This window comes from Oncorhynchus mykiss, chromosome 11, assembly GCF_013265735.2.
Source record: "Oncorhynchus mykiss isolate Arlee chromosome 11, USDA_OmykA_1.1, whole genome shotgun sequence".
Classification (NCBI taxonomy): Eukaryota; Metazoa; Chordata; class Actinopteri; order Salmoniformes; family Salmonidae; genus Oncorhynchus; species Oncorhynchus mykiss.
The window spans coordinates 35,932,952-36,048,083 of record NC_048575.1 but is presented as its reverse complement, the minus strand read 5'-3'; the positions used below and the strand labels follow the sequence as shown (position 1 = coordinate 36,048,083).

Sequence of the window (115,132 nt, the reverse complement as noted above, 5' to 3'; positions counted from 1 at the left end):
GTTTACATACACTCAATTAGTATTTTGTAGCATTGCCTTTAAATTGTTTCACTTGGGTCAACTGTTTCGGGTAGCCTTCCACAAGCTTCCCACAATAAGTTGGGTGAATTCTGGCCCATTCCTCCTGACAGAGCTGGTGTAACTGAGTCAGGTTTGTAGGCCTCCTTGCTTGCACACACTTTTTCAGTTCTGCCCACAAATTTTCTATAGGACTGAGGTCAGGGCCTTGTGATGGCCACTCCAATACCTTAACTTTGTTGTCCTTAAGCCATTTTGCCACAACTTTGGAAGTATGCTTGGGGTCATTGTCCATTTGGAAGACCCATTTGCGACCAAGCTTTAACTTTCTGACTGATGTCTTGAGATGTTGCTTCAATATATCCACAGAATTTTCCTTCCCCATGAAGCCATCTATTTTCTGAAGTGCACCAGTCACTCCTGCAGCAAAGCACCCCCACAACATGATGCTACCACCCCCGTGCTTCACGGTTGGGATGGTGTTCTTCAGCTTGCAAGCCCCCCCCTTTTTCCTCCAAACATAACAACGTTCATTTTGGCCAAACAGTTCTATTATTGTTTCATCAGACCAGAGGACATTCCTCCAAAAAGTATGATCTTTGTCCCCGTGTGCAGTTGCAAACCGTAGTCTGGCTTTTTTATGGCGGTTTTGGAGCAGTGGCTTCTTCCTTGCTGAGCAGCCTTTCAGGTTATGTCGATATAGGACTCGTTTTACTGTGGATATAGATACTTTTGCACCTGTTTCCTCCAGCATCTTCACAAGGTCCTTTGTTGTTGTTCTGGGATTGATTTGCACTTTTCGCACCAACGTTCATCTCTAGGAGACAGAACGCATCTCCTTCCTGAGGGGTATGATGGCTGTGACGTCCCATGGTGTTTATACTTGTGTACTATTGTTTGTTCAGATGAACGTGGTACCTACAGGCGTTTAGAAATTGCTCCCAAGGTTGAACCAGACTTGTGGAGGTCTAGAATTTTTTTTCTGAAGTCTTGGCTGATTTCTTTTGATTTTCCCATTATGTCAAACAAAGAGACACTGAATTTGAAGGTAGGCCTTGAAATACATCCACAGGTACACTTCCAATTGACTGAAATTATGTCAATTAGCCTATCAGAAGCTTCTGAAGCCATGACATCCTTTTCTGTAATTTTCCAAGCTGTTTAAAGTCAGAGTCAACATAGTGTATGTAAACATCTGACTCACTGGAATTGTGATACAGTGAATTATAAGTTAAATAATGTGTCTGTAAACAACTGTTGAAAAAATTACTTGTGTCAGGCACAAAGTAGATGTCCTAACCGACTTGCCAAAACTATAGTTTGTTCACAAGAAATTGGTGGAGTGGTTGAAAAACGAGTTTTAATAACTTCAACCTAAGTGTATGTAAACTTCCGACTTCAACTGTAGTAACCAAAAAAGTGTAAAACAAATCAAAATATATTTTAGATTCTTCAAAGTAACAACCCTTTGCCTTGATGACAGCTTTGCACACTCTTGGCATTCTCTCAACCAGCTTCATGAGGAATGCTTTTCCAACAGTTGAAGGAGTTCCCACATACTGTATGCTGAGCATTTGTTGGCTGCTTTTCCTTCACTCTGCGGTCCAACTCATCCCAAACCATCTCAATTGGGTTGAGGTCAGGTGATTGTGGAGGCCTGGTTATCTGATGCAGCACTTCAATCCCTCTCCTTCTTTGTCAAATAGACCTTACACAGCCTGGAGGTGAGTTGGGTCATTGTCCTGTTGAAAAACAAATGATAGAGGGACTAAGAGCTATCCAAATAGGATGGGGTATCGCTGAAGAATTCTGTGGTAGCCAAGCTGGTTCATTGTGCCTTGAATTCTAAATAAATCACAGACAGTGTCACTAGCAAAGCACACCCACACCATCCCACCTCCTCCTCCATGCTTTACGGTGGGAACCACACATGCGGAGATCATCCGTTCACCTACTCACAAAGACCCGGCGGTTGGAACCAAAAATCTCTCATTTGGACTCGTCCTTTAGTATTGATTTCTTTTCAGCAATTCGATCTTGAAGGCCTGATTCACGCAGTCTCCTCTGAACAGCTGATGTTGAGATGTGTCTGTTACTTGAACTCTGTGAAGCATTTATTTGGGCTGCAATTTCTGAAGCTGGTAACTCTATTGATCCTCTGCAGCAGAGGTAACTCTGGGTCTTCCATTGCTGCGGCCGTCCTCATGAGAGCCAGTTTCCTCATAGCACTTGATGGTTTTTGCGACTGCACATGAAGAAACCTTTAAAGTTCTTGAAATTCTGTATACCAACCCTACCTTGTCACAACATAACTGATTAATTCAAACGCATTAAGAGCGAAAGAAATTCCACAAATTAACTTTTAACAAGTCACACCTGTTTATTGCAATACATTCCAGGTGACTACCTCGTGAAGCTGGTTGAGAGAGTGTCATGAGTGTGCAAAGCTGTCATCAAGGCAAAGGGTGGCTACTTTGAAGAATCTCAAATGTAAAATATGTTTTAATTTGTTTCACACTTCTTTGGTTACTACATGATTCCATATGTGTTATTCATAGTTGTAATGTCTTCTATTATTCTACAATGTAGAAAGAAAAAACCCTTGAATGAGTAGGTGTGTCCAAACTTTTGACTGGTACTGTATGCAAGAAAGCAGGAGAAGGGGGTGCTGAGGGATTATTTAAGATACTCTTTGAAGGTAGGGTTTCAGATGTTTTCGGGAGATGGTCAGTCTGCCAAGACTCAGGCTAGGCACCTGAACCAGGCCAAATCTTTAGGGAAGCAGGCCAAATCTTTAGGGAAGCAGTCCTATGCTGCAGTCGCAGCGAGGATCCACCTCTCTAACCCTCGTACGGGAGGTAAGAAGGGTCGGCCAACCTAGGGCTCCCTGCCCTACCCTCTATCTTCAGGTTTAACATTTGCCACCTCTTCCCCCCTTTGAAGTTTTCACAGCAGTGGGAAGGCATGCCTCCGTTAAGACAAACTCTGTGCAGGCGTCAGAGCTATCTGGCACTCCCACAAAGCTTTCACACAGCTTTAGCTTTTTCCTTATCCCATTTTGTACAGCGATTGGTTCACGCAGCCGGGCCACTATCTGCTTTGCCTCCCAATCTTACGGGAGCAAGTGGCTGAGGATATATCTTCGCTCTTGACAACACTTCTCCATGAAGCAGGGCCAAGACATATTTATTATGTAGCTGTCCTACTGCCCATGATTAGGAAGCTGCACTGCAGCTGTTTCCTTCCTCCTCCTGCTATATTGCATGACGTCTTATGTCATGGTGCTGGCTGCTCTCTCCCGAGAAAGCCCACTTCCCGTATCTATCCAGACTGACTTGTTGCAGCCTGGTAGAAGCAACGACCATGTGAGGGGCCCTGGGAGACCCCATCCCCCAAAAACGGTGACACACCATTTGGGGTGGAAGAGCTCAGCTGACACACCCAGGAATAATTGGGTGATGCCGTATGCTTTCCCTCCTATGTTGCCTACCCTTTCCTCTTCCGTCTACACGGAGAAAGGGAATAGGGCCTTCCCCTCATCTTCGAGCCCCTCGGTGACTTTCCGGTCAGCAGTTACACCCTGCTTATGACCAGTCCTGACAGCTATCATCATGCAGGGTTTATACCCTAGTGAACAAAGCAATTCTCTATCTTTGGAAAGGAGCGCCAGCACCTTATGCATGCTCTCTGTTTTACAGTTCTGCCTTCTTCTTGGAGAAGTGGTATGACTAAGCAGATCGTTTCCTTCCTATACTCTGTTTTCCATTGTCCTAGTCTCCTCTACTCCTGCACAGTTCTGAATGGATTGCAAGTTGCAATATCCCTCCTCTACCCCTGCCATCCAATTAAATCAGGGGTGCCAAACTCATTCCACAGAGGGCCAAGTGTCTATGGATGTTTTTTTGTTTTCTTGAAACCAGGTGAGGGGAGTTCCTTACTAATCAGTGACCTTAATTCATCATTTAAATACGAGGAGCTAAAACCTGCAGACATTCGGCCCTCCATGGAATGAGTTTGACATGTTAATTAAATAGTTATCTTGAGACGTGTTTATGACAAAACATCAATAATGATTGGAGAAGAGCTTTAAAGGGGCATTCTGGGATTGGTACATCAATTTTTTTGGCTATTCGATTTTGTCATGTCTGTCTCCACCAACCAAAATGTGCATGTGCAGAGATCTATTACCTCCTGTGGGATTCCAACACCCTTTTGGGATGAGCACACAAAAACCTTCGGATTTGGGGCTAGGGAAAGGCTGTATTCCAGTGGTCACCAACCTTTTCTGAGTCAAGATCACTTTAGAGTTCAAAATCAAGCCAAGATCTACTAATAAGATCTAATAATAACAACGCAAGCTTATCAAAACACTTTGCTATACTCATTCATTGCAGCTGCAGTGCTAGTTGTAGTGCGAGTGGAATTAGGGAGAACGTGCATTTTATGGCTTATAAAAGTATGGAACATTGCTGTGTTGACAGTGCTGAATAACAACTTAAAGATGAACTTTCGTCTAAAAACAGCGGCTCTTTGCTGTATTCATTGAGTCTCTCTCTAGTCTTGGTTTTAAAAGCTTTTAAATCTCACAGTATCAACTTTGCTGTGCACACAAGGCTTATTTTTACAGCCTATGGCTTGAGGAAACTATGCAGACATGGTGATCTGAGCTATCTGATTGGCCAGCGGTAGGCCTATAGGTGCACTTGATTTGCTCTCTGGGCCTGATGGGTATGTGGAGTTCTACTTCAGACGCATGAAATGGTTCAAAATGGGAACACATTGTCTTCCTGGCGCTAGGGCTGCTGAATCAAGTGCACCTACCGCCAATAGCGCTAAACAGGAAAAGTTTCATTTGTTACCCAAATGTTTAGCGATCGACTGCGAATGCCTTGGAGATCAACCAGTTGATTGCGATTGACCGGTTGGTGACCACTGGTGTATTCTATGGAGTTGAGCCACAGGCCTCTGCATGATGCTGGGTTGGTTGAGGCAAAATATTTGCTAAATATTAGCATCAGTCAGAATATCGTTTATAATTGTTTAAAGGTGAAATCCTCAGGGACATAGAATGGGTTAAACATTTTTTACCTTGTAATATAGATACTGGTGAGAATTCACTCTAAAATATGTTAAGTGATACAAGTTTTATTTGCTATTTTCTATAAATGTATGTAGTGGTACTCTATTTATTTACATCTTATTGACTGTTTATTTTTTTCCCTTTAATAATATATCTATCTATATTGTATCTACATATTTTTCTGTCACTTTCTTTGAATTCCAAATGGCATCCTACTCCCTATAAAGTGCACTACTTTTGACAAAAGTACAGCATGTCAAAGGTCAAAGGTAGTACACTACAGAATATAGGAACTAGCAGTGGTGTAAGTAAAGTAAAGTAAAAATACTTTAAAGTACTACTTAAGTAGTTTTTTTGGGGTATCTGTACATTACTTTACTATTTATATTTTTTGACAACTTTTACTTCGTTACGTTCCTAAAGAAAATAATATACTTTTTACTCCATACATTTTACCTGACACCCAAAAGTACTCGTTGCATTTTGAATGCTTAGCAGGACAGGACAATGGTCTAATTCACACACTGAAGAGCACATCCCTGGTCATCCCTGCTGCCTCTGATCTGTCAGACTCACTAAACACATGCTTCGTTTGTAAATTATGCCTGAGTGTTGGAGCATGCCCCTGGCTTGCCATAAATAAAATAAAAACAAGAAAATGGTGCTGCCTGCTTTGCTTAATAGAAGGAATTTTTAATTATTTATACTTTTACATTTGATACTTATGTATATTTTTTAAATTATACTTACTTTTGATACTTAATTATATTTAGTACCAAATACTTCTAGACTTTTACTCAAGTAGTATTTTACTGGGGGAATTGTACTTTTACTCGAGTAACTTTCTATTAAGTTATCAAGTATGACAATTGGGTACTTTTCTACACGCTGGGGAATAGGTTGCTATTTTGGACGCAGATTTGTCCTTCTGTATGCTTCTAGGCCATATGTGCTTTTACAGTACAGGAGACAGTGGGATACATCTCCAGGCAAAAGTAAAGATTTGATACTACAACATGGAAACTGGTGTCAACTAACTTCCCCTTGAGCTAAATTTGTTGAATTATTATTATTATTATTGTTTTTTTTAAATACGTTGGAAATATGAATTCAACTGATTTTGCCTACTGGGGACATGGTCGTTAAGAAAATGAAGGGTTAAGCTTACCGTATGCTTCCCAATCGAAACAGTTTGCACATATATTATGACGACATTCTGTGAAGATTTTGTTTGTTTTGGTCTTTTGACAGATTTTTGTTTGCCAGTTCGTTCAAGTCGAAGTTTGGTATCAGAAGTCTACACCCCTTCGTCAGTGATTGGTCAACAGTACTACTCCTAGTAGGAGTGGGAACTATGGGCAGGATTCTTCAAATAAGTGTTTGTTGTCATTCAACGAGAGACAATTAGTTTTCATGCACATTTTTTCACTTGAGAAATACTGCATCAAACATCTTAGTTAGATTAAAAATTGCCCGACTAAGAGCTCTGCAAATATGTCAAAATGAATGACATATTTCTTGATTTCTCTATATTGAGAAAGTGTTACTGGGTATGTTGTTGCTACGGTGGCCCAAGAGGGACAAACAACAGTAATATTGCCGTTTTTTGTGTGTGTTTTTTCAAGTGAAGGTCTTTAGGGAGTATGCGAGTACAGATGTTAATTTCGCCTAGTTCTGCTAGACGAACACCCAACCTATGTATGCGGACACCTTTACTGTAGGTGACTTGAGACAGGCTCTTGTGGAAATCCTGGATTTGAATGTTTTTTATTTTATTTATTGACACAGGGCTTACATATCTTCGACATCTGGAGCTATCTCCATGTCAAGTTGCTAATTTTAGGATAACAATCATGTGCTGTTTATATAGCTTGCGCCTGGATGTAAATATTCATATTTGGATATTCATATTCTTACAGTAGAGAAACTAAGTATATGCAATCTAAGAAAATAAAGACTGGTTTATATGAATTTGTCATGCACGTGGTTGAATATTCAGATTACTGTATGATAAAATATACATAAATAAATACTGTATGTATGGTACATGTATATATCTTTGCACAGACATCATTTTTTACAATCAAATGTACCCGTATTTCAATCATGTCAATAAGCATTGCAAACAGGACATAAATTCAACTAAATCCTAAGAGTTGAATTGTTCGATCAAGCAACGTTAGGGAAGTAAATGCTTGATAGTCAACTCCTTTTGTAAATGTTTTAACGCCCATCGGTTCCCCTTTGGAATGTACAGTATATTCAATGACTTTAAGATGTACTGTGTATCTTCCATGTCATTCATTCTTAGAGCTATAGCATTCGTATAACGTGATATAACACGTGGTTAATTCTCAGAGCCGTACAGTACATAATAAATACATTCCACTTCAGTTTTAAAGGTGCAATCTGGGATTGGTACATCCATTTTTTGGGGGACTATTAAATGAATGATATATAACCATTGATTCTTGAAGAATATAGCTTGTGATTGAGCTTAGTTCAGCGATCATCCCCCCCATCACCTTTTAGTCATCACAAAGGCACATGCATACAGTTATATAAGAGCCTCTCTACCTGTGAAAACACAGAAGAACAAAACATTTTAAAATGTGTTTAGAGTTACTGACAACAAAAGACTTTGGGATATGATTCAGAAAAAGAAGAGCAGTGATGATCATAGAACTTGTCCTCGTGTGTCATTGCAATTTTTTGTAAATATCACTTTCATATGGACAGAAGGTGCTCAGTGCAGTACTCAGTATTGAAGTCATTACTAAGGAAGCGTCTCTTCAAATGTGAACAGATCCTGTGGGGAAATGTCTGCTAATATCTAAGGAGCTGAAGGAGTGCAATTAGGCCAACACTTAGTGTGTGTGTGTGTGTGTGTGTGCGCACAAAGTTAATGAAATAAAAACATAATGTCATCTCATCTACTACAGTACATCTCATTGACTGGGACGAGCTTTTAATCATATTTATCTCTCAATTAACTTCTCCCTTTTACTGTTACAAATTTATCATAGATATCAAGGGCTATTTGCATGTGGACATTTAATTAACCTTTTAACTCTTTGGTGTTAAGTCCCCTATTAATGGGACTTTGAGCAGTTCTGGACCGGTGCCGACTGACATTTTGGTGTACAAAGCGCTCTGTGAATATTGCAGGGTCCAGCACCGTATAGTGCCAGAAAGCCCCATCTGTCTGCTTTCCACTACCACTGTCAATGGACCTGACTTGAAGTGTCAGGTTTCAAATCTGACATTTGCATATGAAGTGATGTGTCACATTTCTTGGTAAATCCACACAAATAATGGATTTCCTCTGCCTCTGAGCGATGGAGCCTGGCCTGGGAGATGGCATATTAAAAGGAACAGTCTAGCAAATCCAGCAATCGTCGCTTCAACTTGCTGTGATATTACCAGACGGATCTAGAGCTCTCAACATGAAAAAAATACAAAATAAGTTCGTAGAATTGAACACGAACACTTTATCTTGGCCACAGAGGGACAACATCACTGTGTGTAAAGCTGAAGTTGTAACAAGTCTGCAGAATGGTATCTCTGCATCGCTCAGAGGACAGAGTGGCAGAAAATGCCCTGTCGTCAGTTATATGAAATTCGTCACTAAATATGATCATATTTATTTTTACAGTTAAAAGAAAAGTGAAATCTTAGTTAGTTGTTTATCATTTGATTGTAACCATATAAAAAAAATCTGCAATTTCAAGCCCTATTCCCCTACTTTTGTTGAATAGGGGAAAAATACATATTATTTTTTATATTTTTATAATATTTTAGTTTGTGTTATCAAAAGTGAGTATACCTCAGCAATGTATAACTATTTTTTTTTTTTACCAGAAAGGTGAATTCCAAACCTTTCTGGAACTATGCAGCATTACTAGTTATTGTTTTTGGCCATCTCTAAAAAATAATTACTTTTGGATATGTCTATTTAGGAGGAAATCTACATTTTGCCATAATGTTCAAGAGGCTTTCTAAATGGCTCAAAATAGCTACAATCATATTTTTTTTTTTACATATAGGAAAAGGCTATCTATATTCCCACTAGTTTTGAATAAAGGATAGATTTATCAAGACTCCAGAGAACTGACATTTAAATAGTATTGGATTTATCATAATGCATTAGTGTACAGCACCCTATTTTTGTCTAGTAGACTCCAAAAATGTAGACATCAGCACAATGACATGTCAAACCTGGGTGTACAATGGATCTAGATATGATCCATTTTATGTAGGCTAACAACTTTCAAGTGGTTGATCACAATCAGGTAGATGATACAAAGCATTCTGCACACAGAGACCAATCAGTCATTCGCATTGTTTCAACATCCAGTATAGTTATTTCTGGCTATTATGTAATTCAGGTATGGATAACTTGTTTCAGTTACACTTTGAGCCAAAACGTATTATGTGAATAGGGTGCTGTAATAGTTCTGGAGCACATAATGCGTGTTACTGGAGCGTCACCTGTTGGAAAGCAAACGTTACTCTCTTAAAAGTATGTGGACACCTGCTCATCGAACATCTCATTCCAAAATCATGGGCATTTACAGTTTTTTTCAACTGCTAAAACACTAAAAACCCATTGGCTGAACAAAGTTCTCAGTTGCCTGCACTCATTTAGCTAATTATGCAGTCTGTTGTCAATACCTTAAACCATTTCACATGATAAAACACCATTTGCAGATCTCACTTCGATTTTTCCGCAAAACTCTAAACACATTCTCATTCTCAAAACACATTCTGCACTCTAATGCACATGTCATCCATACTGGTAAACACAAGTGGCAACAATCAAATACAAATAGAGAACATTATGTCATTGATTGAACACAACCACTCAAAATGTATTTAACCTGTTTCAAATGATGCGACACAACCAATATAAGCCAGTTCAGAGAGCAAACAGGTTGTTGAAGGTGGGAAGGAGAAAGTCTGAGAATGGATACTGTAGTACAGTGCATTGTAGGCTGTATACTGTACAATGGATGAATTGTATGGCCCTGAACATTTTGCTTTCCATTTATTAACAGTACTGACTGCTCAATAGATTTTGACTGGTTGCAGGTTCATATCAACAAAGAACAAGAATTACAGTATCACAGAGACAAAGGACAAGTTTGTGAGATGCAGGGTAGAGTACTGTACAAATAGGGGTACAAGGAGGAGGAAGAACAAAAAACAAAATTGCAAAGAGCAAAGCAGAGTAGTAATATCTGATCAATTTTGAGCTACTATGATAGAACATGTTTTCGTTCATCAGAAGACAATGACGGAAAAATAAGAATATTTTTTTAGATAAAAAATGTACTTCTCCCTGAGAATTGTATGTTTTGAACAATGTGTTTTCTATTTTTCGGTGTATTGTTTACTGACTGCTTGAGAGTGTATATCATTTTGATCACTTAGTTTATGATTTGAGAGCAGTGTTTGATTTTTAACACAAGTAAAACTGTTTTGAGATGAATGTTTCATTTTGCAAGAGGAGTCAGAGGTTATGTAAATAGTGCATGAAGATGAGGTTTTGTGTTTAATGTTTTCAGGAAATGGAGCAAGGTTTCAGAAATGGTGTTTTAGCAATTGAGAAAAACTGTAATATGGAGTTGGTCCCCCCTTTGCTACATACTGTCATGTGCATGTTTTGTTAAATAGTATAATACAATTTGGGGGGGGGGGGGGGGGGGATTCACAGACTTCCCCCTCCATACACTGATGAATATAACAGGAAACCTGTTCAATCACCATGCACTGCAAAATCATTCTGGCTGTGGATACGGAGAACATCAACATCAACACGCCAGAGGATATATCATGTGACTTGGGGCTCTGCTGGAAGTTTACCTCATATTTCATTTTTTTTAAATTCTGCTTTGCCACTAAAATCGTAAACACTGACAACTAAAATATTGTGTTATTGTTGTTATTGTTATGCATATTATCATTAGTAGTTTAAAAAAATTAACCACAAAAGGTTCTTCGAGGATCCATTTAAATGGGTTCTTTGAGGAACTTATAGGGGTTCCCAAACAGTTTAAATTTGAAGAACCCATAAAAGAATAGTCCAGGAACCTTTTCTTTTAAGAGTGTAGTGTAGCTCTGGAGGAAAGATAGAAGTGTGTGCTGAAATAGTGGTGGGTTAGATTCGAACCCATTTTGTATGTGAAGAAGCAGTTTAGACCCGTAGGCCACAGGATATTCATGTTTGTGTTGGATTACATTGCTCACTCTCCATCCCTTTAACAAACTCCAACTCCTGGCAGAACCAAAAAGTCTCTCCCCCTCCTACAAACCTTCTAAAACTTAAGAGTTTCTGTTTCTGTCTGTATGAGAGTGAACAACAGTCCAAATGGCTCAACAGGGAATTTTGCTGGACCAGTTCTGTTGTTCTGTCTATCTGGATCTACTGAAGGCTATCCCCTGTGGGCACAGTTACTGTAGGAGCTGTATTGAGGGCTGATGGGATCAGGATGATCCGAAGGAGGTCTGCAGCTGACCTCAGTGGAGACAGACTTATTGAAGAAGACAGGACTCCAAGCTGCTCCGTGCTATGCTGGACCTGAAGATGTGGCATGCGATTTCTGCCTTTCCCACCCTTACACCCTTCACAATAGAATGAATTGAGCTTTTAACGTGGCACACCTGTTAATTGAAATGCATTCCAGATGACTGCCTCATGAAGCTGTTTGAAAGAATGCCAAGCGTGTGCAAAGCTGTCATCAAGGAAAAGGGTGGCTACTTTGAAGAATCTAAATTATATTTTGATTTGTTTAACACTTTTTTGGTTACTACATGATTCCATATGTGTTATTTCCTAGTTTTCATGCCTTCACTATTCTTCTACAATGTAGACAATGGTAGAAATAAAGAAAAACCCTTGAATGAGTAGGTGTGTCCAAACTTTTGACTGGTACTGTACATAGGGCAGCAGTCTCTAAGTTAGAGAGTAGTGTACCGGGTGGTAGCCGGTGTTGTGCCGAAAAGCTCCCCCTGCCAGAATCCCCCCCCCCCCCCCCCCCTCGTGTGAACGTGCACACACTCAATTCTTCATTGCTGCGACTTGCTGGCTAGTTGAGATTTCTGATCACGTTAGGCTGCGTTTCATTTGATTTTTTATGACGGTGTGATCGCAGGGGAGGCACTAGTAATGTCTGCAGTTTTTGGTTTGGCTATTTGTTTCAGGTGTATTAGTCTATAAATAAATCTCTTTGCCAAAAATCGTCATCTCTCCCATGTCTTATTCGACTAGTAGTTGTTCTGAAATGTTTATTACTTGCCTACATTTTACTCCCTCCTCTATGTTTAATATAACACACATACATTAATTATTAAGTTCAGTTGCCCATCCTGATGTGAAGTTTGTTCTATGGAAAGTATTTGACTCTGATGTGTGCCACAGAGAGTATTTGACTCTAGCCACAAAATTAAGGAAATTAGGAGGTAGGAGGGAGAATTTTGACAGGGAAGAAAATAGCCTTGCCGTAATCCCCCCCCCCCCCCCCCCCCCCCCCCCCTTCTAATTTCCTTAATTTTGGCAGGCTAGAGTCAAATACTTTCTGTGGCACACACTACTGGTCAGCATGAGCTACTGAAATGATTGTGAAGTGTGCCAGGTCTTGCAGTCCCAAAATATAAGGGGGGGGGGGCTCACTAATCATTTTTGTATAAAACTTATATTTATAAAACTGTCACAATTATTAAATTAATCATATTCTGACCCAAGACATTTATTATTTGCATAATTGGTAAATTTGGTTGGTAGATCTGGTTGGTCCCACACTGGCCTTTGCTGGATAATATTCAATAAATTTGATGAAACAATACATGGTTGGAGAACAAAACTGCACTCACACTGGCTGCCCTCAGGTTTCCTTTGGAGTATGTGCTTTATCATTCCTGAACTGTACATATCATTACTTTGCTTAAATATTTTCTCTGTACTGTATCACTCCTGTACTGTACATGACATTACTTCTGCCTATATATTTTCCCAGGGAAGAGAAAACACATTGCGAGCACAACCAGCGAATACCTGAGGAAGACCGAGGCCTCATACCTGGAGACACTTGCAACCCAGCGACTTCAATCAGCCGCGTGGAGATGAGGCAGCAGCCAGTGCCGCAGACAGGGAAGTTGAGATGGCCCAGACATCCTTGTTTAACAATAGCCTCATAGCTGCATTTGGAGAGTGTGCCCAAGCCATAAAAGGGAGTCAGACCCCAGCAGCAGACATGTCACTACTACCAAAAGCATTGTGAATGCGACTTTCAATTATTGTTAGTTGAATTTAGCCTACCGTTAAACAAATAAAATAATTTAAATTGTGCAGATTTTGGAGCAATACACTTCTTAATGATGTCACTTGTTAAATCCACTTCAATAATGTGTAGATGAAGGGGAGGAAACAGGTTAAAAAAGTATTTTTAAGCATGAGACAATTTTTTGTTGTAGATTTAACTAGGCAAGTCAGTTAAGAACAAATTCTTATTTACAATGACAGCCTACTGTGGAACAGTGGGTTAACTGCCTTGTTCAGGAGCAGAACTACAGATTTTTACCTTGTCAGCTCAGGGATTTGATCCAGCTACCTTTCAGTTACTACCCCAACATGCTAACCACTAGGCTACTTGCCTAGTGGATTGTGTATGTGTACCATTCAGAGGGTGAATGGGCAAGACAAAATATTGAAGTCCCTTTGAACGTGGGTATGGTAGTAGGTGCCAGGTTTGTTTCAAGAACTGCAACGTTGCTGGGTTTTTCACGCTCAACAGTTTCCCATGTGTTTCAAGAATGGTCTAACACCCACAGGACATCCAGCAAATGTGACAACAAAAAAAGTATTGATACAAGTGGGGGTAAGATAAATTAACTTATTTAAAGTTGTGATCAAAACATCTTGAAGCATAGACTCCTATTGGTCAGGCCAACGTTGACACAGTCCTTACCATAGGAGCTTCCTGCTTAAGTTTCTGCCTATAGGCGGGGTTGAGCAGAATGTAGACGTGATCTGATTAGCAGAAGGAAGGGCCGAGAAGGGCCTTGTAGCTGTCCCGGGAAGGCGAGTAGCAATGAGCTAGGGTCCGTATTGTGCATGTAGCACAGGAGATGTGTTGATAGAATTTAATTTCGGTAGCAATTTCCTCAGATTCCCTTTATTAAAGTCCACAGCTACAATAAATGCATCCTCAGGATATGCTGTTTCCAGTTTGCATATAGTACAGTCTAGTTCATTGAGAGCAGTTGCAGTGTCAACTTTCCAAAGGTGGGTCTATTGTCAATTCCAGGTAAGTCTCTAAGAGCTTTGCACAACTGGATTGTACAATATTTGCACATTATTATTTTTTATAATTCTTCAAGCTCTGTGAAGTTGGTTGTTGATCATTGCTAGAAAGCTATTTAAGTCTTGCCATACATTTTTAAGCCGATTTAAGTCAAAACATTCAACGTCGTCTTGGTAAGCAACTCCAGTGTATATTTGGCCTTGTGTTTAAGGTTATTGTTCTGCTGAAAGGTGAATTTGTCTCCCAGTGTCTGTTGGAAAGAAGACTATACCAGGTTTCCCTTTAGGATTTTGCCTGTGCTTCGTTTCTTTTTATAATAAAAAAAACTTTCTAGTCCTTGCCGATGACAAGCATACCCAAAACATGATTTTTTAATTGAACCTTTATTTAACTAGGCAAGTCAGTTAAGAACACATTTTTTTATTTACAATGGCAGCCTACCAAAAGGTAAAAAGCCTCCTGCAGGGATGGGGGCTGGGATTAAAAATAAGTTTAATTAAAATGATGCAGCCACCACCATGCTTGAAAATATGAAGAGTGGTACTCAGTGACGTGTTGTGTTGGATTTTCCCTAAACATAACACTTTGTATTCAGGACATAAAGTTAATTTCTTTGCCAAACGTTTTGCAGTTTTACTTTAGTTCCTTATTGCAAACAGGATGCATATTTTGGAATATTTTGTATTCCTTACAGGATTCCTTCTTTTCACTCTGTCATTTAGGTTAGTATTGTGGCGTAACTACAATATTGTTGATCCATCCTCAGTTTTCTCCAATCACAGCCACTAAACTCTGAAACTGTTTCAAAGTCACCATTGGCCTCATGGTGAATTCTCTGAGCGGTTTCCCTCCTCTCCAGCAACTGAGTTAGGAAGGACACCTCTATTTTTGTAGTGACTGGGTGTATTGATACATCATCCAAAGTACAGTTAAGAACTTCACCTACTTTTTTTTTTTTTTTTAAGCCATCTACCAATAGGTGCCCTTCTTGCAAGGCATTGGGGGAAAAAACATGGTCTTTGTGGTTGAATCTGGGTTTACCTTACAGGTAATTGTATGTGTTGGGACAGTCATTTAAAAAAATCATGTTAAACACTATTATTGCACACAGAGTAAGTCCATGCAAATTATCATGTGACTTGTTAACACATTTTTATTCCTGACTTAGCCTTGCCATAATAAAGGTGTTATACTTATTGACTCAAGACATTTCAGCTTTTAATTTTTTATTAATTTGTAAAAATGTCACACATTATTCCACTTTGACATTATGGGGTATTTTGTGTAGGCCAGTGACACAATCTCAATTTAATCCATTTTAAATTCAGGCTGTAACACAACAAAATGTGGAAAAAGTTATGGGGTGTGAATACTTTCTGAAAGCACTGTATGTAAATACACCCACATTACTAAAAGCACTTAGGGCTGTCTGGGCTCCCAGTTAGAGAGGGACTACACTCAGACAAAAAAGGGTTCTAACTAGAACCATAAAGGGTTCTTTGACTTGTTTCCGTTGGACCTTTTATGAATCTAGGCCTTTTTATGATTAGAGCGGTAGAACCCTGTATTAATAGTGTGCAGAACTCAAATATAAAATGTATTTTGATTTGTTTAACACTTTTTTTGGTTACTACATAATTCCATATGTGTTATTTCATAGTTTTGATGTCTTCAATACTATTCTATAATGTAGAAAATGGTACAAATAAAGAAAACCCCTGAAATGAGTAGGTGTGTCCAAACGTTTGACTGGTACTATATGTAGGCTTATAAATGTGCCCATTTGTGGATCTGATAGTATTTCTGATCGACTTAACTCACCACCACTAATGGGCTGTGGAACTTCTCAAGGTATTTTCTTCTTCACCTCAAACAAAAAGTAAATTAAATCTGTTTTTACATCCATTGAGAATGACAATAGTTCCTCAATGTAGCATTATTATTTTTTTTTTAATCTTTCCAGCTCTCTCCCTTTTGATAACCACTGGGCATGAAAGGGGAAGGAAAATATTACTTTTTATCCCATGCGCAAATAGCCTACATTTGTGTCTGTCCGGAGCTCCATTTCTTTCTTTTTTTTGTGTGAATTTTACCTCTTTTTCGTGGTATCCAATTGTTTTTAGTAGCTACCATCTTGTCTCATCACTACAACTCCCATACAGGCTCGGGAGAGACGAAGTTTGAAAGTCATGCGTCCTCCGATACACAACCCAACCAAGCCGCACTGCTTCTTAACACAGCGCCATCCAACCCGATACAGGTTGAGCACCAATACGTTTTATCTAAAATTTCTCTTAATTATTTATCTTCATGTGACAAGGATTGAAAAGGATTTGCCAGTAGCTTTCTAGCTAAGATTTTGAAAGTACGATGTTGACATGGTCAGTCCAATCAAAGCTATTGTAGATATAATGTGATTTGACGTCATTTTATCTGTGGCCAATGACCTTGAGCCATCTTGGATGGGCACTTCTAATTTAACTCTATGGCAGCACCCAAGAGGCAAGCTCTCCCCGTAGATTTTGTGGTGACGTAGTGTCTCCATGAGTGACAGAACACTGAGCCAATCAAGGCGCAACTAGAGAACATTACCAACCCCTACACTACGTATTTTCCGCTGGCTGCCCCACCTCCACAGAAAGCACTGAGCTAGGATGAAACACCTGCATTTTGGAGCTGCCTTACTCAAGGAAGCAAAAGAGACCAAGTTGTATGCGGCTTTATTAACCTTAATGATTTATTTTACATTGTTTGCTAACTGATATGTGACACATACTACCAAAATAACATGCAAAACAGGCTAAATAAATAAATACTAGGTGGGGCTCCAAAGTCTGCCCCACAGGCCCTGAATGACGGGTCGCCACTGGCATGAGACAAAGGAATGTGTAGCATTGGGGAAAGCAGTGGTATGTGTTAATTGTAGGTAGGCTGGACAATAGAACGAGTCAAAAATTCACACAAGGCTGAAAAACAGCAAAAGAACGTAGGCTGAGCTGGAACACTAGCGCGAGGCCATAGCAAATGAACTGAAACGAACCTTCGCTGAGCCTCTTCTGAGTGGAGTGATGCTTAGAATTCCATTTTGCCTAAATGGCACAGAAAAGTGTAGCCCTTTTTATTTTACCACTACAATCTGTTCTTAGGACGAAACAGAAAAAAATAATACTTGTGTAGAAAGTAAATGTCTGCGTAATGAGTAAGTAGGGAAAAAATGAAAACTTCTATTTATTTTCTAGTGATCGATGACAACCGTGCTCGCTGCCCAGATTTACATAATTACAAATGGTGTCCGACATGAAAAAAATCTAAATATGCACATTGTGAGATATTTGGCGAAATAGACCGGCATGACTCTCCATAGGAAAACAATGGGCGGAGCTCAGGGTTCCAAGGGCAAAAGGTATTTTAGGGCTAGCATTTGATGACAACCGAGCTCGCTGCCCAGACTTACATCATTAGAAAGAGGAGATTCTCCTGATTAAAATGGTGTCTGACCTGAAAAAATCTAAATATACACATTGTGAGAAATTTGGCGAAATAGACAGACATGTCCGTGTAGAATTTCCCCATAGGGAAACAATGGGGCATCCTCAGAGTTCCAACAGTAATGTGTAATTTCTGATATTTGAAAGGCTAGCGTTTGATGACCACAGAGCTCGACATCAATTCTGAGTTATTTGGCGAAATACAGACATTGCCATTGTATTGGGGAAATAGGGATGTCTAAAAAGTGCAGTCTTTTATTTAACCAGCTCACTATTTATCTGCTACCATTTGCCTTTTTTGTGTTCAACATTTTGTAACTTCACTTTTCATTATTCACATGTCTAATTATCTGATATCATGGCAGGCAGGTGTCTAGGTTTATATCAAAGGTGAATCAAAAAGTTACTATATCCATTTTTGGATCCACATCCATTTTTTTAACCTATTAATTAATGATATCTACCCTTTGATTCAGAAAATATAACTTATAAATGCTAACTGTAAAGCCTCTAAACATGGTTGTAAGTGATAAAATGAACTAACAAATATTTTATATTTAGCAATTCTGAGTAATTACTACTTCAGTAAGAATTACTTTACACTTATTCGATGACCTCATATTGACACTTACGCCCCTATCTAAACCTACTGCCTTTGCTTACATTAGCCCTCAAATTCAACGGATAGGGACGTCCCAAGTATCCCGCATAGGAAGGACCAAAGGGCACCTCAACGGGAAATTTCCCGCCGGGAACCGTTGCTCGAATCGAAAATGATGCATTTCATTAGCATGCAATATAACCAATTTATATAGCAATACAACAAAACTTCCCCATGGAGTAAAATTGATGGTCGACCATATCCCGAGTAGCTTAGATATAGGGTTTTACAACCATCCAAAGATATCTGCAATCTATCATATAGTCAGGGCGCCTCTTTCATTCTTAGCCAGACATATACAGGCATATTTATTAATGCTCATGGTTAGGAAGATTTGGTGCATTTCAATGTTCGGAAAACAACAAAGAACATGAACACCGGATAACACAATAAAACCTAAAAACAATATAAGGTTAAATTAAAAAATCTGAGGCAAATCAGAAAATAAAAGCAAAGAAAATTCATAACATAAATAAACTATCTAAACCTGCCCTGAGTACCCTACCTCGTGTAATGAAACAAAAAACGCTGCAAAAAAAAAAAAAAAAAAGCCTACCATTGCCGTGACAATTAAGATGACGCCGGTCACTGCTTTAAAGTGTGTGATTGGGTTGTGAGTGCCTCAGAAATAATATATTAGTCCTAAATTAAATGACAACATCGTTTTCATGCTCCAAAACCCGATTTGTTTCCTTAACTACATGTTTAGTGGTAGCATCCGGGGTAGAATGGAGCACACGGCAAACCTTACTTCAGGGGTGTCAAAGTCAAATGGACGGAGGGCCAAATAAAAAAATCAGCTACAAGACGAGGGCCGGACTGTTCGAATGTTCATTGAAAAATTTTTAAATGACGCATATAGTCTAGTGAACCTAATTGAACCTACTGAAAACCTAACAAATATATTACAATATGATCAGATAAATAAAGCAATATTTTCTTATGGCTCTGTCAGTAATCTTTAATTTTCAACAGACACAAAAGACAAATTTCCTTTATATAAATATCCCCATAACATGAACATTAAATGAAAGAAACCGGTATTCAAGGCACCATCAGTAGACTATATTTTCTATTTTAGCAAAAGTGGGCTAAATTTACTTCAAAGAAAAAACAATAATAGCAATTTTCTATCATCCACTCAACTGAAATATTTTTAAAATATAATTGGATTGAAATACAAAAAAATAAAGTGCAAAAATCTATTAATCAAAAACAACACTTTGTTTAAGGAGAAGTAACATGCAGTGAAAACAAATATTAAATTTTAACTTTTAAACTTGAACTGAGTAAAAACTCTAAATATGTGATTGCACAGTAATGTTCACTTGTTTGAGGTTGAGGGTGATACTTGGTGGTGTCCCATCTTTTCCACAAGTTCATCAATGTTCGGGGTAAGGCTCTGAGCTGAAGAAATCCTCAGAATTGAGTGGAGGTGTTCAGCAGTAAGTCGACTTCTGTGTGATGTTTTGTTCAGGTTCATCAAAGAAAACAGTTGTTCACACAGGTATGTGCTGCCAAACATAGACAACGTTTGAGCAGCCTGGATGCGCAGCTGGGGCATTGTGCCGGGGAGGAAACGGGCGAACTCCGCAGCACCCACTGCCGCATATTTTGCCCTCAGTGCATCATTGCATTGGAGGTCAATCAACTCCATTTGGAGGTTTGGTGGTGAGCTTTCCACGTCAACAGCAAATGGGTTACCGAGCAGTTCCAACCTGCTTTTTTGTGCTTCAAAGTCAGCAAATCGGCGTCGAAAGTCAGCGGCAAGCATACCTATTTTATCAGCCAACTGTGTGCTCGGGAACGCACTGGTAGAGAGCTTCTCTTTCATGGTCTGGCAGCTGGGAAAGTGGCTCCAATTTTCTTTCCGCATCTGCGTCTCCCACAGAGTCAGTTTGGTTTTAAATGCCTTCACTGTACTGTACATATCAGAGATGACACGATCCCGACCCTGCAGCTGCAAGTTTATTGCATTCAGATGACTCGTAATGTCACACAGAAAAGCCATTTCACACAGAAACATTTCGTCTCGGAGTTGTGTTGTGTCTTTCACTTTGCTGTCCAAGAACAGACAAATCTCCTCACGAAGCTCGAAACATCTTTGAAGCACCTTTCCCTGGCTTAGCCATCGCACCTCTGTGTGATAAGGCAAATCACCATGCTCCGTTTCTAACTCCGTCAGAAATGCCTTGAACTGGCGGTGATTCAAACCTTTGGCTCTGATAAAGTTAACTGTGCGCGTGATGATGCTCATTACATGCTCCATTTTCAAGGCTTTACCGCACAACGCTTCCTGGTGTATGATACAATGATAAGCTGTCAGCTCACCTGTCGCGTTTTCCTCTTGCATCTTTTCCCGTATCTTCGCCACCAGTCCGCTCCTGTGTCCACACATCGCAGGTGCTCCGTCGGTTGTCAAACCCACGAGTTTTTCCCAAGGCAGCTCCATCTCATTTACACATCTTGACACCTCTTCATACAAATCATGCCCCGTAGTTGTGCCATGCATAGGACGTAAAGCCAAAAACTCCTCTGTCACGCTTGGGTTGGAGTCCACTCCGCGGATGAAAATTGACAACTGGGCAATGTCAGAAATGTCGGTGCTCTCATCCACAGCCAAGGAATATGCAATAAAATCTTTTCCCTTTTTCACAAGCTGCTCTTTTAGATTGATGGACAACTGGTCTACTCTCTCGGCAATGGTGTTTCTGCTCAGACTCACATTTAAAAAGAGTTGCCTTTTTTCTGGGCAAACTTCGTCACAAACTTTAATCATGCAGTTTTTGATGAAATCCCCCTCCGTAAATGGCCGGGCTGATTTAGCGATCTCTTCTGCCAAAATAAAACTGGCCTTGACAGCAGCCTGGCCTTGTGATTTGGCTTTTTTGAACAGAGCCTGTCGAGATTTGAGGCCTCGTTTTAATTCCTCTGCCTTTTGTAGCCTTTGTTCCATGTCCATATTCTTGTTTTTGTCTGCGTGTTTCGTTTCATAATGTCGTCTCAGATTATACTCTTTCAGTACCGCCACACTTTCTCCACACAGAAGACACACAGGTTTTCCAGCTACCTTCGTGAACATATACTCCGACTCCCACCTTGTTTGAAACCCCCGGTTCTCAGTATCCACCTTCCGTTTTGCCATTTTTGATGGGTATCTGAAAGTTAATTTTACTGTGATGCTGACGACTGCTGTGCCAATAAATATTGAAATGAAGCAGCCTACTGCTCGGTGCGTCACCTTTGCATTGTGGGAAATGTAGTATTGGTGCGTGTAAAAGATCTGCGGGCTGCCGGCTTGCTGCGGGCCGGTTCTAATAATAAATCAAGATCATCCCAGGGGCCGTAAAAAACCTTCTTGCGGGCCGGATGTGGCCCGCGGGCCTTGACTCTGACATATGTGCCTTACTTCATACCGATACTCCCTAACTCTGATGATCAGTTCCCGCATCCTCCTGATAAAGTCGTGAGGAGAATCGCCTTGAGCTACGTTGTTTACTCCAATATGTACAATCAATAGCAAATGGTACAACTGTTGATGTGTTGCTCGCTCCAGAGGTGTGCCAGGGTGCACCCAGCACTGAGCATCAGGCAATGCACGTTTCGAAGCATTCAATCTGCAAGGACACAAACACTGTGTCCTGTTGGGGAAAACATGAAGGTCATTCAAAAGGAACGGCTAGATTGAGATTACATAAAACAAATACTTGGCTACATACCTGCACCGGCTCCTCTGGAGACAACGCGTCAGCGCCAGGCCTCTCTAAAGCCAATAGGAACTTGGGGGGCGTATCTCTGGTTTTGCATTCTATAAATTGTTGGTTTGAAGTGTAACATTGCAGACAATGGACCTGATCGGACAGCTCAGAGCTTCTACTATTTTCTGTCCATAAAAACAAATGCATTGGTGGAAGAAGCAAGGAAGGAGGGTGTTGTCAAGCAAGGCATCCCCCGAGGCTAAATGCCCTAAGGTTTTTATCAGAACAGGCATAGATTGGTTTCACCTTTTTTCTTTTCCGACATGAGTTTGTTGTGTTTATTCAATTATAGCTCACAACTGTGCAGGGGGAGAGGGGTGGAGGCGCTAAGGAATGCATTCACATACATCTACACACTTTTATACACACATACATGTATTATTATTATTATTATTAATGTATATTTTATGTCAGTTTCAGCATTATGGACATGGGTGTATTTGTGGTCCATTTGGCCTGTCCCACAGCTTCCTTCAGTGATGGGTTGTGAGTGGCTCTGTTGATGAACTTCTGGCCAATGATTGACTGTCTATTGTTGATTGATGTGAGTCCAGATATGCTGTGAATGTGGTGATTGCTGATGTATCTTGGTTGTCTGTAAGCCATTTTTATTGCCATGTTTTGGATGATCTGTAGCCGATTCATCTGCTGTGGTGAAGCTGTTATCCAGGCTGGTAGGGCGTATCCAAAGAGAGATTGGATGTAGCTGATGTAGACTTTCAGCACTGTCTGAGGTGAGGCTCCATGTTTTCTTCCACACAGCGTTTTTAGGTGGTTTAGTCTTTTTTGTCCCTCCCTCTCTATGTTCGCTATATGGATTATCCAGTGCATGTTCTTCTGGAAAGTGACTCCAAGGAATTTTGCTTATTTTTCTATTTTTATTGTTTCACCGTAGAGTTTGAGATCTGTGGGCTTCCTGTTTTTTTTGCTGGTGCTTCTTGTAAAGGGGACCCATTGAGTCTTTTGTGGGTTCAGTTTTACTCACCACATGTTAGACCATGTCTCGATCATTTCAATAGACTTCTGGAGTTTTTTTGCAGTAAGTTGAGGACATTTGGAGCTGGACCAGTAGCAGAGGTCATTGGCAAACTGTGAGACTTGGCCTATGGTGGGTGGAGGGTAATAAATATCTGATATGTAGAGTAGAAAAAGTAGTGGGCTTAGAACTGCCCCCTGTGGGACACCTGCTGTACGGCTACCCTATATACCCTACATTATGCAAAACGAATGCCACGGGCCAATCGGCTATTGACTACACACTATACCTGACAGCCCCCCAGCTTCCCCACCTCTTTGTTCTCACGGAAAAACTCCCGCACACACTTTTGTCTGGCCCTTTCCACACTGCTAATGCAAGACAAAGGACTGAAACAGCATTTTAACAGATTACTGTGAATTACTATGATGATTCATGTTAATTATCTATGTTCATGCTCATGTTTTGAAATGATACTTGATTAATATTTCAATAACTATTATCAATAATCCTGAACATTAATTCAGTCAACTGGTCGAGAAACATATTATCCCATTACGTTCATTGTCAAATTCATCAACCAACATGATCTAGCCACTCTGCCTTCTCACACAAGAAGCCAGCTCAACAAGCCAAGCCAAAAGCTTGTGCTGTCAGTTGCAGCGACCACCTCTGCCTTCTCGCGCAAGCAAAGGGCATGTTGAGGTAAATTTGTTATCTGCGAGGGTTGCATGATACAATGTTTTCGAGGGCTGTCTTTTGTGTTTTCTATTACGGTTCTATGAGATATTAAGATGTTTACATAATGCATGTATATGAGAGTTGAGGTTTGCGCATCTGACTAGTGATTATTTGGCCGGGGTTAAATAACTGCTTTTTTCTCTCTCTAAATTCAAAAGACCACCTATGCCTTTCGATGCGTGGAACGAATGTGGGTGGGGCTAGGTCTTCATAAGGGTGCTAATTTTAAGAAATTCACAAAAGCTCTTAGGAAGGCAGTGAGGCCGATACGTAAGCTTATTAAAAATCAGTGATACTATAAAGAGAGGTGGGCGGTTTTCTTTTTCCTTCGTTTTTTTCTCTCTCCCAAAACCAATAACGATATATGTATAACTGTAAAGTAATGAATGACCATTTTAGAAAATCATGGGACATACAGTCTTTTGTTGCATGCTATTTTATGTCAATCAAGGTTAGAGTTAGGTTTAGGGTTAGAAAAATGGTGACCATTACAGCTATATGTAACCGATGTGAAATGGCGGTGGTGCAGCGCTATAATAGCGTTTCAATCTGTGACGTCACTCGCTCTGAGACCTTGAAGTAGTTGTTCCCCTTGCTCTGCAAGGGCCGCAGCTTTTGTGGCGAGATGGGTATGCTTCGAGGGTGACTGGTGACTGTTGTCTGTGTGCAGAGGATCCCTGGTTCAGGCCCAGGTTGGGGCGAGGAGAGGGACTGAAGCAATACTGTTGTTACATTGTGTTACAAGTCAGGGTTGGGATTCAGGGTTAGGGCTAAAATAGGTTATACCTAGGGCTAGGGGTTAAGGTAAAAAAAAAAACAGTATGGGTTTATAGCGCTCTTGCTCCGCCCTGTGGCCTTCTGTGGGTACTACATAACTCATTCGTGACATTTGCTAGGTAGCAACTACGTCAGATCTACAGATCAAGGAACTGGACCTGTCCATTTGGTTTGCAACTCAGTGAACCTGCGCAGCATTCGCTCAATTTGATGCCTACGAACAAACATATTTCGGTGCATATCAAATTATCCAGCAGCCATTTATAAACAACAAATCGTAAAAAACCTCGGTCTTAATTTAAAAATGTATTCGGGAGAACAGGGACATTCAGGTTTACACCTTTTTCTGAAAAAAACATGTTTAACCATGACCATAAAATGTTTGATGGCTTTGCGCCAGCCATCGATAAAGCTGTGGGTCACAATAACGTGTTCCCAGGCGAAAAATGGGCGTGCAATAAACTCGTTTTTATCAGAAAAAAAAGCGTTGTTAAAAATCTCATGTGTCCAGCCTATTGTAGGGGTGCCCATGGGGCTGGGAATCAGAAATGTCCGGTTCGAGAGAGGCAGGTTTAGGTTTCCAGTGTTAGAGTAGTGCATAAATTGTCGTATGCTGCAGTATAAGGGCGTTATACACCAGTTTCGTAGGTGGCAGAAATGCAACATTTATTGGATGCCAACCGCTGTGAAACCAATTCGAAGAAGAAGTATGTGACGTCAGCTCTATGTTGCTTCCGGGTTTGCTTTATTTTCCCTGACGTTCAGGTAGATTCTTTGTTGTTTTGAGTTATTGGATATTTATTTCAAAATGAACCGAATTTTCGGCCGAGGAAAACCGAAGGGACCACCACCAAATCTCACAGACTGCATAGGGAATGTAAGTATATATGGAAATAACTTACAGAGTAGTGTCAATGACAAACAAAATAAGTTGGCTTGCTGGCTAGCTAGCTAACTAACTGAATGGCAGCTGATTGTTCTAGCAACAATGGGAGAAAGTTGTGACAGCCCATTGAAGACCTATAGCTCATAAAATACTCTTTAGCTACTTAATGTTATCGTGAAAGTTAGTTTGATTAGCGTTTTAACATTAGCGTTTTTTAGTGTCCAAGTGACTTAGCTAGCTAATTAGCTAGATGACCAATCGTCAATAGGGAGTTCAGTAGGGTGATGCTGGTTTCTAATGTACGGTAAAAAAGTTTTATGTTTGACCAAATCAGGTGTTAAGCTAGTGCTATTGACAATAAAAATTGATTGAAGGAAAATATAACATTGTTTAAAAAAATAAAAAAAATCTTTATAATTACCAATACATGTATTCAAATAACTTTTTCTGTTACCAACATACAAATATTTGACTCTTACAAGATCATTGAAATATGAAAACAGTCTACATGGTTAACTTGTGCCCGTTCTTTCTCTCTTAATAAGGTTGACTCGCGAGCGGAATCTATTGACAAGAAGATTGCCAGACTAGATGTTGAACTGGTCAAGTACAAGGATCAGATGAAGAAGATGAGAGATGGCCCTTCAAAAGTAAGATTTAACCCTACCCTGAGTGAAGCAGATGATGAGCTGTGATAGTAGACAGATATGTTTACCTAAGTCATTCTATTACACGTGTAGGCTAATGCTGTTCTTGAACAAAACAATACAGAAGTATGGCCCCACTTGTTCTCAGCAGTATCTAGCTAGGTCTGATGTCACGTGAATTGTTTCCTGTTAATGTTTTCATCAGAACATGGTCAAGCAGAAGGCGATGAGGGTACTGAAGCAGAAAAGAATGTGAGTAACTTATGAAGGGAGTCTGTCAACGCACCAATAACCTCAAATCAATCAGGACACATATCACATTAACCTCATGAACCACATCAAGTAGCAGTAAACCGTCATGATATGAGCGCATAAAAACATCTGTATTGATCATTTCAATCTTGTTTTTCAGGTACGAGGGCCAGAGAGACAACCTCACACAGCAGTCTTTCAACATGGAACAGGCTAACTACACAATCCAAACTCTCAAAGACACAAAAACAACAGTAAGGGGCCACAGTAATGTACTGATTGTAGCACCTAGTCACAATTTACTGTAGTTGTTATGCCAGGCTGTTCTCTGGGTTAAAAATCTCAGATTTTGCATTATAGGTTGATGCCATGAAAATTGGAGCCAAAGAGATGAAGGCGGCCTACAAGAACGTGAAGATCGATCAGATTGAGGTATTTGTCTTTTTCGATTCCTGATACACTACAACACCTTTTGGTGGTCTAACGTAGAAGTGCAGTAGTTTTACTACAGACTCTTGTCTTGAAAGACTCAACATATTTCAGCCATCTGATCGGGGTCATAATTCATCCAGGTAACGTGAATGGCCTATTGTGATTGAGAGATGTTTGGGTTAAGAGTTCCATGTTTTCCTGATGCAGGATCTCCAAGACCAGCTGGAGGACATGATGGAGGACGCCAACGAGGTGCAGGAGGCGATGAGCAGAAGCTACGGGACGCCAGAGATCGATGATGATGACCTGGAAGCAGGTCAGTGCTGTAAGAGTATGACACAGCCACAAGGGAGACAGTACACGGTTGGTGTTGCTCCAGTACAGGATAGGTCTATATTAGAACATTGCTGTAGGTCAATATTTCATCATTTCCCACCGCACTAGAGTTTTGTTTTTTATTTTATTTTGCCTTTTATTTAACCAGGTAGGCTAGTTGAGAACAAGTTCTCATTTACAACTGCAACCTGGCCAAGGTAAAGTGCTGTTTACTTCAGCACAGTGATACAACAGCAGTCAGTGCAGTCCTTATGTCAATAGACTGCATGTAATAACTGCGCATCAATGGCTGTGTGCGTGTGATCCCAGAGCTGGATGCCCTGGGAGATGAGCTCCTGCTTGATGATGACAGCTCCTACCTGGATGAGGCCAGCACTGCCCCCTCCATCCCAGAGGGAATACCCAGTGACAGGGCACCAAACCGGGTAAATCTCTCTCTCTCTCTGACCACTGTATTCATGTTTACCCAGTTTAGTCTTGAATAATTCACTGGGGCATTGTGTTAAAAATCAATCACAACTGACACTGTTTCGTCAATACAGAAGACGGATGCATTGTTCGAAGGGTTCATTTTTGTTTTTAGGACATTACATTGGATGAAGACACATTCTGCACCCATTTAGATATAACTGGAGTTTCCTACAAAATTGTCATTTGTCTGTTTTACAGGATGGAGTTCTGGTGGATGAATTTGGCCTGCCACAGATCCCTGCTACATAATAGCAGGCAGAAACCAATGGCAACACTCCCAACTCTTTTTTGTTGTTGTTTGTTTTTAATGTATAGCCTTTTTACAACATATACACTGAGTATACCAAATATTAGGAACACCTTCCTAATATTGAATTGCGTGCCCCCTCCACATACCCAATCCCCCCCCCCCCCCAAAATAAATCATTCTTCAACCTGTCTCCTCCCTGGATTCACCATGAAAGAGGCTGCTTTGTATACTCAGTGTATATCCGACTGACATGCATTGCATGGTGGTGGACAGAGAAAAACAACTTGCCTTAATTAGGTTACCTTGATTGAATAACTGATAATGTCAAAAATATAAATCAAAAATTGATAGTGATGCTTGGCTATGTTCAAAATTATTGTTCTTTGTATGAACACATGTACTTTTTTCCCCCTCCAAGGTGATTCTTGGTATTTAGATGTTCTAACTTTCTACTGCAGCACTGTATTGCCAACTACCAATAAATATACATGTATTATATATTTCAAATTGTGGTGGTCCATCATGGTGGATTATAGAGAAGACTAAATAAGTAATTTCACTATACAATAGAACACTAGTAGTGTGTAGAATTACAATTACTCAAAAGCTATAAATACATGATTTCTTGACTTTCTGCTTTCTCTTCAGGTAGAAATGTTGGACAATGTGGCACTTTGAGATGAGAAAAACAGTGCCCAAACTGTATAGCGCACAGTGTTATAGTTGTATGACAGCAACAAAGGCCTTCTTTGAACCTGTAGCTGAGGGGAAAGATATTCTTGTGAAGATGTTCAACAACCTCTGTCTTGTTCCGAAGCTTCTCAAATTCATAGTAAGAAATCTACAAAAACAGACTTCTATTAGTTACAGATGGAGCACTGAGAGCAAAGAGTAGATCCAAATGAATACAGACATGGTCTTTTTTGAAAGAGTAGATGCATAGAGACAGGCAGAACACGAGCAAAGGGGCTGAAATCAGAATTTACAGCAGACAGAACACTCAAAAAGATCAAATCATCAGTGAAATGGGGTATTGAGGGTTGCAGCATGCATTTCTGACCTGAACAACTTCATATCCCAGAAGCCTCATGGCCTCTTTTCCCAGCAACTGTCTTGTGTTCACAGTAAACCTCTTGTGGCTATCCTGTAAGGACACAACAAAATAACAGAGCGCATGGGCCTGAATAAAATAGCTATAGTAGAACAATTGTATCACCTATAGTGCATTCGGAAAGTATTCAGGCCCCTTGACTTTTCCACATTTTGTTACGTTACAGCCTTCTTCTAAAATGGATGAAATTATTTTCTCATCAATCTACACACAGTACCCCATAATGACAAAGTAAAAACACGTTCAGATTTCTTTGCAAATATAAAAAAAATATACAGTGCCTTGCGAAAGTATTCGGCCCCCTTGAACTTTGCGACCTTTTGCCACATTTCAGGCTTCAAACATAAAGATATAAAACTGTATTTTTTTGTGAAGAATCAACAACAAGTGGGACACAATCATGAAGTGGAACGACATTTATTGGATATCTCAAACTTTTTTAACAAATCAAAAACTGAAAAATTGGGCGTGCAAAATTATTCAGCCCCTTTACTTTCAGTGCAGCAAACTCTCTCCAGAAGTTCAGTGAGGATCTCTGAATGATCCAATGTGGACCTAAATGACTAATGATGATAAATACAATCCACCTGTGTGTAATCAAGTCTCCGTATAAATGCACCTGCACTGTGATAGTCTCAGAGGTCCGTTAAAAGCGCAGAGAGCATCATGAAGAACAAGGAACAAACCAGGCAGGTCCGAGATAATGTTGTGAAGAAGTTTAAAGCCGGATTTGGATACAAAAAGATTTCCCAAGCTTTAAACATCCCAAGGAGCACTGTGCTAGCGATAATATTGAAATGGAAGGAGTATCAGACCACTGCAAATCTACCAAGACCTGGCCGTCCCTCTAAACTTTCAGCTCATACAAGGAGAAGACTGATCAGAGATGCAGCCAAGAGGCCCATGATCACTCTGGATGAACTGCAGAGATCTACAGCTGAGGTGGGAGACTCTGTCCATAGGACAACAATCAGTCGTATATTGCACAAATCTGGCCTTTATGGAAGAGTGGCAAGAAGAAAGCCATTTCTTAAAGATATCCATAAAAAGTGTCGTTTAAAGTTTGCCACAAGCCACCTGGGAGACACACCAAACATGTGGAAGAAGGTGCTCTGGTCAGATGAAACCAAAATTGAACTTTTCGGCAACAATGCAAAATGTTATGTTTGGCGTAAAAGCAACACAGCTCATCACCCTGAACACACCATCCCCACTGTCAAACATGGTGGTGGCAGCATCATGGTTTGGGCCTGCTTTTCTTCAGCAGGGACAGGGAAGATGGTTAAAATTGATGGGAAGATGGATGGAGCCAAATACAGGACCATTCTGGAAGAAAACCTGATGGAGTCTGCAAAAGACCTGAGACTGGGACGGAGATTTGTCTTCCAACAAGACAATGATCCAAAACATAAAGCAAAATCTACAATGGAATGGTTCAAAAATAAACATATCCAGGTGTTAGAATGGCCAAGTCAAAGTCCAGACCTGAATCCAATCGAGAATCTGTGGAAAGAACTGAAAACTGCTGTTCACAAATGCTCTCCATCCAACCTCACTGAGCTCGAGCTGTTTTGCAAGGAGGAATGGGAAAAAATGTCAGTCTCTCGATGTGCAAAACTGATAGAGACATACCCCAAGCGACTTACAGCTGTAATCGCAGCAAAAGATGGCGCTACAAAGTATTAACTTAAGGGGGCTGAAAAGTTTTGCACGCCCAATTTTTAAGTTTTTGATTTGTTAAAAAAGTTTGAAATATCCAATAAATGTCGTTCCACTTCATGATTGTGTCCCACTTGTTGTTGATTCTTCACAAAAAAATACAGTTTTATATCTTTATGTTTGAAGCCTGAAATGTGGCAAAAGGTCTTAAAGTTCAAGGGGGCCGAATACTTTCACAAGGCACTGTACCTTATTCACACAAGTATTCAGACCCTTTGCTATGAGACTTGAAATTGAGCTCAGGTGCATCCTCTTTCCATTGATCATCCTTGAAATGTTTCTACAACTCAATTGGAGTCCATCTGCGGCAATAACCAAGCCATGAGGTCGAAGGAATTGTCCTAGAGCTCCGAGACAGGATTGTGTTGAGGCACAGATCTAGGGAAGGGAACCAAAACATTTCTGCAGCATTGGAAGGTCCCCAAAACCACCGTGGCATCAATCATTCTTAAATGGAAGAAGTTTGGAACCACCAAGACTCTTCCTAGAGCTGGCCGCCCGGCCAAACTGAGCAATCGGGGGAGAAGAGCCTTGGTCAGGGAGGTGACCAAGAACCCAATGGTCACACTGACAGAGCTCCAGAGTTCCTCTGTGGAGATGGAAGAACCTTCCAGAAGGACAAACATCCCTGTAGCACCACCAATCAGGCCTTTATGGTAGAGTGGCCAGACGGAAGCCACTCCTCAGTAAAAGGCACATGACAGCCCACTTGGAGTTATCCAAAAGGTACCTAAAGACTCTCAGACCATCAGAAACAAGATTCTTTGGTCTGATGCCACAACCATGGTGAAGCATGGTTGTGGCAGCATCATGCAGTGGGGATGTTTTTCAGCGGCATGGACTGGGAGACTAGTCAGGATCGAGGCAAAGATGAACGAAGCAAAGTACAGAGAGATCCTTGATGAAAACCTGCTCCAGAACCTCAGACTAGGGTGAAGGTTCACCTTCCAACAGGACAATGACCCTAAGCACACAGCCAAGACAACGCAGGAGTGGCTTCAGGACAAGTCTCTGAATGTCCTTGAGTGGCCCAGCCAGAGCCCGGACTTTAACCCGATTGAACATCTCTGGAGAGACCTGAAAATAGCTGTGCAGCGACTCTCCCCATCCAACCTGACAGAGCTTGAGAGGATCTGCAGTGAAGAATGGGAGAAACTCCCCAAATATAGGTCTGCCAAGCTTGTAGCATCATACCCAAGAAAACTTGAGGCTGCCAAAGGTGCTTCAACAATTTACTGCTTTGTCATTATGGGATATTGAGTGTAGATTGATAAAGGAAAAAAACGAATACATTTTAGAGTAAGGCTGTAATGTAACAAAATGTGGAAAAATACATTGTTTTTACCTCTTGAAGATATCGTCGATGTCACTGGCAGGCAATACATATCCATCCTCATCCAGCTTTATTTCCACATCTGAAACAAACATAGGGGCCGGATTTGTCTTTGCACCTTTATTTTCAGTATAGGTATAACCATAACATTGTCTGAAGCATAGAATTAAAGGTTACATGTGTTGTATCTTAAAATGTGCTGTCTGCATTACCTAGTGTGTAGCAGTATGGAGTGAGAACTCTGGAAGTGAAGTAAGCACGGGCCCCTAGTAGATCCACTAGTCCAGTTTTCACATAGTTGTAGAGGTGTCCGTCAACCGGCATCTCCAGAGACCGACCAGGAGTGAGGAAAAACTTGACACGGTACATAGGAAGGAGCCTTGGACCCTGGGGTTAATACAGGGTGTTAAAGGTGAATCAGAGGATAGTGAGCTAGGATTGCAACACTGCAGTTGAGCAGAAGTGGCAATGCTATCATATACAGTTGAAGTCGGAGGTTTACATACACCTTAGCCAAATACATTTAAACTCAGTTTTTCACAATTCCTGACATTTAACCCTAGTAAACATTCCCCGTCTTAGGTCAGTTAGGATCACCACTTTATTTTAAGAATGTGAAATGTCAGAATAATAGTAGAGATAATTATTTCTTTCAGCTTTTATTTCTTTCATCACATTCCCAGTGGGTCAGAAGGTTACATACACTCAATTAGTATTTGGTGGCATTGCCTTTAAATTGTTTAACTTGGATAAATGTTTCGGGTAGCCTTCCACAAGCTTCCCACAATAAGTTGGGTGAATTTTGGCCCATTCCTCCTGACAGAGCTGGTGTAACTGAGTCAGGTATGTAAGCCTCCTTGCTTGCACACGCTTTTTCAGTTCTGCCCACAAATTTTCTATAGGATTGAGGTCAGGACTTTGTGATGGCCACTTCAATACCTTGACTTTGTTGTCCTTACGCCATTTTGCCACAACTGTCCATTTGGAAGACCCATTTGCGATCAAGCTTTAACTTCTTGACTGATGTCTTGAGATGTTGCTTCAATATATCCACATAATTTTCCTCCCTCATGATGTGAAGTGCACCAGTCCTTCCTGCAGCAAAGCACCCACACAACATGATGCTGCCACCCCCGTGCTTCATGGTTGGAATGGTGTTCTTCGACTTGCAAGCCTCCCCCTTTTTCCTCCAAACATAACAATGGTCATTATGGCCAAACAGTTCTATTTTTGTTTCATCAGACCAGAGGACCCTTCTCCAAAAAAGTACGATCTTTGTGGCTTCTTCCTTGCTGAGTGGCCTTTCAGGTTATGTCGATATAGGACTTTTCGCACCAAAGTACAATCATCTCTAGGAGACAGAACGCATCTCCTTCCTGAGAGGTATGACAGCTGCGTGTTCCCATGGTGTTTATACTTACACACTATTGTTTGTACAGATGAACGTGGTACATTCAGGCATTTGGAAATTGCTCCCAAGGATGAACCAGACTTGTGGTGGTCTACAATTTTTTTCTGAGGTCTTGGCTGATTTCTTTTGATTTTCCCATGATGTCAAGCAAAAAGGTAGGCCTTGAAATACATCCACAGGTACACCTTCAATTGACTCAAATTATGTCAATTAGCCTATCAGAAGCTTCTAAAGCCATTATAATGTTCTGGAATTTTCCAAGCTGTTTAAAGGCACAGTCAACTTAGTGTATGTAAACTTCTGATCTGCTGGAATTATGCAAATTATGATATAAGTGAAATCCCGGGTTAAGCGGGTGTTAAGGAGTGCGGTTTGACGGGTCATGTTTTGGAGCACGCATGACTCGACTTTTGCCTCTCCCCCAGCCCAATGAGGAGTTGCAGCAACGAGACAAGATTGTAATTGAAATTGGGAGAAAAAGGGTACAACACAAAAAAACATACCAAACAAAAACATTTCTTTCAATGTTTAACAAACCCTATAACTATGCACAATGACTAGCTTTTATCAATTTCCAGACATTTTTACACAAACACATTTACAGGAAGAACTGTGCAGATACAAAGTTTGGTAACAGAATAAAATTGATTTTACCGTAATTATGTTATCAAACTTTAAATATTTTTTTATTTCATTTAATGTGTAAATTGTTCAAAGTAGTCATTGTGCGTAAAGTAGTATTGTTTGTTAAACTTTGAAATCAGTGGTTTTTGTTTGGTATACATTTTAAAGTGAGTCTCAGCATAATTCCGTTACAGTGGAATTGCCCTGTGGGCTTATCAATGAGAGTACCTTGTAATTTCTGGAGGAAGTAGAGGTTGAAGACCTTGGACACAAAGTTGACAGGGAACCTCTCTACCAGGATGTAGGAGTGCAGCAGGTTGAGGAGTACTGCATCACCTTGGTAACTGTCTCTGGGTGGGAAGTAAAAGCCATCTAAAGCACGTGTCTCTCCATGACCTCCACCAAGAAGGAGTGTGCGTAGCGTTTAGGAGGTCCTGGTAGCTGCCCTCCTCTCCTACTCCTGCCTGCAGCAGTCAGTATACAGCAGTGAGCTCTGCTAGGCTCCACTGGCCTGGCTCCTGCCTCTGTACCTGCTCCAGCATCCCACAGCCCGGGCCCTCCAGGGCCAACAGTGCCTGGCCAAAAGTGCACAGCTGTCCCACGCTCATCTGGCTCCCATCCAGCCGCTCCTGGCACTCTGATACCAGCCTCACCGCCAGCCTGCTCCAGGGGTCCACGTAGAGGTATGTGCAGGCCAGCAGGGCAGAAACCAGCCCGGTCTCCTTCAGACGCCTACTCTAGCTGGCAGCACAGCACACTGAAGGGTCCTTCTGGGTCAGCCACGCGGTGCAAGGCTGCCATAGTGTCAGACGTGATCGCCACAGTGCAGAGGAGTGCAGGACCTGTCTGGAGGAAGAGCAACTGCCGAGGCGGTCCAGGAAGGCTTTCTCTTCTGCGACAGTGGGTCGGTGCAGCTGGCCGACTGACCCAGTGGCGTAGAAAGAGTCCTTGGCAATGGTGGACTAACTCATACAAGCTGGCTGACTGAGTCTGCCAGCGGTCTCTGGATACAGCGATCCGCCGAGGTCCAAAGGTACGCCACACACAGGGGCTCCCCTACGAGAGCACACAGAAGTCTGGAGATGCGACCCAGCCCACCTGGAGGACTGAGGTGTGCCCTTGTCTGCCCGAGTAACTGAAGCCTCTGGATCACCTTTAAAGCCATGGTTCTGTTCCAGGACTCACCAGGTGGTTCCAACCTGCATGAGTATGAGAAAAGATGAACCTTCAAAGCCCTGTTAGTTACCAGAACACCCTGAAGGCACAGTGAGGCCAAAACATTGTTCTTTTACCCAATAAATTACTGGGAGATAGTGTGCAACTCTTTTAGTTTAGTTACCAGAATCACTACAGTAAAAAACTATGGTGATGTGAAATATTTATATTGGAGTCAAGTGTTTTCCATAAACACAGGTTCATGGAATGCCCCATTCATTTTGATGTTAATTAACCTTTGCTTGCTGGTGGTTATCAAACCACAAGCAACATATGACTAAACATACCATGACCTAGCCATACTGTTACAAAATTAATACAAATGTCAGCTTTTACAGTGCAACCCATAATCTAACAGGTGATGCTGCAAAACACGTGTAAGATCTAGCCACCGGTCCAGCGTGGTTCTGTAATGAAGGTGCTCAGTAGTGATTGGCCCCTTTAACTTAACATTTCACTAAGCCACTAGGGGGCACTACAACGCCAGAGTTAAACACTCACTGAAGTTAGAATATGTGTGAGAAAGTTAATGTAAATGTCACTAAATATGACAAAATTGTCAAAACAGTTAAGTGCAAGCAGTAATGATTGTTAATAAAGCAAATGTTACAGTATGGTTTGGTCTTTGCTGTAACAGTGCCAGATTGACTGCTGCTATGTGCATCTTTAGGAATTTTAAAAAATTAACTGATGACGAGGATCTGATACATTAGTTTAGTATCTAGATAACATCCAGGCTGCATTTACACAGGCAGTTTAATTTGGATCTTTGGCCAATCCTTTTTCCTAGATAATCCTCTGAAATGTGTGGTTGCCATCTTTAAGATGGCTGTATATAAAGTTAACCGATTTTAGTATTATCTAGGAATTTCAAACTAACCCGTCACTGTAACCCTCTTCGACACGTCCACACACGCTAGGTGGAAAGGGTAATGACTGAGAAAATTCCTTGTTGGGAAATAACATACCAGCACAGGAGGAAGGGAATCATCAGCTTACTAAACATAGCATATTATTTCAACAGTTAATTCATGATTTAAATAGGGTAAATAACAGAGCAATATACAAGTTGATAGTCATTTATTTAAAGCTTATATTTATTATAAAATGTAAAAATTCAGCTAGACCAGACCATTTGAGTAGCATAGGAGCTTGCTTCCAGAGTTGCATTTTCCATTTCACGTCACAGACAAGTACATTGTTTTGCAAATTCACCATCACCCGCTACAATTCTCAATACAGATGTGCAAATCTGTCAGTATTGAAATGGGACCTCAGATACAGTCAAAGCCATTGTTTCACCTTGCTAAACATGGATTTATTAGAGCTGAGACATGCAGCAAGATGGTCTAGCTGGGGGTAAAAGAGTAGAGGGGTCAGAGAGAAACCATAATACGACTGGCATGGCTGTGGCCTTAATCATCCTTGTCCTTGGCTCCGTGTTTTAGGATGCGTGTGAACTCCACATAGTTGAAGTTGCTCTTTTTGTCAATGGGTGCCTCCCTGAAGAGCTCGTCCACCTCCTCGTCTGTGAAGCGGTCACCCATTGTGGTCAGCAGCTCTCTGAGGTATTCCTCCTGGATGACACCTGAGGACAGACAGGGTGATGCAGTGAGACAGGTATGCGAAAATGCCCATGTCATGTTTACTCCCATCGGGTGGTGATGCATGGGTTATTAATTTGTTGACTCACAACCAACCCATCAACATTTATTTTTAAATGCCAAGCATCTGGCCAACCCAATATGAAACAATAACATTAACCAAGACATTTTATCGAAGTTGACAGAAGCATATTTCTGTATTTACAATCCACAGCCCGCTCAAGGGTGATATTCTGAAATTAAATTTCGGGGTAGGGATACTAAAGGAATAAAACAAAAATGCCCAATGTGTATTTGTAAGCATGGACCCGAGCCCTCACCTTTTAGCCTAGTAAATTTATATGACAAATAAATAAATAAAGTATTTACAATTGAAAGTAAACAAATATTTATGTTAAAATACCCATTACACATTGAATGGCAGCATTTGCATTCCAAACTGTTTTTCCACACTATTGTATTTAGAAATGTGCGAAAGGATAACTGACAGCCAACCAACCATAGACATAACCCATCGATGGCAGTTCCCATTCAAATCAAGACTGGCAGCCATGGGTAGTTTTATTAAAATTGCCAGGGTTGGAGGTTCCAAACCCATCTATAGATATGTCTATGGCCACAACGTGTTCCACAGATAGGAGCGAAAGGAGTGGGAAAAAGCACACCAAAGACAGCATTAAGTAATAAAAACACAGCAATTCTACAAGCCCATTTAACACCATAGCCGTCTGTCATTTTGAAATCAGCACAAATTAAAATGACAGTGGCCCATGGATTTATGTTTCAACATTGTCTCAATGAAGAGTTTGGTGTTCGACTAGCCATGTGCAACATGCACCCGCAATTCATTACAAGCCTGCTAGAAATACAAGAATTTCAGGTCAGGCTTCAGCCATAGTACAATGGATATTGCTCATCCATTGTAGTATGGCTGAACACTGACCTGGAATGTGTAGCTAACTGAAGCTGGCTAGCTTTATAAAATCCTGAGTAAATCTAGCTTGCTTCATAGTATACACCTCTGGTTTAATCATTTTGGGAATAAACCCCTGGGAGTCATGGTTTACCCACCGGACCCGATGTTACTGGGACAGCCCAAAAATCCAGTCTATGCAGCTAAGACAGAGACTCCTCAGGAATTGTATCTTCATCAAGAACCCCACAAACACATTCTCACCCTTATCGGTCAGGCAGATGGCATCTAAGAATGACGTCTGATACCAACAGGCTCAGCGAGCTTCTATCCACAAGCCTAATGCTGAGCACTTGAACCGGCCTGAGCACCTGCTCTGATTCTCTGCACCTTAGCACGCACACTCATGCTACACACCACAACTGCCACGAGACCAATTATACTGCTCAATTCACACACTAGCCCCCCACTACACGTGAAAATATTGGACTATAAATGGCACCTTCCTGTGTAACTTACACTTTATTCTACTGCCATTTACTTGTCATTGTTGCATTGTCGAGAAGGAACTTGCAACTTAGCATTTCGATAGACCAGGACTAATATAACTTAAGTTCTCTACACAACTACAGCATCCATTATCAGTCTACAACAGTATGAATCAATACAGGCCGACACTGACAAAATTCCTTTCCACTTGGAATAATTCCTTGAAGAAAAACCCAATGATTTGTTATAGGCTTACCTGTGCCTTCTTCGTCGAAGCAGGCAAAAGCGTTTCTGATGACATCCTCAGGATCTGTGCCGTTGAGCTTCTCTCCAAACATGGTGAGGAACATGGTGAAGTTGATGGGCCCAGGCGCTTCAGTCATCATAGCCTCCAGGTAGTCATCAGTCGGGTTCTTCCCTAAAGAACAAACAGTGCCACATTAGAACAGATTGTATTCAACTCCCTGTTAGTTTTACAATAATATCAGCATAAATTGTTTCAATCCTATAAAACAATGGTAACAGGGTAGTAGGGAATATTGGACAAATGCATGTTCTTTGTGAATGCACGACTGTTTCAATGGAATGCCTCTTCTAAAACCAACTTACCAGGTGGGAGACAAACCCAACCTTAGCCTGGGGGTAAATATACTGCATCACCTCACATAACCTAAACCCTTTCAGCAAGACGGACTGGGTCCACAAACAATACAAAGTTTAACGCTAAGCATTGAACAAAAGAGATATGCAATCATTTAAAAGGGAGTCCAACACAAGCACACTCAAGAGATATCACAAATCATCCAGTGCCTCAGTTTCACATTAATTCACTCAATGTTCAAGAGAAAACCATGGACAGATTTCAGCTCAGCTAAGGGCTTCAGAGACACACCTAGTGAGGCAAGCATGTCATGCAGGTCCTCCTTGTCGACAAACCCGTCGCGGTTCTGGTCGATCATGTTGAAGGCCTCTTTGAACTCCTGGATCTGAGACTGGTCGAACATGGCGAACACATTGCTGGTAGCGCGCTGGGGACGCTTCTTGGTGGTCTTTCCCTTGGCCCTTTTGCTCGACATTTTGGCTGTTTTGTGTGTTTACCTGCGAGGCTGAAAAGAGAATATTCCTGAATAAGAACACAGCACCAGATGTGTAAAATCCTAAAAAGTGACTTACCCTTTCAATCAGACTTATAAATAGTGTGATGTCAATGAAGTTCAATTCTAGGGACATTAACATTTGAGGATACATAAGGGTCTACAAAAACAAACAGGGAACCTGGCTCATGTCATTACCCAAAATAAGATTTGACTAGTCATGCCCAGCTTTGTGGCTATGGGCTAATCTAAGTCGGACTCTCGCAAATTATTCCCCGGAGATGTGTCCTCACTGTGCTATAAATGGAAATGTTCTACTGCTGTGAAGGTTGTTTCTAGCTGTTCCCTTTGCACAGGATAAGAAAAAATACAGATGTGAGAATTCCCTTTTCAGGCAAGTTCAACACCGTCTTATTCGAAGAGTTAGAAGGCCCCTGCCTCGAATATGCCTCCCTTCCTAGCAAGTAAAAGGGAGCCAGTGGTCCATGCCATTGATTCACTATTATGGCAACACAGCTGGATAAAACCGATTCAGTGACCTAATTTGAGGTTGAACAATGATAGGGGGACTGAATTCAGGCTGAAGTTCTTTCCAAGACCACATATCCTTTTCTATTGAGGGTAGGTGAGAAATCTAGTGACAGTCTAGGCATCATTAACATTCTATATAATATTTTGAGAAATAACTTAAGGGGAAAAAAAATCTCATGCCAAGTTAGGGCTACGTCAAATATGGGGCCAAAAACTGCTGCCAGCTGTTAATACTTGCACAACCTAAAGTAATGTAGATAGTAGTATCGTAGAAATTAACATTAAGCACAAATATCAATTTACACAAATTTGGAATGACTGAGCAATAAGCTACAGATAGACAGCTGACGTTAGGACTTGTCCTGAACAACATTAGCATGAACAACAATACTGGAATCTGCAGTTAGCCTTCAAAATAAAAGACACCCATTGAAACTGATGCAAACAGCCACAACTGATCATGCCACAATAGGACTAGATAACGCCAAACAAGGTTTGAACGTTATAGATAGTTATAATTTGACAAAAATGAAATCATGATCTAGTCCCACTGCATTTGAATACAGAATTTCATTGGGGGCATACTTATAAGCACTCTACAGACTAACCTATGAATTGTTCTCCAATGAAATGGGGTATCAGCCTACCCAGTGACAGAACACAACTTTGTAGATTTTACACAAATATTAGCGTCTTAGCTCTTATTGCCGGACTCTGAAACAGCCACTGGAAGTCATGCTAGCAGATACCCATGGACTTTCAGTCATTGCGCTAACACTAGTTAAGAGGTAGTTTCATGAGCCAATGCCAACTTCCTTCATACTGGACCGACATAAAATTGGAATCCACAAGTTAATCTGACCCATTGCAGAAATCCTGAAGTACCCCAGTCAGCTTATGTGTATGGAACAACATTGCGATGTACACCCTAACCTATGTGCACCCATGAAATTGGTTATCACCCTACTCAGAACTATGTAGGGTTTCCACAAGTATTTGCATCTTAACTCTTGTGGGACTGAAATCAGCTAAATTAAGCTCAGTCAACCAATGTGCATTCCACAGTCAATGTCCGGCTATAAGAGCCAAGACGCTAACATGTGCGTAAACTCTATAGTTGTGTTCCTTGAGTGTCACCTAGTAGGCTGATGACCCATTTCATAGGTGCACAACACAGACTGTACAGTGCATAAAAGTATGACCTCAATGCAACTCTGAATTAAAATACACCCACAGCGCGATTTCAGGTTTTATTTTATGGGGTCAAACTAACGGTAGCTTGTTGAACTTAACATGCCAACCTTGGGTAGGTAGTATGAGCAAGTCCAATTGTGTCACGATTCCACAATTTTTATCCGTTTGCATCAGTTTCAATGTGGAACTTTTATTTTGAAGGCAAACACCGATTCACTGTTCACGCGGGTCGTAACACACTGGTGACGTTAGCGACATTGTTGAGATAACATTACGAATCCCAGGACGTCCGCTACGCTAGTTACTTGGTTTTGGTACACATTTGCGTCGTTATAATAATACTTACCCAGCTACCGTACGGTCTGTTATGTAATTTAAAACGATAAATGTGCTAGTTAGAACGAAATGTTAATTTCTCCCCATGCAGGAAATACTGTAATTTTGGCAGCTAACAAGCCAATATAGCTAGCTTGCTAACCCCGCTAGCTAAATCAGCCAGAAAACACATACATTGATAGTAACACACGTGTAGCTTCGACATTTTAAGCTATATAACTGGCAGTTCAAAAGTAGCATGAAATTAACAAGTGAAATAATACTTCTTACGTTCAAATAAGCATATATAAGACCTACCTAATTGCGAAAAATTGGATAGTCAGGCTGCCCTCTCTCTCAACCACCGCCCTAACTTCCTAATAATGGTTTCGCACAGGAAATGCAGGCCAAACCAACTTCGGGATATGGGGAGGACTTTACAATGTCTAAATCATTTTATTTGTATTCAATTATATTTTGCACCGTACAATAAAATATATATTTAGATATGTCTTTAATGTTGTTTTTTTTAGCTTTGACTATACATAGTTTATGTAAATGCTGGTAAATCATTAAATTTTTACTTTGGTAAACCCCCACGAGGTAATGGTGTTTTCTCAAAAGACATTCTTGACATATGCCCAAATACGGAGAAAATAAATGCATCTTCCTGTGCCTAATCATGAGTAAGATAACGTTGCTTTGGTGACACGATTTTAATTATATTAAAACTCGAATTTCACAAAACATATACAAAAATAGAATGATTATAGTTAAGCCATTTTCAACACTTCTACACTAGTTGAGCCCCACCCCCTTGTCATAGGCCAAAGGAACAGCAAACATAATTATTATTACTTATTTATTTGTACCTTTATTTCACCTGGCAAGTCAGTTAAGAACAAATTCTTATTTACAATGATGGCCTACCAAAAGGCAAAAGGCCTCCCGCAGGGACGGGGGCTGTGATTAATAAATATATATATAAAAACTCAGCAAAAAAAGAAACATCCTCTCACTGTCAACTGTGTTTATTTTCAGCAAACTTAACATGTGTAAATATGTGTATGAACATAACAAGATTCAACAACTGAGACAAAAGAAGTTCCACAGACATGTGACTAACAGAAATGGAATAACGTGTCCCTGAACAAAGGGGGTGTCAAAATCAAAAGTAACAGTCAGTATCTGGTGTGGACACCAGCTGCATTCTGTACTGCAGTGCATCTCCTCTTGGACTGCACTAGATTTGCCCGTTCTTGCTGTGAGCTGTTACGCCACTCTTCCACCAAGGCACCTGCAAGTTCCTGGACATTTCTGGGGGGAATGGCCCTAGACGCCACCCTCCGATCCAACAGGTCCCAGACGTGCTCAATGGGATTGAGATCCGTGCTCTTCGCTGGCAATGGCAGAACACTGACATTCCTGTCTTGCAGGAAATCACGCACAGAACAAGCAGTATGGCTTGTGGCATTGTCATGCTAGAGGGTCATGACAGAATGAGCCTGCAGGAAGGGTACCACATTAGGAAGGAGGATGTCTTCCCTGTAATGCACAGCGTTGAGATTGCCTGCAATGACAACAAGCTCAGTCCGATGACGCTGTGACACACCGCCCCACCATGATGGACCCTCCACTACAAATCGATCCCGCTCCAGAGTACAGGCCTCGGTGTAACGCTGTCTTAGGCGTCTCACAGTACGGACATTGCAATTTATTTCCTTGGCCACATCTGCAGTCCTCATGCCTCCTTGCAGCATGCCTAAGGCACGTTCACGCAGATGAGCAGGGACCCTGGACATCTTTCTCTTGGTGTTTTTCAGAGTCAATAAAAGGCCTCTTTAGTGTCCTAAGTTTTCATAACTGTGACCTTAATTGCCTACCGTCTGTAAGCTGTTAGTGTCTTAACGACTGTTCCACAGGTGCATGTTCATTCGTTGTTTATGGTTCATTGAACAAGCATGGGAAACAGTGTTTAAACCCTTTACAGTGAAGATCTGTGAAGTTATTTGGAGTTTTACAAATTATCTTTGAAAAACAGGGTCCTGAAAATGGGACATTTTTTTGTTGTTGCTGAGTTTATATAAATATAGGACAAAACACACATCACTACATAAAGAGAGACCTAAAGATAACAACATAGCAAGGCAGCACACATGACAACACAACATGACAACAACATGGTAGCAACACAACATGATAGCTGCACTAAACATGGTACAAACATTATTATGCACAGACAACAGCACAAAGGGCAAGAAGATAGAGACAACAATACATCACGCAAAGCAGCTACACCTGTCAGTAAGAGTGTCCATGATTGAGTCTTTGAATGAAGAGATTGAGATAAAACAGTCCAGTTTGAGTGTTCGTTGCAGCTTGTTCCAGTCGCTAGCTGTAGTGAACTGAAAAGAGGAGCGACACAGGGATGTGTGTGCTTTGGGGACCTTTAACAGAATGTGACTGGCAGAACGGGTGTTGCATGTGGAAGATGAGGGCTGCAGTAGATATCTCAGATAGCAGGGAGTGAGGCCTAAGAGGGTTTTATAAATAAGCATCAACTAGTGGTTCTTGCGACGGGTATACAGAGATGACCAGAATTATCCATAATATTGCTATTTAACTACTTATAAGTTTGGTTGTTCATGGTATGAGCTACTGCTAGTTTACTACTATGATCCAATAACCATCTTTTAAATGAAAAAAGCAATGCATTCTGCCTGTTCCCAAGAGAGCTGGAATGGTTCTTAGTCTGTTGAACAGTATAACACTTTCTTCATCAACAAGTTCACCCGATGGGAACCACTACAATGACAGGAATGAGCAATGGCAAACTCATCTTGAGACCATAATGTGTTCATGTTTACTGAAAGGAGACAGAGGGTCGCTGCTCCAAACTGGGATGGTGAGGAGAGCTTAACATGGTTTCACATTCGCAAAAAACCAAGCTGTAGGCTATGTCTAAACAAGTAGCAACAATACATTTTTTCAAGTATTCCTGGGATCCATGAAGACAAACAATAACATTAACATGTGTAAAATAATAGTACATTTCTAGACCATTAAACCAATATGAATACACTTGATTCAGTTCATTAATAAGTCATTGATTAGTGAATTTAATGTGTTGTTCCTGTCTGACCAAAATCAAAGAATCTTGCCTGGAAACATGACCTCATATTGCACTGCCCATATTCAACCACTTGAGGGTACTAGTCTCATAGGGGGGACTAAAACAACGTTTCCATTCATCATTACAATCAATCAACTTCCAGTAGGAGTTTCACATTAAATCATTCTGACTTTCCATGTTCTAACACACCCACTCCTACCCACTGGTCAATAGTAGTGCACTATATAGGAAATGGGGTGCCATTTGGGCTCCTGAGTGGTGCAGCAGTCTACGGCACTGCATATCAGTGCAAGAGGTGTCACTATAGTACCTGGTTTAAATCCAGGCTGTATCACATCTGGCTGTGATTGGGAGTCCCATAGGGCGGTGCACAATTGGCCCAGTGTCATCGGAGTTTGGCTGGAGTAGGCCTTCATTGTAAATATGAACTTGTTCTTAACTGACTTGCCTAGTTAAATAAAGTTGGGACACAGAACATAGTAGTACCATCCCAATGATTTACTGCAGGTTGTGATAGGATGAAGTCATTAGCCCACAATTGTATCACATTCCTGGTTGGGAAGGCACTTGAGCTTTAAATGGAAGAGTGAAGAATCTTTTGAAGAAAATATCCTCCATATGAGTTATGATTGCCATGCTGTCAGGTAATTGGGGGTTATCTTTAGATTAAATTACTGTAGTTTTAGTTGAAACCCTATTGAAAAGCAACACAATTTCCTTTGATATTCAGTCACACAAAGACAGCTGGTCTTTTGTTATGTTGTATGTACCATAGAGATATGTGATTCAATATGATGTTCTATGGTAAATGTACCTCCATAGGTGTCTGATTGGTCAATGCTCTCTCTATCAGTAGGGACTACTGAAGATACCAAAAAATGCATTCATGATCTGTATTCTGGAAATAGCATTACGAAGACATGTGTATAGTGATGCAAGGAATAAGGCAAAGGCTAAAAGTGGATGACCGGTCTTGGAAAGTTGATCAAGCAAAGAAAGAATCACAGACTAGTGGTTTTATAGTGTTTTGTGTAATCTGTAAGATCATTCATCGCCTCATAACAAAGCAGGAGCCTTAGATATATTCTGAACAATAAATGATCAACATTTGATCAAATCCGGCAGCCTTTCCTCTCCTACTTGGACGAGTCGGCGCTGTGAAATTGTACTTATTAACGCACTCTCAATTGTGATATTTTAATCTACCTTTGAGCAGTTGGGGTGGGGGGGGGGGGGGGGGGGGGGAAATAAGTGTGGGGGTGACATCTACCCTCTTTATTTCTACATGTCCTTGTTCTGTATGTTGTGTTTTGTATTATTTGTAGAACTCTGGGTATTGTTATTCCTGTCTGCTCTTTTATGTTTAGATAAGAATTGTATACCTGTCTTGTTTTCCTATACACCATTCTTGTGTGTGTTCAAAAAAATATGTGAAACGAAAATAAAGTTAGATCAAAGCAGGAGCCTTAATATTCAATCACTACTCAGAGGATGTCACATTTGTCAGTTTCACATGCATGGTCAAAAGGCAAGGAGTAGGGCTCCACCCACACGATAAAACATGGGGATGTGCTCTCTCTCTTTCATGCAAGCACATACAATGCTAACTGGCATTTGTTATATGTGACACAGGCAACAATAGCATGGCTATAGTTAGTCACAGACACATCTGAAGCTCTCTTAGATATTGTGAGCAGCCAAGACAACCGCTAGTGAAGTGTAGGATATTGAACATTGGCACAATATGAGATGGAAATTACACCATTTATTCATTTTTAAGATAAAGTCCAAGTTATGGGGTCAGCCCAATAAGATTGATCAGAGTAGTATATAGGGCTGCCAGGCAACCAGATGTTGAGGTATGAGGCCTAAAGTGACCTTTCTAAATGTGAATATGATACAATGACAAAAACCCTGATAGTCATTAATACATCTAAGGCCTTCTGTAAGAGGAAATACCCATTTAAATACCAAATGTATAAAGTATTCCATTATTGGGACACTGATGATGAGTTAGGCTATACTCTTTCCAATAAGTGGTGTCAAAAATACAGTAACACTGACTGATGATGAAAGGCTACACATTGTTTGTACAGTAGGCCTTGTCTAAAATATAGGCCAACAGGTAGGTAGAGTCATTTTTTGGCGTTGCAAATAGTCGCACTCGTCAATGACCAACATATTCAAACGTCGCTGGAACTAAGTTGGGTCTGCCGCTCTCTTCCTGTAGTTGCGATAGCTTCAATCCGCGCTGCACTCGTCTATATTTATCGGGTCTCCACGCCATAAAAGGACGTAACTGCGGTTTGGCTATTCCATAGAGTGCCAATATTATTTTTGTTGTGTAGACGGCTGCCCTGTCTTCTGCTACCGCACCTACCTGCGGCTTTGCCTGGATATCAAGCTTCGTTGACTTACACCTGGAGTTGGATCACTTTTTCCTTTGCTTGCAGCAGTTGGTGGCTTTTGGGCCTAGGTAAGTTATCTCGATACGAGTATCTGATACGATTTATGCATCATCAGCAAAATAGAAGTAATCAGAGGTCATTTTTTCACAATTCGTTGTTGAGTATTTTATGTTTAGTGTGCATTTTGATGGTGTGATTGTTTGCAATGTGAATCCTGTGCTATGCCAGCCTCAGTCGCACACTGCAATTTGGAATTTCAGATTCACAGGCTCTTCTCATATTAAAATCATGCCCTATTGGATTGAACAACTACTGAACCAGTGCACCTGTTGCCCTCCACTCATGTCAATTAACATCCTATGCTTATTGCCGTTTAGAACAGCCATAAAGTATTTTCAAAGCAATGGAATCTGGTAATGTATTGATTTCCATTAACAGGAAATAGGCCTAGGCTACACCAGTCAAGTTATTTGGAAAAACCCACAAAATATTTTAATTCTACATCTACCAAATCAATTTGGCTAATTTTACTATCAGAAAAAGTTGTGCATTTTATTCCTCATCCACTGATGTTGATAGTAGGCTACACTTGAGTTGTGTACAGAGCATGAAGATATTGATCTGGCACAATCAATATAATTCCCCCCCCCCCCCCACAATCCAATAGAGACAATGAAGGTCATGACCTTTCCTCTGTGATTTATTTAAAGTAACATAATACAATAACAACAAGTATGATCAAGACAAATTGTAAATGAAACCGAAACATTAAAAAAACTAATAGCTTACAAAAGTACATTTCGAAGCAATGCTTGAACTGTATTGAACAAAACCATTCTCAAACACTAGCTAGGCAGACTACAAGAGACTGAGAATTCAGTGCTCGTGCCAGGAACACCGTGCAGGATGTCTGGATCCATACCTTTTTACCAGAAACAGCACCGCCACTATGACCGTGGCTACCGCAGCAAGGAGGTGGAGTCGGCTGTTAGCCAGTACCAGTCGAGCAGCAGCAGCTATGCCACCCGCAGCAGAGCCAGTGCCAGTCTCAGTGCCAGCAGGGGGTAAGGAGGAACAGGATGCCCTGCAGCACAGTAGCTCTGGCCCATATCCATGCATCCCCTCCATGCTGGTGTCAGAAGATGGCCCTGCTGCCCTTGTAACCCCATCACCCCCACCCACCTTACTTCCTATCTCATACTTCTGGCAACTTTTCCCATGCCATTCATGGCCTCCAAATCAGTCGGTCATGCTTAGTAACCCTCATTTCTCTGCGTTAAATCATTACTCTTCTACTTCCTGCTTCTATACCTGCGGTATTAATGTTTGACCATTCCCAGTAACATTCTTCAACCTTATCTGTTTTCTCTAAAAACCATTCCACAAATATAATGTCTGTGAATCCTGCATGAAGTTCCAAGTAGCCCGTTGCATGGATACTGTGTATATCGGTGTCTGTTGCACACTGCTCTGTCTGCTTTTGAACTAATGCACTTTTTTTTCTTTTAAGACAACCTTCTCCTAGTTCCCACTATAGTTCAGTTAAACAGAAATAGAACATCTCAGATTCACACCGGCTCTGTCGTCATAAATGTTTGGTGCGGGCCGGGTATAATCAAGCTTTAAAGGAATGCACTGTGTTGCATAATGAAGTGTTATTGACCTTTGCCATGGCCTATAGACTGAAATAACATCCTGACCCATGCATAACATGTCTCTGGGAATGTGAGCTGTGGTGTAGATTCTCTGCCTTAGTTGTCGAAACCCCAGTTTGAATGGTTTACTTCCTTGAGGACTTGTTTCCCTATTAAGATATTTTTTATTTTGTTATTTCACCTTTATTTAACCAGGTCGGCCAGTTGAGAACAAGTTCTCATTTACATCTGCGACCTGGCCAAGATAAAGCAAAGCAGTACGACATAAACAACAACACAGAGTTACACATAAACAAATGTACAGTCGATAACACAATACGAAAAAATCTATATACAGTGTGTGCAAATGTAGAAGAGTAGAGAGGTAAGGCAATAAATAGTCCACAGAGGTGAAATAATTACAATTTAGCAATAACACTGGAGTGATAGATGTGCAGATGATGATGTTCAAGTCGAGATACTGGGGTGCAAAAGAGCAAGCGGGTAAGTAATAATATGGGGATGAGGTAGTTGGGTGTGCTATTTACAGATTGGCTGTGTACAGGTACACAGATCGGTAAGCTGCTCTGACAGCTGATGCTTAAAGTTAGAGAGGGAGATAGATGTAAGACTCCAGCTTCAGTGATTTGATAAAAAAACTAAATTGCAATTCGTTCCTGTCATTGGCAGCAGAGAACTGAAAGGAAAGGCAGCCAAAGGAAGTATTGGCTTTGGGGATGACAAGTGAAATATACCTGCTGGAGCGTGTGCTACTGGTTGGTGTTGCTATGGTGACCAGTGAGCTGAGATAAGGCGGGGCTTTACCTAGCAAAGACTTATAGATGACCTGGAGCCAGTGGGTTTGGAGACAAATATGTAGTGAAGGCCAGCCAACGAGAGCATACAGGTTGCAGTGGTGGGTAGTATATGGGGCTTTGGTGATAAAACGGATGGCACTGTGATAGACTACATCCAGTTTGCTGAGTAGAGTGTTGGAGGCTATTTTGTAAATGACATCGCCGAAGTCAAGGATCGGTAGGATAGTCAGTTTTACGAGGGTGTGTTTGGCAGCATGAGTGAATGAGGCTTTGTGGCAAAATAGAAAGCCAATTCTAGATTTCATTTGGATTGGAGATGTTTAATGTGAGTCTGGGAGGAGAGTTTACAGTCTAGCTAGACAAGTAGGTATTTGTAGTTGTCCACATTTTCTAAGTCAGAACCGTCCAGAATAGAGGTCGACCGATTATGATCTTTCAACGCCGATACAGATTAATCGGCCAATTTTTTTATTTATTTGTAATAATGACAATTACAACAATACTGAATGAACACTTATTTTAACTTAAAATAATACATCAGTAAAAATCAATTTAGCCTCAAATAAATAATGAAACATGTTCAATTTGGTTTTAAATAATGCAAAAACATAGTGTTGAAGTACAAGTGCAATATGTGCCATGTAAAAAGCTAACGTTTGAGTTCCTTGCTCAGAACATGAGAACATGGTTCCTTTTAACATGAGACTTCAATTCCAAGGTTAGAGGTTTTAGGTTGTAGTTAATATAGTATTTATAGGACTATTTCTCTCTAAACCATTTGTATTTCATATACCTTTGACTATTGGATGTTCTTATAGGTACTATAGTATTGCCAGTGTAACAGTATAGCTTCCGTCCCTCTCCTCGCCCCTACCTGGGCTAGATCCAGGAACACATCGACAACAGCCACACTCGAAGCAGCGTTACCCATCACTCCACAAAAGCCGCGGCCCTTGCAGAGCAAGGGGAATAACTACTCCAAGTCTCAGAGCGAGTGACGTATGAAACGCTATTAGTGCACACCCAGCTAACTAGCTAGCCATTTCACATCGGTTACACCAGCCATTAGGCTGATAGGCTTGAAGTCATAAACAGCGCTGTGCTTGCGAAGAGCTGCTGGCAAAACGCACGAAAGTGCTGTTTGAATGAATGCTTACGAATCTGCTGCTGCCTACCATCGCTCAGACTGCTCTATCAAATCATAGACTTAATTATAACATAATAACACAGGTCATTAATATGGTCGAATCCGGAAACTATCATTTCGAAAAAAACAAAACGGAACCGTTCTGTATTTTATCTAACGGGTGGCATCCCTAAGTCTAAATATTCTTGTTACATTGCACAACCTTCAATGTTATGTCATAATTATGTAAAATTTGGGCAAATTAGTTCACAATGAGCCAGGCTGCCCAAACTCTTGCAAATACCCTGACTCTGCGTGCAATGAACGCAAGAGAAATGACACAATTTCACCTGGTTAATATTGCCTGCTAACCTGGATTTCTTTTAGCTAAATATGCAGGTTTAAAAATATATACTTCTGTGTATTGATTTTAAGAATGGTATTGATGTTTATGGTTAGGTACACATTGGAGCAAGAACAGTCCTTTTTTGAGCTTTTGTTAAATATTCCCCCCAGCGTTGCATCGATTATAGCAATGCAGGACACGCTAGATAATCAAATATCGTCAACCATGTCTAGTTATAACTAGTGATTATGCTTGATTGATTGTTTTTTATTAGATAAGTTTAATGCTATCTAGCAACTTAACATGGCTTCTACTGCATTCGCGTACCAGGCAGGCTCCTCGTGGAGTGCAATGAGAGGCAGGTGGTTAGAGCGTTGGACTAGTTAACAAAGTTTGCAAGATTGGTTCCCCGAGCTGACAAGGTGTAAATCTGTCGTTCTGCCCCTGAAAAAGGCCGTTAACCCACCGTCCCTAGGCCGTCATTGAAAATAAGAATGTGTTTTTAACTGACTTGCCTAGTTAAATAAAGGTGTAAAAAAATAAATATATATATATATATATATATATATTTTTTTTTATCTGCAAAATATGCGCCCAAAAATACCGATTTCCGATTGTTATGAAAACTTGAAATCGGCCCTAATTAATCGTCCATTCCGATTAATCGGTCGACCTCTAGTCCAGAGTAGGGATGCTAGTCGGGCGGGATGGTGCGGGCAGCAATTTGTTGAAGAACATGCACTTAGTTTTACTAGCATTTAAAAGCAGTTGGAGACCACAGAAGGAATGTTGTATGGCGTTGAAGCTTGTTTGGATGTTTGTTAGCACAGTGTCCAAAGAAGGGCCAGATGTATACAAAATGGTGTCGTCTGCATAGAGGTGGATCAGAGAATCACCAGCAGCAAGGGCGACATCATTGATGTATACAGAGAAGAGAGTCAGCCCGAGAATTGAACACTGTGGCACCCCAATAGAGACTGCAAGAGGTCTGGACAACAGGCCCTCCGATTTGACACACTGAACTCTATCAGAGAAGTAGTTGGTGAACCAGGCGAGGCAGCCATTTGAGAAGCAAAGGTTATTGAGTCTGGCGATAAGAATGCGATGATTGGCAAAGTCGAAAGCCTTGCTTATTGAAATGATCGATTGCTGTAGATCTATCGGTGGTGACAGTGTTTCCTATCCTCATTGCAGTGGGCCACTGGGAGGAGGTGCTCTTAATCTCCATGGACTTTAGTGTCCCAAAACTTTTTGGAATTAGTGCTACAGGATGCAAATTTCTGTTTGAAAAAGCTAGCCTTTGCTTTCCTAACTGACTGAGTATATTGTTTTAGGGAGCGTTTGACATTGATGAGGGGTGGTTGTTTGACCGCGGAAGCATTACGCACGCAGGCAATGAGGCAGTGATCGCTGAGTTCCTGGTTGAAGACAGCAGAGGTGTAAATAGAGGGCAAATTGGTCAGGATTATATCTAAGGGTGTCCGTGTTTATGGATTTGGGGTTGTACCTGGTAGGTTCCTTCATAATTTGTGTGAGATTCACATATGGTGTCCATGACACAGCTGGGGGCTGAAGGGGGTCTATAGCAAGCGGCAACGGTGAGAGACTTGTTTCTGGAAAGGTGGATTTTTTTTTAAACTAGAAGCTCAAATTGTTTGGGCACAGACCTCAATAGTATGACAGAACTCTGCAGCCTATCTCTGCACTAGATTGCAACTCCGTCCCCTTTGGCAGTTCTATCTTGTCGTAAAATGTTATAGTTAGGGATGGAAATTTCAGGATTTTTGGTGGCCTTCCTAAGCCAGGATTCAGACACTTCAAGGACATCCGGGTTGGTGGAGTGTGCTAAAGCTATGAATAAAACAAATGTAGGGAGGAGGCTCAATGTTAATATGCATGAAACCAAGGCTTTTACGGTTACAGAAGTCAACAAATGAGAGCACCTGGGGAATGGGAGTGATGCTGGGAGCTGCAGGGTCTGGGTTAGCCTCTACATCACCAGAGGAGGAGTAGGATAAGGGTACGGCTAAAGGCTATAAGAACTGGTTGTCTAGTACGTTTGGAACAGAGAGTAAAAGGAGCAGATTTATGGGCGCAGAAGAAAAGATTCAAGGCATAATGTACAGACAAAGATATGGTAGGATGTGAGTACAATTTAGGTAAACCTAGGCATTGAGTGACAATGAGAGTCTGGAGGCATCATTTAAGCCAGGTGAGGTTACCGCATGTGTGGTCAGGTGGAACAAAAGGGCTTGCTAAGGCATTTTGAGCAGGGCTGGAGGATCTACAGTGAAATAAGACAATCCCTAATTAAAACAGCAATAGACTAGGCATATTGACATCTGGGAGAGGCATGTGTAGCCGAGTGATCATAGGGTCCAGTGAGTAGCAAGGCGAGCTGGAGACACGCCGATTCAGACAGCTAGCAGGCCGGGGCTAGCAGGCTAGCAGATGGGCCTCCGGGTGACTTCGCAACGGAAGAGCCTGTTGAAACCCCCTCGGACGGTTATGTCGGCAGACCAGTCATGATGGATCGGCGGGGCACCGTGTCGGCAGTAAAGGGTCCAGGCCAATTGGCAAAGGAGGTATTGTAGCCCAGGAATTGGCTGAAGGATCTCTTCGGCTAGCTGGGAGATGGGCCTAGCTCGAGGCTAGCTCCAGGCTAACTGGTGCTTGCTTCGGGACAGAGGCGTTAGCCAGGAGTAACCACTCGCTAGCTAGCTGCTATGATCCAGTGTAAAGGTTCAGAGCTTGCTGTAGGAATCCGGAGATGTGGTAGACAAAAGGCAGTACAGATATGCTCTGGGTTGATATCACGCTGTGCAGACTGGCCGGAATTGACCAGAATGAGGCTGGCTGATGTCTGAGTTAACGGTGATGACCGCTAGCAGTGGCTAACTGACTACTAGCTAGTAGCTAGTTAGCTGGCTAGCTTCTGATGGGGGTTCAGATCCGCACCACGTTGGGAGAGGCGGGTTACTCTGTTACTCTGTTACTCTGTTCAGTCCGTAGATGGAAATTGAGATTAAAAATATAAATGATATATACGAAGAAAACGATATATACACGGGACAAGACAAAACCGACGTCCGACTGCTACGCCATCTTGGATCGATGACCTTGGTTCATTGTTCAGCCAGTACATCCATTGGTGGCTTCCTCTCGCACTTAACAAAGATGCTATTTTGCGTGGGTGCGTAAGGCTTTTTAGCATGCTTCTCTTAGAGCCTTCTACTGTGTTGTGATCTGGAGACATGGTTTGAAGTTGGCTATGAGTTAAAGTTGTATTTGGGGTCAGCAGCAGGTAGCCTAGTGGTTAGTGTTGGGCCAGTAACTGAATGGTCGATGGTTTGAATACCCGAGCCAACAAGGTGAAAAATCTGTCAATGTGCCCTTTCGCAAGGCACTTAACCCACATTTTCTCCAGGGGAAACAGTGTTTAAACCCTTTACAATGAAGATCTGTAAAGTTACTATGGCTGACCCTGTAAAACAACACATTTCACTGCACCTATCAGGTGTATGTGACCATAAAACCTTTTTTAGGGTGGGGATTGTTTCCACCTGTGGATTTCCCAGAACTGTTGAATTCAGCGGTCATTAATCTCTTTCAGTGGTTTGTTATTTGCTGTTTGAATTATTTTATTTAAGGAAATATTGATGACATATAGGAGTATTTACGAGACTATTCTGGCAATCTATGGCCGGCCTAACAACAGTGGTTGTGACTATATTGAATGATGTGTTGAAATGTTGGCGGCCTCGCTCTTATGAACACCTGGCATCTCTAAATACACTGGCCTTGACAGTGTGCATAGGAGGTCAAAGGGTGTCTGTGAAGCGAATGGTGCCTCATTTGGGCCTTTATGGTTGAACGTCATGCTGTCAGGAATTTACCCAGCTTTCCCTGCCTTATGATTAGTGACACCATTGGTTGAACCATAGTACTCTACCTTGTCACATATAAATGTACTTATGGCATCTTGTATCTTGTATTGACAAGATGGATTCAAATCAAACCAAAAAGCCTCAGTAAGTGACATTTTCTCCCCTGTTGATGTTTGAATTGAATAGCCTTTTGCTGTTTAATATAGTCTGATGGTGACATAACAGAAGTTATGGAGATTTTCCTGGTATTGTGCAGACATACCAATTGTTCCATTAGGAATACTCATTGAATGGGGATTGCCTTGCCTGCATTCCCATTCATCCTTGTCGTAATCTATCAACATTTATTTATTGATCTTTATTTTACCAGGTAAGATTACTTATTTTCTTTTACCGCAAGGACCTGGAGAAGATTTACAGGGGGAGGAGAGGGGATAAATGAACCAATAGGAAGCTGGTGGTGATTAGGTAGCCATGATGGATGGTATGAGGGACAGATTTGGAATTTCAAATCAAATTAACTTTTATTAGTCATGTGCCGAATGCAACAGGTGGTAGACCTTACAGTGAAATGCTTACTTTACGAGCTCCTAACCAATAATGCAGTTTAAACAAAATATGAGTAAGAATAAGAACCTTTAACCTGTCTCCTCCCCTTTACCTACACTGGTTTGAAGTGGATTTAACAAGTGACATCAATAATGGATCATAGAATTCACCTGGTCAGTCTGTCATGAAAAGTTTTGTTCACTCAGTGTACATTGTATGCACACATAGGATGGCACTGTTTCATATTGTCTAGATTATTATTATTTTTTTGCCTATAAGGCACTGTACTGTAAATTACGTGTTGATTTACTTGTGAGAATCAATTTGGTGTAACCTAAATAATGGTTGTTTTGGATGTTTGTATTGTCAGGTGTGTGGGTTTTCAGCTGAGATCCTTTGTAAACTCAGCAAAAAAAGAAACGTCCTCTCACTGTCAACTGCGTTTTATTTTCAGCAAACTTAACGTGTTAATATTTATATGAACATAAGATTCAACAACTGAGACATAAACTGAACAAGTTTCACAGACATGTGACTAACATAAATTAAATAATGTGTCCCTGAACAAAGGGGGGGATCAAAATGAAAAGTGACTGTCAGTATCAGGTGTGGCCACCAGCTGCATTAAGTACTGCAGTGCATCTCCTCCTCATGGACGGGACCATATTCGCCAGTTCTTGCTGTGAGATGTTACCCCACTCTTCCACCAAGGCACCTGCAAGTTCCCAGACATTTCTGGGGGGAATGGCCCTAGCCGTCACCCTCCGATCCAACAGGTCCCAGACGTGCTCAATGGGATTGGGATCCGTGCTCTTCTCTGGCCATGGCAGAGCACTGATATTCCTGTCTTGCAGGAAATCACGCACAGAACGAGCAGTATGGCTGGTGGCATTGTCATGCTAGAGGGTCATGACAGAATGAGCCTGCAGGAAGGGTACCACATGAGGGAGGAGGATGTCTTCCCTGTAACGCACAGCGTTGATTGCCTGCAATGACAACAAGCTCAGTCTGATGATGCTGTGACACACCGCCTCCAAATTAATCCCGCTCCAGAGTACAGGCCTCGGTGTAACGCTCATTCCTTCAACGATAAACGCAAATCCGACCATCACCCCTGGTGAGACAAAACCGCGACTCGTCGGTGAAGAGCACTTTTTGCCAGTCCTGTCTGGTCCAGCGACAGTGTGTTTGTGACCATAGGTGATGTTTTTGCCGGTGATGTCTGGTGAGGACCTGCCTTACAACAGGCCTACAAGCCCTCAGTCAAGCCTCTCTCAGCCTATTGCGGACAGTCTGAGCACTGATGGAGGGATTGTGCATTCCTGGTGTAAATCGGGCAGTTGTTGTTGCCATCCTGTACCTAACCCGCGGGTGTGATGTTTGGATGAACCGATCCTGTGCAGGTGTTGTTACACGTGGTCTGCCACTGTGAAGACGATCAGCTGTCCGTCCTGTCTCCCTGTAGCGCTGTCTTAGGCATTTCACAGTACGGACATTGTTTATGGTTCATTGAACAAGCTTGGGAAACAGTGTTTTAACCCTTTACAATGGAGATCTGTGAAGTTATTTGAATTTGAAAAAAATAAAATTTGAAAGACGGGGTCCTGAAAACATTTATTTTTTTGCTGAGTTTATTTTTTTGGGGGGGATTTTATCATCCTCAAGTGAGGGACATCAAGGAGATTAACATTCAAAAGCTTGTTCAGTACATGAGGGCAAATTTGGTCATGATCGCCACTAGTTTTTTATTCACAGGACAGGACACCTACTCTCCTATGACCACAATGTTTAGTTTCATTCCATCTCATTGGTCTTTTTTAAAATGTTTTTTTTGTTGCTCCTATGTTTAAAGAATTTGATGTATCAAAACTGCACACTGGTGACTACAGACGATCGACCCCGTCTTAATTCAGTCTTTTATTTTGTCATTGCAGACATGTCATTACACAGCATGAACAAGCAATGCATATCTCTTATAGCTAGACCAGGTTTGTTGGTAGTCATCGCTCTGCTGTGCAAAGGCTTTTCTCTTTCTTCTTTGCACAATTAGAGATATTTATTAGAAACACAGCTAAACCCATCCAAGCCACCCTCCCTTGTTGATGACTAATATACCCAATAATACAACCTTTCTCCTCCTCATCCAGCCCTTCAGATTACATTGACATGACTTGATGTTATTACATTGTGTTAGGTTGACACTGCTGTATTAACATTATCCTGTGTCTTAGACTTAGTGCATCGTACTCTGGGCTGGAGGAGAGCAGACTGAGCCCAATCCCCAAGAGAGCCAAGCCCACCTACCTGGCTATGGACAAAGAGAACCAGATCATCGGCTATGTAGTGCCCATCTTCAGGGGCAGGTAAACGAATCAACCACCTATGAGCCTTAGCGATGCGGAGAAGTCAGGGACATTTTGATTTCGGTGAGTGATTCTGACCAATGACCCTGAAAATGACCCCACTGCCCACTCTCCTCCCTGGCTTTGCTCCGCCACCTTAGTCAGGAGTATGCCAGTGGGCTTTCAGATACGGAGGAGGCCCGGATGAAGGAGAGTGCTGGATACATGGCCCGGAGGAATCTGTTCACCAGTGGGTTAGAGATGGAGAGGACGGAGCAGACGTCTAGGAAGGTGTCTGTGCGCCAATCAGCCGAGCACATCTCCCTGAGCAAGCGGGTTAGTGCAGGAGTTTGATGTCATAGAGGGAAGTTTTCCTTTATCCCATCACATTGAGGAATACGGCATAATGCGCTCCTTCGTGACATCATAATGGGAATATTGAGTCTTTGTCATGTCGTAGATGTCAGTAGGGCTGCGCAATTAATTGAATTCACATCAAAATCGCAATGTTTACATGTGCATTATCCATTTTGCAGAAGCGTTCAATATTTTGAAACGCCACTCAGCCGCATGTAACAGGCTCTCCTCTAGCTGCAGCCCAATTTGGTGACCGGAGTATTGGCGAGTGGGTGTGTCGAAAGGAGTGGGTGTATGGAAAGCGAATCAGCTAATTGACTGTTTTATGGGTTTGATTAGGCTGCAGAGCGACCCGAACCGAGTTGCTTCTTACTGGGTATCACGATCATGTTGCCGGCGGTAGCTAACGTGCCAATTTTTTTTTCTCTCACATTATTTTATGTCAAGTAGAATAGCAGGCTACACAAGAAATAACTAATATTGATAACCATCCAGATGTCACCTTGGTACATACAGCCTACTAATAAATGGGACAGAGTGCCCTTCGCTCCAGCTTGACAAGCACTACCGTCTGGCAATGGCGTGGGAAGTAGCTACCTAATACCCTAAATCAAGGGAACAGTCAAAGTAAGCAAACTCATGAAGCAACAGTACACCCATCAGTACTTTTAATAAAAACATGTATAGGTTTATAATTATTTGTGTGAAGTCCGACTCATCCTCTGGCTTCGAAACAGAAGTACAATCTCTCTCCCCCTGTCACTCAAGCAGCGCAGTCACTCCTCCTAGTTGTTATTCACTCTAAAGTTGCATGCTGTTTTGTTAGGTCAAATGCAGTCAACACATTGGGCGGATTAGATTATGCTCGGGCGAAAGCGGGGAGGGAGTAGCGCCATTCTCAAATCAAACAGATCTGTGCCGCTCTGACATTTTGTCAACAAGGCAGCATGGTGCGTCGCCCAGAAACATGCACCATCTCTTTTCCAAAAAATAAATGTTAGAAAATTCTAACTCGTTTTCATTTGGAAGGGAGATAAAGCTTGAGGGCAATCACTTTTGCATGTGAAAACACAAAATTCCAAATTCTTTGAGTGAATCCTACTCATTACTCCACTTGCTTCTACGTCACTTTGTTTTGAGCCGATTTTCGCGGTGTGTTTTGAACGGGGCACCTGGCTCACGCCTGGGAGGCAGCCCAGTTCCAAAACGAATGCAATCAACTATTGCCCGGTGCAAATCACGCCTACACAGGTGCCAGACGAGATTAATCAAACCCCTGTATTGTTCCAAACATGAACGTTGCTGCTTTAAATATAAATAATTGTATTTCTAGAATTCCAACAGTTCGCCGACGTGTTTGGAATGATATCGCATGTCCAATCGCAATATTTGGTAAAACAAATCGCAATTAGGTTTTTTGGCCCATATGTCGTGCAGCCCTACAGTAGATGCCGGAATTCCTTTGTGACATCACATTGGGGAATGCTGGATAATGCTCTCCCTCATAACATCATAATGGGGTAGTTTGATGACTTCCGACTGAACAATACCTTCTCTTGTTACACCACAGAGTGACATTATTTCCCTCATCGACAAAGAGAAGAGTACAAATGTATGATCTTAATTTGATCAACATTTTGTTTATTAGACAACAGTAAATGCAAACTTGTAATGTATTCAAGGTTTTAAAAGGCTTCTAAAATAGAAAATAAATGATAAATGAATGTTTACTGGTCATGAAAAGCATGCAGTATAATAGAGCTAAATGTGGAATAATCGTAAATGCGTAGTTCTGACTATACTCTTCTTCAAGGTGATGATATTAAAACCAAATAGTTATAACATTTATTTAACAATCCCTTAAACGGCACGTAGTTATCAATGGTTTTAGCGGAGCTGGGGTATCCTTGGCCCCCAGCAGCCAAATCAAACGCTCTGCACTGTTTTACACTATGACACGATATTGATAACGACCTTTTCACCTTTATGACATCACAGAGGAGAATAATCACTAAATTACTATCATAGATGGGAATACCGTAAGAAATCTATTAGCAAAGTATCACAGGAAATGTATTGTCATAAGAGCAATGTTTCTTTCCATGGATTAATTCTACTCTGCTTCCCCTTCCCTTGGAAGGTTACTTGTGTCCCTCATTCAAATGTTTATGTCAAGGCATATCCTGCCCCATTCACTCAGGAGGATCATAAAAGCTACAGTGTCACTTGATTGGGGCACACACTGTACTTAGTCTATCACCTTTCTGCCAGCACGTCATGCCACTGGGTGCTACATTCAGTGTTCAGAGAGCATTATAGGATTATGTGTTAAGGGTTATTGGATTCAGCTCTAAGAAATGGATTGCCAAGCATTTGCCTAGTAAATGCTTTGTTTGCTTCAAGGATGCATCGCAAATGTGTTATGAATTCATGGGGAATGCCTAAAATGTTTTCTACAGGCTTCTGGGGGTATAGTGTTTTACAGTTGCACCTCAGAATGTGTTATTGTAAAGGCTCTATAAATGCCATACGAAGGCTCTATAAAGGTTAATTGAACAAACTGATCCCCAGATCTATGAGAACGAGGAGTACCACAAGTGTATGAATGAGGATAGCCTGATGCATGCCCCGAAGTTTGTGATTAAGCCTCGCTCTCACACGGTGTGGGAGAAGCAGTGTGTCAGGCTGCACTGCACCGTCTCTGGATGGCCTGACCCACGCGTTGTCTGGTGAGTACTGCACACATACACACTTACGCATGCACACACACACCACCCTGGATAAACCTTGAGATGACCAACTGATCACTAACACAATACACACCAAATCAATCCCTTATGGATAGAGCATCAGCAATTGTTGTCCTCTCAATCCTATCCTCATGTCATTGCACTAAAACACTATAAAACGCACTATACATCTCTGGTGTCTACCTAGCCTCTCTGTGTTGACTCTCCTTGATTCTGATCTGTACTTTTTAAACTCTATTTTCCTCCTTTTCATAATCCTCTCTGCTTCCCTTGCCTTCTCTTGTCTCCTCCTGTCCTCATTTCACAACAAGGTACAAAAACAATGTGACAATCGATCCAATGGCCCGCCCCGGCAAGTATAAGCTACAAAGCAGCTACAACGTGCATTCACTGGAGATCGACAGGTAGGCACACCCCCAAAGCCACAGGGTTTTCAGTATGTGTCAATCGTCCCAGAGTAGGAGTGCTGATTTAGGATCAGTTTTTCATTTTTAGATCACAATGAATTAGATTACATGGACAGTGGCGTTCTGATCCTAGATCTGCGTTTATACTCTAAGGGTGCTTTCACACTTGGTTCCTTTCAGCCAATTGTTGTGTACTGAGTGCGGTTTGCTTAAATGTATGTGCAGTGTGAATGCTCCAAAGGAACTCAAACCCCTCAAAAGAACCCCAAAGCGAACCAAACTGAGACCATCTCGAGAGCTGGTCTGAGTTCGGTTCACTTGAAGTCTCCGGTTTGGTTCCCTTTTTTAGTAGAATGTGAACACAAAGCTTACCAGGTTAATTTATCATTATTCTCACACCTAGCACTAGGCTACTGCAACACAGTTTTCCCTGCTATAACCCATCAGATTGGTGCCAAAAACAAATGTGCAGGTTGGCAGTACAATTTGGAGTACACAATTTTCAATTAAAGCATTATGTAATCTGCAATTATTCTTCTGCCATTTATCCTATTACCAGTCATTTTTACATGTAAATATTAAATTTAATTATAATTTGTATGTCTTATTTTTTTAAACTGAATGCAAACTATTAGCTTCCAAAATGTATGTAGGTACATCTCTGGCTGTCTGATAACAGGTTCGGATGGTATGGCTTGTCGTGCACTGTGTATTTACCCAGAGTGCATTTTTTTTATTTTTTTATTGATTTATTGAACCTTTTTATTTAACTAGGCAAGTCAGTTAAGAACACTTATTTACAATGACTGCCTAGTGGGTTAACTGCCTTGTTCAGGGGCAGAAAGACAGATTTTTACTTTGTCAGCTCAGGCATTCAATCTAGCAACCTTTCGGTTACTGGCCCAACGCTCTAACCGCTAGGCTACTTGGCGCCCCGAAATGAGGGGCATTGAGTGAATGTTGGAAAAATATCTAGTTTCCTTTCTAAACATAGCAAAGTCAATGCAAACAGGACTCAAAATAGGTGAAGTTAACTAGCAAAAGTGTTGAGTCCTCATTCAAAGGTAAGGGCAGTGTGAATGCAAAGAGAACTGAGTTTTTTTTTACCCCAGAGTTCACTTTAAAGAGGACTGAGATCAGTTATTTTAAAGAAGAATATATGTGGAAACAACTTGCCACTTCATATGGGCCAGGTCTTCTCTCTGTGGTGGCTCATTGCTGTGAATTAACAGATACAATTAAACAACAGTCATCTCTGGCCATGGTATAATGTCAGTATGATGTCACCACCACGTCCCTAAAGCCTCTTAAGGATCCGCCCCTTTTTTTCAATTTTCTCCTAAAATGACATACCCAAATTGAACTGCCTGTAGCTCAGGGCCTGAAGCAAGGATATGCATATTCTTTATACCATTTGAAAGGAAACACCTTGAAGTTTGTGTAAATGTTAAATTAATGTAGGAGAATATAACACATTCGATCTGGTAAAAGATAATACAAAGAAAAAAAATGTTATTTTTTGTATTTCTTTTTGTACCGTCTTTGAAATGCAAGAGAAGGCCATAATGTTATGCCAGCCCAGGCGCAATTTACTAGATGGCAGCAGTGTATGTGCAACGTTTTAGACTGATCCAATTAACCATTGCATGTCTGTTCAAAATTATGAATCAAGACTGCCCAAATGTGCCGAATTGGTTTATTAATACGTTTTCTTAACTGTGCACTCTCCTCAAACAATAGCAGGGTATTATTTCAATGAAATAATTACTGTAAATTGGACAGTGCAGTTAGATTAACAATAATTTAAGCTTTCTGACAATATCAGATATGTCTATGTCCTGGGAAATGTTCTTGTTACTTACAACTTCATGCTAATCACATTAGCCTACGTTAGCTCAACCGTCCTGCGAGGGACCCACCGATCCTGTAGAAGTTCACCCCTTCATGGTGTAATACAATCACCCCTCTCAGGAAAGGTCATAGTAGGCCAGCGTGTGTGGGCAGACTGACAACCCTGGGAATGCTTGGATGGGCTCACACTGTGAACTCGTGGGACAGTGGATTTCAGTTGTTAGAAATATGATTTGAAATGTGTGAAATCAATACCCCTCTCTGACTGACACTGTATCTGTCGGTCTGTCCGTCCGTCAGCCTGTCCATCTGTCAGTGCCCTTTGCTCTGTTGTGTATCGACAGACACCAGAAAGCTGTTGGTGAAGGCCATACATTAACCGGGCCTTTTCGCAGCTTGCCTTTTGATAACAAAGAGGATGTCAAAAGATAAATTCTCTGGCGATAGAGGGATCCTGTTGTGGCTTGTTTTTTTTAAAGTCATTTCACCAAGGACTAAACACTTAAGTGTCTCGAGCTGTTTCAGACCAAACAGCTTTTGAAGTTCTCTCATAGTCTCAAACTCAACCATATGTGTTGTATGTACTAAGCAGTGCAGGTAATCAGCCATGGAAAGTTGGATAGCATGTTTCTGTGACAGAATCTAACCACACATAACTTTCAAACAGAAACCCATACCACCTGACACGTTATGACATCAGTGTCTATTTATTCCCAGAGTATTCCCGGACTGGAGTTCTGGAGCATTTTACAGTCCCAGCTCACATAGCTGTGTGTTGATTTATATGGCTGAGTTGGGAGGGGTGGGGGTATTTATGTACACTTGAACCATTAGGAGACAGAAACGTGTGTGTGTGTGTGTGTATACGAGACATTGATTCAGCTGGTCTTCTCTCTCTTCTCGTTTCAGATGTGATTTTGATGATACTGCACAGTATCGTGTTTCTGCCATGAACAGCAGGGGAGAACTCTCTACCTTTGCCTCTGTCGTTGTTAAGAGTATGTTTATAAAGTATAGTTCTCAGTCTGGTGCTTCCACAATAAACTAGACAATATTCCCCAGTATCACCCCATTGAGTAGATACACAGTGATTTAACCTAGTTTACGATCTTTCTTAGTGCTGCTTTAACTTGGTCCTGTTTCAAGTCTCCTCTGTGTGAAAGGATCACATATTTCTGTTGACTACAACACAGCAATAACATGCTAATAATAAGTACCTGTGTTCATTCTACTCTAGGATTCAAAGGAGAGGTAGAGGAGGCTCTCCCCATGCCCAGACGTAAGTCAGAGGAATATCATTTATTGGAAAAATATACTCAATACTCATAAAATAATATATTTTATTAATACCCATCCATATGTATTTATGGATGTGTGCATACCACCTTACTAAACAGTATTAACATAACCTATTCAGAGTATGCTAAGCTGGAACACTGTGGTGAGTTTTGAGGAGGGGGCTGGAGGGAGGTGGTGGGCGGGGCCTGGGGATGCTATGGGTGCTATTGCACGAATAGCTTTTTCGTTCCCTTGACGCTGGGCGCAGGAAAGTCAACAGACAACGAAGGTAACAGGGTCACTGAAGCTCTGCGCTGGTTTGATGACGTTTTGGTCAACTTGGTGAATTCACTGAGTGTCACTCAAGGCACGATCCCTATTATGTGCATCTGTTTGGAAAGATCCTGTGATAATGTCTTTCAATTGCCTGGGAAAGATGGTTCGGCATGACAAAAAAAAAGCACCACATTTGTCATCAACAACAGAATACCTGAACATTTTGGCAAGTGTGGGGTTTTTGAAATTGTATGCAAGTCATAGAGCCTTGAAAGTTAAATACTGTAAACTAGAGTGACATAGAGAATACATTGAGACATACACTGTGGTTTACAACCTGGATCATTGATTTGAGACTAGATTACTGCACTTAGTAGTTGTTTAAGGGTAAAGGGTAAAATGTAATGCTACCGGATAATATTTAGTTACATCATCAATCATCCTAAAGTGTCTAAAAGGTATTTTGTAGCTCAATAAAGTTACTATAAGATGGACATGAAATGTGAATGGGAGAAAATGCTATAGGCCAGTGTTTCCCAACTCATCAGTACCCCAACAGTACATATTTTTGTTATTGCCCCGGACAAGCACACCTGATTCAATTTGTCAACTAATCAAGCCCTCAATTAGTTGAATTAGGTGTGCTTTTCCAGAGTTACAAAAAAAGTGTCCTGTTTGAGGATACTCGTGGACACTGCTATAGGAGAGACTGACTTTGGTTGTTGGACACATGCAAAGAGACAGTGGCCAGGGAAACAAAACCAATGCATGGCTTTGCTGTCTAACCTTGTTCATAGGTTACTTACAGGGAAGGAAATCAATGTGTTATTTTGGAATTTGGGTGAACTATCCCTTTAAGAGCATTTACTTGCTCTTTGTTCGTCCATCCCTTTTGATTGGAATAATAATGCAGACGGGTGTCTATTAAGGCAGCTCCCCGCACCTCTCTGATTCAGAGGTTTTGGATTAAATGCAGAAGACACATTCTCAGTTGAATGCATTCAGTTGTACAACAGACTAGGTATCCCCCTTTCCTTTTTCCTAAATTTGAGGTGTGTCACACAACGCATACTGTTGCACGATGGGAACAAAATAGCAACCTGACCTCTAACCTTATGTTACTTGATGCTCCTTCCTGTCAGATGGCATCGTCTCTGAGTACGGCATCACCTTCGAGACCAACATCGTGGACGGGTTTGGAGTGTCATTCGGACGGGAGGGCGAGACCATGAGCCTGGGTGCCATGGTCATCATTTCCCCCAACCTGGCACGTTACCAGCCCGACGTGCAGTGGTACAGAGACGGTAGGTGACGCCCCAGAGATCTAGGAACTCTTGGCGGAGGTTTAATAAGGTTACATGGACAGGGAAGATCTGATCCTAGATCAGCACACCTATTCTGAGCTAGTTGATACATATGCCCCTGGGCTATGGGATTTATTTGAGATGCTCCTTGATGAGGAAGGCCTCTGACGATGGTAGGGCAGCCATTTTAACCTGATCTCGCTCCTTTGTTTCTTTGTCTATCAGATGTTCTTCTGCAGCCCTCCAAGTGGTGTCAGATGCACTGGAGTGGAGACAAGGCCACGCTGACCCTGACGCACCTGAACAAGGAGGACGAGGGGCTCTACACCCTGCGCATTACCACCAAGACTAAATATGAGACATATTCTGCTTACGTCTTTGTCAGAGGTGGGGACCTTTACCATGAGCAAAACTGAACACCACTGCTCTCTGTCACATTATCACTCCTCAGTCGATTACATGCCTTGTTTACTGATTCGCAAGTTTAACTGATTTTATTTTTCACAGTGTGTGTATGTTTGAGTGCAGACAGTATGGCCACTTGTTTACCCCCTCTCTGTTTCCATTGTCCTGTCTCATGTTCTATAGTGTGATTAACAGTTTATCGTCAACGTCACACAGACATCTCAACTGGCACCAGATAACAATGTAATCATGGTCCGTGTGTGTGTGTGTTCTTAAATATACATTGGAGTTGAACCATAGCAGTCTCTGGTTAAACTTACCTCCGCATATAATGGAACTCACTCATTATGACTATAGTAGAGTCAATCAACTCCTGTCACAATCTCTGGCCTGGTTTTGTATAACATGGGAAAAATGATGCACACTGACGCCGCCAATTTATTCATTAAGGTCCACTCTTAGAAATAAAGGTGCTATCTAGAACCATGTCCCCATAAGATAACCCTTTTTCGGTTCCATGTAGAACAGTGGAGGCTTCTGAGGGGAGGATGGCTCATAATAATGTCTGGAACGGCGCGAATGGAATTGTAAACACATGGAAACCATGTGTTTGGCGTATTTGATACCATTCCATCGATTCCTCTCCAGCCATTACCACAAGCCCATCCTCCCCAATTAAGGTGCCACCAACCTCCTGTGATGTAGAACCCTTTTTACAGAGGCTTCCTACATGGAACCCAAAGGGGTTCTCCTATTGGGGACAGCCGAAGAACCCTCTTGGAACCACCCTTTTTTCTAAAAGTGTATTGACCTCTGTTGTTCCATGTTACTCATTCTCTTGCTAACAGATGAAACTTGTGCTCTGTAGAGTGGATGGAAATGGGCCTTGCTCTCTCTGTCATGGTTCAGGGTTGCTCTGAAAAGGAGAGGCCATGTACAGTCGCTCTCTGTGGACACAGAGACCCATTGCAGTCGGGAGACGGACAAGGCTAGGGTATTCTCAGTGAGCTCAGATCTGAAATGGGTTTGGCTGGGAACAGAGGTAGATGATACTGTATATGTCTCTTCTTCCAGGAGAGACAATTGCCTGCTGAGTCTCCTTATAAGCCACAGGGCTTTCTTGTTCTCGCTCTCTCGCTCCATCTTTATCTGTCTCTTTCACTCTCTCTATCTTACAGACACACACGCGCGCGCACACACACACACACACACGCACACGCACACACACACAGTAAAATATAATACCAGGCAGTATATAGTCCTACAGTATATACAGCTAACGTAGACATATACATAGACATACAGTCCCCAGACCACATAAGTGGCTAATTTTGTTTCTCACTTTATTGAAAGCATGTGTTCTGTCTTTTTAAGCATCACCTCTCTTGTCCCCTTTAACTGAGAGGTACGCTGCTGCTATTACTGGGATGTGTTTAACTTAAAGGCTAGTAGCATTCCTGGCACTTAGCTGTGGAGCCACGTAGTTCAGCAGGCGGGGTACAGCACTATATGTCGGCACTGTATCAAAACAACAAGCCTCAATCAAAGTACTGTACACTATAGAGATCTTATCATGCACTATGGATTCTATATGTAATTCTATGCCTTATATCTCAATACAAAAAGTCAAGGAAATGGACATCAACTGTGTTCTGTACACACTCAGGTTGTGTGTTTTGTGTTAGTCTGATAAGATATTTTACTGTGTGTGTGTTTGCGAGAGAGAGAGAGAGAACTAATGAGAAGGGAGGAAGAAAATACAACACCAGCACATTTGACTGGCAATGTGTATGTTCCTGTATCAGATGCCGACGCGGAGGTGGAGGGAGCCCCTGGTGCCCCACTGGATGTGACGTGTCAGGACGCCAGTAAGGATTACGTCATCGTGACCTGGAAGCAGCCGGCTGTGGACGGTGGCAACTCCATCCTGGGCTACTTTGTGGACAGGTCAGTACCATCCCCCATCACTACATGCCCGTTCTGGTAGGGCCCCTAACCTTAAGGTTAGGCTCCACAATGCCACCCGGATGAGAGACCTCAAGAGTGGAGTCGAAGGAAAAACCCTTGGCTTAACATGACACGGCTAGGAGAACGCTTCTCTCCCTTTTTAGCACCCCTTGTACCGCCATTCACTCCAGTTACAACTGCAGATAACCTAGAAGAAGAGGGACAGATGTTTTTCCTGATCATGTGACCTGACCTCTTAAAAAAAACAACATGTGAAATGACCTCGTTATGGCTATAACAAGGGCCCAGAGTTTTTCCCGATCTTACCAATAGACCTAACTCTGGGCCTTATCAAGAAGCCCGTACCAAGTTTGTTACTGAATGTCTGATGGAATGAATTCTGTCTCTTTGCGCCCTGTGTTCAGGTGTGAGGTTGGTACCACACACTGGAGCCAGTGTAATGACACCCCCATTAAGTTTGCCCGTTTCCCCGTGACGGGGTTGGTGGAGGGACGCTCCTACACCTTCCGTGTGCGTGCCGTCAACAAGTCTGGCATGAGTCGGCCATCCCGCACCTCTGAGGTGGTGGCAGCTATGGATCCTGCCGACCGCACGCGTATGAGAGGTATGGTGGGCACCCCGATCTGGCATCTGCCCCTCCCTGCCTGTCTGTCTGTCTTCTCTCACATTGTCTTATGGTACTGCTAAAGTCTTATGTTGTGAGTATGTAACTTTGTGATGTCTAAATGGTTTTAGTATTATGCATATCTTTTCTTGTTAGTAACTATGCATCAGTAACATTCTCCTCTTCCCATGGCATACAGGGTCCTCTGCACCCTGGACCGGCCAGATCATTGTCACTGAGGAGGAGCCTGCAGGTAGGAAGGAAATGCTTTTGCACTCTTCAATGATGATCAATACTCTCATGCTGCTATAGTTTTTAAAAAAAGACCTAGTGTTCTTTGATTGGAAGGATAATGAAAGCTCTAGTCTAGATCAATAGCCTGGTTGCCAGTCTGTTGCTCTTGCCAACTCCTTGTGGAATTGTCACGTTTGGCTTAACAATGACACTGGAATAGGCAAGAGCACAAACTGATCTGGGACCAGGCTTTGAGATCAAACCCCTTATACATTATTTTTCACATTACTTCCTATCAGAGGGTGTAGTCCCTGGCAGACCCAAAGAACTGGAGGTCACTGAGGCCACCAAGAACTATGTGGTTCTGAGCTGGAAAGCCCCTGGAGAGCGAGGCCACGAGGGCATCATGTACTATGTGGAGAAGGTGAGGAATAAATACTGAAATCATATACCTTATCTGTAGCGTGACTCATCTGATCAACTTAACCATCACTGTTATCCATAACAACCACCATATCAAAATAATTCAACAAGTAATCATATTTTTTTATTTGAGTTTCTATCTGGAAATAGAGTATTATATACTGTGGTACTGCAGGTTTGGAGGGTTGGTTTTTGGAGGGTTGGAGCCCTACTCTTAACTGCTTTGCGTTGCATTGTGTGGTTAGTGTGTGTCTGGTACAGACAGCTGGCAGAGGGTGAACACAGAGATCCCGGTGAAGTCTCCTCGCTACGCCCTGTTTGACCTGGCTGAAGGAAAGGCCTACAGATTCCGTGTGCGCTGCTGCAACTCCGCTGGTGTGGGCGAGCCTTCAGAGGCCACCGAGGCCACCACTGTCGGGGACAAGCTGGGTGAGGGGTCACAGGTCACACTTCACACGCCACCGGCACCAACCTCCGGCCCTGCAACACGAATACCTATGGACCGAATCCTAACATTCTATACAGTACAGGAAAAGTACAGAAATGTATCCACTCACTACTGTACTGTAAGTCGCTATGGATACGAGTGTCTGCTAAATGACTCAAATGTCAAATATACACATGGAACACAAACCATCCTGTACATCCTGCATTTAGATCAATGCATCTATACCTCAAGTTAGGATTCTGCCTAATGTGCAATCCCCTCCTTATCAGTCTACCTGGGTTCTAGCAAGCTATCAATAAACATTCTAATTCTAATTTGACACGCACTCATTCAAAATGGAATCCTAATGTGTTTTCATTTGATCTTAGTTGAATAAACCTCTCCTGTTCCCAGATATCCCATCTGCCCCAGGCCGTGTAGTTCCCACCAGGAACACTGACACGTCTGTGGTGGTGTCCTGGGAGGCTTCCAGGAATGCAAAGGAGCTGGTGGGATACTACATCGAGGCCAGCATCGTGGGCAGCAACACGTTTGAACCCTGCAACAACAAGCCTGTCAAAGCCACCAGGTACAATGGTCCTTCTAACTGTCCTCTCTGTTTCAATTGTTGTTTTACAGAAATGCTGACCGTAACTCAAATTTGGTGTTAAAACCGTAAATTATGTTGAGCTCAAGTTTGACAAAACAATTTCCTCACTCAAACGAAAATGTCAAAAAAATGTATAAAACGAAAAAGCATGTCTTTCTCAAAGCGTTTCTGTGTCCTGGTACTCACAGGTTTGTCTGCCACGGTCTGGTGACAGGAGAGAGCTACGTGTTCAGAGTGAAGGCACTGAACGCCGCTGGGCTCAGCGAGTGTTCTCAGGAGTCTGAGGCTATCAAGGTGAAGGCTGCTATTGGTGAGTGAGACAGAGGGTGTCATGGCCCACCCTCACAACAGGATAGGATGGGTAGTGTTTTTTAGGAAGACTATGACGAGCCACAGGCCTATACAAGGAAACTATTTTTGTTTATGTTTGATGAAATACTATGAAGGGACCTATAGTAAGGTATGATGTTATGGTAGGACCAGGGAAGCCTCTTAGCTCTATGGAGATTTGATTATTGAGTCTTCTGCATATTCTTCACTGTTACTTTTTAGTTTATATGTCCATGATGAAAGAAATGCAATGTGCCCACACTGAACATGGGTTGAGCTGATGTGTTTTACCCTTCTATTTTTTCTGTCCATCGAGACATCACATTGTCAGCTCTGTGTACCATCAGCATTAGACTCCTCCCACATGTTATTTTCTATGCCCCCCCCCCCCCCGATGAGTCATAATCTATCCCCACCCTCCCTGCACAACCTGAGGCGTGGCCAGGGTCAGGAGTTGTAGACTTCCTCTAACTTGGGTCAGTGTGATCCAGCTCAGCGGTTGTTACAAACCAGCCCCCCTTGGTTCCTCTGTCACGCGCAATCCACCCCCTACCCAAACAACCAACTATCCCCACCCCTTACCTGTCCTGGGCACAAGATGTGTCAGCCACCACCACCCCCCCTGTTGTTAAAGGTACCCCCCCCCCCCCCCCCCACGCCCAACCACCAATCCCCCTGATTTATGCTGTGTGTGTCTGTCCATTCTACTCACTCTCATCTGGGAATACTAGCTCTGGTCCAGGGCATTAGTGCGGCTCAGTGATACAAGGCGCACTAATGCCCTGGACCAGAGCTAGGGATATATACTAACCTGACAGCCCTGCTCCTTTACACAGTTGTCCCATAATGTCAGTTTGCTCTGTGACTAACCAGGCTTCCAGCTGTGAGACGTCACTCAGTCATTGGCAAGCTTTGTGCCGCGCAGCAGGCTCTGTTCTCCCCACACTTAGTGACAAGGTCAATGGATTTCTCTCCACAGTCCAGTACAACCAATAGCAGTTTGTAGATGGGCTTAGACCCATTTGTGGTAGTGTCTTACACGATGAAAGGTAAATAATACTCACAATTGAGGCGAGGTTAGTATTGTTAACCCCCCCACCCCCACCCCCCCCTCCATCAACAACTACTCCCCGGGTCCGACGATGTGGACGTCGATTAAGGCAGCACCCCCTCACCTCTGATTCAGAGGGGTTGGTTTTAAATGCGGAAGACACATTTTCGGTTGAATGTATTCCGTTGTATCCCCTTTCCTTCCTTTGTTTAGGGAACTTTTCTGTCACACATGTTATCAGAATATATTAGGAAAGAAAAGCTGTACCATAGATCTTACTCATAACAATTTCCAATAGTTGTCTCCCAGTACATTTACTTGATCAGTTTAGGCCAATGTAGTGCATATAATGAAATCCACTGGCATATAGTGTGGCTTTTTCATGAACGGTTGGCACAAAGACCGCACACACTCACTTTCTCCCCTCACACGCTCGTGCTTTGTCTTTTAACTCCGCAACTTGCTTCCTCATGCAGATGTCACTTGTTGGCCATCTTGTCTTCATTTTTCATCGTCTGTCAGATGAAGATATTTTACTGCATTTGATAGGGTATTGGTAACATTTCTTGCTCTCTCTACCTTCTGAGTGTTCTGATTTGAGCTGTTTGGTTGTTCTTCTTTGCCCGTGTATAATGGCTTTTCGCTCTTCTCTGCTAACTCCTTGTAGGGGGGCGGTATTCCTCACGGTGTGTTGCCGGAGGGGGGAGTTACCAACGGGTGGTAACGTGGGCTCACTAACGCTGGACGGGAACGCATGAGGCTGTTCAGTAACCCCCTTTACACTACGCTGAAGTTCAATGCTCAGACTGACAGTGTGCCTGTGGCATGGGGCCGGGGGCTACTAGCTCAAGCTCCTCAAGGCTGCAGTAATTTAAAGCAAGGGAGGCAGTGGCCTGGTCAGAGAGCCAGGCCAAGACCTCCAATGAGGTTAGTGCCAGTGGCCAGGCAAACACATAAGTCCTCTGTAGATGCTTCAGCCAAACAGGGGACAGAGAATGAATCAGCCCAGGACAGACTCAGGTGAGAACATGTACATTTTAGTATCCAGAGTGATTTTACAGTAGTGCGTGCATACATTTTTGTACTGGTCCCCGTGGGAATCAAACCTACAACCCTGGTGTTGCAAGCACCACGCTCTACCAACTGAGCCACATGGGACTACACTCAGTCATCGTGACTACACTCACGCCAACCCTTATATCATCTGAAATAAAAATGTCATCTTTTCACCTCAAGGATTTTTGTTCGTGTTTTAAACCGTTTTATTAATCTGTCTTGAAACATTTTTATCACTTTGGTAAGAAGGTAGAAGACTATTTTGAAAAAATAATCTGCCACTGTAATATTAGTATAGTGGTCACAGTTTGAATGCATGTGGTTCTACTGTAATATTCACAAGTAAATCATTAAAACAATATCTATAGTGAAAGTATTCAACTGGTAAAATTCAGTTTTTACCCTAAGATAAGTTTCTATAACAGCTTTCACAGGTTTAAGTACACCGTCACGTGGCCGTTCAGGCTATCTACTGGCCACCTCTAGCACAGGGCTGCCTCACACACACACACAGAGGGGCTTTTGGTCCTCCTTCCACACCCTCAGTGTTCAGGCACTGTGCCGACCACCTCTCAACTTACTGCAGCCTGGCTGGCTCACACACACTCTGGGCTCTTTTGGCCATCGTCACCTTGGGAGATCAGTGCACATGAACACACAGGCACTGCGACATAGCTGGAGCTAGCCTATCACAGCGTGTCTCTGAAGTGGGTCAGCCAATCACAAGACAGAAATGGACACCTATGACCTGAGACCTTTTTGGTAGTGTACTTCCATGTCAGATTCTTCGCCATACCCCCACCCTTAAATTATGGAGAACACCATGTCCATGTGACTGTGTGACAGGTCAATTTATTATATGTAATATTATCCAGTCAGCTATATGCGCTCCCTCTATCGAAGACCAGTCACTGGGATCGTATGTGTCCTCACAGCTCCTGTGGCTAAAATATTTTTTCCCATTCAGTCCAGGTCCCTGAAATGTGTGTCCCCATAATTGTGTCAATGTGTTATGACATAGTGTCTGGTTGAACCATAGCTTGAGGTTAAAGGTTCTTACAAAAAGTATCTGTGACACAAACTGTATGGCATAATAATGTTAACGGACATTTTAAAGAACTGAACCAACCCACTGGGCCCACACTGGTTGAATCAATGCTGTTTCATTTCAATGAAAATACGTGGAACCAACGTGGAATAGACTTTGAATTGACGTCTGTGCCCAGTGGAATATTCAGAAATGTACAAGGGAATGAGTGCCCAATACGTGCTCTAAGAAAAGAGAATGTTAGCAGGTCTAAGTGATGGAAGACTGAAGCTCAACCAAGAGCATTAAGCTTCCGTCTCCCATGACTTCATAGTGTCAGAGTTGACACAGCATGATGCTAACTGGAGTCCTCTGCTGTTCCAGCGTCCCCTACTCCACCCTATGGCATCAGCGTTCTGGAGTGCGTGCGGGACTCTATGGTGTTGGCCTGGAAGCAGCCCACCTTCATCGGAGGTGCTGACATCACCGGCTACTTCGTGGACTACCGTGAGGTCATCAATGGGGTGCCAGGGAAGTGGCACGAGGCCAATGTCAAAGCTGTTAGCGACCGAGCCTACCGAGTGAGTCAGCCATTTTGCTTCTTTGTGATTTCCCTACCCTCTTTAACCTGAATTTTCAGCCACCTTTTGTCATATCAGGAGAAAAGGGAGAATGATTTTTCACTGTCTGTCCAGGTGTCCGACTTGAAGGAGAACAGGAAGTACCAGTTCCAAGTGCGCGCTGCCAACATGGCAGGTGTGGGCATCCCGTCTCTGCCCAGTGAGACGTTTATCTGTGAGGAGTGGACCATTGCTGTGCCAGGTGGGTAGTGCCACTAACATTCACTCGCAAGCCTGATGAAGTATGATAATTACACTTTAACATATAACAATTAATAACACATCACAGTACAAGTTATACCTCAAAGATACGTGTAAAAATACATGTAAAAAAAAATGAAATCATTGACTTGTATTATAATCTTTTGTGGTAATAGAACATTGTTTCTGTACATTACCTTGTCTATGGTTACGTCCCAAATGGTAGCCCTATTGCCCCTGGTCAAAAGTAGTGCACTACAAAGGGAATAGGGTGCGAGTTGGGACACTAGCCTATGATATGACCGTTTTCTTCAACTCTGAAACTAATTACCCCTAATTTCCCACAGGACCTCCCCATGATCTGCAGGTGACAGAGGTGCGCGCCAACACTCTGGTGTTGCTCTTTAAGCCACCAGTGTACCAGGGCCGTGACCCAGTCAACGGATTCTACGTTGACATTAAGGAGGCTGATGCTGAGGAGGAGGCCTGGAGAGGAGTCAATGAGAAGGCTATCTCCACCAACTACATGAAGGTCAGGACCCTATCCCCTCCAATCACTCCAATCACTAAAGTTACCCTGTAACAGATTTAGGATCAGCTTCCCCCTCCCCCAATACTAACCTTAATCATTAGTGTTGAACATGCTAAATTGACCCAGGATCAGCGTCTAAGGGCAACTACACTATTACTATCCACTTAGTCAGTCATACCATTGAGCATTCTAAATAAAAATTTGAATCCAGATTGTGTGATGCAATATGGTGACATAAATAGGATGTGATTGGTGGAGGTGTTTGTCAGTTAGAGGGTGCGTGTAAAGGGGTTTTCAACACTACTGCTTTTCTATGTGAGAAAGTTTGTATCAGTAGTAACATATTTGGTGTATGTGACTAACATGTCTATAATATGACTCTTTTACAAACAGATTAAGATTCTAAAGGAGGGGGAGACCTATGTGTTCCGTGTGCGTGCTCAGAATAAGGCAGGTGTTGGAAAGGCCTCTGAGCCCACAGAACCAGTCCTGGCTGAAACCAAACCAGGTAGGACCATGTTAAAGACCCCTCAACAGAGCAGGTGGGAGAGGGGGATGGACAGAGAATGACTTTGTTATACCAGTAAAGTCATACCTTTATGTTATCCTGCACCTTTGCATATTTGTGTCTTTTGAGTCTCCAGCCATATTTGACTCTTGTGTTCTCTCTCAGGCACTACGGAGATTGTTGTGGACATTGATGATGATGGAGTGATCTCCATGAACTTTGCCTGCTCAAACCTGACTCCAGACTCCAAATTTGTGTGGTCCAAGAACTACAAAGAGATCACTGACGAAACCCGCATTACTGTGGCAACCAGTGGGGAGAAGTGTGTGTGTGTCTGTCTGTGTGTGCGTGAAAGAATATAAGGTTTGCTAACGTTTCTACAGTAGCCTGTGTTAATTGTATCCCCTCAGGTCCAAGGCCATCTTTAACATGCCTGCTGAGGATGACATCGGCATTTACTCTTGTGCTGTCACCCACACCAATGGCGAATCCTCCAGCTACACCCTCTCAGCGGAGGGTGAGTCCCACTGTGTGTCCGTGGTACTGTAACACTGTCCACGTAATCACTTTGGAAGCTAACTTAGCAGGCTAAGAGGTTAGCAGAGCTCCATTGCTTCTGGTTTCATTTCTAATCTCTGATTAATCTTTGTGTCCTTTTTCTTTTTTTTGACAGAGTTGAAAAAACTGCTGGAGATCAGCCACGACCACAAATTCCCCAGTAAGTAACATATTATTACCGATGTTCTCAATGTTTCCCGTTGTTCATTATTACATGTTCCTCCGTCCCTGCTCTCACGTACTGTTGCACTTTCCTTCTCCCCCCCCCCCTCCAGTTATTCCCTTGAAGACCGAGCTGGCTGTGGAGCTGCAGGAGAAGGGCAGAGTTCGCTTCTGGCTGCAGGCTGAGAAGATCTCTGCTAATGGCAAAATAGAATATGTGTTTAACGACAACACTCTCTCCCAGGGAGAGGTAAGTAGGCACGCTTTGGGACTGAAATGAAAAAATACTCTCCGACGTGTGTGTAAAAGAGGTCTTCTGACCTCAGACGTCTTGGATGAATAAATAAATAGAATTTAAACTACTGTAAATGATGTTGTTCAGGTAAAGTATACTGCTCAAAAAAATAAAGGGAACACTTAAACAACACAATGTAACTCCAAGTCAATCACACTTCTGTGAAATCAAACTGTCCACTTAGGAAGCAACACTGATTGCCAATAAATTTCACATGCTGTTGTGCAAATGGAATAGACAACAGGTGGAAATTATAGGCATTTAGCAAGACACCCCCAATAAAGGAGTGGTTCTGCAGGTGGGGACCACAGACCACTTCTCAGTTCCTATGCTTCCTGGCTGATGTTTTGGTCACTTTTGAATGCTGGCGGTGCTTTCACTCTAGTGGTAGCATGAGACGGAGTCTACAACCCACACAAGTGGCTCAGGTAGTGCAGCTCATCCAGGGTGGCACATCAATGCGAGATGTGGCAAGAAGGTTTGCTGTGTCTGTCAGCGTAGTGTCCAGAGCATGGAGGCGCTATCAGGAGACAGGCCAGTACATCAGGAGACATGGAGGAGGCCGTAGGAGGGCAACAACCCAGCTACAGGACCGCTACCTCTGCCTTTTTGCAAGGAGGAGCACTGCCAGAGCCCTGCAAAATGACCTCCAGCAGACCACAAATGTGCTCAAACGGTCAGAAACAGACTCCATGAGGATGGTATGAGGGTCCAACGTCCACAGGTGGGGGTTGTGCTTACAGCCCAACACAGTGCAGGACGTTTGGCATTTGCCAGAGAACACCAAGATTGGCAAATTTGCCACTGGTGCCCTGTGCTCTTCACAGATGAAAGCAGGTTCACACTGAGCACATGTTACAGACGTGACAGTCTGGAGACACCGTGGAGAACGTTCTGCTGCCTGCAACATCCTCCAGCATGACCGGTTTGGCGGTGGGTCAGTCATGGTGTGGGGTGGCATTTCTTTGGGGAGCCGCACAGCCCTCCATGTGCTCGCCAGAGGTTGCCTGACTGCCACTAGGTACCGAGATGAGATCCTCAGACCCCTTGTGAGGCCATGTGCTGGTGTGGTTGGCCCTGGGTTCCTCCTACTGCAAGACAATGCTAGACCTCATGCTGGAGTGGGTCAGCAGTTCCTGCAAGAGGAAGGCATTGATGCTATGGACTGGCCCGCCCGTTCCCCAGACCTGAATCCAATTGAGCACATCTGGGACATCATGTCTCGCTCCATCCACCAATGCCACGTTGCACCACAGACTGTCCAGGAGTTGGCGGATGCTTTAGTCCAGGTCTGGGAGGAGATCCCTCAGGAGACCATCCGCCACCTCATCAGGAGCATGCCCAGGCATTGTAGGGAGGTCATACAGGCACGTGGGGGCCACACACACTACTGAGCCTCATTTTGACTTGTTTTAAGGACATATCAAAGTTGGATCAGCCTGTTGTGTGGTTTTCCACTTTGATTTTGAGTGTGACTCCAAATCCAGACCTCCATGGGTTGATAAATTTGATTTCCATTGATCATTTTTGTGTGATTTTGTTGTCAGCACATTCAACTATGTAAAGAAAAAAGTATTTAATAAGAATATTTCATTCATTCAGATCTAGGATGTGTTATTTTAGTGTTCCCTTCATTTTTTTGAGCAGTGTAAATTAGACAATACTGAAAATGCTCTGTCTATGGCCTTTTTTTCTTTTCAGAAATACAAGATGAACTTTAACAAGGACACAGGTGTGATTGAGATGATCATGGAGTCTCTGCTCCAAGAGGACGAGGGAACCTTCACCTTCCAGCTGCAGGACGGAAAAGCCACCAACCAATCCAGCCTGGTGCTGATTGGAGAAGGTAGGACTAACTCCGGCTGTCCTTTTCTCCTCCTCCAATCACCTTCTATCATTCTCACTCTCGTCTGAGTGCCAGTTTGTGCTATCATGCCATCTCCTTGTCACGGCTTGACAAGTACAGCAATGGAGTAGGCAATAGCACAGACAGATCTGGGACCAGGCTATCACCCCTCTGTTGTAAAGAAAAAAACAAGCCCCACTATGGATCAGAAGTTAGATCTTAACATACTCCACTAGGGGGCAGTAAAAGATTACTAAGAATGAACTACATACAAATGTATGAAAAATGTATTTGTTTAAATAATATCCACATCAATGTACGAAACACATCATAGTAACTATATTACAAGAAAGATGAATATGATTTGTAGATACAGTTTTGTTTCCTTTCCCCAGTGTTCAAAGGGCTGCAGAAGGAGTCTGAGTTCATGTGCAAAGAGTGGCACAGAAAGCAAGGTGGGATTTTTTTTTTAATCAAGAAAATAGAATAGCGGTATGTTATGACACAAATTGTAGACTACTGAATAGTTCCTGCTTTGTTTTGTTTTTTGCAGGCCCTCATTTTGTTGAGTACTTGAGTTATGAAGTGACCCCAGAATGCTGTGTTTTCCTGAAGTGCAAGGTAGGAAAAGAACACTGAAGTATGGGTTTTATGGAAATAGATCAGCTCAGCTCTCAACTTTCCAGATGAGATGGTATTACCAGGGTGCAGCCAGGCAACATCTGGACAACAACCTGAACATTATAGGTGTCTTTCGCCTCCCGCAGGTTGGAAACATAAAGAAGGAGACGGTTGCATTGTGGTACAAGGATGGGCGTGAGGTCAAGGGAGACGGGAATCTCACCTTCACAGAGGGAGTGCTCAACCTGGAGATTGCTCAGGTGAGAGGAATTCTAATGTTTCATGTACCTCATACATGAGAAACTACAGGGACTGTAACACCATACTGCACAACACCTGTCTTTACAGCTTAGAGAGTATTGTTTTGCAGATTTCTGTATACTATTTGAATGGCTCTTGTGTACATTAAAGGCTAGGTAAAGGTTGGAAAATATAAAGTTTCAATGATTATACGGCACATGTATTAACACACTACGTATTGAATATTTTAGTGATGTTATACAAACATTGTGTTGTTCATTTGCATACTGTATGTAACTATGAAACTGTATCATTGCACGTCTATGTTCATATATCATAAATACTGTATATGTTCCTCACACGTCATGGATACTATCTTCTGGCTGCAAGATTCATTGGTGATAAGTTGAGCATCAGGTGGTCTAAAGAGGTTGAAGTTTATTATATTAAAGAAGTTTATTTTACAGTAATCTTTAAAAAAAAAATGTCTTTATACAATCGCCTAATACGTCACTCTTAACTGAATTTATCAACATTTCTCACATTTCCAGTCCCAGCATCTAACCCAACCCTATGAGGTGCTAGCTATGTGTTCTATGGAGAATAATGCATGACGTGGAAGGTGAACGTATAGAGCCCCGATTTGATTATACCACACTATAATGTAACCCATTTGCTGCTAGAAATGTGTTCCAACATCCACTGAAGTAGCTAGCAATTTTACTAGGTAGCTACAGTAGTTGCCTTTGTAACCAAACAAACAGACTTGTTAGTTTGGCTAACCAAATCATCAGTCCTTGCTGTAGAGGGGTTGGCTGACGGTCACAAAAATGATGCGTGCCTGCACATCAATGAGCCATGTGGCGTTATGATTCTGAACTGTCAGATAGCTAGCAACAATGGCAAAGAAGTTGTCATGTGGGGAATCGTATGTGGCTCGTTTCAGCTCGTTGTAGCTTGTTATTGCTACCATGTCTTGTTTTGACTCATGTCATGTTTATGCTAATAATATGGAAAAGATTCACTACTGTATCTAGTTAAACAACCACAACAATGTATTTGAGACGAGTGCAAATGTATTTATGTTTTCAATAAACGTTTGGAGACGAAGTATAGTTTACATAACAACAATCTAAGCCAACCCAGTCGGTTTTGTTGCTAAACCAACCCGTCTATTATGAAAATTTAATTCAACAATATAACAACATTTTCAGAAATCGGTGATTCTGACAGCTTTTGGGGCACATTCTTGCCACTCTTCTGTAAATAATTTAACATCCTTATACAGTACCAGTCAAAAGTTTGGACACACCTACTCATTCCAGGGGTTTTTCTTTATTTTGACTATTTTCTACATTATAGAATAATAGTGAAGACATCAAAACTATGAAATAACAGATATGGAATCATGTATCCAAAAAAAATCTAAATATATTTGACATTCTTCAAAGTAGCCACCCTGATGACACATCACACCACCTCCTCCATGCTTCACGGTGGGAACCACACATGCTGAGATAATCCGTTCACCTACTCTGCGTCTCACAAAGACACTGCGGTTGGAACCAAAAATCTCAAATTTGGACTCATCAGACTAAAGGACAGATTTCCGCCGGTCTAATGTCCATTGCTCGTGTTTCTTGGCCCGAGCAAGACTCTTATTATTATTATTATTGGTGTCCTTTAGTAGTGGTTTCCTTACAGCAAATCGACCATGAAGGCCTGATTCACACAGTCTCCTCTGAACAGTTGATGTCTGTTACTTGAACTCTGTGAAGAATTTATTTGGGCTCTAATCTGAGGTGAAGTTACAGGAACTTCTCCTCTGCAGCAGAGGTAACTCTGGGTCTTGCTTTCCTGTGGCGGTCCTCATGACAGTTTCATCATAGCTCTTGATGGTTTTTGCGACTGCATTTGAAGAAACTTTCAAAGTTCTTAATTTTCCCAATTGACTGACCTTCATGACTTAAAGTAAGGACGGCCTGTCATTTCTCTTTGATTATTTGAGCTGTTCTTGCCTTAATATGGATGTGGTCTTTTATCAAATAGAGATATCTTCTGTATACCCCCCCTACCTTGTCACAACTGATTGATTAGCTCAAACGCATTAAGAAGGAAAGAAATTCCACAAATGTAACTTTTAACAAGGCACACCTGTTAATTGAAATGCATTCCATTCCATGAAGCTGGTTGTGAGAATGCCAAGAGTGCAAAGCTGTCATCAAGGCAAAGGGTGGCTACGTATATTTTGATTTGTTAACACTTGTTTTGTTACTATATGATTCCATATGTGTTATTTCATAGTTTTGTTGTTTTCACTTTTATTATTATTTTACAATGTAAAAAATAGTAAAAATAAAGAAAAACCCTAGAATGAGTACCGGTATGTGTTCTGAAATGTTTTGACTGTGTGCTTCTAAAAGCCAATGAGGAGATAGGAGAGGCAAGACTTTCACTGGTTCAGCGTCACAAATAGAAATGACTTCTATTTTAGCGCTTGGCAACACAGACGCTCATTGGCGGGCGCGAGCAGTGTGGGTGCAATGATTGAATAACATGTATGTATACATTCATTTTGCAACACTCGCGCACACAAAAGCAGCAAGGACTTTTCACAAAACTGCATTCAGCAAATGACGGAATTGCGAAGAGATAGCTATGTACTGTCCCACAAAATTGCTAAACATATCAAGCCATTCGCTGAGGACGAATTCTTTAAAGAATGTTTAATTGACTCGGTAACAATACTTTGCCCCGACAAGAAAGAGCTGTTTGGAAATGTTTCCCTGTCAAGTTGAACAGTGACACAGCGCGTTGAGGACATCGTCACTGAGAATATGGAACAACAGTTGAAAGACAAGATTCCGCCTTTGGCCCTGGATGAGAGCAGTGATGCACGTGAATTGGCACAGTTGTTGATATTCTTACGAGGCAAAACCCCAGACTTAGAAATGACAGAGGAGCTTCAGTGCAGTCAATGAAGAGCACAACCTCAGGGAAAGATTTATCGGGGGAGGTTCATATAAGTGTGTGGCAAAGCTGGGACTGCGTTTTGAAAAGTTATCCAGTGTGACCACTAACGGGTGACCAAACTTGACAGGAAAAAAACGTTAGCCTTTTGAAAAAGATGCAAGCTCAAGTAGCTGAGCTGAACCCAGATCAGAAAAGTATTTTCCTGCATTGCATTACACATCAGGAGGTGCTCTGTAAATGTGTTCTGAAAATGAGCCATGTTGTGGATGCAGTCACTAAAGTGGCAAAATCTTTAAACCACAGGCAGTCTCTCTGTTGGAAGAGACAGTCGGGTCCTGCAGATCTTCCCTACCACAGAAACGTGAGATGGCTGAGTTTGGGGAAGGTGCTTAAGAGGGTGTAGGAGTTTTGCAAATGAAAGGAAAATATGTGGATTTCCCTCAACTGCAAGATAAAGAATGGCAGATTTTTCCTTCACCATGAACATCATGGCCCTCGTGAATAAACTCCAATTCCAAACTACAAGGGAAGGGACTTTTTTCACTTCAGATGCACAGCCTTATCAAAGCCTTCAATGGAAAATGACTCCTACTGACCTATCAAGTAGAAGCCAACAATCTCACCCACCTTCCGACACTACTAGTCTGTTGCCTATCAGATGACCAGCGGGAGAAGTATACATCGCTGATACGTGCTTTGAAAGGTGAGTTTTGTCGTCGTTTTGAGGATTTCGAAGTGTTGGAAAATGACATGCTGTTGGTTTCCTCTCCTTCCACCTTCAATGTGGATAACGCTCCCACTGACCTGCGACTTGAGCTGATCGTTCTTCAGTCTCATGCAGTGATTGTTTTGAATAGTTCTCCAATGTCACTGACGAGGTTCTATGCATCTCTCGATGAACAAAACTTTCCAAAGATTATGAGTCATGCTCAGGAGATGTTTGCACCAACCTATGTATATGAACAGACATTTTCTGTGAGGAACTATAACAGGTCAAGGCACAGATCATCTCTTACTGACTCACCTCTCAGCAATCCTGCGCATAGCGACGTCAAAAACTATACCTGACCACTTCTCTAGTCAATGCCCATCAGAGACTTCACTCCTCACACTGATTGGGTTGTTTAAATGTAATGTTGAGCTCTCCCTTTCTTTTGTTAACGGGTATACACAAAAACACGAGTTCTGTCTGTGTACTTTTACCTAAGTGTAGTTCATTGCATGTTTTAATAATGAAACTTCCTATCAAAAGGAGAACATGGATGTGGTTTATTTCTGTGCATGTTAAAAAAGTAAAATAAGTACTATATCTGGATATGATTTACAGTAGATATATCTGTCAACACAGTCATGCACATTATGTATAATCATGTAATATTATTCTGGCCCGTTATGGCAAAAATATGGCCCTCCGTGGAAAATAATTGCCCAGCCCTGCCAAAAGTGGTCATTCTGCCATCTTCTTGTTTTTTGTTTGTTTTGAGAATGCTTTTTTGCTTTTGCGTCCTATAAATGTGTCCTGCAGCATCCATTGCAGGGGAGAAAAGCTTGTCTTTTCGCTTGAGATTTTCATTTTCTTCCTTTACAAAATGGTGGCTGTGCATTTTAGATGTGTGTCTCAAACCTAGCCTTCTCTTATAGATCTCAAAGAAGGATGCTGGTGTCTATGAGATTGTTATGAAGGATGACAGAGGGAAGGACACTTCTACGTTGAATCTGACAGAACAAGGTGACTAAACCCTCAAAGCCATACCTCATTGTCTGTACAGTAACGCCACAAGTCTGTCATTTTTACAAAGTTATATTATGGTCACATTTCTGTTCTCCAGGTTTCAGAGACTTGATGAATGAAATGTTCAGTCATATCGGTAAGTACATGTGTCACTGTCGTAGTAGAAGCGTCATCTTAAGTTTTACTTGTGTTCAAAACATCCCTAAATTGTCCCTCTGTAAAGTTGAGCTGTGTAACTTTGTGCTGTGTAAAGTCTTTAATGTTGCACTTTGTAACTTCTCTATAATGTTGCACGGTGTAACGTCTCTGTAACCTCCGCTAGCCAACTCCTCCACCGCACTGAAGATCCAGAGCACAGAGGAGGGCATCAGATTGTACTCCTTTGTCAGCTACTACAACGAAGCGCTCCAGGTCACCTGGCACCACAAGTGTGTACTCTCCTTACTTCTCTGTGTTTGTCTGTCAATGGAGGCTGGTGGGAGAAGCTATAGGAGGACGGCCACATTTTAATGGCTGGAACGGATGAATTTAAACTGAGTCCAACGTGGTTCCCATGTGTTTGATTATGTTCCATTAATTACATTCCAGCCATTACAATGAGCCTGACCTCCTATAGCTCAACCCACCATCCTCTGGTGTGTGTGTGTGTGTGTGTGTGTGTGCATGTAGCACACAAAGACTTACTACTCAGCCTGAAGTGTCCCCACTTGCACTGCCAAATAGCTAGCTTTTTGGTGGGGCCGACTTGGTATGACACTTTGGGATGTTGTTCACATGTGCTAGCAAGACAGAGGTCCTGGGTTTTGAGCCTCTGTGTGAGGTGAATCAGGAGGAAACGGTACTCGCTAAGCAAGCAGTGTGATGTCAGTTACAGATGGTGCCGTGACCCAGATTTGCAGTTGTGCTCAGCTCAACACTGGGGCCGCTGTGTTGTAAGTTTGGGGGGTGAATGTAGTGCATGGAGATGTTTTGAAACATGCTCAGCCTGAAGTGTCCCTACTAGCACTGCAGAATAGCTAGCTTTTCGGTGGTGCTGACCGCTAAGACGCTTCGGGAGAGCGGTCACGTGTGCAAGAAAGGCAGCGGTCCTGGGTTTGAGCCTCGGTGTGAGTCCAAAATCAGGAGGAAGCAGAACTCGCTAAGCAAACAATGTGAAGTCCGTTACGCGCGTGTGTCTGCATGTGAGTATATTTGCAAGTAAAGTGTCTGCTGCAGCCTATATGTGTGTAAGTCAGTGACCTGTTTTCCTCTCTCGTAGGGATTCAGCGATAGCCTTCACAGACCGCATTAAGAGTGGTGTGGTAGGAGAGCAGCTGTGGCTACAGATCATAGAACCCACAGAGAAAGACAAGGGCAAATATGCCATTGAGTTCCACGATGGGAAGGGCGGTCTGAAGAGGACTGTGGAGTTGGCCGGCCAGGGTGAGACTACATCTGCTTCCCAAATCTCACCCTATATTCCCTATATAGTGCTCTAATTTTCACAAGGGCCCATAAGGCTGTGGTCAAAAGTAGTGCACTATGTTGGGAAAAGGGTGCCATTTGGGATGCGGCCTACATCTAGGTTTGAATTAGGCAGCTTCCCACCACACCAATGCTTTGATAGGCTTATTAACTATCTTTTTTTTTATTGCAGCATTTGATGACGCATATGCTGAGTTCCAGAGGCTCAAGTAAGTGACCTAAAATGTGTGGATTTTTGTACATCAACAACAACAACAAAAACACATTGTGTAAGCCTATCCACATGTTGTGAACATGTCAGTAAGTACTGTCCTTCTTTTCATGTCATTGCTATTTTTGGTGTTCCTCCCTGTTTGCCCAGCCACTTTCTCTCTCTCTTTGCATGTACTGTTTAAATAGCAGGTAGTCTCTGATAGGACTTGAGGAAGGGAAGTGGGTAGACAGATGAAGTCTTTGCTTAGACATGCTTCCTGGCTCCAAACACATTCTCTGCATTTGTTTCTCTTACCTTTGTTCTTCAATTTGTTCTGTCTCTTCGACACTGTCAGAGCGGCCGCAATTGCAGAGAGAAGTAAGTTCTCACTCTCTCTGTCTCACACACGCACACACCTCAACTTTTAAAAACGTTATTATAAGATGGGGATGAGAGGACTGCTCACTGTATTTTTAGTGGGTACTGATATTTTCAAACTGATCTGAGCTCAGTGGCCTAATTTTGGTGCTCCTTTTTTCAGATCGTGCTCGTGTCGCGGGAGGCCTGCCTGATGTTGTCACCATACAGGAGCTCAAGGTAACCATGTCTGGATGGATCTGTATCTGTCTATGCATGTCCACAGTCCCAACCTGGCCATGCAGGCTTGATAGTGTATGACACTACTATGGTTGCATCTGAAATGGTACCTGTAATAGGGATTTTCAAAGTGAATAAAAGAGCAGAACAATCACAGATAGCCAATCAAAATCAATCTGGTTTAATACAAGTTGCAACAGGGAGGCACATCCAGAACAGAAGCAGAGAAAATGTCTAGAGGGCCCTCTCTGAGAAGGCCCTTTTATATATTAATCACACAGCACCGAATGTTCTGTAAACACCAGCCTGTCAGGCTTGTAGGAAATCATAACATCAGCTAATACAGAATCACAGTGTCACAGATATATTATCAGTGTGTCCTTGAATCTAGTCTGGTGTCAAACTTTAAACATAACTTTCAACACTGGCAGACATTTGATACTGGCAGTTAAACAGGTCAATACTTAGTAACAACAGATAATTATAGACTAAACGGGTGCAAACAGAGGTGTAAAGTAACAAATTATAACTACTGTCGTTACTGTAATTGAATAGCATTTGTCTTGATGAAACTACGCTGGCAAGTAAATAATCTACCCTCTGTTCTATTGACGAATGTACAATCACTGGAGAACAAACTGGACGAGCTCCGTTCGAGACTATCCTAACAATGTGACCTGAAGAACTGTAATATCCTGTGTTTCTCTGATATTTGGTGAACAAAAACATGGATAATATTCTAGCTGGTTATTCTATGCATTGGCAGGGCAGAATGGCAGTAAGCTCAAGGGGAGTGGTGTGGGTCTCTTTGTTAACAACAGCTGGTGCACAATATTTAATATTAAGGAAGTCTCAAGGTTCTGGTCGCCTGAGATAGAATGCCTCATGATAAGCTGTAGACCATACTATTTACTAAGAGTTTTCATCCATATTTTTCGAAGCGGTCTATTTACCAACACAAACCGATGCTGGCATTAAGACCGCACTCAACGAGCTGTATATAAGCAAACAAGAAACTGCTAATCCAGAGGCGGCACTCCTAGTGGCCGGTGATTTTAATGCAGGAAAACTGAAATCAGGCAAATAATTTCTACTGGCATGTCACCTGTGCAACTAGAGGCGGAAAAAAACAAATTTACTCCAGACCCACATACAAAGCTCGTCCTCCATTTGGTAAATCTGACCATAATTCTATCCTCATGCTTCCTGCATACTAGCAAAAACTCAAACAGGAAGTACCAGTGATGCAGTCAATACGGATGTGGTCCGATGAAGCGGATGCTAAGCTACAGGACTGTTTCACTAGCCCAGACTGGTATATGTTCCGTGACTCATCCGATGGCATTGAGGAGTTTACCATATTAATAAGTGCATCGACGACATTGTCCCCACGGCATACATTCCCCAACCAAAAGCCATGGATTATAGGCAACATCCGCACTAAGCTAAAGGCTAGAGCTGCCTCTTTCAAGGGGAACCCTCCGACGAACCATCAAACATCAATACAGGACTAAGATTGAATCCTACTACACTGGCTCTTACGCTCGTCAGATGTGGCAGAGCTTGAAAACTACCATTACAAAGGGAAAAACTAGCTGCGAGTTGCTCAGTGACACAAGCCTACCAGATGAGCGGAATATCTTCTATGCTTGCTTCGAGGCAAGCAACGCCCAACCATACATGAGAACACCAGCTGTTCCGAACGACTGTATGATCACTCTTGCCCAAGTAACCCGCCTAGATGACTAATGCACCGTAGCACTCATGTCGGTAGCCATGAAATGCTTTGTAAGGCCGGTCATGGCTCACATCAACACCATCATCCCGGAAACCCTAGACCCACTCCAATTCGCATACGGCAGATTTTTTATGGAATATCTACGTAGGCGTACAGATGCCCATTTATCAGCAACCATCAGTCCTGTGTTCCAATTGCACGTTGAGTTAGCTAATCCAAGTTTATCATTTTTAAAGGCAAATTGATCATTAGAAAACCCTTTTGCAATTATGTTAGCACAGCTGAAAACTGTTGTGCTGATGAAGGTAGCAATAAAACCGGCCTTCTTTAGACTAGTTGAGTATCTGGAGCATCAGCATTTGTGGGTTCGATTACAGGCTCAAAATGTCCCGAAACAAAGTGAAGGCTATTCCATGCGAGAAATTGCCAAGAAACTGAAGATCTCATACAACGCTGGGTACTACTCCCTTCACAGGACCACGCAAAACGTCTCTAACCAGAATAGAAGAGGAGTGGGAGGCCCCAATGCACACTGAGCAAGAGGACAAGTACATTAGAGTGTCTAATTTGAGTCCTCAACTGAGAAAAAAGAGCCATATCTCAGACTGGCCAATAAAAATAAAATATGAAGATGGGCAAAAACACCAGTATATTTTTGACAAATCGTTTTTTTTGTTTTTGTTTACATACACGTGCCTTTTTAAAGTATTTTTTTTTTATTATTTACTTTTTGATTAAAATGTTAACTCCTGTTTCCATTCCCCAAGGGAATGCATCGGTGTGCATCTCCCCGCACATACAATCATGTTTATTACATATCAAATACAGGAAAAGGAGAACTCAAATGTCCCATTACAGTACCCTAGTATTCCCTACATAGTGCACTACATTTGATCAGAGCTCTTGTCAAAAGTAGTGCACTATAGAGGGAATAGGGTGCCATTTCAGATATACCCTACTGTATATGTATGTGATCCTGTCTCTCTCCCCCACCAGGCCCTGAACCTGACCTGTAACATTTCAGGCGACCCCGTGCCTGAGGTCGTCTGGCTGAAGAACGAGAGGGAGATAGTGTCGGACGACCACTACATCATGAAGTTCGAGTCGGGGAAGTACGCCAGCTTCACCATCACCACGGTGAACACGACAGACTCGGGCAAGTACAGCATCCTGGTGAAGAACAAGTACGGCACAGAGAGCGCAGACTTCACCATAAGTGTCTTCAGCCCCGACAGCAAGAAATAAGGGAGAAAGAAAGAAGGCCGGCAAGAAATAAGGGAGACCTCAATCTTTGCGTAAATATCATGTATAAAAAACAGATTGAGTCCTGAGCATTGGTTTGAGATGGTTTTTATGGTACTATACAAAGTTTTTAACTCCAGTTTGAAAAGGTGTATCGTTTTACTCTGAGCATGAAATGTCCAAAGGTTCAGAGAGAAATCAGAGAAGAGCTGTTTCAGCATTTTATCTTTCAGAATTACAAAAAAAAAAAACTACTATACTAATGGTCCAATCGTCCTTTATCTTGACACAACTATGAGTTTAGTTATACATTCATAGCATTTTCCCCATGTATTATAATTAAGGCTGTCAATCAGCTAACTCGAGTTAACGTTTTGTAATTTAAGTGCACACATTTCTTTTTCGCAAATAATCGCATTGTCTGAAAGCGTTCAAAATACACTGAAAACATCCCAAATACATCACCTATTCAGCTACAAACAATGCGATGTCAAAACAAGTTGACATTTAGGTTAAAGAAAGTGTGCGTAATTCATCTACTTGATTTTGAATACTGATTTTGTCCAAAGTAACAAAGACAAAATCTTAAAATACAGCTCAATTTGAGCAAATTCAGAATGTGTAATAAATCACAGCAAATCCTGGAATTAACTCGATTAAATTTTTTCATCGTTTGACAGCCCTAATTACAATATCCCACTAGGCACACACTGGTTGAGTTAATGTTTCCACACCATTTCAATTAAATTAAGTTGAACCAACATGGAACAGACATTAAATTGACGTCTGTGCCCAGTGGGATGTTGCTATAGCTAAAACATATTAATTTAAGTACTTAAAAGGCACGTAGACAGTTTGTGTGAATTCAAATTACTCAGTAGTTATTACATCACTCCTCCTGTCACTGTAGTGATTTACTCCCTCCTTGAATTATGACACCACGCCTTCTGATTATGACATCACTTCCCCTGACACGTAGTAGTGATTATGAATTAACTTCCTCTGTCCCATCTCACGAGAAGGGCTAATAAAATGGAGCATGTATTTCCTCACCACCTCTGTTTTCACTGCGTTGTTCCCTCTCTATGGCACCCCACTCTTCATTCTCCGTTCTCTACCTCCACTCTTCACACTCTTCTTCAGTCTCCTTTTCACCAATGCACTCCTGGTCCCTAGTCTGATATTGTCTGTTGGTCATCGAGTCTCCGAAGGCCAAGAAGGCATCTATCAGGAACATACACACACACTTCTCTTCTTACACCAGGGATTCAAACTCCGCTCCTTGAGGACTGCTTTGCCTCATTTACACCTGGGAAATCGGGTGTGTTGATACTGCAGATGTTTGGCCCTTGACGACTTAAGGACTTGACAACCCAGCTGCTTTGTACCATATACTTTGTCTCGCAATACAATCAGCTAACTGTACCTTGTCTCTGTCCACACACACTTCCAGTGAGCACCAGTCCTCTCATCACATTTATCTGTACTGAGTGTTTGAAAGGTAAGCACAAATCCCCTGAGTGACCCACAGACACCCTTCATGTTATTGTTCATGACATGTTTTCTCATCAAGGATTAACCACGAGTAGGACCTTACACTGCCTGTGTCCCAAATGGCACCCTATTCCTCATATTACTTTTCACCAGAACTATGGGCCCTTGTCAAAAATAGTGCAACAAATAGGGAGTCTTTAGGAGGCAGACATTATACAGTGCATTCGGAAAGTATTCAAACCCCTTGACTTTTTGTTAAAGCTTTGTTCTAAAATGGATTAAATTAAAAAAAATGCTAATCAATCTACAAACAATACTGAATAATGACAAAGTGAAAACAGGTTTAGACCTGTATTTAATTAGATTTTTTTTAAACAACAAAATGTAACATTTACATAAGTATTCAGACCCTTTGCTATGAGACTTGAAATTGAGCTCTGGTGCATCCTGTTTCCATTTATCATCCTTGAGATGTTTCTACAAGTTGATTGGAGTCCACCTGTGGTAAATTTAATTGATTGGACATGATTTGGAAAGGCACACACCTATATAAGGTCCCACAGTTGGCAGTGCATGTCAGAGCAAAAACCTTCCAACAGGACAACGACCCTAGGCACACAGCCAAGACAACTCAGGTGTGGCTTCGGGACAAGTCTCTGAATGTCCTTGAGTGGCCCAGCCAGAGCCCGGACTTTAACCCGATTGAACATCTCTGGAGAGACCTGAAAATAGCTGTGCAGCGACTCTCCCCATCCAACCTGACAGAGCTTGAGAGGATCTTTAGAGAAGAATGGGAGAAACTCCCCAAATACAGGTGTGCCAAGCGTCATACCCAAGAAGACTCAAGGCTGTAATCGCTGCCAAAGCTGCTTCAACAAAGTACTGAGTAAAGGGTCTGAATACTTTATGTAAATCTTATATTTTTGTTTTTTTAATTTTAATGCATTTGCAAAAAATTCTAGATTGAGAAAAAAAAACGATTTAATACATTTTAGAATAAGGCTGTAAGGTAACAAAATGTGGAAAAAGTCAAGGGGTCTGAATACTTTCCGACTGCACTGTAAACTGCTATATAGACGTCTATGCTGCAACAGTGCTCCAATCCCCCATGATAAAGGAAACGAACAACGTATCCGCATCTTACACACATGACCATGTTATGAGCGCTGAATAGAAAAAGTCTAGCGTGGGGGTCTGTCTGGGCCACCAGAAAAGATGGATGTTAGAAACATATGATGTGTTAAGTCACCAGAATATAATGAGATCAGCCTGTCACATACCTCTAACATGTGGAGAGACCAGGATGTGGGTTAGCCAGTATGAACCATATGACCATCGGTCTGAAACAAACATACCAGGGCCCGTATCCATAAAGAGTTTCAGAGTAGGAGTGCTGATCTAGGATCAGGTCCCACCTGTTCATATTCAAGGCTAAAACAAACTGATCCTATAGATCAGCACTCTGAGATGCTTTATGAATAGGGGCCCAGGTTCCAGTCACTTATCACTGTTGTATTCTTAAATTTTTCGCTGTAGGCAATTCTATGTGGTAGAAAAGGCTTCTCTCTGCTTTCAGACATGAGCTAAACTCTCTTCAGAAGATGTTGTAGTGTAATTACATTTGTATAAATCACATTAGGAATGTTTTTCAGTCTGGTAAGTAAACTCAAATGCAAACAAAGTTGTCTTTCTAGCAGAGCACATTTGCAAACATGGCTTGATGAAATTAAACTTTTTATTCACAAGACAAGTTTTAAAAGTAGCTGGAGAAAATGTGTTTGCGAAGTGTGTGTGTGGTGTGCGCGCGTTAACCCTAAAACCTTTTCTAATTACCAGTTGATTGTAACAGAAGTCAAAGGGGACTTGGGAGTGACTGATGCTGAAGGAAACGTGATCATTGGTTCTAAAAGTAGACGTACCACTGCATCAGAGAAGAAGGCAGTCAGTCACTGGGAAGAACATGCAGAAGAGAGAGGGTGAGGAAACAACAATGTGCAAGAAAATATATCTTATATCTAAGACAAAATCATTTTAATGTGAATAAATGCAGATTTTAGTTTTTTTTTAAACATTTTGTCCAAAATGGTAATATTTTTTTATTGGTCAAAAGTAGGCTACATGAAAAGTGCAATAGAGTTAATATAACCATGTGTTAGTGTGGGTTTTCAGTGAATTATTATTTTTCTCACCCCTTTTTTCTCCCAAATTTCATGGTATCCAATTGGTAGTAGTCTTGTGTCATCGCTGCAACTCCCATACGGACTCGGGAGAGTCTAGGGTCGAGAGCCGTGCGTCCTCCAAAACACAATCCAACCAAGCTGCACTGCTTCTTGACACAATGCACATCCAACCCGGAAGCCAGCCGCACCAATGTGTCAGAGGAAACACCGTACACTTGGCGACCTGGTCAGTGTGCACTGCGCCCGGCCCGCCACAGGAGTCGCTAGTGCGCGATGAGACAAGCATATCCCTGCCGGCCAAGCCCTCCCTAACCCGGACGACTCTGGGCCAATTGTGCGCCGCCCCATGGGTCTCCCGGTCGCGGCCGGCTGTGACAGAGTCTGGACTCCAACCCAGAATCTCTAGTGTCACAGCCTTAGACCACTGCGCCACCCGGAAGGCCTGGTTTTCAGTGAATTTATGGAAATCATGAAGCTCATCTGCATTCCTTAAGATCCTACATCTGTAAATTGTCTCAAAACTGTGTAGAATAATTTCTGATCAGCCATGAGTCAGGCCTTATACACTGCTCAAAAAAATAAAGGGAACACTTAAACAACACAATGTAACTCCAAGTCAATCACACTTCTGTGAAATCAAACTGTCCACTTAGGAAGCAACACTGACAATAAATTTCACATGCTGTTGTGCAAATGGAATAGACAACGAATGGAAATTATAGGCAATTAGCAAGACACCCCCAATAAAGGAGTGATTCTGCAGGTGGGGACCACAGACCACTTCTCAGTTCCTATGCTTCCTGGCTGATGTTTTGGTCACTTTTGAATGCTGGCGGTGCTTTCACTCTAGTGGTCACATGAGACGGAGTCTACAACCCACACAAGTGGCTCAGGTAGTGCAGCTCATCCAGGATGGCACATCAATGTGAGATGTGGCAAGAAGGTTTGCTGTGTCTGTCAGCGTAGTGTCCAGAGCATGGAGGCGCTATCAGGAGACAGGCCAGTACATCAAGAGATGTGGAGGAGGCCGTAGGAGGGCAACAACCCAGCAGCAGGACCGCTACCTCCGCCTTTGTGCAAGGAGGAGCAGGAGGAGCACTGCCAGAGCCCTGCAAAATGACCTCCAGCAGGCCACAAATGTGCATGTGTCTGCTCAAACGGTCTGAAACAGACTCCATGAGGGTGGTATGAGGGCTCGACCTCCACAGGTGGGGGTTGTGCTTACAGCCCAACACCGTGCAGGACGTTTGGCATTTGCCAGAGAACACCAAGATTGGCAAATTTGCCACTGGCGCCCTATGATCTTCACAGTTGAAAGCAGGTTCACACTGAGCACGTGACAGACGTGACAGTCTGGAGACACCGAGGAGAACGTTCTGCTGCCTGCAACATCCTCCAGCATGACAGGTTTGGCGGTGGGTCAGTCATGGTGTGGGGTGGCATTTCTTTGGGGGGGCCGCACAGCCCTCCATGTGCTCGCCAGAGGTAGACTGACTGCCATTAGGTACCGAGATGAGATCCTCAGACCCCTTGTGAGGCCATATGCTGGTGTGGTTGGCCCTGGGTTCCTCCTACTGCAAGACAATGCTAGACCTCATGTGGCTGGAGTGTGTCAGCAGTTCCTGCAAGAGGAAGGCATTGATGCTATGGACTGGCCCGCCCGTTCCCCAGACCTGAATCCAATTGAGCACATCTGGGACATCATGTCTTGCTCCATCCACCAACGCCACTTTGCACCACAGACTGTCCAGGAGTTGGCGGATGCTTTAGTCCAGGTCTGGGAGGAGATCCCTCAGGAGACCATCCGCCACCTCATCAGGAGCATGCCCAGGCGTTGTAAGGAGGTCATACAGGCACGTGGAGGCCACACACACTACTGAGCCCCATTTTGACTTGTTTTAAGGACATTACATCAAACTTGCATCAGCCTGTAGTGTGGTTTTCCACTTTAATTTTGAGTTTGACCCCAAATCCAGACCTCCATGGGTTGATAAATTTGATTTCCATTGATAATTTTTGTGTGATTTTGTTGTCAGCACATTATGTAAAGACAAAACTATTTAATAAGAATATTTCATTCATTCAGATCTAGGATATGTTTTTTAGTTTTCCCTTTATTTTTTTTGTGCAGTGTATAATCTCAGAACCCAGTACTGGTAACGGTCTGTCACAAGAGACTAGGGCTTATCTCACTACAATGTGTCAGTTTAGTTAAACACCTTCAGAAGAAGTGGGGATAGCCTCATTGTCATGTTTATCCTTTTTGAGTCATACAGAATGTCTACAGTGCCTTGTGAAAGTATTCACCCCCTTGGCATTTTTCATATTTTGTTTCCTTACAACCTGAAATTAAAATAGATTTTTGGGGGGGTTGTATCACTTGATTCACACAACATGCCTACTACTTTGAAGATGCAAAATATTTTTTATTGTGAAACAAACAAGAAATAAAACCAAAACAATTGAGAACTTGAACATGCATACAGTGCCTTTCCATATAAATGCACCTGCACTGTGATAGTCTCAGAGGTCCGTTAAAAGCGCAGAGAGCATCATGAAGAACAAGGAACACACCAGGCAGGTCCGAGATACTGTTGTGAAGAAGTTTAAAGCCGGATTTGGATACAAAAAGATTTCCCAAGCTTTAAACATCCCAAGGAGCACTGTGCAAGCGATAATATTGAAATGGAAGGAGTATCAGACCACTGCAAATCTACCAAGACCTGGCCGTCCCTCTAAACTTTCAGCTCATACAAGGAGAAGACTGATCAGAGATGCAGCCAAGATGCACTCTGGATGAACTGCAGAGATCTACAGCTGAGGTGGGAGACTCTGTCCATAGGACAACAATCAGTCGTATATTGCACAAATCTGGCCTTTATGGAAGAGTGGCAAGAAGAAAGCCATTTCTTAAAGATATCCATAAAAAGTGTTGTTTAAAGTTTGCCACAAGCCACCTGGGAGACACACCAAACATGTGGAAGAAGGTGCTCTGGTCAGATGAAACCAAAATGGAACTTTTTGGCAACAATGCAAAACGTTATGTTTGGCGTAAAAGCAACACAGCTCATCGCCCTGAACACACCATCCCCACTGTCAAACATGGTGGTGGCAGCATCATGGTTTGGGCCTGCTTTTCTTCAGCAGGGACAGGGAAGATGGTTAAAATTGATGGGAAGATGGATGGAGCCAAATACAGGACCATTCTGGAAGAAAACCTGATGGAGTCTGCAAAAGACCTGAGACTGGGATGGAGATTTGTCTTTCAACAAGACAATGATCCAAAACATAAAGCAAAATCTACAATGGAATGGTTCAAAAATAAACATCTCTCGATGTGCAAAACGGATAGAGACATACCCCAAGTGACTTACAGCTGTAATCGCAGCAAAAGGTGGCGCTACAAAGTATTAACTTAAGGGGGCTGAATAATTTTGCACGCCCAATTTTTCAGTTTTTGATTTGTTAAAAAAGTTTGAAATATCCAATAAATGTTGTTCCACTTCATGATTGTGTCCCACTTGTTGATTCTTCACAGAAAAATACAGTTTTATATCTTTATGTTTGAAGCCTGAAATGTGGCAAAAGGTCGCAAAGTTCAAGGGGGCCGAATACTTTCGCAAGGCACTGTATCTATTCACCATCCCAAAGTCAATATTTTGTAGAGGGTCTGCAGCAAATCAATGGACGTGGATGGTACTACCCACAACATATGTAGGCCTCCCTCCCCAGACAAGCTGGAGATACCTCTCCCTACTTCGTAGGGCATGATCCAGATCCATGCAATGCTCTATCACTGTAGGGCCAATGGGTTTAGTCTCCGCCTCGAGTCTAGTGAGCATAGAGGAGACCTCCTGACCTACAATGTGTGGTGTCCTGCACTCAGGCAAGCCTGAGGCCTGGTAGTGTCAGCTAATGGTAAGGCACATGCCATCTCCACTACATGCTCCAAGGAGTGTGGAGGAGAGCTCCCACATAGAATGTGTAGAGTCCCGCACCCAGGCGGACCTGAGATATGGCGGTGTCCATAACCGCTATGCACATTCCATCTCAATTTAGTGCTCCACTGTTAGCGGGTCCAGCCGAAGCCCGCATTCGATTCAAACCTTCGCAGTTTAGAGTTAGCTAAGGGACGTGTGTTTTAAACGTTTCACCACAGCCGCTCTGTGATCAGACTGATGCCAGTAGTACACTTTCATCAGCCGTCTCGCAGGACTAAACCCCCCCCCCCCTCCCAGCCAAAGCCAGAGACATCATTTTGAGACATCATTCTCTGATTGGCTTCCTGTCAAGGTCAGGATTAGTTTACAAGAGCCCCGCAGCAAATCATTGAGTCTGGTGGAACCCCCCCCCCTCACATTTTTATGCTTGACCGAAAGTCCCATATTCCAGGACCGACTTCCGCCTACCGTTAACAATCAACACCCATCACCATCTGCAAGACTCTCTTTGCGTACGGACTAGTAACGAGGTAACTCCCGTTTTGGTTTGCATCGTTAGCGACAACAGGTGACATACAGGGAGGGATTCGAAGAGCCCTGCTAGAGGGCTACCTCGTTATCTCCCTTACTAAGGCTAAGGACTCCTTAAGAGAGTCATTGTTACTCCCACCGTTTACCCGCGCTTCATTGAATTTCTTCACTTTGACATTCAGAGCACTGGGGAGAAATCACATTGCATCAACAGTTCTAAGTCAGCTGATAGGAGCCAATGAGACCCAGCACGAACAGGACCGGCGAGCGCCGTAGCTGGGGAGATCTGCGAGAAGGGCCCGGCGCGGTCCAGAGTCGCCGTCACCAACCGCCGGATCCAACCCCTGTCCGCGGATCCAAGCCCGCTGACGGACACCACCCTGACGAATCCGCACGCATCCACTTGCGAGACCACGCACAACAGACCGCGAGATGGGCCGCACAATGAACTTCCGGCGGCGAGAGGGCGACGGAGCGACTGCTCTCCAGCCGCGGCGAGAGTCCCGCTTCGCACCCCAGCCCGACCAACCTAGCCCTTAGAGCCAATCCTTATTCCGACATTACGGATCTGACTTGCCCACTGAGTGTACATTCTGAACCTTCTTTGAAGTCAGTAGGTCACATAACCAAGGAGCTACTGAAATGTAAAATTTTATAAAAATTCATGTAAAATCAAGTGAAAATGGACAAACTAACTGGTAGTCAGTGAACATTCTGAACCTTGGTTGAGGTCAGTAGGTCACATGACCAAGGAGCTATTGAAATTTGAATGTAAAAAAAGTTTGTACTTGGTTTACACTCCCTAACTAATTCAACTAGGAATACAAGATGTCGCTCACATTTCCAAATGTTAATTAGCTTTGGAAAGTGAATGAATGTCCAAATCGTGAAAATATGACCAGTGCAATGTTTCCCGCAATTTTTCCTACATCATGACACTTATTTGGCTCAAGTGGTTTGAAAGCTATTGAAGTTTGAAGCGAGAATATCCGTCTAATATCCAACTTGAAACTGTCTTTACCTCGGTGCAGAGAAGATTAGAAATTGAGGCCCAGCTACCGGAGCTTGAGAGAGTCTATGTAGAAGCGCCAAGTTGAATGACTAAAATATGAATACAATACTATTTTCTCTAACCAAGTAAACACAATGCTATTAAAGATTAAACAAACACTTTGAGTTGGGTGACAAACCGGGAAAAACTACTGGCACACCAGCTGAGAGGTATACAGGCCAATCAATAGAGCTAGTCATAGAATTAAATCTAGTACAGGAGCTGTTACTACGGACCCAAAAGGAATTAACACATTTCACAACGTTTTATCAAGACCTCTACACCTCAAAGACCACTGCAGATACCGCAAAAATGTCTGATTTCCGCCATTCCCTTTCCCTACCTAAATTATGCGGCGCTGCTCAAAGGGAGCTAAATGCAGAGAACTTTCGAAGAGGTTGTCTCTGCAGTATGTTCCTTCCCTAATGGGAAAGCGGCTGGCACTGATGGCTTTGGTATGAAGTTTTACAAAGTTTATTCAGAAAAGGTTACTCCTCTGTTTAAACACTCCATTGAAACTAATATCTCCCTAATATTAAAGAAAGATAAAGATGCCGATCCATCTTCATATCGTCCTATTGCCCTCCTCGGATGTGAACTCGAGGTGTTTACTAAAATACTCGCGAACAGACTAAATAAATGCATTTCGACTATAATTCATCATGACCAAACTGGTTTTATCGCAGGCAGATTTTCATTTTACAACATTAGTCGACTGAATATCATGTATTCCAGACATGACAAAGATTCTAAAGTTGCAATACTTGCACTTGACGCTCAAAAAGCATTTGACCAAGTTTGGTTTGGGTGAGTTTTGTCTCTTGGGTTGAAATACTCTGCGTGCCCGACGGCTTCAGTTTTCACAAATTACAATAAATCACCTCCGTTTTCACTTCAACGTTCCTGCTGCCAGGGATGCCCCTTGAGTCCATTGCTATTCACCATTGCTATGGAACCCCTAGCTATCAGTATCAGCAGCCATCCTGCCATTGCTCCTCTAAACATAGGCAAGGTTGATCACCGATTCTCGCTCTATGCACATCATCTTGTTGGTCTCACGCCCCGAAGAGTCACTTCCACCGCTGTTGGATCTCATTGAATAATTTGGAGAACTCTCGGTACACCATAAACTGGGATAAAAGTGAATTCATGCCTCCTAAAGGTGACTTAAACCCAGAGTTCCTTAAACATATACCTTTTAAATCACACGTGACTAAATGTAATATTTAGGGGTTATCATCCCTAAGGACTCTAAATTGATTTATAAATTGAACTACCTCGTCAAGCTGAAGCGCAACATAGAGGCACGCTATTAAAATGGTTACATTCCCCAGATTTCTTTCTCTCTTTCAGAATCTGCCTATATTTTTAAGTAAAGCTTTTTCAAATCCTTGGATTTTATTATCTGCCTTTTGTGTGGGGATACAAAGTACACCGTATCTCTAAACGTATAATCAAGCCCAAACAATTAGGGGGTCTGAGCCTGCCAAATTTTCAGCATTATTATTGGGCAGCAAATGCTAGAGCACTGACTTTATTGGCAGGATGTATACCCTGGCATAGTAGAACTCTCCACCCCTTCATGGCTCGCTATTGAAGAAGATATACACTACATCTCTCTTCCAGCACTTCTCTTTTCATCAACTAACAGGTATTACGGCAATAACTTTATGCAAAAAAAATCATGACATTTGGTATCAAATAAGGAAAACATTTGGTCTCCCGGAGACCTCTGTCTGTACTCCTATTTGCCGTGACCATGCTCCCCCCACTAACTGACAACACTTTTTTATTTTGGAAGAGAAAGGACATTTCTACTATTGCAGACCTTTACATCAATAATATTTTTGCCACATACATGACTGAAAAGGGGTCTCTTATAGATAACATTTGATTCATTTAACCAACAAGGAAATACAAAATACAATATACAACTGTTAATTACTAACTCTTGATGAACTATAATTGGATTAGCCGTGAATTACATTATTTCCCTTTTTACCACTGGACATTTAATAAAAATGTACTCTTTAGTCAAAAGGCTTAAGGGTCGACTCTGTGCTTGTGCTCCTTCTGTCTCTCTCCGTTATTTCAGGTGCTGTGGTCTGAAACAAAGTAACTGAGTGTTAGAACTCATCATTGGCCTAGTAACATTTATTTGAGGGGCACAGTCAGCTCGTGCTCTCACACCATTTGGGCACACAGAGCTCGTCCTGTTTATCTGCGATTCCTCTTCTCTGGAGACCGATGTAACGTTACAGAATAAGAAAGTCACCTAGCATTATGGGATAGTGGTGAAGTAAACAAACATGGCTGTACCCATGAAATAGACCCGTCGACAACTTAATAGGTTGTATAGTTACTAATGTATATTTAGGCATGTCGAGTAATTGAGAATTTGATTACTGGTATGTCTGACAGAAACAATGAAAAAGATGTGACCTACATTAGTAGCCCTGTAATACTTCATCGGGCCGGTGTTTATCTTTTTGTGTTGAAGAAGAGTGAGAACATACCAATTGTTTGCGAAGATTCTCCTCTGTTGAGCTCCGCTACACAGTAGCTTCAGATCAGCCACAGAGTCTAACGGTGATTGCAGAATGTCGAGGTCCTCAGCTGTGGTCGATGGCCTTGTAGCATTAAGGAGCCTCAGTTGCTCTTGCTGATTCGCAATTATAATGTCTCGCTTCATCAGTATCTGTGTCTGGAAGGCTTAGCAAGACGACATTGATTAGAACGGAGACACATAACACATAGTAATTAAACACGGGGTTTAAGCAGAAAGGATTCAAGGGGAGTTGCTATTTTGACCAAAGTACTGTTAAATAACAGGTGAACATGTACAGTACTAACAAGACATCATTGCAATTATCTCCTGAGACTGCACGGCACTTGTGGATGCAGATTCCTTTTGTTGGAGACCTATGAGGATGGATGGGAGGTTTAGCGTAAAGCAATTCATTCATGCTTAACAGTGCATTATGACATTTCAGAAAAAACAACGGTTTTGGTTGAGGGGAAAATAGAGAGGGATGTGTTGATACTGTTGGGCACTACTAAGGGTGGTTGACTGTGTAGTGTAACAGGCGTGTAAAATCCTTACTGGATGCTGCAGGTAGCGCTACTTCGCCAGTTGTTGTTTTGGTTGGTAGACCTGTAGGAAGTTGTAGAAGATTAGATGAAAACGCAGGTATGTGAATTCAATATGCCATTACAGTCAACACCAAAGATAAATGGACAGTGACACATATTTTAGATCGGCACTTCTCCACCTCAGATTTGAAATGAATTGTGTCAACTTAATTTGATGATATCCTATATACACTATACAGCCAAAACTATGCGGACACCTGACCATCACACCTATATGAGCTTGTTGGACATCCCATTCCAAAACCATGGGCATTAATAAGGAATTGGCTCCCCTTTGCGGCTATAACATCTGCCACTCTTCTGGGATGGCTTTCCACAAGATTGTGGAGTGTGTCTGTTCTGCACAGTCATGCTGGAACAGGAAAGGGCCTTTCCCAAACTGTTTCCACAAAGTTGGAAGCACCCAATCGTCTAAAGTGTCTTGGTGTCCTGTAGCATTAAGATGGCCCTTCACTGGATGCAAAGGCTTAGCTGGATTTTATGCACCTGTTAGTGAGGGTGTGGCTGAAACTTCTGAACTCAATAATTAGTAGGGGTGTTCACATACCTTTGGCCATAGAGTGTAGGTCACTGTCCAAAATGTTGGTTCCTCTCAATACTCACTGCATGACACAGTTTGTGGTTCACTGGACACTTTGGAGACTTTTCCTTTTTGTGGGATATCTTTGGGTAATTACAAATCATAAGATGCATGATTTATTGCATTGGAACAAAATTCTGTTCGTTGTGAAATAATAAATAATTATTCCATGTTAGACACCTTCATTTGTGTCCTGACATCTGGGTGGTAGAGGTAAACGTAAAGTTCTCTCTGGAAAGCAGGGTTCCATAAAGAACTCATCTATATCAGTTGCTAGATACAAAACAGAAAACGTGTCATATGCATCGGATCTGTGCCTATGTTAATATACTCAGTGTATAATCAACTTACTGCTTGCTGTCATCATAACAACCAGTCTGGTAACGAGCTGGGATGGTGTGTGGTCGTGCCTCCATTTCGCTAGTGCTTTCCACATTTTAGTTTTTTCCCCAGCTTTTTTTGCAAATTGGCGTACTTTGGAGCAGTCCTCTGAGAAATTTGAACAAATAGGATTACATTAGGGAGAACAGAAACGTGACAGTGACTGTTGGTTGATAATGGACAAACTACATCGGTGGTACACTTTTACCAGTTGTTGTGTGAGGGATGACATGGCTGCAATATTTAGGCCACCTCTCCTTGTCAGGAGCGTCACCTAGGGCTGGGCGATATGGCCAAATTCTCATATCCCGATATAGGTAATTTCATATCCCGATAACGATGCATATCACGATATAGCAGATTTTCTGTAAATTCAATGAATAAATAGTTTATATAAAATGACCACATGTAAAGGCCTATTTCTTATTACATTTTGAATTACACTCAACAAATAAAAGGTACTTAATCATTTTGATTTATTTCTTTTTTTTTATTTAGCATGTAACAAAATATAAAATATTATTGTATAAAATCTAAAAAGGTAAATAGAAAACACTTCAACTATAGTTGCAAACAAAATAAATATAGGCCTAAAATGAAATAAATATTTTGGGGTGCTTGCCTGTTTTGCATGTATATTGGTATTAATACGTGTCACATATCAGTTTGGTACCTTGGGTCGAGTGTTAGCACCAAATCAAGAAACTCCCGTTTCTCGAACGTGTAAATTCTGGACATGTCTTTGCAGATGTAAGTTGTAACGGCAGCTGTTACCTCCTTCCATCTTCCTGATTCTTTGCCATATGATGTGCCCCGGGAAAAATCCTCTTGCAGCGTCTGAGTCGGGGGTTTGTTTTGAGCACTCAACTCTACTTTTTGGGGTCTCATCCGTAGACTCTCTCCGTACTGTTTCACGTGATTCTTGCGTAGGTGGTAAAATAGGTTACTGGTGTTTGAGCCTGTTGTCAGGACCGGCCTGCGGCATATTTTGCAGAGGGCGGTTTTCTGGTCCGTGTCAGACTTTTCATACCCAAACCACGTCCATGTGACCCCTCCTTTAGGTACGAGCTCCGTGTCTCCGTGCTCTGTGTCACATTCACTCTCCTCCATGTTTGTTAGTGTTGCACATTTCCTTCCACACGGCACGCAAAGTGTCGTCCAATTGACGAAAAATATTGCCGTAAAGAGTGATTTGCGACACATCGAAATAAACGATACAGCATAATATGAAATCATATGCGTTTTTCTATTGTCACACGATATATATCGCCATATCGCCCAGCCCTAGCATCACCTCTTGTCAGCTTCTTGTTGTAGCCTGTTGATGGCCAGTAGCACAGGAATCACTGAAAGGAAAATGTACTTGATTGTCATCCACGGGCATTAACAGCACAGTACAGACCAAATGTGAATTAGCTTAATGTTATGGTTCTATTTCGCAGCTTCTAAAGAAGTTAGCACCTTCTTGGTGGTCACGATCCATGACTTGACCACTGCTGCCACCGTGACTGGAGTTTCACTGTGGAACTCCACCACTGCATACACTGGCATCTGCAAAATGAAACAAGCCTCTATTCATTGAGCAGTTGAGTGACACATCAGAGAACTCTGTTGATTAGGCTACTCTACTCTGAAGACATCATTATACTGTTATTTCAGTATGGCACTTACAACCTCTTACATCTTGTGAAGGATTCTCAGAAACATAGCAGAGTCATCACTCTCCTTCACCATTTCAGCTGGTTTGTTTAGGCTTGCCAGTGGAAGGACTCTTATTGAGGTAGTCCCTGTCCTACCATGGTACACTCCAATCAATCTTGAGACACAGGGCTCAGAAAATAATGACTCACGGTCATGGTACAACCTGCAGAGGAACCCACTGCCCTGTGACACTTCCTTGCACAACTCGCAGAACTTGTTCCCTGTCTGGAGCACATTGTCAGGCCTCCTGCATTTCACACTTTGTTGTTCCTTGGCAAACATAGACTCAGAGAGACGTTTGATAATCTGGGCAAAGGATGGTGTCCAGAGCAGACCACCTTCTTTCATTTCTGATTGTAGTTTTCAAACTGAAAGCCAGAACACTTGTCCAGTCCACAAAATTGCTTTGCATCATCTGCAATGTGGAGCATGCTATGCACATTGTAAACAATAAACTCTGGGCCGTTTAGCTCACTGGCCTTCTTGACAAAATAGGCTAGCAGTTCTTTTGCAAAGTAATAGAGCTGCTCAATGAGGTTTGGACAGACAAGTATACACATAGCCACTGAGAAGGTCAAAAAAGTGTTATATAGGTCTGGTCTTAGGATGCCCTAAGCACAAGTTTGCCCGTGTACAGCATGAATTGACGGAATTCAGTGGCTTTCCATCTTTTGATTTCATCTAGACTCCTAGGCTTACGAGCAAAGATGTTGAGCACTACCGGTTTCAGCTCCAACATGCGGGCACTGATATTCACAATATGACCCCTAGACATTCTTGTTTCCCTCTTTCCGTGCATCCAAGTCAGAATCAACTTCATTGTGACACCCAGACAAGCCTGATGCATATAGGGAAGGCCCTTCACCATGCCAATGTCCAACTCTATGAATGGAGACACCTGTTGGTGATGTTCTTGTTGAGTGTGCTCTCTAAATGACTGGTCAGTGCGTGCCTCTAGGCCTTCTACATCCTGATATGTAACTCACCCAAACCAGACTCCCTTCTGGCTGCATCTCTCACATCTGAAGTATCCTGAGAATATAATCCATTTTACCATGGCTCTGGCTGGTGTGTCACACACTACACATGTCAGAAGGATTTTTACTTGCCTGCCCCTATACACCATTCCCTCATCTTGAAGCTTCTTCATCTCTTGTATGGTATCATTAAGAAAGTCTAGGTCATTCGGTTTAGAATTTCCACATGACAGAACACGGACCAGGTTATGTTTTTTGAGCTCTTGAATAGGGGTAGTCCATCAACATTCAGAGACCCATTCAAATACTCAGTCTCATCTGTGAAGCAACTGGGACACTTGTCTAAGTTCTTCTTAAACATGTTCTCTACTCCCAAAAACACATAGTCAATGCCAGACTTAATTTCGACCCGCACATGTTTATCAGTTAACAATGTACGTGCACTACATGGCAGATCATCAACTCCATGTTTTTTCAGTATCTTGAGAAAACCATCTGCTTACGGTGTGCTTTATATTATTCACAACAAACCAAGAGGCCAAGTCTTCTCTTAGAGTGGATTCCATCACTGTGTCATTGTCTGAGTCCCCATAAATATCCCTTTGACTGATTTCCCCATCATCACCGGCTCCATGAATGTCCCCTTCACTGATTTCATCATCGTCTCCATGAATGTCCCCTTCACTGATTTCCCCATCATCATCACCGGCTCCATGAATGTCCCCTTCACTGATTTCATCATCGTCTCCATGAATGTCCCCTTCACTGATTTCCCCATCATCATCATCGGCTCAATGAATGTCCCCTTCACTGATCTCCCCATCATCATCATTGTTGACTCCATGCTTGTCACGTTCTCTGATTTTGTTTGATGTGTCTAAGTCATAAGGACTTGGTGTGCATTCCATAGCAATCTCTGACTCCGCAGGATCAATGTGCCTTTCTTGGCCTGGCCTATTTCAGCTACAGTCCTTTAGTAGCTTTCTGCTTAAGGCAATCCCATTTCCTGTTGTAGCAGCGTTTTCTTGCTCTATCCATTATATCCTGAAATAAATGTATTGGTTGTGTCATTGGGATATATACACAGTGGCTAGTGGGGTGCTTATTTGAGTAATTGGGTGGGTTAATTCATTTCAACAATTCAGATAATCGCCTTACGTTAGCTGGCTGGAGAAGGAAGACTTACAGTGCCTTGCGAAAGTATTCGGCCCCCTTGAACTTTGCGACCTTTTGCCACATTTCAGGCTTCAAACATAAAGATATAAAACTGTATTTTTTTGTGAAGAATCAACAACAAGTGGGACACAATCATGAAGTGGAACGACATTTATTGGATATTTCAAACTTTTTTAACAAATCAAAAACTGAAAAATTGGGCCGAATACTTTCGCAAGGCACTGTATGAAGAGTTACCAAGGGCTACAGCTGGTTTGTTGATTGGCTGGTTGGCAGGCTGTAACTGTAGGCAGAAAACAGAGATTGCCATGTTTCAATTCAAGGTGACTTGATCTAAGTTACATTGAAACATCTGTGTCAGCGAACGCACCAGGGGCTTGGCTTGAGAAATCTGAAGTACTTGGCAAAAGGAGAATGATGACCCAAAGAACACAAGGCAAAGGGGTAAGGACCGAGGTAAAGACAGATTCAGGTTGGATATTCGGCTGTAGTTTTCCTTATGTCTACCAACAGCAGTTAGGGACCGTCAACATAGTGACAAATCAAATTTTTCAAATTTCAATAGCTCTACAACCATTACTCCTCAAACTTTCAAAACTAGTTCTAGCTAACCCGATGGCATAGACACACATTGCACACTTTTTTTTTTTTTTGTCGATTACATCTCTCACTATTTTAAATTATTTATTTACATTTTTATTTACATATTTACAATAGCTCTTTGGTCATGTGACCTACTGGCTTCAAACAAGGTTCAGAATGTACACTCAGTGGTCCTACACATTGCACACCTGTTAGTTTGTCCATTTGCTGGGGTGCATTCAACCCCTCCACTGTGGAGAGCCATGAGAGGTGTAGAATAAGTGGGGGGCCAGGTTAGGGGTGCAGCCGGATGAGTTGCTGCCCCTCTCCTGATGTGCACCGCATGTTTGTGGGGAACCTGGTGCTAAATCATTCCTAGACAACCTGATTCTGGGTCAGGGTTTCGTATGTAGCGATCTATTGAAAGTCAGCCCTCGATCCTAGCTTTTGTCGGGGATGGAAGGCGTCTTCCACCACCTCCTTCTTTACTTACGGGTTGCACGGAGAAGGGCCAGGGGCCAAACACAGTGTGAGAGAGCCCAGGCAGGTGGGCAGAAGGCATTGACATTGGGCTCTGGATAGATAGGGGACTAGGTGGTGGTCGCCCATCCACCCGGTCCCGTCCTCTGGTGGGACTGTGAGTCAGGTTGGGACTTTCTGTGGAAGTTTAAAGGTCACCAGATGCACGAGGAGGAATCCACCAAGGCGGGGAGCACTCAGATTCCGAGCAGGGGCGGCCGGACTCAGGGGCTGGGGGCAGCACTCAGGCTGTGGAGGTTGGGTTGGGGACTTTTTCTCTGAGCGCATAAAAGTGGATGGGTCACTTGGTGCACAGAGCTTGTTTTAGGTTACCAGGTGCACAAGGAGGTCTCCATCAAGGCAGGGGGCACCCCCGAGTCCAAGCAGGAGCGGCCATACTCGGGGGCTGGGGGCAACACTCAGGCCATGGAGGTTGGAGTGGGGACTTAGTCTGTGAGCAGAAAAAATATTGCGGGTCACCAGGAACACAGAGCCCGTTTCGGGTTACCAGGTGCACAGATCCTGTTTCGAATTAGACATCTACAGTTCCACTGTCAGGAACCACGTGCACCTGTTAACCCGTAACAGGCTCTGTGCACATGTCTACAGTCCCGCTGTCAGGAACCGTCTTAGAGTATAGCTTACACCCTCGAACTACAGACCTCCACACCTACACTCCCTATCCGGTCAACACCTCTCTCCCTTGGCCTTCGAGTATAGCTTACTCCCTGTAATTACCAAGGCCAAGGGAGAGGGGTGTTGAATGGGTTGGGAGAGTAGGTGTGGAGGCCTGTAGTTCCAGGGAGTAAGTTATACACTCTCAGGCCCAGGGAGAGGGCGGGCAGGGAGTGTAGTCCTTGAGGCCTGGAGTCAGAGGTCACCAGGTCAATAGGGGCCTGCCGCAGGTCAGGAAGGCCCAAGTGAATAGGTGTGTGAGTGACCAAAGAGCTATTGAAAATTAATGTAAAATCGTGTGAGATGAAAATTGACAAACTAAAGGGTGTGCAACATAGAAGGGTAGTCAGTGGACATTCTGAACCTTGTTTGAAGTCAGTAGGTCACATGACCAAGGAGCTAAGGTCCAAATTGTGAAAATTAGACCTGTGCAAGGTTGTGTGCAATTTTTACAACATCATGACACTTATTTGGAGTCTGTGGCTCAAGTGGTTTGAAATCTTTTGAGGTTTGAAAGCATGAATATCTGTTACAGTCGTCTCAAATAAAACTGTGAAGGACCTCGGCGTTACTCTGGACCCTGATCTCTCTTTTGAAGAACATATCAAGACCGTTTCAAGGACAGCTTTTTTCCATCTACGTAACATTGCAAAAATCAGAAACTTTCTGTCCAAAAATGATGCAGAAAAATTAATCCATGCTTTTGTCACTTCTAGGTTAGACTACTGCAATGCTCTACTTTCCGGCTACCCGGATAAAGCACTAAATAAACTTCAGTTAGTGCTAAATACGGCTGCTAGAATCCTGACTAGAACCAAAAAATGTGATCATATTACTCCAGTGCTAGCCTCTCTACACTGGCTTCCTGTCAAAGCAAGGGCTGGTTTTACTGATAACCTACAAAGCATTGCATGGGCTTGCTCCTACCTATCTCTCTGATTTGGTCCTGCCGTACATACCTACACGTACACTACGGTCACAAGACGCAGGCCTCCTAATTGTCCCTAGAATTTCTAAGCAAACAGCTGGAGGCAGGGCTTTCTCCTATAGAGCTCCATTTTTATGGAACGGTCTGCCTACCCATGTCAGAGACGCAAACTCGGTCTCAATCCTTTAAGTCTTTACTGAAGACTCATCTCTTCAGTGGGTCATGTGATTGAGTGTAGTCTGGCCCAGGAGTGGGAAGGTGAACGGAAAGGCTCTGGAGCAACGACCCGCCCTTGCTGTCTCTGCCTGGCCGGTTCCCCTCTTTCCACTGGGATTCTCTGCCTCTAACCCTATTACAGGGGCTGAGTCACTGGCTTACTGGGGCTCTCTCATGCCGTCCCTGGAGGGGGTGCGTCACCTGAGTGGGTTGATTCACTGATGTGGTCATCCTGTCTGGGTTGGCGCCCCCCCCCCCCCCCCCCCCCCTTGGGTTGTGTCGTGGCGGAGGTCTTTGTGGGCTATACTCAGCCTTGTCTCAGGATGGTGGTTGAAGATATCCCTCTAGTGTTGTGGGGGCTGTGCTTTGGCAAAGTGGGTGGGGTTATATCCTTCCTGTTTGGCCCTGTCCGGGGGTGTCCTCGGATGGGGCCACAGTGTCTCCTGACCCCTCCTGTCTCAGCCTCCAGTATTTATGCTGCAGTAGTTTATGTGTCGGGGGTCTAGGGTCAGTTTGTTATATCTGGAGTACTTCTCCTGTCCTAATCGGTGTCCTGTGTGAATCTAAGTGTGCGTTCTCTAATTCTCTCCTCTCTTTCTTTCTCTCTCTCGGAGGACCTGAGCCCTAGGACCATGCCCCAGGACTACCTGACATGATGACTCCTTGCTGTCCCCAGTCCACCTGGCCGTGCTGCTGCTCCAGTTTCAACTGTTCTGCCTTATTATTATTCAACCATGCTGGTAATTTATGAACATTTGAACATCTTGGCCATGTTCTGTTATAATCTCCACCCGGCACAGCCAGAAGAGGACTGGCCACCCCACATAGCCTGGTTCCTCTCTAGGTTTCTTCCTAGGTTTTGGCCTTTCTAGGGAGTTTTTCCTAGCCACCGTGCTTCTACACCTGCATTGCTTGCTGTTTGGGGTTTTAGGCTGGGTTTCTGTACAGCACTTTGAGATATCAGCTGATGTACGAAGGGCTATATAAATAAATTTTATTTTGATTTGATCCGTAATGTTTGTGTCAAACGTTGTACCGTAAAAAACATGTCAAACGTTTTTTATAATCAATTTTTATAATCAATCCTCAGGTTGTTTTTACAATATATATTCGATAATATTTCAACCAGACTGTACCTTCTTCAATAGGAGAGAGAGAGAAAATGTCAGCTCCAAGCTGTTGGCACCCAGCCATACAATGATGCGATGTGATCTTTCTCGCTCATTTTTCAAAATAAAAGCCTGAAACTATGTCTAAAGACTTCACAACATGTGGAAGCCATAGGAAAAGGAATCTGGTTGATATCCCTTTAAATGGAACAAAGGCAGTCAATGGAACAGAGAGCTTTCAGGAAAAACAGCACGTCTGGGTTGGATTTTCCTCAGGTTTCCGCCTGCAATATTAAATCTGTTATACTCACAGACAATATTTTGACAGTTTTAGAAACTTTAGTTTTTCTATCCTAATCGGACAATTATATGCATATTCTAGATTCTGGGCCTGAGAAATAGGCTGTTTAATTTGGGTATGTTTGTCATCCAAGCATCAAAATACTGCCCCCTACACTCAACAGGTTAAATAAACATGCCCCATTCAAGAAAATTAGAACCAGGAACAGATATAGCCATTGGTTCTCTCCAGACCTGACTGCCCTTAACCAACACAAAAACATTCTATGGCGTTCTGCGTTCTTATTTGCAAATTATGGTGGAAAATAAGTATTTGGTCAATAACAAAAGTTTATCTCAATACTTTGTTATATACCATTTGTTGGCAATGACAGAGGTCAAACGTTTTCTGGAAGTCTTCACAAGGTTGTCACACACTGTTGCTGATATGTTGGCCCCTTCCTCCATGCAGATCTCCTCTAGAGCAGTGATGTTTTGGGGCTGTTGTTGGGCAACACAGACTTTCAACTCCCTCCAAAGATTTTCTATGGGGTTGAGATCTGGAGACTGGCTAGGCCACTCCAGGACCTTGAAATGCTTCTTACGAAGCCACTCCTTCGTTGCCCGGGCGGTGTGTTTGGGATCATTGTCATGCTGAAAGATCCAGCCACGTTTCATCTTCAATGCCCTTGCTGATGGAAGGAGGTTTTCACTCAAAATCTCACGATACATGGCCCCATTCATTCTTTCAGTTGTCCTGGTCCCTTTGCAGAAAAACAGCCCCAGAGCATGATGTTTCCACCCCCATGCTTCACAGTAGGTATGGTGTTCTTTGGATGCAACTCAGCATTCTTTGTCCTCCAAACACGACGAGTTGAGTTTTTACCAAAAAGTTATATTTTAGTTTCATCTGACCATATGACATTCTCCCAATCTTCTTCTAGATCATCCAAATGCTCTCTAGCAAACTTCAGACAGGCCTGGACATATACTGGCTTAAGCAGGGGGACACGTCTGGCACTGCAGGATTTGAGTCCCTGGCGGCGTAGTGTGTTACTGATGGTAGACTTTGTTACTTTGGTCCCAGCTCTCTGCAGGTCATTCACTAGGTGTCATTCTGGGATTTTTGCTCACCGTTCTTGTGATCATTTTGACCCCACGGGGTGAGATCTTGCATGGAGCCCCAGATCGAGGGAGATTATCAGTGGTCTTGTATGTCTTCCATTTCCTAATAATTGCTCCCACAGTTGATTTCTTCAAACCAAGCTGCTTACCTACTGCATATTCAGTCTTCCCAGCCTGGTGCAGGTCTACAATTTTGTTTCTGGTGTCCTTTGACAGCTCCTTGGTCTTGGCCATAGTGGAGTTTGGTGTGTGACTGTTTGAGGTTATGGACAGGTGTCTTTTATACTGATAACAAGTTCAAATAGGGGCCATTAATACAGGTAACGAGTGGAGGACAGAGGAGCCTCTTTAAAGAAGAAGTTACAGGTCTGTGAGAGCCAGAAATCTTGCTTGTTTGTAGGTGACCAAATACTTATTTTCCACCATAATTTGCAAATAAATTCATTAAAAATCCTACAATGTGATTTTCTGGATTTTTTTTCCTACTTTTGTCTGTCATGGTTGAAGTGTACCTATGACGAAAATTACAGGCTTCATCTTTCTAAGTGGGAGAACTTGCAATATTGGTAGCTGACTAAATACTTTTTTGCCCCACTGTATCTATCTTTCCCTGCCTTTCTAAGGTCTTCGAAAGCCAAGTCAATAAACAGATTACCGACCATTTCGAATCCCATCACACCTTCTCCGCTACGCAATCTGGTTTCAGAGCTTGTCATGGGTGTACCTCAGCCACGCTCAAGGTCTTAAACGATATCTTAACCGCCATCGATAAGAAACAATACTGTGCAGCCGTTTTCATTGACCTGGCCAAGGCTTTAGACTCTGTCAATCACCACATCCTCATCGGCAGACTCAATAGCCTTGGTTTCTCAAATGATTGCCTCCCCTGGTTCACCAACTACGTCTCTGATAGAGTTCAATGTGTCAAATCGGGGGGGCTGTCGTCCGGGCCTCTGGCGGTCTCTATGGGGGTGCCACAGGGTTCAATTCTTGTGCCCACTCTCTTCTCTGTATACATCAAGGATGTCGCTCTTGCTGCTGGTGAGTCTCTGATCCACCTCTACGCAGACGACACCATTCTGTATACTTCTGGCCCTTCTTTGGAAACTGTGTTAACAACCCTCCAGACGAGCTTCAATGCCATACAACTCTCCTTACGTGGCCTCCAACTGCTCTTAAATACAAGTAAAACTACATGCATGCTCTTCAACTGATCGCTGCCTGCACCTGCCCGCCTGTCCAGCATCACTATTCTAGACGGTTCTGACTTATAACATGTGGACAACTACAAATACCTAGGTGTCTGGCTAGACTGTAAACTCCTTCCAGACTCACATCAAACATCTCCAATCCAAAGTTCAATCTAGAATTGGCTTCCTATTTCTCAACAAAGCATCCTTCACTCATGCTGCCAAACATACCCTTGTAAAACTGACCATCCTACCGATCCTCGACTTTGGCGATGTCATTTACAAAATAGCCTCCAATACCCTACTCAATAAATTGGATGCAGTCTATCACTTTTGTCGCCAAAGCCCCATATACTACCCACCACTGCGACCTGTATGCTCTCGTTGGCTGGCCCTCGCTTCATATTCGTCGCCAAACCCACTGGCTCCAGGTCATCTACATGACCCTGCTAGTTAAAGCCCCCCCTTATCTCAGCTCGCTGCAGCACCCACCTGTTGCATGCGCTCCAGCAGGAATATCTCTCTGGTCACCCCCAAACCAATTCTTCCTTTGGCCGCCTCTTCTTCCAGTTCTCTGCTGCCAATGACTGTAACGAACTACAAAAATCTCTGAAACTGGAAACGCTTATCTCCCTCACTAACTTTAAGCACCAGCTGTCAGAGTAGCTCAAAGATTACTACACCTGTGCATAGCCCATCTATAATTTAGCCCAAACAACTACCTCTTCCCCTACTGTATTTATTTATTTATTTAGCTCCTTTGCACCCCATTATTTGTATTTCTACTTTGCACATTCTTCCACTGCAAATCTACCATTCCAGTGTTTTACTTGCTATATTGTATTTACTTCGCCACCATGGCCTTTTTTTGCATTTACCTCCCTCATTTTCTCACATTGTATATAGACTTATTTTTCTACTGTATAATTGACTGTATGTTTGTTTTTTACTCAATGTGTAACTATGTGTTTTATGTGTCGAATTGCTTTGCTTTATCTTGGCCAGATCGCAATTGTAAATGAGAACTTGTTCTCAACTTGCCTACCTGGTTAAATAAAGGTAACATTAAAATAAATATGTTTTTGATGTATTTGATACCATTCAACCCATTCCTCTCCAGCCATTACCACGAACCCGTTCTCCCCAATTAAGGTGCAACCAGCCTCCTGTGGTTCCGATTGTGCTCTTTAAGAGGTGATTATATTAAAACCACATAGTTATAACATTTGTTTAACAATCCCTTGAAAACGGCATGTAGTTAGTTGTCAATGGTTTTAATGGAGCTGGGGTCTTCTTGCCCCCCCCCCCCCCCCCCCCCAGCAGCCAAATCACACTTTCTGTTTGCACCGTTTTGTGATGTTTTATTGATAAATACACGGCCAGAGTAAGGGTGTGTTCTTAAACTCACCCTGGCAATCTACTCCGATTTCAAAGCACTCTTATTTGAGAGTGCCAGAGCACAGAATCATTGAATAATTTATGAATGCCCAAACCCTGTTTATGACATGTGTAAGTACACATTGGCTAAATGTTTTTATTAACTTGTTGCCAGTAACACAGTTAAAGGCACTAACCCTCTTGATAACATGAACA

At 42.4% G+C, this 115,132-nt stretch overlaps 3 protein-coding genes, 1 long non-coding RNA gene and 1 pseudogene across 6 annotated transcripts; 2 read left to right on the top strand and 3 right to left on the bottom strand.

Moving 5' to 3' along the window:
• The first annotated feature begins 25,528 nt into the window (after positions 1 to 25,528).
• On the top strand, positions 25,529 to 28,575 carry LOC110535627 (charged multivesicular body protein 5). Its single transcript, XM_036935361.1, has 8 exons — positions 25,529 to 25,678; positions 26,233 to 26,337; positions 26,540 to 26,586; positions 26,747 to 26,840; positions 26,947 to 27,018; positions 27,226 to 27,334; positions 27,664 to 27,779; positions 28,024 to 28,575. Exons 1-8 carry the CDS (start codon positions 25,610 to 25,612, stop codon positions 28,072 to 28,074), a joined length of 663 nt encoding a protein of 220 aa, XP_036791256.1. The 5' UTR covers positions 25,529 to 25,609; the 3' UTR covers positions 28,075 to 28,575.
• On the bottom strand, positions 28,262 to 35,438 carry LOC110535012 (annotated as a pseudogene).
• A 1,128-nt stretch (positions 35,439 to 36,566) lies between these two features.
• mlrn (Myosin regulatory light chain 2, smooth muscle isoform) lies at positions 36,567 to 41,999 on the bottom strand. Its single transcript, NM_001160663.2, has 4 exons — positions 41,947 to 41,999; positions 39,387 to 39,600; positions 38,751 to 38,912; positions 36,567 to 37,076 (listed from the first exon to the last, which is right to left on the bottom strand). The coding sequence occupies exons 2-4, from the start codon at positions 39,568 to 39,570 to the stop codon at positions 36,904 to 36,906; spliced, it is 519 nt and encodes a 172-aa protein (NP_001154135.1). The 5' UTR covers positions 39,571 to 39,600; positions 41,947 to 41,999; the 3' UTR covers positions 36,567 to 36,903.
• Positions 42,000 to 46,958: 4,959 nt separating this feature from the next.
• LOC110535626 (M-protein, striated muscle) lies at positions 46,959 to 90,806 on the top strand. 2 transcript variants are annotated; one of them, XM_036935359.1, is made up of 37 exons: positions 46,959 to 47,237; positions 48,019 to 48,233; positions 57,761 to 57,892; positions 58,033 to 58,207; positions 60,800 to 60,957; positions 61,290 to 61,382; positions 64,146 to 64,234; positions 64,474 to 64,515; positions 65,933 to 66,094; positions 66,320 to 66,481; positions 68,305 to 68,446; positions 68,872 to 69,071; positions 69,271 to 69,324; positions 69,605 to 69,729; positions 69,974 to 70,157; positions 70,570 to 70,744; positions 70,954 to 71,075; positions 74,614 to 74,810; positions 74,925 to 75,051; positions 75,398 to 75,582; positions 75,976 to 76,090; positions 76,256 to 76,412; positions 76,501 to 76,607; positions 76,764 to 76,808; positions 76,924 to 77,060; positions 78,807 to 78,951; positions 79,347 to 79,406; positions 79,505 to 79,572; positions 79,719 to 79,832; positions 84,427 to 84,514; positions 84,615 to 84,653; positions 84,840 to 84,945; positions 85,776 to 85,939; positions 86,154 to 86,190; positions 86,530 to 86,552; positions 86,716 to 86,771; positions 89,506 to 90,806. In XM_036935359.1, the coding sequence occupies exons 2-37, from the start codon at positions 48,076 to 48,078 to the stop codon at positions 89,752 to 89,754; spliced, it is 4,392 nt and encodes a 1,463-aa protein (XP_036791254.1). In that variant the 5' UTR covers positions 46,959 to 47,237; positions 48,019 to 48,075; the 3' UTR covers positions 89,755 to 90,806. The 2 variants fall into 2 exon arrangements, with proteins under 2 accessions (XP_036791254.1, XP_036791255.1); XM_036935360.1 differs by lacking the exon at positions 48,019 to 48,233 and having other exon boundaries at positions 46,993 to 47,237.
• Positions 90,807 to 97,685: 6,879 nt separating this feature from the next.
• Positions 97,686 to 104,370, bottom strand: LOC110535625. 2 transcript variants are annotated; one of them, XR_005034620.1, is made up of 7 exons: positions 103,736 to 104,370; positions 103,271 to 103,427; positions 102,862 to 103,170; positions 102,649 to 102,764; positions 102,052 to 102,102; positions 101,465 to 101,870; positions 97,686 to 101,053 (listed from the first exon to the last, which is right to left on the bottom strand). It is a non-coding gene; the product is annotated as an uncharacterized LOC110535625 (long non-coding RNA). The 2 variants fall into 2 exon arrangements; XR_002475284.2 differs by having other exon boundaries at positions 103,033 to 103,170.
• Positions 104,371 to 115,132: the final 10,762 nt, after the last annotated feature.

What these genes read in the sequence shown, in the direction of transcription:
- mlrn (NM_001160663.2), bottom strand. Translation starts at nt 39,570, where the DNA reads ATGTCGAGCAAAAGGGCCAAGGGAAAGACCACCAAGAAGCGTCCCCAG. An exon ending in TGACATGCTTGCCTCACTAG is followed by an intron (nt 38,913 to 39,386) that starts GTGTGTCTCTGA and finishes TTTGTTCTTTAG; the next exon opens with GGAAGAACCCGACTGATGAC. An exon ending in CTTCGACGAAGAAGGCACAG is followed by an intron (nt 37,077 to 38,750) that starts GTAAGCCTATAA and finishes GTCTGTCCTCAG; the next exon opens with GTGTCATCCAGGAGGAATAC.
- LOC110535627 (XM_036935361.1), top strand. Translation starts at nt 25,610, where the DNA reads ATGAACCGAATTTTCGGCCGAGGAAAACCGAAGGGACCACCACCAAAT. An exon ending in TCACAGACTGCATAGGGAAT is followed by an intron (nt 25,679 to 26,232) that starts GTAAGTATATAT and finishes TCTCTTAATAAG; the next exon opens with GTTGACTCGCGAGCGGAATC. An exon ending in TCAAAGACACAAAAACAACA is followed by an intron (nt 26,841 to 26,946) that starts GTAAGGGGCCAC and finishes TTTGCATTATAG; the next exon opens with GTTGATGCCATGAAAATTGG.
- LOC110535626 (XM_036935359.1), top strand. Translation starts at nt 48,076, where the DNA reads ATGTCTGGATCCATACCTTTTTACCAGAAACAGCACCGCCACTATGAC. An exon ending in CAAGGTGAAGGCTGCTATTG is followed by an intron (nt 71,076 to 74,613) that starts GTGAGTGAGACA and finishes CTGCTGTTCCAG; the next exon opens with CGTCCCCTACTCCACCCTAT. An exon ending in TGTGGAGTTGGCCGGCCAGG is followed by an intron (nt 85,940 to 86,153) that starts GTGAGACTACAT and finishes TTTTTATTGCAG; the next exon opens with CATTTGATGACGCATATGCT.